The following is a 144,179-nucleotide window of genomic DNA, read 5'->3' as shown; positions in this document are numbered from 1 at the left end:
TCTTTCAAGACAGTGTCCGTTTCGTTCAACTGCAGTTCCAGGTCCTTTGCTGTCTCTGACAGAATTACAATATCGTCGGCAAACCTCAAAGTTTTTATTTCTTCTCCATGGATTTTAATTCCTACTCCGAATTTTTGTTTTGTTTCCTTTACTGCTTGCTCAATATACAGGTTGAATAACATCGGGGATAGGCTACAAACCTCTCTCACTCCCTTGCCAAATACTGCTTATCGTTCATGCCCCTCGAGCTTATATCTGCCATCTGGTTTCTGTACAAATTGTAAATACCTTTTCGCTCCATGTATTTGATCTCTGTGTAGTGTACATAATCATGATCACAAAGGCATACATCCCTTGGCAAATGTCTTGGACAACAGTTTCTGTACCTTGCATGGCCTCTTCAAACTACAAATCATTCTGTGGTATGCATTATGAAAATACAAGTCTAGGACATCGCCTTGAGAGTGTACATTGTTCATTGCATCTATTATTGTGGTTGTTCAGAGGACGTTTCTGATTATGTTCTAGGCGTCTCCTTCACTGTTCACAGGTATTTTTGGTTGTTGGCTCTGCCCGCGCTGTAGGAACAACGTCTTTGATTGGTAATGAAAACTTCTTTGTGTCCTGGTTCGATCCCGGCGACTTCTGAATCAGAACCATCAGCAAAGCCGGCCTATAACTTGCGGTAAAAGGAGTCATGCACATTCTGTCAACAGCCTTGTCGAAGAGCGTGGAGGAGAGGATGAAGGTTTAGGGTATATTGTCTTGGATGGGAAATTGTCTCTGAAGACGGAACAATAAGCACTGATAAACGGCAGAGAAGAGGATACATTAGATGAGGGTCACTTTGGCTTAATGAAAGGTAAATGTATAAGCGCAGCAGCTCTGTGCTTCATGATGAAGGCTAGACTTTACAAAAATAAAGTAACTTTGATTGGTTTCGTTTAGAAAATGTGATCGTCACTGTAAAATAGTTTACCATCTTTGAAATTCTCAGAGAAATAGTTATAACCTGCAAGCAAAGAAGGGCAATATTCAATATGTACAAGGACAAAAATGGTACAGTGAGAATGTATGACCAAGAAACAAGCGTTCAGATTAAAAACACTGTGAGGCAGGGAGGCAATCTCCCCAACTCTTTAACATCAAAGATGCCAGGAGGCAACCAAAGCTTCAAAAATGGAATCTAAATTCAGAGTGAAAGATATCGAAGACAAGATTTTCTAATGGTATTACTATCTCCAGTGCAAGTGGAGAAGAGTTACAGAAACTGTTGAACAGAATAAGCTGCAGGACCTTTTGAATGGAAAACAGTGTATTGAATGTAGCGCATGGGAGGTTAATCAAAGAAACACGGAAGTAAAGAGTAGTAGTAGAATCGAAATTATTTACAAACTTAACATCAAAATTGGGCGTTTCATACTGAACGAGATATAACAAACGGAGCACGAAATAACGAGAAGTAAGAACGAAACTAGCAGAGGCAAAGAACTATGCCCCTTACAAGAAGTCATTAAAGATAACCTAACTCACGTTGAGCGAACAGTAGGGCTGAACAAAAATGACTGACAAGGCACAATGCATCTTGTAGAGGGTATAGTATGGACGTATTGGAATAATTAATGTCGGGTGATGGTTTTAAAGTAATTTACACGACATGAAAACTTTGTGGAAACGCGCCGATTTACTGGAGGCTAGTTTATCCCAGGGAAGTATTTAGAATTGACCATGGCTGGCTGGGGAGCGACAATAGGCAGCTTAGGGCGGCTCGAGCTCTGAGAAAGTGTAACGGGGTGCGGCCTCCAGTTGCCTTAAGATGAGTGACAGTGAGTGGGTGGTTGAACCCATGCTGGTGTACCAGGAAGCAGACGAAGAACTTGTATGCCTGTTGATAAATGTCTGCCGTCCCGTTTTCAGTGAAACATGCGAGAAAGCCGCGCAAAGCTACAGTGGAGCGGTCAACAGAGGACAAAATATGCGTGTTCATGACTATAGCAACTTCACCCTGAATTCACAGTCCACAAAGTCTGACATAAGTCAGGTGAAGAGCGACAGAATGAAATACACCGGCCTCCGATGGGAACGTAGGACCAAGGAATTTGAAGTACTCTCCTGGGAGTCAGAATTCCGGAAAAATTGGTGTTTTGTGCAGACACTAACCTTGATGGGTGGCCTGGGAGGAGCTAAATAGCAGAACTTGAGAGGAAGGAAAATTTCGTGGGAATTTGTTCACTTCCCAGAGCAGACATTGGTCAGTGCTGGGAAGCAACATACAATTAACGCGACTTGCACTGCAATTGGCGTAAGTGATTTTGCTGGAGGGGAAACAGAGGAGAAGAGCAGACTGGGAGAAGCCTCCGTAGGGGTCTTCCATTCCCAGCTTGCCTAGAGTGTGGACGTGGTGTTCTTTACTCAGCTTACCTGAGAAAGAGTGAGCATCTCTGCAGTTTAGGACTTAGCTAATGGAACGATTGAGCTTGGAGATAGGAAGTTTTGGTTCAGCTATGTTCTGATCAAGATAGCTAGGAGTGAATAGACGAGCGCAGCTTTGCAGCACCACGAGGTCGGGCGACGTCCGCACAACGACGTCCACCACGCTGTATTCGGTGATATTGCGCCCGCTCCGGCCACTGATTAATTTGTTGGATCACATCGGCAAAGTTTCCACGAGGGTTTCATGCGCCGTGTATTGTAGAATTCTTCTCACACTTCGCATTACGCCTGGGTCAGTCGATAGGAATTACCTTTGAGTTATCGCGCCTTACTCCACACAAACGCAATTTATTACCACTGCCTGTTAGGAGAGTCATGTAATGTGATGATTGAAGGTCGTGAGTTAAAATAAATCTGTGCAAATAGACTGCATCTGTTTTCAATCAAGTAGTTGAAATCCAAAGTCACTTTCTTAATTAATTTTATGTTCAACATTTGCATGTGGTGTTCAATAGCTGAATATAACATCAATGTGCACCCCTTTTTAATTAAAAGTGATCAATTCTGAATCAATTAATCTCAACACTGCCACCGCAGTTCAATCAGGAATCACAGGGCCTTATTACTTTTTTTGCGTCATTCGATATTGCGGCAGTTTTGCACTCTCTGTTGATCTGTTAGTCAATTAGCTGGAGCGAACACACGCCAAAACCAGATAAGTGACGGGTGGGGTGATACAATATGTAATTCTAATTTATTCCTACAAGTGGGTGTGAACAGCTTACGGTAAAGGAACGGTTTGTAGACGATAATTGTTTGTATTGGCAAGTCAGTGCACCCTGTCATAAGGCAGCAGCTGTTAGGCAATAGTTTGTGGGCGACAAAACTCCTGAAATTAATTGGTCTGCCCAGAGGGCTGACCTGAAGCCAATACCTTTAAGAAGAGTCATAACGTCGACTTCGCAGCCGACCCAGCGTCCAATGAAACGTTTGTGATTTCGCCTCTTCAGGAAGAATGGGCTGCCATTTCATCACATGTATACAGAGACCTCGCAGAAAGTATCCCCAGTTACTCAATTGGCCGTCATAAGGGCGAAGATTGGACACACTCCGAATCAATGTCGACTAACAGGCGTTCGGATACTTTCGATCAGATAGTGGAATTTCTAAAATCGTTAGGGGAAGTGGCAACAAAACGACAATTCACGTTGGTATGTAGAATGTGTGAGGTCGGTGACATACCATCTGACTTTCGGAAACGTATTATGCAAACAATTCCGAAGATTGCAAGAGCTGACAAGTGCGAGAGTTATTGCACAATCAGCTTAACATCTCATGCATCAAAGTTAATGACAAGAATAATATACAGAAGAATGGAAAAGAAAATAGAGGTTAGGATGTTTGGCTTCAGGAAAGGTAGAAGCACCAGAGAGAGGCGGTTGTGACGTTGCGGCTGATAATGTAGGCAGGACTAAAGAAAAATCAAGACACGTTCATAGGATTTGTCAACCTGGAAAAAGCGTTCGACAATGTAGAATGGTGCCAGATGTTCGAAATTCTGAGAAATATAGGGATAATCTGTAGGGAGAGACGGGCAATAAACAAAATTTACAACAATCAAGAGGGGATAATAAGAGTGGACGACTAACAACGAAATGCTCGGCTTAAAAGGGGTGTAAGACAGGGAAGTAGTCTTTCGCCCCTACTGTTCAATCAGTACATCGAAGAAGCAATGAAGGATATAAAGGAAAGGTTGAGGAGTGGAATTAAAATTCAAGGTGAAAGGAAATCAATACTACGATTCGCTGATGAAATTACTACCGTAGTCAAAGTGAATAAGTATTATATGATACGCTGAATGGAATGGACATTCTAATGACTACAGACAGTAAATCGAAGAAAGACGAAAGCAATGAGAAGTAGCAGAATCGAGAACAGCGAGAAACTTAACATGAGGGTTGATGGTCACGAAGTAGATGAAGTTAAGGAATTCTGCTTCCTAGGCAGCAAAATAATCAGTGACGGACGGAGCGAGGAGGACATCGAAAGCAGCCTAGCACTGGCAAAAACGGCGTTCCTGGACAAGAGAAGTCTACTAGTATGAAACATAGGCTTTAAGTTGAGGAAGAAATTTCTGAGAATGTACATCTGGAGTACAGCATTGTATGGTAGTGAAGCATGGACTGTGGGAATACCGGAACAGAAGAGAATCGGAGCATTTGAGATGTGGTCCTACAGACGAATGTTGAAAATTAGGTGGAGTGATAAAGTAAGGAATGAGGAGGTTCTGCGCAGAATCAGAGAGGAAAGGAATATTTGGAAATCACTGAGAAGGAGAAGGGACTGGATGATAGGACATCTGTTAAGACATCATCATCATCATCATCATCATCCATGGTACTAGAGGGTGCTATAGAGGGCAAAAACTGTAGAGGAAGACGGAGATTATAATACATCCAGCAGATAATTGAGCACATATGTTGCAAGTGCTACTCTGAGATGGAGAGGTTAGCACAGGAGAGAAATTCGTGGCGGGCCGCATCAAGCCAGTCAAAAAAAAAGTGTATTTTGGATCTGACACGAACCTGGAAACTTTCCTCGTGTACAATACTGACTGAACTATCCAGGTACGCCTCATGGTCTGTTCACAGTCATCCACGTACCAGTTCCTCTTTCCACTTATTTTGCAAACTTCAGGATGTTTCTTGTATACCCAGCTGTACTTAGGCGGTAGTTGGGAAGTCAATAGTTCATCTTCCATGTAGATCGAGCATACAGTTTAATCAGTCACTCCACTGTAGAGTGATTATCTCTAGCCAGAAAATAATTGAAAGATAAGTCGCCACGATTGGATGATGAGGAGGATGGAAGGTCAAACGCCCAACTTTGTTAAGTGCACGGACATGCTGATGTCTGCAGTTACCATTCGTGGGAACTGCAAAGTATCGTGCGGTAAACACTCGCAAATCTGCGGCGAGGAACTTTTCCAGAGGCGCGCGCTAACGAGTACTCGAGTGCCGGAATCCGCAGTCCCCAGCGTACTTTGGCTCCCTGCCCCCCGCTGATAATTTCGGCTGATGAATTGTCGCTGGCGGAAAATTGCCGGTTGCTGTGTGCAATCTGAGCCTGTAAAGTAGGAGAAGCTCAGCCACCGCGGCGTGGCTGCCTTTTTCAATAAACGGCGGCGGGCATTAATCGCGGCCCGCCACGATGGCGTTGACTAATAACAACGCGCGGCCTTCCGCCTTCCAGGCCGAGCGAGATCGGCATTAATCACGATCATGGCGTGTTCGAGCTCGAGCCCGTGGCCCTGCCTGCCCCCACCAAAGACCGCCCCCCCCAGTCCAAAGGCTCTGACGCTTTTCGAAGTGACTGCGGACTGGGACATCCGTTCACTGCTTCGAGATATATCTGGTGTTATTCGTGAGCCGTGCATCGGCCTCGGGAAACTGCTGTCTGTAGAGATTTTCCTTCTACTGCATCTCTGACATCTTAGCCTAGTAACGAGTGCTATCGTGTCGCGCAAGAGAGCGGGCGCGGCCCGCCCGCCCGTCCGTTTTCAGAGCGCTGCGTCTCACGCCCAGCTCCTCCCTGAACGGCTTCAGGTCTAGTCGAAAAAGTATTGGCACCGGATTGAATGTTCTCGTATTGAGAAGGAGCGACCTGTTTTACTTGGTCAAAACTTTGCAAAGCCAAGAGCGCATAAAAATTTCTTCATTTACAAACAAGCGGCGTACTAGACAAACTTTGCTGTCATCTTCAGGTCTTCTTAAATTTTTGTTATAGAATGCGTTGGTGTTCAGCGCTACATATACGGACATGGCCATGTGCACAAGGTGCTTTTCGGATTTTAAATGTTTTATTCAGGACAAGCCTTTATATAATATGCTACATTTTATATAAATGGCAACTTGGAGTGAGATACAGCTCAAGATCGACACATTTTATAATAAAAATTTATGAAGACACGAAGATGACAGCAAAGTCTGTCGAAACTGGTTGTTTGTAAATAAATAAATTTTTATACAATTTTGGCTGCAGAAAACGGCACACAAGTTCGATGTTTCCTTTCCGGCTCGTTGTAGGAGACGCACTTGGTAGCTTCATCTGAGGACACTTCGGCCTGAACGTGCTGTAGTCTGAAGGGTAGAGCTAGTGAGAGCAGCTGCGCTTAAAACACTGCACCGACAGCGGAACGCCGAAGAAATTTAATATTTAATACGATGGGAAGTATTAAAAAAAAAGAAACGCTTACAGCGGAATGACTTATGTGTTTGGACGCGCGGTCGTTGCAAGTTGGAAGTTAGCTAACTTTCGTTTAAGTTGCCAAGCTTCATTTACTCCTTCAGTGTCGTGCAGTGCTCCCTCGCTCTAACTGTGTTTTCCATTATAACAGTTACTGGTCCCGTGCTACAATGGTATAAAATTTGTAAATCACTGCCACTAGGTTTAAGATATGTTTATACAGAATCATTCTTATTAACGTTTGAAAACCACCAAAGCGACCTAGATGACGCTGAGACAAGCAATTTATTATAAAACAAATGGGGCCGCAAATCTCGGGAAATAGCCCAAAAGCGGGTGACGTGCGTTGAACATGTGACGTCACTGGATGATTTCACCGTACGCACAACGATTGGGCTTGTAGATGGTACCTTCCGCCGGCCGCGGTGGCCGAGCGGTTCTAGGCGCTTCAGTCCGGAACCGCGCGACTGCTACTGTCGCAGGTTCGAAACCTGCCTCGGGCAAGGATGTATGTGATGTCCTTAGGTTGGTTAGGTTTAAGTAGTTCTAAGTTCTAGGGTACTGATGACCTCAGATGTTAAGTCCCATAGTGTGCTCAGAGCCATTTGAACCATTTTTGTTGCTACCTTCGCTTGTAGGGGGCAACCCTATACGTCTCTCTGCTAGGGTACACAGTTTTCGTACTCTATTTTTGTTCTTGATTTTACGATGCGAAACGGTAGTGCTCGCGGTGGTGGTAATACAAGACTACGATGAATCGTACGAAAACAGAGTAGTCTAGCAGAGCTATATGTAACGCTGTTTCCCAACTTCGAGAGCAGCATCGACAAGCCCAACCGGTGCACGTACGGCAAGCTACATCAGCTGGTAACGTCACATGTTCAACATTTCTCATCCGCTTTCGGGGGATGTCCCGACATTTGCGGCCCCGTGTGTCTTACATTGATTTACTTGTCTCAGCGTTGTCTATGTCACTTTTGGTGTTCTTAAACGTTAATAATAATCGCCCTGTATAAGAATATGTACATGTACCCATATATGTACATATTAGGATACATGTTATTCTAATAGTTTTTGGTATCAGCATTAATTACTTTCTCTTGTATGATCCTCAAATGATAGTAGTTATTTTACTTAATATTATCAGATCTTCATAAACTCTGAAAATTCGTGGTATTTGCGTGGTCTGTGTGGAACCTGGGTTGTCTATTCCCATATTTTTGTTGTTGCGTATGTTTTATTCATTTACATATTTTATGAGAGTGTTTAAACCGTTTTAGTCGCCTTGTATGGCCAGTTTAATGTCTTTGAAAAAGTTGCGAAGTTACATCATCTTACCAAGTGCTGTACATGTCAATACTTGGTGACACAAGCCAGCCGTTTATGGTAAACTAATTGCAGTAATTTACGTTTCTATAAATTCTTTTAGTGCCGGTGAGGCACGTCATAAACTCTTATGTACTAGTGTTAAACCTGTCGGCAATAAACTAGTGTAGATTTTATTGATTTTTGTTAAGAGCAGCACTGAACTCTAGCCAGACAAAATGTTTTGTTTTTTGGTGAATAGGTTTTATCAGGACTTTCCAGCATCTCGCTTTCTACCTTTAAAAAAATTCGAAGGACAACGTACATTTTTAGATATATCTTCATTAGCCATCATAATTGATGGTTTGAACTCAGCGGCACAGAGCGTAACCTTAAGCTGCAGTTAGGAAGTTGCAAGTTTTATTGCATCATTGATTTCGAAAATTCACGTCTCATCTTGAGGTACATCTAAAGACGAGACGTGAAATCTCGAAATCAGTCATGCAATAAAACTTGTAACATGGTAACTGCACCCTGAGACTGTTTTGTTTATTGTTACACCTACAGAGTTTTCAGGCCAAAATATACATTAATACAACAACAACTTTGAATATAAACACTGATTAGCCAAAACATTATGACCAATGCCCACCGCGATGTTGTGTAGCGCTTGGTGACTTCGGGGGCACGTGACGCGGCGAAAAGGGTATGTAAGCAGAGCAGACACGGGCGGGGTATGACCCTAGGGAAGACGTGGGCAGTAAATGGGGAAATCCATTGAGATAAGCTTGCCGAGGGACAGATTATCATTACGGAGAGGCTGTGAACGAGTATCTCGAAAATGGCGAAGCTGGTCGAATGTTCACGCGCTACAGTCTTGAGCATCTACGGAAAGACGTAGAACGACAATGAAACTACCGCTAGGAGCTAAATGGTTGGATGCCAACGACTCTTCTTCACAGAACGTGGGCCTCTGAGGCTTCTGTGCTCTGTAGAGTAGAATAAATGGAGATCTGTGGTATTTCCGCCGAAAGAGCGTAATGCTGGTGCATGAGCAAGTGTTTCGGAGCACAGAATTCATTATATATAGTTGAACATGGAGCTCCGCATCAGACCAGCCCTACGAGTTCACATGTTGACCCAACGGCATCGTCAGTTGCGACTGCCGTGCGAACTGTACCATCGGGACTCGACCGTCGATCAATGGAAACATAATGGCTCTTCGAGTGAATCACATTTTTGCTACACTAGGTCGATGGTCGTCTCCACAAATGCCATTATGGATGTGAACGTCGGTTCGAAACGTGCAGCAGGCTGGCGCGAGCAGTATTATGCTATGGGAGACACTCTCCTGCGCTTGCTTGTGACCTGTGGTAGTAATAGAAGACACACTGACAGCTGCCAACCACCTGCATCCCATCGTGCTTGATGTCTACCCCGACGGCGATATTATCTTTCAGCAGTACAACTGTCCAAGTCTCGGAACCTGAATCGTGCTACAGGGTTTGAAGGGCATTGTAGTGAACTCACGATGATGTCTCGGAGACAAAATTCGCCTGAGGTAAATCCTATGGAACCCATCTGGGTCGCTATCGGGCATTATCACCGCGTATGCAAATCAGCGACCCGTTGTTTACGCAAATAACATTATCTATGCGAAGACATCTAATGCCAAATACGTCCAAAAACCTACCGAAAACTGTCCGGTACCTGATACGCAGAATCAGAGACGTATTTTGTTCCAAAGAATGATTGATAATACAAATGATTAATGGCACATTAACTAATTAACAAACTACCTAAAATTGTTTAATATCGGGATAATGCGTTTCGCTCGTACTGTTCAATCTATGCATCTAAGAAGCAACCACAGAAATATAAGAAAAGTACGAGAATTGCAGTAAAAGTCTGAGTGAAACAATATCAATGATAAGATTGTCCTACGACATTGCTATCCTCAGTGGAAGTAAAGAAGAATTACACGACGTGGTGAATGGAAAGAACTGTTAATAAGCACAGAATATGGACTGTGAGTGAGCTGCAGAGAGACGAAATTAGTAACGTGCAGCAGAAATGACATCTGCGATAAAGTTTACTTAGCACGAAGTAAACGAAGTTCTCTGTGCTCCGAAGAGCTCTGCTACCTCGGAAGCAAATTAACTCGTGTCGGACTAACCAAGGATACATAAAACGGAGATTCACATAGTCAAAGCGGAAATTCTTGTTCAAAAGAAGTCTACTAGTGTGAAACATCGGCCCTAATCTTAGGAAAAAATTTCTGAGAATGTACATTTGGAGTGCAGCCTTGTGAATTATGAACTGTGAAAAACCGGTAAAGAAGAGAATCAAAGCGTATCTCGGATAGCAGTTCAAAGTCGATAGGTAAAGTCACCAAGAAACATCATCTTTCTAATCCCCATGGAAGCAAACGTAACTAATTGACTTACGTCGTCATCTCTGTCACTTTTTTTTAAGTTCCACCCCCACCTATCGACTGATTCACATTTCGATACGAAGCGTCTGTCTACTGCGCACATGCATAGTCACAGACCGCAGGAGACGGCTACAAAACTGGCAAATGATCAATCAGGATTCCATGATTGCACACTGTAATACAGTTTAGAATCTTTGCAGATTTATATATTATGAAAATGACATTGTTGATCACCAGGTATTAAAATCCACCAACTACAAAACCATTAAACACTTTTAAACAGCATCTCCATCCCAGGAGACACACGGCTTGCCTCTTACAACCAGTAAGGCTGCTGATCGACTTTCTGTTATCACAAAGTCTAAGAAACTGCCGAAAGAGCTCCAACATTCAAGCATTTCAATAGGTCATCCTCAGAAACAGAGTGCAGTAGTCATTTTCTGTTCCCACTAACAGCTCTCCAATGGAAGGTGCATATTCCTTCAAGGACTTTCCACATATCTGACAGATGCTTGAGAACAGTTACCGTCATGGAGTAGTCACTAGCTCTTAAGGCTGGACTACATGATTCGACCACAAACCGCTTTAGAGGATTATGGAAAGACCAACCCATCAGCACAGGCTGGACAGACTTCCCTTACACTGGTTGCTGAACCCGGGCTCTGATATCTGAAAAGCTAAGAGGGCGATCCCATGGTCTGACTGGGAACCGCTTGTTTCACTAAAAAAGCACGGAACACTTTGTCTGTATCTGTCACATTTTTTATTAAAACCTGTATTGCATAGCGATGATTTGCCTTATACGTTATGGAAAATGTAGTTGATTTCTACATCTAAGATTTACTTGTGTGCAAACAGTGGTCTACAATAGGATGCTTTCTGATATAAAATGGGTATTATTATCTCATACTGCACTGGAATGGATTTAAAAGTTGTAACGTAACAACTACGTCACACAGTATTGTGTAAAAGCCTCAGCTTCTACAGGCCCATTCAAACTGGCAGTCACGGCACCGTGAGGTCACCGCACAGTCGCTTCAGGGTGCATTCACACTGTCCGTGACGTCAAGTCACTTCATGTCACGTGATCTCATCTCGCATGACAGTTGTCAACTGTTTCTTCATGGGAATTACGGTCTTCGCAAGATCTTTTCAACTGTTTTTACGCGGTGGCCGTATACGTGAATGCTGGAGTCCACATTCGTGCGCAAATGACATTCATAGGACTCAATTGGTCTGCAAATTGCACGGATAGCTTGTGTATTGGAGAAGGAAGGCAGAAAGAAGTACGTAACACGTAAAAAAAGTGTCGGTCGGAAAAATGTCATTACGTGGTACAGAAGGGAAATTTCACATTCTCTACAACGACCATAGGTAGAGGAATCTGCAATTTATAAATGTTATAGATAGCCGTAGCGCTAATTTTTTCATTTGATACTTCAAATTACACCCAGAACTACTAAAAAGAGCAGAGTTCGAGTTTCATCACACCTCGTGAAAAATAGATTTTTTTAGGGTTTAGTTATCTGTCCAGTGCAAATTTATGTACAATAGTCATATCACCCTGAATACCTTTCCCTTATGATTTATAGATTTTATTTACATCTTGTATTTGGGTTTAACAGTTTGGGTGCCTTATTTATACGTTGGTTAGCTAGTGAAACCGCATAAATATTGACCACTGATGCTTGCAAAACTGTTTCACACACAAGCCAGATATCTACTTATCAGTGAGCAAGCCTACCACAACGGATATTTAAACACATAACTCTAATACACTACTTATTTATGCTTCACAAAAAAAGCACTTTGCCGCCATTGCAGTGTCTGAAGGTTTCAATCCATTTCTTTGTCAAACGTTGCTAATGCCTGACGATATACAAATAAATTTCACTTAATAGTCTATCTGATTCAACCCACAATACTTTTTTCGCTTCAAGTTGCAGCCATACTGCAGTCTGTTTCACTGTAAAATATTATATACTGCACTTTTTAAATGTAGTAGATAGGAAGTAGTTTAGTACGCTCATGTCATACAATTCAAGATGCTGCCTCACTACTTGAATTAATTCTTCGTCATTCATTACAGAACTATAGATTTTGCGAAGTGTAATAAGGAAACGAAGCCATTTATAACGAAAAACAAAAATGACGATAATGATATCAACCACATCACGACGAAGCGAAATATGGAGATGAGTGCATGGCTGTGATTCGGGAGGGAAAGAGCTTTGGAGTTACGTGATCAACTACGGATGAAGAACTCAGCTGCGAAAACTTTCTGTCCGAAAAACGTTTATGGTGCCGTTACGTAACGTGACATCCAGCGTGGATGCTGCCTTTTGCAATGCACTGCAGAACGTTTTAACGTTGTTTGATTCATTTCATATGCATAACTAATAATTTGATTAAAAATAATAATTAAAAGCTTCACCTAAACTTAAAGAAACTAATGGTATCATGGTTAATCTATTTATTTCGTAGCTCAGGTCAGTCTTTGATTTCAGCATTCACGTAGGAGAGAGCACTTGAAGTGACGTTGTGTAGATATACGCAGAAACCACACGTGCAGAAGCCGGTAAGTTGTTACGGACGCCAAGGCACGGTAGCTAACGTGGCCGGAAGTGAGATGGGTGTGTCACTTGCGCGTGAAATCAAAGGGTAACTAGATCTTCATGTAGGTAGACCTTTCGCTATTTGAAAAGTACGCTGAACGGCTATGTTGAAGGAGAATCTCTATAACTGGTCTGCTTGATACATTGCTGATGTCAGAAAATAGTACCAGTAGCTTATGAATTCCTCAGGTTATAACCAATAACACACATGAAAAAAGTTTTGCAGCACGCCGGTTCCCAGAACTCCTAAAGACAGACGTTGACTGTCGATATTGTCTCACAGACACAGTCTCTTGACTGTGACTAAACCTGCCCAAAGATGTAAACAACCATGCTCGAGCCACGCCTATTAGACGGAGGGGGTTCGACAGCCGATCAGTTTTAGTCATTCCATCAGGAAGGAGGTACACAGCTTTAGTTCAATCATACCTAGACGGTCAATACCGCGGTTCGATCGCATCCGCACTGTTACTTTGCTCCAGGAAGGGCTCTCAACAAGGGAAGTGTCGAGGCGTCTCGGAGTGAACCAAAGCGATGTTGTTCGGACATGGAGGAGATAGAGACAGGAACTGTCAATGACATGCCTCATTCAGGTCACCCAAGGGCTACTACTGCAGTGGATGACCGCTATCTGCGGATTATGGCTCGGAGGAACCCTGACAGCAACGCCTCCATGTTGAATAATGCTTTACGTGCAGCCACAGGAAGTCGTGTTACGACTCAAACTGTGCGCAATAGGCTGCATGATGCTTAACTTCCCTCCCGACGTCCATGGCGAGGTCCATCTTTGCAACCACGACACCATGCAGTGCGCTACTGATGGGCCCAACAACATGCCGAATGGACAGCTCGGGATTGGCATCACGTTCTTTTCACTGATGAGTGCCGCACATACCTTCTACCAAACAATCGTCGGGGACGTGGCTGAAGATAACCCGGTCAGGCTGAACGCCTTAGACACACTGTCCAGCAAATTCAGCAAGGTGGAGGTTCCCTGCTGTTTTGGGGTAGCATTGTGTGCAGCTGGTGGTCTTGGAAGGCGCCGTAACGGCTGTACGATACGTGAAAGCCATCCTCCGACCGATAGTGCAATCACATCGGCAGCATATTGGTGTGAATGACTTCCTTCAGGCTGACGACATCGCTCGACTAGAGTGGCCAGCATGTACTCCAGATAATGGACGCTATCGAACCTACCTGGGATAGATTGAAAAGGGCAGTTTGTGGACGACGTGACCTCCCCCCTCCCAACTACTCTCTGTGGGATCTACGTCGAATTGCCGCTAAGGAGTGGGACAATCTGGACCAACAGTGCCTTGATGAACTTGCGGATAGTATGCCATGACGAATACAAGCATGCATCAATGCAAGAGGACATGCTACTGGGTATTAGAGGTACCGGTGTCTACAGCAACCTGGGCCACCACCTCTGTAAGTCTCGCTGTTTATGTTGATCTCTATTCCAATTTTCTGTACAGGTTCCAGAACGCTCGGAACCATGGTGATGCAAAACTTTTTTTTATGTGTGTACTTTAATAATAAGGAAGAGAATGGAGGGCATAAAGTAATGAGGTGCTTTCTCCTGGTACATTTACTATACATTCTTTCATTTGCATTACAGAGAATGTCTAATGTGACTCACCGAGCGGAAGGGTAAGTAGAGTGTTGATGAGTGCCTGCTGAGAGATTGGCGCACCGTCTACTGCGGGCGGTAACTTGATCAATACAGTGAGCACCACTACTGCCAGCTAAATAAAAGATTCAAACTACTGAAGGCACTAACTACTGATAGGCACAGTTAGCAAATGAAAGATTTTAATAGAGAACAAACAATGTATTTACCTTAATAATCATAATATATATGCCATCCAGTCTTACAAATTTCAAATCTCCGCCATTTCTCTCCCCACATCCACCACTGCTGGCGGCTCACCTCCTACTGCGCAACGCTACGCGCTGTTCACATCCAGTTGCCCAACACTACAATGGCAGACAACAATGCAAACTAGCCACAGACTGCACACAGCACAGCCAGTGATTTTCATACAGAGAGCGCTACGTGGCGGCGGCGTTACCAATATAAGAACCTAAACAGCCTACTTACATCATTAGAGGCCGATCGCGTATATGAACGCTAAAAATGTTAATCTCCGAATTAACACTGTAAGCTCTAAAGTACTAAGGTTTGACAACACTGCTCCGTGTTCCGAAGTTGACGCAAATTACACGAAAATAACGTGTCGTTTACGAACTGACTTTTACCTGTGTGTCAAAGCGCTATTTCTGATTGTGAAGATATCCACAACGATGATAGGTTTGCGTTCTGAAGTCAACATGCTGTTACGACATCCAATCGTCTGGCCTCGTACTTGCAAGAATTTCTGATATTATGTCTTTATTTTTCGATCAAGCCGATACACTATGTGATCAAAAGTATCAGGACACCCCCAAAAACTTGCGTTTTTCATATTAGGTGCATTGTACTGCCACTTACTGCCAGGTACTCCACATCAGCGACCTCAGTATTCATTAGACATTGTGAGTGGACAGAATGGGGCGCTCTGCGGAACTCACGAACTTCGAATGTGGTCAGGTGATTGGGTGTCACTTGTGACATACGTCTGTGCGCGAGATTTTCACACTCCTAAACATCACTACGTCCACTGTTTCCGATGTGATAGTGAAGTGGAAATAAGAAGGGACACGTACAGCACAAAAGCGTACAGCCCGACCTCGTCTGTTGACTAACAGAGACCGGAGAGGGTCTTAATGTGTAATAGGCAGACATCTATCCAGACCATCACACAGGAATTCGAAACTGCATCTGAATCCACTGAAAGTACTATGAAAGGCGGAAGGTGAGAAAACATAGATTTCATGGTCGAGCAGCTGCTCATAAGCCACACATCACGCCGGTATATGCCAGACGACGCTCGCTTGGTGTAAGGAGCGTAAACATTGGCGCTTGAACAGTGGAAAACCGTTGTGTGTGGAGTGATGAATCACGGTACACAATGTGGCGATCTGGTAGCAGGATGTGAGTATGGCGAATACAGGTGAACGTCATCTGCCAACGTGTATAGTGCCAACAGTAAAATTCGGAGGTGATGGTATTATGGTGTGGTCGTGTTTTCCATGGAGGAGGCTTGCACCCCTTGTTGGTTTTGCGTGGCACTATCACAGCACAGGCCTACACTTATGTTTTAAGTACTTTCTTGCTTCCCACTATTGAAGAGCAGTTCGGGGATGGCGACTGCATCTTTCAACACGATCGAGATCGAGAACCTGTTCATAATGCACGGCCTGTAGCGTAGTGGTTACATGACAATAACATCCCTGTAATGGAGAGGCCTGCACACAGTCCTGACCTGAATCGTGTAGAACACCTTTGATATATTTTGGAAAGCCGACTTCGTTCCAGGCCTCACCGACCGACATCGTTACCTCTCCTTGGTGCAGCACTCCGTGAAGAATGGGCTGCCGTTCCCCAAGAAACCTTGCAGCACGTGATTGAACGTATGCCTGCTTGAGTGGAAGCTGTCTTCAAGGTTAAGGGTGGACCAACGTGATATTGAATTCCAGCGTAACCGATGGAGGGCGCCACGAAATTGTAAGTCACGTGTTCGAGGAATTAAGTCTCGATCCTTCGTCCAGTTTCATAATTGTTCAGGCGAGAAAGACAATCTTTGTCTAGATATCTGTGTGGCAGTGCAATTTTGAGTCTGTACTATTTTAAATTTTTATACTTTCACAATTGTGGAACGTATTTCTTTTACTCAAAGAAACGCCTACCGTTTGTGTAGTCCATTAATGTAGTGAGTATCTAATTCATGACGAAGCTAATAATAAAGATGAATAACGGATTTATGATTAATGGCATTCAAGGGACGACATTCTCCAGATATCGACATCTTTCGTGTGCTCTTGGAAAACAATAGGTCCCTAGCGCGACTGTAGCTATCGATCCCTTGCTAATATGCAATGCAGATTCAGACAGGAAATAAAATCGAGGGTTCGGCATATTTTCGATCGTGTTATATTTTGCTTCCCAGGACATCGTTTTATTAAACTTATTTCACAGTAATTATAGCGTGTATTAGAGAGGGCAGAACAGCAGGGCTATCCTTAAGTGAAAGTTCCCGAGGCGTTCGCGGGACTTACAAAACTGTAAGATTTCCGTTGGCACTTGTTACAACCCGACTAAATGTTAGCGAGGCACCTATGCACTCAAACAACTGGATGCTGATAGAAAACCAATAGAGGCTCTAATCCCTTCAGGTTTAAAGTTTTAATTGAAGAAAAGCATTCTTCCAGTTATTTCGATAGTGCGGCGGAATTAGTTGATATTTTTAACACTCCACCAAGCCTGTTAGCTTAAAAGACACTTGCAAGATACGTTTTTCCAGTCTTTTTTGTTGTGTATCAAAATTTTCAACTTCTCACATAGGTAAATTTCGGAGCTTTAGTTTAATTTGTGAAATACTATCAGTATATTGCGTAAGCAATCAATAGCGTATTGTGTCGTTCATGTAAGTAGCAGCTGCAGACTTAATGATGGGGTTATAATAAGGCTTTTGTATGATCCTTGAGTATATTTGCGAATTTTTTTTTAACTTCTGATTGCCAGTTTTGGGAAATTTATATTTACAGTAATCTTAAGGTATGTAGTAGCCTACCACATAGCAATGAGTTGAGACAGTTGTAACGACCTTATTCAAGCTACCTCCAATATTTCTTAAGTAATAAACAATCGGTCAAAATCAGAACAGTCATTCCACTCCATCAAGTCGATTAATTATAGAATAAATATATTTAGTGAAATGAAAATAACATTTTTTCTTAGAACTGTGTACAGATATAAAAGCCAAGAACGTAATGACTGTATCTTGATTATTTAGGTAATGTTGGTAATACTCTGCTTCTTCTTGTGTACTCTGTATATTTTATGTAATGGTCTTGAGTACGTTTTCCCCAGCGCTGATTACACGGTATTTCAGTTACACATATTCCAAAATGTGGAGACTGGTTCTGCTCTGTCTTCCTACCACTGTTGTGCAAGGATGCTCTCTAAGTGTTTTAGGAATTTGGTGTTGAACCTATGGCCTGCAAGGTCGATACTATCTCAAGCATGCAGAGTTCAGAAGAGTGCAGCAGAAAGAACAGTGATGTAATCAGACAATGATTTCAATGTCGGTTCCACCACACTTCCTTTAAAGGAAACGTTATCGCTAACAGAAATTAGTGTACGGGTCCAGGCCTGATTATATGTTAGCTAAAAATGAAAATCTTAGATTTTCGTTATTAAGGTTTTATTTTTCTCTACGTATGACTTGATGACATAGCAATGTTAGCAAAATTACGTACAGGATGGTAAAATATTGATATTGGGTGTTCACAACTGTGAAGCGAAATTCCTAACTATTGTAACGTTCTTTAATGGTAAGATAGTTGATGACCATGTGTGGGGGTCGATAAAAATACAAACTAATTAAATACAATTGGGGCCAGAGATATCAATTAAATTAAAATGCACAATGAAGGTACCCAAAATTGAAGGGGGGGTCGGAAAAGAGCAATCAAAAAGAAGTACACAGTTAAAACAATTTAATAACTTCAGGGTATAAAGCACTCTACAGTGGCTGATCAGTTATTTTTGTTAAATCGGATATCTCGCGTTTCTGCTTCAGTTAAGCCCAAAACTCATGAATATGTTTAACTACAGGTCATGGTTAAATGTACAAAAATTAGGAGAGACAGAGACGCTTGCAGTTCTGATTGTCAATTGAAAGCACTTGTTGGTATAGCCTGAGCAAGTGTGTGTTTACCTTTGTCGGCGGCGGAAGTGGCGGCTGTTGGCGTGAGCTGTGAACCTGAGAATTTGTTATAAATCTCTCTGGGCTATTAAACACCAGTCAGATACATTCCCTACGTCTTTGGTGAAGGTGAGACTCCTAGTTATTCCATAGCTAAGTTAATTGGCATGGTACACGCTATTTGGCTGGAATAGTGCTTACGTTGTTGCCTCAAAATGCTCACAAGCGTTAACCGTCAGTGCTCGATGCGATTCTCCATAGTAGGAGACTTTGCAGTTTAACTTCTTACGACTTCAAACGAGCCTGTGAACAAGTGTTCACATAATGACTCTCGCAATCATCTCAGTGCGGCGCGAGTCGCCTTGTTCAAACACTGGACGATTTTCTGCAAGATTAAAATGGTTCAAATGGCTCTGAGCACTATGCGGCTTAACTTCTGAGGTCATCAGTCGCCTAGAACTTAGAACTAATTAAACCTAACTAACCTAAGGACATCACACACATCCATGCCCGAGGCAGGATTCGAACCTGCGACCGTAGCGGTCACGCGGTTCCAGACTGAAGCGCCTTTAACCGCACGGCCACACCGGCCGGCTTTCTGCAAGAGAAGAAGCGGATTACTATGCCTGCAATTTGCCTATATCGGTGGCTATGTGTTTTCTTTCTGGTCAACCAGGGCATTCGTACTTGTTATAACGCCACGCACTAAAATTTCTGTAGCCTATCACAGGCGTTGTTTCTTACATATGGCAGAGTTTAACTTTTGATATGTAATACTGAGATAAACAGCTTCACCTGTGAGTTTTAACACAGGTGGCTACAGTGGTTCACCATGTTTTGAGTTGGGTTTCTCCTGCTGTGTTCTGTAGCAAGGCTTTCCGAAGGGTCATCGTTAAAAGCAGGGACAAGGGCTGCTTTTGCTGGAAGCCTATGCATTGAACGTGTTGGCCTAAATGGAATGGGAATTGCTGTCGTAAAATTCTCTTTCTCTGAGAACTGCATCTTTTAGCTTGCATCTGGGCAATTACTTGCGTGCAATTACTAGTGTGAGAAATGCCATCTTATTTATTAGATCTGCATATCAATTAAATTCATACAATTCCACGTAACAATGTTGTGACATATAAAGTTAATCGTAATTGTTTCAGGAATTCAGTGTAAGTTGTGTTATTTGTTTGACACCTTACAATGTGTGGATTTGACATAATTGAACACTGTACTAATTTTACTGCAGTCATTTGTAAGTAACTTTACCAATGTTTACAATATTTAATTTCAGTGTCGTTTTTCAATAACATGAGTCATGCAATAACTACTCTAGAGCATAAAATAATCTAAAGCATACGACTAGCTGCAGCCAGCTGAAAAACATATCTTAAAGTCAACTCTGTCCACCTGCAAATTAGGATATAAACCATAAAAACGCCTCATGAAAGTATATAAAGAAAATGATTGACACAGACAACTGTTCCGGATTTTTGTGTGTCGGGTAACTGCAAATTAAAGAAAAAGTAGAGAATAAAAGAAAGGAAATTAAAGAGTTCTGCAGTAAAGGATCAGCAGGCTCTGAAGAATGACTGTGAGCTAGACCTTATGATCTTACATGCGTGTATGTGTGTGTGTGTGTGTGTGAGAGAGAGAGAGAGAGAGAGAGGCAGAGCTCAGGTGTTAAGTGTTCCTTTTTCGTATTCACTGTTCCTTGAGCATTATTTGAGATAAAAATGCTGCCTGACATCACAGACAAGTTTATCATCAATATTCAACGCTGTTTGCTTGGAATATAGAGATTTAACACCGCAGAAGTGTTGTTTATAGTAAGCAAACACACAGTTTTACACTTTTATACATGAATACCTAACGCTCATTTTCAGATATAGTATCACTTTCAACACACAAAACTTTATGAAAGAGTTTCCATTGAATCAATACAATTTATTTGAACTTAAACTAGCCAGTTCCCACAGTGAAGTAACCAGGTATTAACAATATGCTGGGCAAGATCGCAACATCCCTGCTGGGATAGCTCCCCTCACTTCAAAAGTAGCTTCGTTAGTTTCTAAGATCCTACTTCCATATTAAGAAAGACGCAAACTGCCGGTTATGGTTATCAGTCTGTCACCTGAAGAAGTCGTTTAAGGCAGTCAGTACTGTGATATAGGTTGACAGATTTTTGATTTCCAAAGCGCTTTCCTTTTTAGCTAATTTTCTATTTGATGGTGTCTTCTTGCATGACTTGATGCAGTATTATCTATCATCCCAATGCTCAAGAGAGATGAAATTTACAGTATAGGACCACGCCTAAAAATTAGGAGAGGCCCAGAAATGTCTTCAAAAATACCTTGCGGGTAGTCAAAAACTTCTCTGTTTGTTAACAGAATCTTCCATCGGTTCTTGGTAGAACAACATTATAATAAATGAAAAGCACCAGTTTGCTTTGGTTATACAATATTACTTTTATTGTTAACAAGTTTTCGGCTTATAAGGCCATCTTCAGACATTTACTGAGTATTACCACCAAATAAGTTACAATGTTTGCAAACAACATTGGAAGAGAAGTAACACGTGTGGACTGAAGTAGAAACATACTGTAAGTAACATCTTTGGCAGTGTGGTGGTAATGCAATGAAAAAGTAAAAGTAAAAATTGAACAGTACATAAATAACAATGGAGTAGACAGGAAAACCTTTAACACAAAATAGGAATAGCATGTCTACATAACAGTTTCTATTAATAAACAAAACAAAGTGATGACACATTCGTCCAGCAGTTGGCGTACTCAAAAGTGTGTGTCATCTGCGTTCCTCGTTGCCTAACGGGAGGCCATAAAGAGCGTCTTCGTCGTAACGAAAATGAAAAATACAAACGAACTTCTTCTGCACGACAACTCAAGGCCTTACACAAGTGTACGCACCCGAGAGGAGCTCACAAAACTTCACTGGACTGTCCTTCCTCAACAGGTCCTCAGCCCATTTCAATGAAGGATGCAGTACAGGGGTGATGAAGAGGTTATTGATGCTGCGAGACGTTGGTTTCGACGTCGATCAGTAGAGTGGTATCATGTGGGCATACAGGCTCCCACAGTAAGGTGGAGCAAGGGCGTTACATTGAACTGAGATTTTGCTGAAAAAAAAAAAACAGAATTTTGTAGCCGAAGAAGTGTGGAACAACATGGTGTATCTAAACCCTGAATAGAACCAACCTGTTTTTAGAAAAAAGAGTTACGTTACTTGCTGAACGCCCCTCATTCCTGAGACGGAAGAAAATAGAAACCTAAACAAGACAGTCAGAGAGGTGAGACTGAGTCTCGCTTACAAAAAGAAAAAAAAACTGAATACACCAGAATACATCGGGCAAAAGGGGAAAAAATTTAAATAGTTGGTATAGTATACACCACTGGCCATTAAAATTTCTACACCAAGAAGAAACGCAGATCATAAACGGGTATTCATCGGACAAGTATATTATACTAGAACTGACATGTGAATACATTTTCACGCAATTTGGGTGCATAGATCCTGAGAAATCAGTATCCAGAACAACCACCTCTGGCCGTAATAACGGCCTTGTACGCCTGGGCATTGAGTCAAACAGAGCTTGGATGGCGTGTACAGGTACAGCTGCCCATGCAGCTTCAACACGATACCACAGTTGATCAAGAGTAGTGACTGGCGTATTGTGACGAGCCAGTTGCTCGGGCACCATTGACCAGACGTTTTCAATTGGTGAGAGATCTGGAGAATGTGCTGGCCAGGGCAGCAGACGAACATTTTCTGTATCCAGAAAGGCCCGTACAAGAACTGCAACATGCGGTCGTGCATTATACTGCTGAAATGTAGGGTTTCCCAGGGATCGAATGAAGGGTAGAGCCACGCGTCGTAACACGTCTGAAATTTAACGTCCACTGCTCAAAGTGCCGTCAATGCGAACAGGACGTCACCGACACGTCTAACCAATGGCACCCCATACCATCACGCCGGGTGATACGCCAGTATGGCGATGACGAATACACGCTTCCAATGTGGGTTCACCGCGATGTCACCGAACAGGGTTGCGACCATCACGACGCTGTAAAGAGAACCTGGATTCATCCGAAAAAATGACGTTTTGCCATTCGTGCACCCAGGGTAGTCGTTGAGTACACCATCGCAGGCGCTCCTGCCTGTGACGCAGCGTCAAGGGTAACCGCAGCCATGGTCTCCGAGCTGATAGTCCATGCTGCTGCAAACGTAAACGTCGCCGAACTGTTGGTGCAGAAGGTTGTTGTATTGCAAACGTCCCCATCTGTTGACTCGGGGATCGAGACGTGGCTGCACGAGTCGTTACAGCCATGCAGATAAGATGCCTGTCATCTCGACTGCTAGTGATACGAGGCCGTTGGGATCCAGCACGGCGTTCCGTATTACCCTCCTGAACCCACCGCTTCCATATTCTGCTAACAGTCATTGGATCTCGACCAAAGCGAGCAGCAATGTCGCGATACGATAAACCGCAATCGCGATAGGCTACAGTCCGACCTTTATCAAAGTCGGAAACGTGATGGTACGCATTTCTCCTCCTTACACGAGGCATCACAACAACGTTTCACAAGGCAACGCCGTTCAACTGCTGTTTGTGTATGAGAAATCGGTTGGATACTTTCCGCATGTCAGCACGTTATAGGTGTCGCCACCGGCGCCAACCTCGTGTGAATGTTCTGAAAAGATAATCATTTTCATATCACGGCATCTTCATCTACATCTGCATTTATACTCCGTAAGCCACCCAACGGTGTGTGGCGGAGGGCTTGCTGTCGTTTAAATTTCGCGTCTGTAGCACGTCATCTTCGTGGTGTAGCCAGTAGTGTACATATTATGAATAAACAGGAGAAATGCGTAGGGTTAGCATTCTTTGTGACCAGAGATGAGTACAATGAAAATAATGTATCTACAGGTGCAAAGTTCAGGACCCATCAAGGCAATGGTGCTACATGCGACTGAGACGATAACACGAGGAAGACATTGTGCAGAACAACTATAGAAAGAGAAAATTACTAAGGAAAATACTTGGTTACAAACGATGTGGTGAGAGGTTGGTGCGAAGATCTAGTGTGGAACTCTACCACAATATGAGAACAGTATCAGAATATATCAGACGGCAAAGGGCAGGATTTTTCTGACATGTATTGAAGATGAATATGAATGGAACTATCAAAATATTATGAGATGAAACTCATGGAGGAATGTTAGGAATTGAAGATAAATTTTGGAAGAGAAGAAAAATTTTAGAAGCATGGACACACCGATCAATATGACAGAGAAAAGATGAAGGTTCAAATGGCTCTGACCACTATGGGACTTAACATCTGTGGTCATCAGTCCCCTAGAACTTAGAACTACTTAAACCTAACTAACCTAAGGACATCACACACATCCATGCCCGAGGGAGGATTCGAACCTATGACCGTAGCGGTCACGCGGTTCCAGACTCAAGCGCCTAGAACCGCACAGCCACACCGGCCAGCGAAGGATGAAGGAAAGGATACAGAATCGCCAGAGGAGAAGGAACTGAACTCGTAAGAAAAGGTTGAGGAATAAAGAGGAAGGATGGATGGAGGTTCTCGGAGGAGAATAGTGAAATGAAGTCGATGAAGGATTCCATCAAGGAAGATGAAGTTCTTCAGCGTTGCCGTGCGGATTGGCCGCGTGGTTAGTGGTGCTGTGTCACGGATTGCACTTCCCCTCCCGCCGGAGGTTCGAGTCCTCCTTCGATGTGTGTGTTGTTCTTAACGTAAGTTAGTTTAAGTAGTGTGAGAGTCTAGGGACCGATGACCTCAGGAGTTTGGTCCCTTAGGAATTCACACACATCTTTTTCTCAAGTGTTCTACAGGGTGAGTCACGTTAGACGTAACACCCTTTTCGTTTCGTGAAAGGTCCCAGTTACCGAAACGAGGTTTTAGGCAGATGATAGTACGCTAACGGGCACGTAATTTTCTTCGTAATACAGAACCTTACCTCTTTTATCTATCGAGACACTGAAGCGAGTATGATTTAAAAAAAAAAAATAGAATGCTGTACTTTTCTTCACGGCATTCTAAAGCACGAGAAGACGAGTGCAATCATATAATGCTTTTTGTTTTGAGTGTGAAACTCTTCGCAACGGAATCCGAGAAATATTTTAAACTTCAAAAGCAAAACGGCCGAAGCCTGCTACTGCGTTGTAAACACGCTCATGCCAGGCTATGTTGTTGTCTCGGGCCTTTCGATTGTTTACTTTTCTGCCTGCGGAACTAACAGGGAATGTGTTGTCCACTGGCAAGTCATTTTTGCTTCAGCATTTCTTGCGTGCAGACGTGTACACCGATGAGGAGAAGTTACACACGCTACTTCTATACGACGAATGTCAAACAAATGCGATCGAAATGGTAATGAAAAACTCTCTGTCGAAATTGTAATTGTTTTCACAAAAACCTGAGAAGGTATGCACATTTGAAATAACGGTTCAAATGGCTCTGAGCACTATGGGACTCAACTTCTAAGGTCATTAGTCCCATAGAACTTAGAACTAGTTAAACCTAACTAACCTAAGGACATCACACACATCCATGCCCGAGGCAGGATTCAAACCTGCGACCGTAGCGGTCGCTCGGCTCCAGACTGTAGCGCCTAGAGCCGCACGACCACTCCGGCCGGCCGGAGATCCATCATGTTGGAAGTACATCGCCATTCTGTCATGCAATGAAACATCTTGTAGTAACATCGGTAGAACATTACGTAGGAAATCAGCATACATTGCACCATTTAGACTGACATCGATAAAATGGGGGCCAATCATCCTTCCTCCCATAATGCCGCACCATACATTAACCCGCCAATGTCGCTGATGTTCCACTTGTCCAGGCATCGTGGGTTTTCCGTTGCCCAATAGTGTATACTATGCCGGTTTAGGTTACTGCTGTTGGTGAATGACGCTTCGTCGCTAAATAGAACGCGTGCAAAAAAATCTGTCATTGTCCCATAATCTCTCTTGTGCCCAGTGGCAGAAATGTACACGACGTTCAAAGTCGTCGCCATGCAATTCCTGGTGCATAGAAATATTGTAGGGGGTGCAATCGATGTTGATGTAGCACACTCAACCACGACGTTTTTGGGATTCCCGATTCTCGCACAATTTGTCTGCTACTGATGTGCGGATTAGCCACAACAACAGCTAAAACACCTACTTGAGCATCATCATTTGTTGCAGGTCTTGGTTGACGTTTCATATGTGGCTGAACACTTACTGTTTCCTTAAATAACGTAACTATCTGGCGAACGGTACGGACACTTGGATGATGTCGTCCAGGATACCGAGCAGTATACATAGCACACGCTAGTTGGGCATTTTGATCACAATAACAATACATCAACACGATATCGACCTTTACCGCAATTGGTAAACGGTCCATTTTAACACGGGTAATGTATCACGAAGCAAATACCGTCCTCACTGGCGAAATGTTACGTGATACCATGTACTTATACGTTTGCGACTATCTATTACAAAGCGAAAAAGCAGTCCTACTAAAACAATTATATTTCTTTACATACTACACGAATATGTAATAAAAATGGTGGTTCCTATTTAAATAAACGCAGTTGATATCCGTTTGACCTGTGGCAGCGCCATCTAAAGGGCCAACCATAGCGCCATCTGGTTCTCACCTTCAAGCTAGACGAGTTCCGTTCTTTGTAGTTCTTTAGTTTGATGCTTATTTCATGAGATATTTTGCGCGGGCACTATCAATGGACCACCTTGTGTATAAAAAAGTAAAAAGAGTTTAATTGCAGGATATCCATTGCACTTAGAGCAAAAGATCACATCCCTCAAGTATTAAGGTCGGCAGCCGGGTGTAAGTGAGAGGTAGGAGCGGAGTGGAGGTGTGTGGCAGCTGGAGTTTACGGCCGCGGCGACAGCGTGGGCAGGCGGGTCGGTAACTCTGCACCCGGGAGACGGCGCGCTGCCCTAAGTGGCTGCGAGTGGCGCGCGTCCATTACCAGCTGGCCAGCGGCGATTTGCGACCGCGACTGGCGACTAGCGAGAGGCAGCTTCTGTCGCCGCAGCGGCCGAGCTACCAGACGCCTAACAAGTGCGGCGCCGGCCGTTGTTTACTGCACAGCGCGCGGACAGTCGCCCGGCTAGAGCAGACTGCATGCGATGCGGGTAGTCGCCGCCGGCGCGACAGGGGCATGTGGACCCGATACGGAGCTGCCCGACCGTCGGGAAGGGACGGCCGTTGCCTGTTCGTCATCGAGGTGCGAGCAGTACCTCGGCGGCTCATGTTGACGTTAGGGTGACTAATCAATCTAGCTGTAGTATTAAAAATTATCAAAATATTAATTTCGTTTGAGGGTTTATACAAAAATACATTTTGTAGAATCTTCATTTATTATATTAAGTTGGTGAATAATTTCGTAGCGTTTTTCCGTAAGTTCAATGAACACAACAGATACTGAGTCCGCCGCTGCAGAACTAATGTGGGCTGGAAGCGAAGAAATTGTCGAGCCATGTTAAGGGCGCATTTTTACCCGGAAAGAAATTTGCTTGAAAGCTGTTCTATAGAGAGCGGGGAAGGTGAAAATCTGGGGGCGCAAGATCAGGTGAACGGTGAGGAATGACTTCCCAACCTGGCTCCAGTATAGTGTAGCCGGCCTTTGTGATCGTGCGGTTCTAGGCGCTACAGTCTCCGCTACAGTCGCAGGTTCGAATCCTGCCTCGGGAATGGATGTTTGTGATGTCCTTAGGTTAGTTAGGTTTAAGTCGTTCTAAGTTCTAGGGGACTGATGACCTCAGAAGTTAAGTCCCATAGTGCTCAGAGCCATTTTTTGACAAAATTTTTTGATGTCAATAATGGCACATAGACCGATATCGGGCATCACAAGCAAGTACAGCTGTTAATGTGCTGCCAGTCATGATTGAGACGTTTTACAATGATGTTCCGACTGTTTGACGCGATGTGCTGTTGTATTGCTGACATAATGAGTCTTGTAAACATTGCTTAAATTGACGAAATAAATCTCGGGTGAACAGCCTGGTGTGAATGTACAAAAGACACAATATTTTGACAATAGACCTTGTTGCCATCATCAGGTGTGCTGATGTACTTCCAGGTGTGCTGATGGAAATATTGTGTCCTTTGTACGCTCACACCAGGCTGTTCACCCGAGATTTATTTCGTCATGAAATACGCCTGGAGAAATTGAAGAATCATATGCTTAAATTGTATTTATTGAGTACTGTTGACCAGTAGGTTTTTTATACGTAATGGAAAGAAGAAGGGGTAAAATACAGGGAGCGAAAGCTTATTTACAGCTTGTACTGAAACCAGACGGCAATTACAAGAGTCGAGAGGCTTGAAAGGGAAGTGGTTGAGAACGGAGTGAGACAGGTTTGTATCCTATTCCCGAAGTTATTCGATCTATACATTGAGTAAGCAGTAAAGGGAACCAAAGAAAAATTTGGAACAGCAATTAAAGGTTAGGGAGAAGAAATAAAAACTTTGTAATTTGCCGATGACACTGTAATTCCGTCGGAAACAGCAAAGGAGTCGGAAGAGCAGTTGGACGGAATGAACAGCGTCTTGAAAGTAGGATATAAAATTAACTTCAACAAACCCAAAACTAGGATACTGAAATGTAGTCGAATAAAACCAAGTGACACTGAGGGAATATGATTATCAAACGAGAAACTAAAACTAGTAGATTAGTTTTGCAACTTCGGCAGCGAAATAGCTGACGATGGCCTAAGTAGACGGGATATAAAATGTAGACTGGTAATGGCAAGAAAACCATTTCTAAAAAAGAATAATTTGTTAATATCGAATATAGATTTAAGTGTTCCGTGGAGCGTAGCCTTATATGGAAGTAAAATGTGGACGATATAAAGCTCAGACAAGAACAGAACAGAAGCTTTTGAAACGTGGTGCTGTACTGAATAGAATTAGGGAGAAATGAAGTTTGTGGCACAATTTAGCTAAAAGAAGGGATCAGTTGACAGGACACATTCTGATACATACTGACATAATTCGAGGGAAGTATACGTGGTAAAAATCGTAGAGGGAGACGAAGAGACGAATAAAGTAAGCAGTCAGAAGGCAGTAGATTTCAGTAGTTAAGATCAAGAGGCTTGCAGAATAGAGTAGCATAAAGAGCGGCATAAAACCAGTCTTCGGACTGAAGACCGCAATAACAGCAACAATGGAATCTTTCGTTCGTATCCACAGAATTAAAACACTTGTAACTACTTATAAGGTTGTATAACATTTGTGGCTCACATTTTTACAAACGATCTGTTCATATGTGTTACAGGAGTCGAAAGTGGTAGGGGTAGTAAACATTTTCATTCCAGCTGTTGCCGGTACATGATTTTTGACAAATGTGTGCAAGACGTTGGGCGTCAACTATCGAAAACATAGAAACGCAAGAGCCTTAAGCCGTCGTCATACTCCTATGAATTCGAATGTGAACGGATTACGTGACGAGTTTCTGGCATAAAAGAGTGTAAAAGGCACTTTCCGAGTCTCTCCGAACGTGCAGAGCAATATCAGGCGTATCAGATATTCTGAACGAGCATTCGAATGTGGACTAGTGAAATGTAAACACGCCATCTGCATCCCAAGTTATGGTCGCTTCCTCGTTTCTACACATTAATAGTAATCTCAGACTTACTGTAGGTGATGCAGTTATCTATGACGAAGTACTATCTGAAAGAATCTCTATATTCAGTCAGATCTTGATAAGCTTCCAAATTGTGCAAGGGCTAGCAACTTGCTTTAAATGTTTAGAAATGTAAAATCGTGCGCTTCACAAAACGAAGAAAAAGGTAGTATTCTATAACTATAATATCAATGAGTCACTGTTGGCATCGTCCAACTCATACATATACCAATGTGTAACACTCTTCAGGGATATGAAATGGAATGATCACATGGGCTCAGATGTGGGTAAAGCAGTTGGGGCAGTGCGATCAGTCTACAAAGGGGATTGCTTACAAATCACTCGTGTCACCGGTTCTAGAATATTGATCAGATGTGTGGGACCTGTATATAATAGGACTAATAGGGGATATTGAACGTATACAGAGAAGGGTAGTACGAATGGGCACATGTTTGTTTGATCCGTGGGAGAGTGTCATAGAGATGCTGAAAGAACAGAACTGGAACACTGTTGAAGATAGACGTAAACTATCCCTAGGAATTCTATTAACAAAGTTTAAAGAAACGGCTTTAAATGATGACTCTAAGTATCGCCCTCATAAGGATCGTGAGGTTAAGATTAGAATAATTACTGCCCGCACAGAGGCATTCAAACAATCATTCTTGCGGTGAGCCATACGTGAATGGAACGGGAAGAAATCGTAATAGGTGGTACAATGAGACGTATCCTCTGCCATGCACCTCGCGGTGGTTTGCAAAGTATAGATGTAGATATAGATGTAGGTAGACAGCAGTGTCTCTGCGGCAAGAAATATGTGTTTCGTGATAGATGCATTTAAATATGAACAATGGCTGTACGACCATCATAAACATCATCGTGCAGAGTCTGCATTCCGTGTCTTTAAAACAGTGAAAAGCTAGTTTATGTTTGTCCTTTTCGGGGTACCGTATGTAGGTTACGCGTGTCAGCGACAGCAGGCAATTGCCGCTGCAGTGCGCTGCGGTCGCATATGCTCAAGTCGCGATATATGTACCGTATAAACGAGACGGATCGTGTCTGAGCGTTCATAAGCATGGTGAAAACCACGTCAGCGCGCTGCACGCGGGGAGCCAAGTCCCGTGTAAAGGTGGTTTTGTTTTGTGAGACAGAAATGGTTCTGAGCACTATGGGACTTAACTTCTGAGGTCATCAGTCCCCTATAACTTAAAACTACTTAGACCTAACCAACCTTAGGACATCACACATATCCATTCCCGAGGCAGGATTTGAACCTGTGACGTAGCGGTCGCGCGGTTCCAGACTGTAGCGCCTAGAACTGCTCGGCCACTCCGGCCGGCTGTGAGAGAGAATTATTGTGAGTAGAGGTGCCTCAGCCAATGACTTGGAGCAAAGTACATGAGCGCTTCACAGAGGAACCACCTGTCACACTGTGAAGAGAATGGCACGTGACGAGAGGGACGTGTAGGTTGCGGTGGGGAAGCGAACATCTTCAGGCTCGGCGTGCACCGCGGCGAGGAGTGCGGCTAATGACGGCGCACCGTTAGGGTCGCGGCCCCCGCTACACGCGCCGTCGCTCACGTCGCCACACGTCTCCCTCTGCCGCACGTTCGGCAGTCACAGTTACTTTTTTGTGACACTGCGGATGACATACACTAGCTGCTCATTCTCTACAAAAGCTAATATGAATGTAGAGTGTTAATAAAGTTCGCGCCTCTCGAGTCGCGGCGCATCGGAAAACTAAGACGCTTGACACTAAGGAATGGCCCTTCGCAATTCTTTGTCACTTTCTTTCCATAAAAATCTACAGTTCGGACAAATATCTTCAGTAAACACTTCATAAAAATTAAATTTATAGCAAATGTTTCATTTATTTTTGCATTTTCGTGGAGTCCACAGCTTCGATGTGGTCTGAGAATGAATACCTGATCCAAGCAGGTTGTAATCTGTTGATTATCGTGCAATTAGCCAGTTTTAACTGTAGGTCATTTTCTGACACCTGTAATACAGTCATAAAATGGGGACATGGGTTTATATATTAATAGTCTACGACGGAGTGAGAATGGCTGTAGCCAATCCCCGGCGTTATTCAATCTGTATTTTGAGCAAGCAGTAAAGAAAAAAAAATTGGGAGTAGGAATTAAAACCTAGGGATAAGAAGTAAAAACCTTAAGGTTTGCCGACGACTCTGTACGTCTGTCAGAGACAGCAAAGGACTTGGAAGAACGGTTGAACGGAAAGCACAGTGTCTTGAATGGAGGATATAAGATGAACATCAACAAAAGCAAAACGAAGATAATGGAATGTAATCGAATTAAATCAGGTGATGCTGAGGGAATTAGATTAGGAAGTGAGACATTTAAAGTAGTAAAGGAGTTTCGCTATTTGGGGAGCAAAATAACTTATGATGGTCGAAGTAGAGAGGATATAAAATGTAGACTGGCAATGGCAAGGAAAGCGTTTCTGAAGACGAGAAATTTGTTAACATCGAGTACAGATTTAAATGTCAGGAAGTCGTTACTGAAAGTATTTCTATGGAGTGTAGCCATGTGTGGAGGTGAAACACGAACGATAAACAGTTTAGACAAGAAGACAACAGCGTTTTGAAATGTGGTGCTACAGAAGATTGCCGCAGATTAGATGGGCAGATCACGTAACTAATAAGGAGGTACTAAATAGAATTGGGAGAGGAGTTCGTGGCACAACTTGACTACAAGAACGGATCGTTGGTAGGACACATTCTTGGGCGTCTACGGAAGGAGTGGAGACTAAAAATCTTAGAGGGAAGCAAAGAGATGAATACACTAAGCAGATTCAGAAAGATGTAGGTTGCAGTAGTTACTCGGAGATGAAGAGGCTTGCACAGGATAGAGTAGCATGGAAAGCTACATCAAACCAGTTCAAAATGGTTCAAATGGCTCTGAGCACTATGGGACTTAACATCTGTGGTCATCAGTCACCTAGAACTTAGAACTACTTAAACCTAACTAACCTAAGGACATCACACACATCCATGCCTGAGGCAGGATTCAAACCTGCGACCGTAGGGGTCACGCGGTTCCAGACTGAAGCGCCTAGAACCGCACGGCCACAACGGCCGGCATCAAACCAGTCTTTGGACTGAAGACCACAACAACAACACAGTCTACCAGCTCTCGTATATACTTCATGAAACCAGATATATATTTCAGTCTCCACGGTTCATTTCATATTTTACGACGTCGTTAGTATATGTGGACAGGTGTACAACATACACTCCTGGAAATTGAAATAAGAACACCGTGAATTCATTGTCCCAGGAAGGGGAAACTTTATTGACACATTCCTGGGGTCAGATACATCACATGATCACACTGACAGAACCACAGGCACATAGACACAGGCAACAGAGCATGCACAATGTCGGCACTAGTACAGTGTATATCCACCTTTCGCAGCAATGCAGGCTGCTGTTCTCCCATGGAGACGATCGTAGAGATGCTGGATGTAGTCCTGTGGAACGGCTTGCCATGTCATTTCCACCTGGCGCCTCAGTTGGACCAGCGTTCGTGCTGGACGTGCAGACCGCGTGAGACGACGCTTCATCCAGTCCCAAACATACTCAATGGGGGACAGATCCGGAGAAATTGCTGGCCAGGGTAGTTACTTACACCTTCTAGAGCACGTTGGGTGGCACGGGATACATGCGGACGTGCATTGTCCTGTTGGAACAGCAAGTTCCCTTGCCGGTCTAGGAATGGTAGAACGATGGGTTCGATGACGGTTTGGATGTACCGTGCACTATTCAGTGTCCCCTCGACGATCACCAGTGGTGTACGGCCAGTGTAGGAGATCGCTCCCCACACCATGATGCCGGGTGTTGGCCCTGTGTGCCTCGGTCGTATGCAGTCCTGATTGTGGCGCTCACCTGCACGGCGCCAAACACGCATACGACCATCATTGGCACCAAGGCAGAAGCGACTCTCATCGCTGAAGACGACACGTCTCCATTCGTCCCTCCATTCACGCCTGTCGCGACACCACTGGAGGTGGGCTGCACGATGTTGGGGCGTGAGCGGAAGACGGCCTAACGGTGTGCGGGACCGTAGCCCAGCTTCATGGAGACGGTTGCGAATGGTCCTCGCCGATACCCCAGGAGCAACAGTGTCCCTAATTTGCTGGGAAGTGGCGGTGCGGTCCCCTACGGCACTGCGTGGGATCCTACGGTCTTGGCGTGCATCCGTGCGTCGCTGCGGTCCGGTCCCAGGTCGACGGGCACGTGCACCTTCCGCCGACCACTGGCGACAACATCGATGTACTGTGGAGACCTCACGCCCCACGTGTTGAGCAATTCGGCGGTACGTCCACCCGGCCTCCCGCATGCCCACTATACGCCCTCGCTCAAAGTCCGTCAACTGCACATACGGTTCACGTCCACGCTGTCGCGGCATGCTACCAGTGTTAAAGACTGCGATGGAGCTCCGTATGCCACGGCAAACTGGCTGACACTGACGGCGGCGGTGCACAAATGCTGCGCAGCTAGCGCCATTCGACGGCCAACACCGCGGTTCCTGGTGTGTCCGCTGTGCCGTGCGTGTGATCATTGCTTGTACAGCCCTCTCGCAGTGTCCGGAGCACGTATGGTGGGTCTGACACACCGGTGTCAATGTGTTCTTTTTTCCATTTCCGGGAGTGTATTTCTATGGGTATATGGTAAAGAAACAATGAAATAGCGTACATGATTACGTCAATTCGCCAATACATGCTTACATGTACATTAAGTGACCACAAATTCCTGTTTTTCAGAAATGCTTTTCTTGCTACTGACAGTCTGCCTTTTAAATCTCCACTACTTCGGGTATCGTTAGTTATTTTCTGCACAATTACCAAAACTCATCTTCTACTTTTAGTGTCACATTTTCTAATGTAATACCCTTAACATCACCTGATTTAATTCGACTGCATTCATTACCCTTGTTTTACTTTTGTTAATGTAGGTCGAGGCATAGAGTTTTTAAATCATACACCGATTTTAATCACTGTAGGCTGCCAGTTTTAGTCCTTTATTTTAATTGACAGCTCACGGTGTTTAAAATGGGTCCATCATTTAGACGATACATTGAAGCTGTCGACATGTACATGAAGAAATTACGGAGTTACTAGTTCGCGATTTGTATTGGCCTACGTCAGCCAATACTTCGTTGGTAAGTACCTTATTTGACTCCACCACGTGGGATGAAGTGCGTCCAAGGTGGCTTTTTAGCACTAAAATTTTTTATGTGTTTATCTACTGTCTCCGGTACGGTCATCTACGACTTCTCTATAGTAGTTTACTACCTATCTGAATACAAGTTAGAATACAGGTACTGTGGGGTATGTCCTTCATTAAATTTGGGGAACAAAACTGACTGCACAAACTGAATTGCACATGCATTGCCCTATTGTTTGGCGATAACGGCTCGTGTAAACTTCGCTGGTCGCGCGCGATCTAATTGAACCATGTTTTTTATGTTAGTAGTTTGGTTCAAAAAACGGCTCTGAGCACTATGGGACTTAACTCCTCAGGTCATTAGTCTCCTAGAACTTAGAGCTACCGAAATCTAACTAACCTAAGAATATCACATACATCCGTGCCTGTGGCAGGATTCGAACCAGCGACCGTAGCGGTCGGGCGTTTCCAGATTGTAGCGCCTTGAACCGCTCGGCCACTACGGCCGGCAGCAATTTGGGAAAAAAATTATTCGCAACAATAAGACATACATGGTAACCTTCCTTCTGTCTTTCCTCAAGACACAGTGACAGTAATCTACAGGACATCCACGACCGTCCACTCTTATTACTCTCTATCAATTTCATTCGCCCTGAGAGTTTTATCTTTGACACGGCTACAGCCGCTACGTCAGCTTTGGCTGTGCTGTCTAATAATCCTACAATTCTCTTAATTCTCCCTCAGCTACAGGATTTATAGCAGCTCCTCCTGTGCTGTATTCCATATGTCTTTCGAACATGAATCACATTTTCCTGCTATGTCACATATTTTGCTTGGCCACCTATTGCTGGCAGATCTACAGCTATCATGAACATTACTTCTCGAGGGACCTGAAGCGGTAGAGATGATTACATCAAGGTCAGCAACTAGTTCAAATGGTTCAAATGGCTCTGAGTACTATGGGACTCAACTGCTGTGGTCATCAGTCCCCTAGAACTTAGAACTACTTAAACCTAACCAACCTAAGGACATCACATACATCCATGCCCGAGGCAGGATTCGAACCTGCGACCGTAGCAGTCGCGCGGTTCCGGACTGCGCGCCTAGAACCGCTAGACCACCGCGGCCGGCTTCAGCAACTAGTCTTGCATCCTTTAGTATACCAGAAATTTGCTGTTTTGCGAGAATGCCACATGATGTCAGGACGGTTGACACTAACTAAACAATTCTGTCAAACTCGTTATTATTGTTCCAGTTCACTGGTCCCGTAGCACGACATAAACTTCTCTTATCGAAGTAAGTGGTACTTGTTACCTTTGAGGGCAGACAAGTGAAAACCTAACACTCACTACAGTGGTACTATGGAATGGTTCTCTTCGAAATCAGTAGCCGGCCGCTGGCTGACCCACAACCTCACCCACTCTCGCACTTCCTCCTGTCACTGAAAGCGACGTCCACGCATGTCTTTCTTCAAGCTGCCAAATATGTGTAAATCACACGGTGAAAGATCCGACTGTGTGGAGGATGTTGCAGTGTCTCCCAACCAAATTGTTGAAGCATAGCCTTCGTCAGATTGACAGAGAGAAGGCTGGCTACATTGTGCAACAGAATCATTCCGTACGATAGCATTCCGACAGCCTGAGGGCAAACGGCAAATTAAAAGTGGAAACATCCCATATCTCTCCTGCCAACTGAATCTAAACCTTTTCACACAAGTTCCAGTAAGGTCATGATAACCTCCTTCTTCGACTGCAGGAGCCCTTGTTCTTAAAGTTCCTCGAGCCTGTAACCACAATAAAGGGCAGCGCTGTGAGAACACTTCGCAGAAACTGCGACGAGCCATAAAGTCAAAACGCCCAGGACTACTGTCGGACTGAATGATTCTGTTGCACTATGACGCCCGCCCACACAGTACCAATTAGACGAAAACTACGCTCCATCGATTTTGTTGGAAAACACTGCAACATCTTCTGTACGTCCCGGATTTTTCACTGTACGACTTTCGCATCTTTGGTGAACTGAAGAAAGGCATGCGTAGTGTTCGGTTTCAGTTGAAAGAGGATGTATAAGAGTGGGTGCGGTTGTGGATCAGTCAGCGGCCGAACGCGTTCTACGAAACAGGAGTTAATCGTCTCGTCTCTCAAAGGGATGAATGTCTAAACACGTGTGGTGATTACTTTCGAATGGTACCATTCCAAGATCCCACTGTGGAGTGTGTTCGGTTTTCTTTTGACCACCTCTTATACTTTCCCTGGGTGTCACATTGTCCCCAGATTACATGCCCTAGTGTTGCTGGCTTGGAATCAGTAGCTATGACCACAAAATCTGCATAATACTTATCCTTAACTACTGACAAATGGTATTTATATTGTTGGTAATTATCCTAAAACATCCACACCACGGCATGAAGTGCTCAGTAATAAAACGTAGCTATTCTGGCTTATCCTTAAAGATTACCTAAGTTTCAGGGAACCAAAGGTTTCCCTAGCCTTAGCCAAGTGATCTGTCGGCACTGGCAGGTTTAGTCCCCTTTCGGGCGACGTACACGGCACATTATTGTGTGACATTTGGTGTATGGAGTCGAGTGTCCACGTAGACTGCCCAGACTGCGTTATGACAGATGTTAACTGTTCATCTATCTGTCCCGTACCGAGTACTAAAACAGTATCTCACTGCGAATGCGACATTACGGTAAAATAGGCAGAGGCCAAGCCCAAGGATATAGGACCCACGAGTGGTTAGAATCCAAGCTGCTGCTTACAGATGTTGATGTTGTACACGACGATCCTTCAGCACACTGTACTTCTGCAGAACACTTCGTTCACTGTACACCATGTAATACTTCCTCTTCGCCGTCATCATCATCTGTCTTCATCTCCATCAATCAATCTTCTTTTCTATTCAACACATTTCTGACACCGAATATGACAGGGCGTTGGGAACGTGCGCTAGAGATTCGCTGCCAGAGATGATTATGTGTACAGCAGAAGAAGACAGCCCGTGGATACAAATACATTTTACTCTTTAATAGCTTGTTTATGCCTTCGACGCATGTATTGAGCACACCTCCTCCTTCTCTCTCTTTCTGTGTCTACCATTCCTCCATCTGTCATCCACCACATCCTTTCATCTCTGTCAACCCCTCCTCCCTGATCGGCCTCTTCATCTCCTCCTCCCTCTCTCTTTGTCCATTTCGTCCGCTCCTCTCTCCCTGATCATACGTTCCTCCCTCTCCCTCTGGCCATATCCTCCTTGTCCACTCTCTCACAACTGCCTCATGCATCTCCCCCTCCTCCGACTCGCTCTGTCCATCTCCTCCTCTATCCATCTCAACCTGTCCCCAGCCATGCTAATTAGCACTTGTAGCCCTTGCAATACAGTTCAATAAAGCAGACGAATACAACTACCACAAAATGCCTACCTGCAATATAGGCTACAGATCTGGGGCTTAAAAAATCATTTATGCATAGTGGCTGCTATGAAAATCCGGCCGATAAAGCAGGCTGATACTACTCCAAGACAAAATGCTTTGTCATGCAAGGCAGCCTACACGTCTGGGCCCGTACAATCATTTATTGCCCTGCAGATCGGGTTTATTTGGTAGTTCAATACTGCTTCCACACTACATGCCTGTCGTTCAGGGCTCAAAAAACACGTATTTGCCGGTATCTCTGCTCCTATTAGAACTACACTACTGGCCATTAAAATTGCTACACCACGAATATGACGTGCTACAGACGCGAAATTTAACCGACAGGAAGAAGATGCTGTGATATGCAAACGATTAGCTTTTCAGAGCATTCACACAAGGTTGGCGCCGGTGGCGACACCTACAACGTGCTGACATGAGGAAAGTTTCCAACCGATTTCTCATACACAAACAGCAATTGACCGGCGATGCCTGGTGAAAAGTTGTTGTGATGCCTGGTGTAAGGAGGAGAAATGAGTACCATCACGTTTCCGACTTTGATAAAGGTCAGATTGTAGCCTATCGCGATTGCTGTTTATCGTATCGACACTGCTGCTCGCGTTGGTTGAGATCCAATGACTGTTAGCAGAATATGGAAGCGGTGGGTTCAGGAGGGTAATACGGAACGCCGTGCTGGATCCCAACGGCCTCGTATCACTAGCAGTCGAGATGACAGACATCCAAATGGCTGTAACGGATCGTGCAGCCACGTCTCGATCCCTGAGTCAACAGATGGGGACGTTTGCAAGACAACAACCATTTGCATGAACAGTTCGACGACGTTTGCAGCAACATGGACTATCAGCTCGGAAAACATGGCTGCGGTTACCCTTGATGCTGCATCATAGACAGGAGCGCCTGCGATGGTGTATTCAACGATGAACCTGGATGCACGAATGGCAGAACGTTATTTTCTCGGATGAATCCAGGTTTTGTTTACAACATCAGGATGGTCGCATCTGTGTTTGGCGACATCGCGGTGAACGCACATTGGAAGCGTGTATTCGTCATCGCCATACTGGCGTATCACCCGGAGTGATGGTATGGGGTGCCATTGGTTACACGTCTCGGTCACCTCTTGTTCGCATTGACGGCACTTTGAACAGTGGACGTTACATTTCAGATGTGTTACGACCCGTGGCTCTACCCTTCATTCGATCCCTGCGAAACCCTACATTTCAGCAGGATAGCGCACGACCGCATGTTGCAGGTCCTGTACGGGCCTTTCTGGATACAGAAAATGTTCCACTGCTGCCGTGGCCAGCACATTCTCCAGATCTCTCACCAATTGAAAACGTCTGGTCAATGGTGGCCGAGCAACTGGCTCGTCACAATATGCCAGTCACTGCTCTTGATGAACTGTGGTATCGTGTTGAAGCTGCATGGGTAGCTGTACCTGTACACGCCATCCAAGCTCTATTTGACTCAATGCCCAGGCGTATCAAGGCCGTTATTACGGCCAGAGGTGGTTGTTCTGGGTACTGATTTCACAGGATCTATGCAACCAAATTGCGTGAAAATGTATTCACATGTCAGTTCTAGTATAATATATTTGTCCAATGAATACCCGTTTATCATCTGCATTTCTTCTTGGTGTAGCAATTTTAATGGCCAGTAGTGTAGAAGGTTATAAAACTCACTCGTGAGGCCTGCTGTTTCTGTGGCAAATTTGGTTGAGATCGGTCCAGAGGTTGTGGAGGAGATACTGGACATACAAAAATACATACACTCTACTGTATATATACAGGGTATTCCATTTATCTTGCTCATCAGAAAATAATTTTTTCTGATGCGTTAAGTAAAAAATTGTTTTAAAAATGGTGGGAAGTTCTTAGTGAGAGTATGCGTTTTATGTACCCCCGCAGATGTAGGAGATATGGGGTAGAGGCTCAATTTTTTAAATGGAAGTACATACGTTTTATTCAAGAATACACACACCCTCTCCAAGAGCTATTCAAAAATGTATCACACTGTACCATTTTATTCATGAATCTAGTAGCTATGGATATGATAAGTAGTACATAAATTCTCTTATTTAAACATCACTTCAGTGCATTTCATCAACTAAATCATTTAACCTCTTTAAGTCGCGTTTGAACATTTTACAAATTACCAATTAACATTGAATGCAGCAGTACTGTATATATAGTAACCGGATCTTGTTTTGTACAGTACCGTATTACAGTACATATGACGATGTAGAAGTAACATGGCCCTTTGTAGTCACTTTTACTGCGATACTATCACAACATGACAAACGCTTACATCACATGCTCAAAATGGTGAACATTGGCATTCATACATAGTGTCACTCTGTGGATCAACGGCGCCCTGTGATGCCTGTACAAGCATCAATAATGCGTTGTTTCACGTTATAATGGGTCACTCTCCTTTAAAATTACCTTTTCTTTATAGAAATAACCGATAGTAAGTAAACTCTCGATTCTTGTATAGGTGAACATTATCGGCTGTTTAACTGAATAAACTACATATGAGATTGTGTACGATGTATTATATTTCAGGCTAAAATGTATAAAAAGAAATTAATGTGTTACAGTCGATATGTACTAACAGTTAAAATTATTCTTCTTTCGGAAAAATTTGGAATTACGAAATTTCTGGTATGCTTCAAATTCATTTTATTATTGGCACAATCTAACGCGAATTACTAAATTTATTCCTGGATCGGTTAATAAAATAATGTTGTATTTTGTGACGATTCTTCTGTTGACAAGAAAGTTTGTAAGCTCTTTTGTTTTGTAAACTCTTTGAAATACATTGTGACTACCGCAGGACGTAGGTAGTACTGGTCATGCCTTTAATGGAATCTGACGTGTTTTTGATTGCGTCACTAATAATGTTATTGAAGGTTTTATGAAAGTGAAAATTGTAAAGTCGGTGTGATTTAGAAGAATGGGATAGAATAAAAAGAAATTCATAGCAACAGGCAAATATTCATCAGTTTATTCCGTCTTCAGGAACTCAGAACATTAATTACAAATTTCAGCTGCAAGAATGTACCCCTTGACAAGACTTTGAGCCAACGACAATAACAACGAGATAATGAAGATAAGTAAAAAGTTTTGCTTTTGTATATCTTACTCCTCTCGAAGCTTTTGGAAATATTAAAGAGGCTAAGAGAATTTAATAGTGATGAGTGGGAGGGTAAGATTACAACGTCCTGTGGTGTTGTTAGAACATTTTGGTGGACAGCATCCTCGAATGCTCCAAACAGAAAAAAAACCTCCATCAGTGTAAGATCCGGAAATCTGGCAGGCCAGTTAAGTAGCCCGCCATGTCCAATACACCTACAGGGGTATTTACGGTCCAGAATTCGTCGTGCTCGTAAGGCGTTACGTGTTTTCCATCATACTGATACCACATGACAGTCCTGTGCTTCAGAGATACGGCGTCCATGAGAACAAGAAGAGTGTGTCTTAAAAAGCGGGCATATTGTCTGCATTTTGATTGCCATTTGCCGAACCAAACATTAACGTTCAATGAACGCTGACGCTCTACCTGTCGCAGCCATTACAGATTTTTGGTGGACCAGTAATGCATATTTCTAATATTGCTATTTGGTCGTTGGAGAATGACGCCTCGTCGGTAAAAATAACGTCTGAGAAGAAATTAGGATTAGTCAGAAGTTGTTGCTGAGCCCACTGACCAAACTGAACCCTATTGCTGATGTTATTTCCATGAAGTTCTTTGTGTAAATGAACATGACAAGCATGGAATTTATGACGTTGCAGAATGCGATGTGTACATGTTTTCGAAACACTAATTTCTTGTTGAATTCGCCGTGTGCTGACTTGAGGATTCACAGCTACGACAGCGAACACAGCGACCTCAACAGCTTCGTCTGTTTGTGTTATACGACGATATCGAGATCATGCATTTAAACTGCCCGGTTCACTTGTCGAGAAGTGAAACGACAAAACATCCAGTGAGAGGGCGATGGCTCGTCAGGGAATCGTCTACTGTACAGTACTTGTGCCTGAACAGAATTTCGCCCGCCTACAGCAGATTACAGTAAATATACACTCCTGAAAATTGAAATAAGAACACCGTGAATTCATTGTCCCAGGAAGGGGAAACTTTATTGACACATTCCTGGGGTCAGATACATCACATGATCACACTGACAGAACCACAGGCACATAGACACAGGCAACAGAGCATGCACAATGTCGGCACTAGTACAGTGTATATCCACCTTTCGCAGCAATGCAGGCTGCTATTCTCCCATGGAGACGATCGTAGAGATGCTGGATGTAGTCCTGTGGAACGGCTTGCCATGCCATTTCCACCTGGCGCCTCAGTTGGACCAGCGTTCGTGCTGGACGTGCAGACCGCGTGAGACGACGCTTCATCCAGTCCCAAACATGCTCAATAAGGGACAGATCCAGAAATCTTGCTGGCCAGGGTAGTTGACTTACACCTTCTAGAGCACGTTGGGTGGCACGGGATACATGCGGACGTGCACTGTCCTGTTGGAACAGCAAGTTCCCTTGCCGGTCTAGGAATGGTAGAACGATGGGTTCGATGACGGTTTGGATGTACCGTGCACTATTCAGTGTCCCCTCGACGATCACCAGTGGTGTACGGCCAGTGTAGGAGATCGCTCCCCACACCATGATGCCAGGTGTTGGCCCTGTGTGCCTCGGTCGTATGCAGTCCTGATTGTGGCGCTCACCTGCACGGCGCCAAACACGCATATGACCATCATTGGCACCAAGGCAGAAGCGACTCTCATCGCTGAAGACGACACGTCTCCATTCGTCCCTCCATTCACGCCTGTCGCGACACCACTGGAGGCGGGCTGCACGATGTTGGGGCGTGAGCGGAAGACGGCCTAACGGTGTGCGGGACCGTAGCCCAGCTTCATGGAGACTGTTGCGAATAGTCCTCGCCGATACCCCAGGAGCAACAGTGTCCCTAATTTGCTGGGAAGTGGCGGTGCGGTCCCCTACGGTACTGCGTAGGATCCTACGGTCTTGGCGTGCATCCGTGCGTCGCTGCGGTCCGGTCCCAGGTCGACGGGCACGTGCACCTTCCGCCGACCACTGGCGACAACATCGATGTACTGTGGAGACCTCACGCCCCACGTGTTGAGCAATTCGGCGGTACGTCCACCCGGCCTCCCGCATGCCCACTATACGCCCTCGCTCAAAGTCCGTCAACTTCACATACGGTTCACGTCCACGCTGTCGCGGCATGCTACCAGTGTTAAAGACTGCGATGGAGCTCCGTATGCCACGGCAAACTGGCTGACACTGACGGCGGCGGTGCACAAATGCTGCGCAGCTAGCGCCATTCGACGGCCAACACCGCGGTTCCTGGTGTGTTCGCTGTGCCGTGCGTGTGATCATTGCTTGTACAGCCCTCTCGCAGTGTCCGGAGCAAGTATAGTGGGTCTGACACACCGGTGTCAATGTGTTCTTTTTTCCATTTCCAGGAGTGTATGTGTAGTAGAATACAAGATAGCTATAACAACATAATAATCATAATGTATCTAACAGTACTGAACATAAAAATGCAAGTTACTAAATTATTTCCTGTCAACGTACCTTCTCTGTAGATCAGCAGCGTTTCTACCTTATCGTAATGCGTGTACATCACAAACCTTTACACAACAGAAATTTTATTCATAGTGTGTACTACCGCCATGCAGTTACTAAGTTACTCTGACGCAGGACTATAGTGGTATGCAGCGTACTGTACCCTAAAGCAACATCAAATGAGAACAGCGACTCCCTGTTCTGCGCTCGTACGCAGCACACCGCGCCTGGTACATGCGGCGCTCGGGGATCACAGCACAGCTACGATTCCTGAGGACGGGCTTATAACAGTCCGAAACCGGTCGTATGAAAGTAAAGTAATTTACAACTGAAGCGGTATTTTCAATCTCTGCTATAATGCTCAGTTGCAGATATTTTTCCAACCGGATTGTTTGTAGTAATTATGTCGGTGTGTGAGAGAACCTTAGAAAACTGAAATCACGAGTTCGTCTACACCAAGTGTACCGTCTCCTTCGGTATGAAAATACCAGACCTCACACGTGCGTTGCAACATGTACAACAACCGGACGCCTTCGGTTCACAGTCATCGATCATCCTCCACACAGTCCCGACTTTGCCTCCTCCATTTTTGATCTGTTTCCATAACATAGAGAACACGTTTGAGGACTTTACTTTGGCAGTGATGAAGCAGTGCAAGCAGAGGTGAGGTTGTGGCTCCGTCATTAAGTCAAACATTCTACAGCGACGTTATTAACAAATTAGTCTTTCATTGGGAGAAATCTGTTCCTCACCACGGTGATTATGTTGAGGAATAAGTATGTAACCGTGAAGTATAAAGATGTAGATTGTTAATAAAATTTGTTTTATTTAAAAAGCTTTGAGAGCTCCCACGTAAAATATTCGGAGACATTAGTTTTCAGCACGGACTCGTCACTCCGATTCACTATCAGAAACCTGGCAAACCTAACTTTACGCGTTTAACCATCAGCCACATCATTAATACCTTCATTTATTAATACAACAGACTTCTTCGGTAGTAACAAGTGAAAGATCTTATTCAATTTCTTTTCAGTATTCTACCACAGGGCAAATATCTGTCAGAAAGAAAATGTTACTAATTATGTAAATGCATTCTGGCACTTAAGATATACGATTTATCGGCTAATGGTGGGACAGTGTCACAGAAATTATCATGAGTGTAGCATCCAGCACGTCCAAGGCTCGACGTTGTATCACTACTTGCAGCTCAGAGGTCTCCCAGCGTAGGCAATTCCTATAGCTCCTTTGTCGGCCACTCAGCACTCAACACTGGGAAATTCACTGACAGAATGGGTATTAGACCGACAACAAAAAGCAGATAACACAGTGGCACAATCAAGACGACGATGTGACTGGTGATACCGCAAGGGGACAACAGACAACCCTTTGCCCTCACCTGCACTCTGTAACTGTGTGACTCCGGTTTGTGTTTCGGTTCTCACCGATGGAACTTAATTTTTCTAGAAAATAGTAAAGAAACAATGATTCTGGAATCTCCTCCTTCGCGCACCCGGGAACACTAGTACTATTTTCCTTGTGAAACCACCCATATTCTCAAATAGAAAGATAATTGCCAAATGTACCCTGTGTGGATACGGTGAAATTTTCATTATTTAGTTTTTGGTTTGTTTATGCTGGCAAATGAAGACTGTGGTTTTCTATCTTAGTTTATAAAGAAAACATACACTGCAGATACGCTGAGGTGACAAAACGCATAGGATACCACCTAATACAAAGTCAGACCTCCTTTTTCCTGGCATAGTGCAGTAACTCGGCATGAACTCAACAAGTCATTGGAAGTCCGCTGCAGAAATATTGAGCCATGCTGCCCCTATAGCCGTCCCTATTTGCGAAAGTGTTGCCGGTGCAGGATTTTGTACAAGAATTGGCCTCTCGATTATGTCCCATAAATGTTCGGTGGGATACATGTTGGGCGATCTGGGTGGTCAAACCATCCTCTCGAACTTTTCAGGAAATTCTTCAAAGAAATCGCTAACAGTTGCGGCCCAGTGACACGACTTCGTTGCTATATAACACAACGTTCATGAATGGCTGCAAGTAGCCAAACATAACCATTTCCAGTCACAATCGGCTCAGTTGAACCAGAGGACCCAGTCCATTCCTTTTAAACACAGCCCACACCATTATGGAGTCATCATCCTCCTTGTTGGTAGCTTAGGTCCGTGGATTCGTGAGGTATGCGCCACAATCGTATCCTACCGTCAGCTCTTACCAACTGAAATCGGGGCTCATCTGACCATGTCACGGATCTCCAGTAGTCTAGGGTCCAAACGATATGGTCGCGAGACGAAGAGAGACGCTGTAGACGTATCGTGCTGTTAGCAAAGGTACTCGCCTCGGTCGTCTGCTGTCATAGCTCATTAATGCCAAATTTCGCCGCACTTTCCTAACGGATACGTTCGTCGTACGTCCCATATTGATTTCTACAGTTATTTCACGCGGTGTTGCTTATCTGTTAGCTCCAACAACTCTACGCATGTGTCGCTGCTCTCTACATTGTCCGCAGTTAGAGATAATACCTGAAATATGCTACCTCGGCTCACTCTTGGCACTTTCTATCTCGGAATATTGAATTTCCTAACGACTTCAGAAATGGAATGTCCTATGCGACTACCTCCAACTACCATTCTGCGTTCAAAGTCTGTTAATCCCCGTCGTGAGGCCATAATCACGTTGAAAACCTTTTCACATGAATCACTTGACTTCAACCGACTGCTCCGCCATTGCACTGCCCTTTTATAATTTGTGTAGGCGACACTGCGCCATTTGCATTTGTGCATATTGCTTTTCCATATTGCTTGTCACGTCAGTGTAATAGCCCTATACGAAATGCTTGTCCCATAGTTACCGTAATGCAAAAATTATGAAAATCTTTAAAAAATGAGGATTATAGAGAAAGATAAAAGGCAGAAAATGTATAAAAGCGACTAAGATAATGGGTAACAAATTCCTAAATATTAAAGTTTATGCAGTGCAAGAAATCAGTGACTGTCATGGACGATATATCATTATTTCAATAAAAGAAAAAAGAAATTTTACGTCACGTCGATGGGGGAGATCATTAGAACGGAGTGCAAGATGAAATTGGGAAAGGATGGGAAAGAGAATGAGCAAGGCCTTTTCCAAAAATATGGACAAACACACGATGATTTGAACTCCACTGCCCTCGAATGCGAATTCAGTGTTTTAATCACTGACCGACACCCCTCGGTTTATTTCGAGAGATAAGTAATTAGTAATTTTTTGATACTGAAGAAATACTCTATTTCTTAGATGTATTGAGGTAAATTCTTACACTATCAAATGTTACTTCGCATATGGATATCCGTAGACACATGACGTGCGACGAGTTTGAATGTAATGTAAACTGAAAGGCCTGCGGGTCTCTGGTATTGCTGATATTTTAACTTTAGATATTAAGTTAAATATGTGTAGTGGTTCTTACTTGGCAGATGATTGTGCAAAGATTGTATGAGGCAATCGTGCCTTCTGGTTGAATGGGTTAAAGATAGTTATTTCTGGAATCAGCAACCGCATAATGTTTTACCCTTTTACTACACGTAAGATACTTATGTTTTAGTAAGTTTAGTTTATTGTCTCATTATAATCACCAGTATCAGCAGCAGCAACGGCACCAGCAGCCGGGCGGGATTCACAGCAGGGTGCAGTTCTCTTATAGACTTTTTCGTTCGTTACGATCTTCAGCGATTGGGATTTACTGTACTGTACCGTAAAATTTCGCTAGACAATGCTAGATTTTCGGACCCCTACTGTTCACATTATCAAGGATTTTAAGGAAGTGACAAGAAGTAAACTAGTGGTGCACTGCGCCACACAGGATATCTACAGCAGATCGGCGAACTCTGTTAACCTTCTCTATTAGTGTGTGATTAATGAAATATCGTATAAGAGCTAGCCAATATACGAGGGTCACTCCAAAAGAAATGCACACTATTTTTGTAAAAATACAGTTTTCATTCTGCATGTGTGAAAGTTTTACAGCGTGTAGATACATCCTTCCCGTTTGTTTTCAAACTTAGTTCAACCTGTTCCCGTGAGTGGCGCCGTCACAGCCTGTCTTCAAGGTGGCTGCTACACTTGACGTTCGTCAGAAGCAACGTGCTGTCATAGAATTCCTGTGCAATGAAAACGAGACTGTGGGAAACATCCACAAGAGATTGAAAAAGGTGTATGTAGATCATAGTACAGTTAGTCGGTGGGCAAGCAGGCTACGTGATGAAAGCGGACTTGACAATATTGACGATTGTCCTCGCAGCGACAGGCCTCGTACTGCACACACTGCAGACAATGTGCAGAGAGTTAACGAATTGGTGACTGCTGACAGATGCATCACAGTGAACGAATTTTCACGCTACATTGGGATAGGTGAAGGTAGTGTTTGCAGAATACTGAAAGTGTTGGCCTTAAAAAAGGCTTGTGCTTGGTGGGTTCCCAGGATGTTGACAGTGGCTCACAAAGAAACAAGAAAAACGGTATGCAGCAAACTTTTCGAACAGTAAGAGAATGGTGGAGATTAATTTCTTGGAAGAATTGTGACAGGCGATGAAACATGGCTCCATCATTTTTCACCAGAGACGCCAATCAATGGAGTGGCATCATGCAAATTCACCCAAGAAAAAAAAATTCAAAACCACACCTTCTGCTGGAAAAGTTATGGCTACGGTGTTTTTCGATCCCGAAGGACTCTTGCTTGTGGACATCATGCCAAGTGGAACTACCATAAATTCTGATGCATATGTGACGACACTGAAGAAACTTCAAACTCGACTGAGTCGTGTTCGACCACATTGGCAAAAGCAGGATGTTTTGCTGTTGCACGACAATGCACGGCCACACGTCAGTCAAAAAACCATGCAAGTGGTCACAAAACTCAGATGGACAACACTGAAACACCCGCCTTACAGTCCTGACGTGGCTCCGTGTGGCTATCGTCTCTTTGGAAAACTGAAAGACTCTCTTCGTGGAACAAGGTTTGAAGATGATGACTCCCATGTGCACGCTGCCAAATAGTGGCTCCAGGAGGGTGGTCCAGAATTTTACCGTGCGGGTATACAGGCGCTGGTCCCAAGATGGCGTAAGGCAGTGGAGAGGGAGAAATGAAAATATTGTTCCTAAAGGATGTATCTACACACTGTAAAATTTTCAAACATGTAGAATAAAAGATGTATTTAAAAAATAGTGTGCATTTCTTTTGAAGTGACCCTCGTATATGCAAGGGATAATTTGATAGGATGTATAATATGGCAAACAAAACAAATAGTTGCTGGGACTTTGAAAGCTGCTTTCTCTGTCGTATAGCTTACAGCATATGTGAGTCATTGCCAGTCAATATACACTCCTGGAAATTGAAATAAGAACACCGTGAATTCATTGTCCCAGGAAGGGGAAACTTTATTGCCACATTCCTGGGGTCAGATACATCACATGATCACACTGACAGAACCACAGGCACATAGACACAGGCAACAGAGCATGCACAATGTCGGCACTAGTACAGTGTATATCCACCTTTCGCAGCAATGCAGGCTGCTATTCTCCCATGGAGACGATCGTAGAGATGCTGGATGTAGTCCTGTGGAACGGCTTGCCATGCCATTTCCACCTGGCGCCTCAGTTGGACCAGCGTTCGTGCTGGACGTGCAGACTGCGTGAGACGACGCTTCATCCAGTCCCAAACATGCTCAATGGGGGACAGATCCGGAGATCTTGCTGGCCAGGGTAGTTGACTTACACCTTCTAGAGCACGTTGGGTGGCACGGGATACATGCGGACGTGCATTGTCCTGTTGGAACAGCAAGTTCCCTTGCCGGTCTAGGAATGGTAGAACGATGGGTTCGATGACGGTTTGGATGTACCGTGCACTATTCAGTGTCCCCTCGACGATCACCAGTGGTGTACGGCCAGTGTAGGAGATCGCTCCCCACACCATGATGCCGGGTGTTGGCCCTGTGTGCCTCGGTCGTATGCAGTCCTGATTGTGGCGCTCACCTGCACGGCGCCAAACACGCATACGACCATCATTGGCACCGAGGCAGAAGCGACTCTCATCGCTGAAGACGACACGTCTCCATTCGTCCCTCCATTCACGCCTGTCGCGACACCTCTGGAGGCGGGCTGCACGATGTTGGGGCGTGTGCGGAAGACGGCCTAACGGTGTGCGGGACCGTAGCCCAGGTTCATGGAGACGGTTGCGAATGGTCCTCGCCGATACCCCAGGAGCAACAGTGTCCCTAATTTGCTGGGAAGTGGCGGTGCGGTCCCCTACGGCACTGCGTAGGATCCTACGGTCTTGGCGTGCATCCGTGCGTCGCTGCGGTCCGGTCCCAGGTCGACGGGCATGTGCACCTTCCGCCGACCACTGGCGACAACATCGATGTACTCTGGAGACCTCACGCCCCACGTGTTGAGCAATTCGGCGGTACGTCCACCCGGCCTCCCACATGCCCACTATACGCCCTCGCTCAAAGTCCGTCAACTGCACATACGGTTCACGTCCACGCTGTCGCGGCATGATACCAGTGTTAAAGACTGCGATGGAGCTCCGTATGCCACGGCAAACTGGCTGACACTGACGGCGGCGGTGCACAAATGCTGCACAGCTAGCGCCATTCGACGGCCAACACCGCGGTTCCTGGTGTGTCCGCTGTGCCGTGCGTGTGATCATTGCTTGTACAGCCCACTCGCAGTGTCCGGAGCAAGTACGGTGGGTCTGACACACCGGTGTCACTGTGTTCTTTTTTCCATTTCCAGGAGTGTAACTTAATCACTAATATTTATCTGTGTTCAGCCATATCACTGTGTAACTCAGCATACAGCTCTGCTGTTTGTTGTTTCTTAAGAAACTGTATTAACGTAAAACAAAGGCTAGTCGTGGAGTGTTTACCGAAGCTATATTATCGGCATTATCGCAGCGTTTTTGAAATCAGTATGTTCACCGTAAATGAATGTTTCCGCTCGCGTCATGCTTCCTCTTTGTCCACCCCTCGCACTCTCCTCTCAGCAACATCACCCAGAAACGTACTTCATGCGGCAGCTGCTGCATCATCTTCTGTGAACCAGTTTGTATCGTATGATCATGGCGACGACAGTCAATTCACCTGACGTTCTGCTTGAAGAACTGCAGTGTTATTTGAATCATATTGGGTATTTTGATTTCATGTCGATATACAACTAAATAAATGCAGTATGTACTTTGTTGTAAGCGTTTCATCTCAGTTTATTAAGAAATTTCTTCATCGCTAGCTTATGTTGATTTTGACGTTACTTGACACTGTTGTTATAACAAAAGGAAATAGTTCATTCAATTGTAATAAAATTCTTAATACAGTTGACCTTTCGGCCATCACAGATATAAGGGCAAGCATATAGTATGGCCACCTAAGGAATATATTCGATAAGAATTTGAATACTGGTGAGAACAGACCACAACCTGATTATCCAATTTTTTCAATGTGATAGCTATGTCCTATGTATGGGTAAAGAGATTAAACAAGAAAACAACGAATTTTCCAACACTTCAAAGTTACTTCTGGATTCCTACAAATTTTTTCTGATCAGATAGAGCTCCTCATAACAAAACCACGATTACAGTAAATTAATTAGATTTTTTTACTTCACTAATAAAGTTTAATTTTGCATAGGCCCTCGTTTTAATAGTTTTCATTTTTCAGGCAACTTCAAAGTGAATTATTAGCTATCACATTTACACTGCTTATAATAATTGAAAATTAGATATCCTAGAAGGACGAAGGACATGAGGTTCATTTTCACTAACTGAACCTGTCAACCTGTCTATTGTAGCCTAACAACGTACTAAACGGGTACACAGCTCAGTGTTTCGTCTGCATGATACTTTCTGTAAGATCACAAAGAATTGGAGATTTTCGTGGTATTGGCTTTGGTAGTGAGTTCATGATTTTTACCAGTTATTGTTCATGACTTTCATAAAAGCAGCAAACAAGAGAGCAAGCTGAGCACTTGTGGTTTCATTCTTAAACTAACAACTAGCCTACACACAGTAATTCTTGGTACTTTGTGCCATTCTGCCGAAGCTTGAACGTAGATTTTTTGCTGTAAAACACGTTGTACGGCTAACTTTATGTTCTTTTCAGATCACTGACAGGCGATTTTCTCTCTGTTCCCTAAAAATAAAAAAATAAGAAAGATCAAATTTATAAACACAGTCCATAATATGCGAACCATGTACGTACCATATTATCTAACCAAAGTTGCGTCGTATAAACCAATCATAAATTTTGGACATGTGTTCTAGACTTACTTATGCATGTGCTAATTTTGTTAGCGTGTTTATTTCCTACTTTTTTCCATACAATGAGTCATCAAGAGTAAGTCTGGACAACCACTTGCAAGCACAAAGGCAATGTAAATACATTACAACTTGGTTCGTAACACTGACGTCTGCTGATTGTCCAAACGAAAAACACTAAAACTACTGCTACTTGCTGATTCAGTTTCCATATGTGAGCAATGTCATATACTTTCTCTACTTACAGTTGCTCAAATTTCATAAGTAATCGTAGATTGCTGTGTTTTATGAAATGATATTTGGCCCAGTTTTTGAGAGTATTATTTGTGATTGATTTCTAGAGATTATAGCTGTGTCGTAGCAGATGTTAGTGATTTCAAGTTTAATTCTTTTAGGCATCTGACCAATTTGTATACTTTGACTTCGATTCAGTGGTTACCTAATTACCTTTCCTACATATAACTTGAAAACTGAATAGATAACCTCTTGTCTTGATTACAAATTGAAAGTACTCCCAAGAATTTTAACCATTGACCCTGTTTTGGTCAAAGTCAGCTGCAGCTGTTCGAAATTCCTTTCATCAATTTTTAATCCTTCTAGTGCATTAAATAGTGAACGTCTGTTCAACAGCTGTATGTGGAGCATAGCTTCATATGGGATAGAGACCTGGAATTTCCAAGATGAGGAAAGAAGGCTGGATGTACTGAAAGTGTGGTCATGGAAGAAAATAGATGATGTTTGAGAAGATAGGGCTAGGAACGAGTACATCTTCAGATGAACTTGGAACAACAAACTCCTTTCAGACACCACTGACTACGCCACATCTCAAGAGGACAGTGACCACTCCAGCAAGAAATCAAGAAATTGAAATTAAAGGTTGTAAGCTGCCACTGCTTTCAAAACTAGCCCGAGCGTTCATACAAAGTTATGAACCCGGTTATAAGCCCTCAAATGTACCCTCAGACAGTGAATATGAGCCACTGATACCGCGATCTGAAGACTGAATTGCAGTGGGGAAAGTTATCCAGAAGTAATACAGCTGAACATTAAAAGAATACTGAACATGAGTATGGACTGCAAATCACATGCTAAACAGACTCAAAGTATAAAAATCACATCTTATACATACGTTTTGTGCAGTGACAAACGTTTTTGTCTTCTGTTACGTAACCTGACTAGTAACCTGAAAACATGGAATTTGTGTAGTGAACACGATTATTTGCAATTGCGTCGTCTCAGCCGCAGTGTGTCTCGAAGAACTGCTTTAGCGTCATTTTCGTGGACTGCTGAACATTTATTCCGAAATATAAACGCAGAAACGGTGCGTATGTTTAATGAAACTGCTGAGCAAAATGCAGCGTAAGTGTGTGGAACACGTTTCCCATAAACCAAGTTCAAAAATTGAAATACAGAGGCAGAATTGGAAGACCAAGGAAAAAGACGTAAAATAATGAATTTGTGAGGTCGAAGTGTATGAGAAACCCAGTATTAGGCCGGCCGTTGTGGCCAAGCGGTTCTAGGCGCTTCAGTCCGGAACCACATGACTGCTACGGTCGCAGGTTCGAATCCTGCCTCGGGCATGGATGTGTGTGATGTCCTTAGGTTAGTTAGGTTTAAGTAGTTCTAAGTCCTAGGGGACTGATGACCTCAGAAGTTAAGTCGCATAGTGCTCAGAGCCATTTTGAACCCAGTATTAGCCACAAGCAGATTAGATGTACTGATTAGCCGTGGTGGTTATAAGTAAACATCGAGTCAATATATCTAAAATCGCTTTCGAACATCATATCAAAGGATTACAAATAAAGAAGATAGTAAAATAACTTTACGAAAGGTTAAGAATCACAGTGGCACGATTTTGCATTATAAATAACACCCGAAAAAGATACGATTATACCTTACTTTAATGTTATCCTGGATCCCAATCATAAGAACGCAACTGAAATGCTTACTGCTTGCTGCAGTGTTACCATTAAACCAAAGGCGGCTAGTCGAATGCACCCGTTTCGGATATTAGACAAGTGTTATAGCGTGCTGGTCATGGTCAAAGATGAGACGAGAGTGCCTTTATATTTCAAACTAAAGACGGAAATAAATTAACGCAGCGGAGTCAGTGCTGCCATCAGCTAGTTCCTTCTTTTGCAAAGAAGCGTCGTCCTCACTGGCTGAGGCGACAAGTGGCTGATGTATAAAAGACGTTCCCTACAAACGGCCACCTTTCGAGGCAAAGAGAGAGTGAATAAGAAGAAGACGTCAAGTAACACAAACACGAAACAAAGAAACAAGAAACGTAATAATTACGCAAGCCTGAAGGAAACTGCAAGGCAGGAGTGATGGAATAGTATCATGCAACTGAGTTGCTGCAAGGCCGAAAAATTGCTCATGATGTTTGCTTACGAAGTCTTTCGCGACGGAGTCCTCGAGGAAAAGTTCTCAGTAAAGTTGTCGCGTCAAATTCGGATAGAATCCGAAACTTTTGAGGACTATCACCACCATCGTCGTTAGGGGCTATATCTGATACACTCGTGATATATGTCCAGACCATCTAATTTCATGAAATTTAGAGTGTGCCTACTTTACAAATTTGAAGAATATTTTTAGATGTGGGAGCTGTTGTGAATCTGATCAGCTTTGAATTGTCACTTATTCTTCTCCAGTTAGGTGGCCTACTTGCTTTTATGAGTTATTATCGTACAGAAAAGTGTTCACTATTTTTGCAGATTTTATTTGAATGAGGGTTTCAACAGACTGCCAAATTTGTTTGATAAACCACCAATTTTCGGATCTAAGGTGGAAGGCTTTCTTTTGGCACACTCCTTTTGTTCTTTGCAGGAGATACACTAGTTTAGAATGTTGTCTCTAGCACAGTTTTCACATTCACTGAATTTGTATAACATATTTTTCTTTCTCAAATTTCTTTGAATTATGTGATGATCTGAACTGTTATGTTAAACTAAAACCTGGTAATTGCAATAGCTTCGAAAGGCTCAATAGCCTGGCACAAATCTTTCAGATGTAGCGACTTCAATGGCTTGCATGTCCCTAACGCAACCCAGTTATGCAACCAGGGAATCAGAATCTAAAGTTTAACGTGGCATCCGTACCAAGTATCGTTTCCGGCGAATCTTCTCGTCGCTGAGAGGTGAAAGCTAGGCTGAAAGGCAGACTGAAGGGAAAAAAAAACGCATAGAGTGCACAGACTTTCCGCTAGAGTTATCTACATCCGACTTCCACCATTCTTGTAAACTGGATGTATTAATGATCATTTAAACTGTTAGAAAACTATTTTCTGAGGATGCCAAATTTAGTATTTGGTCCAGTTTACCATTTTTACGTAGGTGATAGTATCTGTTGACGTACTTGGGTCATCCGGTACCTACTGCATGTAGGGTTGAGCATTTCCTTTAATATCTGAAAAGTTAAATAACAGAATAATAATGTATAGTGTGTATTTAATACATGACATACTTTCTTCAATTCATGCAAGAAACGAAGTATGATGATATTTTGCAGCATACTTTAGATTCAAACAGAATCCTTCTTCACATTTGATTCCGGAAGTAATATGGTGCTGATTTGTATTATTGTATTTGTAGCAGCATCTTGAGTAGCTGTTGTGAGAGATATTTGTGCAGAGTGCAGAAAGGTATCGATGTAACTTCACAGAACAGTAATACTGGAAGAATGTAAATGAAATAAAATGATTCATAGCAAGCTATGATTTAACATGTATACAAATATCATCATAACTCGACAAACTCTCAATGACTATTGGCAGCTTTATGTGAAGCTGTATAATAAAACACAAAATTATATCATCTGTCAGTGTACCATCTTCTTACATAATTTCAGTGTTGTTGCCTCAGTTTCTTCTGTTAGGTATTTTCAAACTTCTGAAAAGGGATATCTTTTGTTGTTTTGTACATATCTTCACCATTAATAGCAGTGCTCCATCTGAGTACTAAGAAAAATGCATATGAACAGATACATATTATTCAAATCATACATTAATAATTTATCAGTCACAATAATCATACAGGAATAAGACAATATATAAACATTCACAGTTACAGCATATCGATACATATCGAATAATAATAACATACAAGAGTAGATTTCTTTCTGTAGACAGACAAATATGTATCAGACTAGCAATAAGATAATCAAATCTATTCGAAAACATTCTACTGATAATGAAAGTTATATAGCTTTCTATGTTGACAGTCATCACTATTAATTAAAGGCAGTACACCAATTTTCACTTTAAAATGTGTAATACTGACGATGTATGCCAGTGAGTCATAATACTGGGCAGTTGCATAAATAAATTCTCCTACAGGAAGACTAAGATTACATCCTTTTCAATTAAGGGAGTTTAAAGTTAACAAACATTCCTATATACTGATAGAAACATTCATTGTTACAGTCACAAACAAAGAGTAGTAATTGTAAAGTACTATTTAATATGTAACAGAAATTTCACAGTTACATTGAAAGCTTTTTAACACAATGATTAGGTATTTAATACTTGCTTATTAATAGTTCTGTCATTACCATGTGTATTATTGTTAGGGCTCTGACAAAGTATTCACCTAATTACAGACTATTTATATGTTAATGGCCTTCAGTTTTCTATTAAAAATGATAGTAACTGGTAAATTTCCTGATAGGTTTCAAAGTTTTCAAGATCAGAATTTTTATTATTATCATTCTAAATCACAAATATCTGATGGAGCTGCAGCGTATACTTCCTTTCCAGTTAATGGGACTTGCAATGAACTTAAACAGTGGATTTGAAATTTATATTGGTAATATTACTCCATAATGGAAGTATTTTTTAGATGCTGAGGTCATGAGCATTTACACCTGCTAACTGATAATATATCATATTGCTGTCTTTGAATAAAATGGAACAAACACATATATTTTTGTTCATCTGAGACTTTAGAGAATATTCTATAACAATCCTATATACATTTTATTTACAGAGGAAATTTTCATTTAGGCAGAGACTTCAGTATAAGATTAGGGTCACTGAAAGCATTTCTTTATGACAGATCTTCAGGGAAATGTGCTCACAAGAACACAATAACTATTTTGTGTGCTGGTGATGACTCCACTCTACATTGAAATTTTTAACTATTGTTGACTTTATTTATCATAATGCACATTTTGAAAGTGGATCTCTTATAATCCAGTTCTCCATAAGATGTAATTGTGCTATGGTTTTTAGAATGAATTCATTATTCTTTCATAGTGCAAAGGTTTTAGAACTTACTTTTATAACACCTGAAACCCATTTGTAGAAGCACCTCAGATGTTCTATAAATATGGTAACTACTTTCTATGTGCATCTTTTGTTATATTGTCTCAGTTTGGAACCATCTTTGGATCTGTATGTGCCCCATGAACTCATACTTTCATTTCTCACTTAGCAGACTGAAACTTATGACATGTATATGTAACTGACAATTTCTTGAACACCATATTGCATAATGAGAAACAATCATTGATTATTCCTGCTTAAACCTATTCACTTTCAATCACAGCCATGACAACACCTCTGCCATTGTACCTTCTTCAGTGAATTCTTCAGTGACATCAACTGAATTCAATGACAATGTTTAAAAGTGATGTGTAAGTTCCTAAAGCAAGTCCCAGCACAGCAAACAAGACTATAAAACCAGTTTTCATTATCAACAAGACAAACTTGAATTGAGTTGTTTCTTTGTTCCAGATGCTAAAGCAATATATTATGGCTGGGAAAGCAATACCAGTAGCTGACAGGCAGAGTGCACCAAACAGAGATATAAATAGCTCCAAATTTGGAACTGCCACTGCCAAAGCAACTGTGAACATAACAAAGAAAATACTGTAAATCCCACGATTTCTTCATGATATAAAAAAGAATGGCTATGATTATCTAGGTAATTACAAAATATCTTCGTCTCTATGAACTGGAACAACATCATAACTTTAATTTCAGTTAGCAAGTTCATAGTTAGTATTGTACCCTCCTCCATATGTATGAAACATTATGACTTAATTTACTACTACAACCTTATTGTGTATGAAATTTGTAATACTCACACGAAACAGTGACAAGAAAAATACGAGTGAGATATTCAAAAACCATTTTATATGGATGTTTCTCAAACTTTTCAAGTAGGTAACCATTCCACACGATCTCAATATTCACATAGTTCTGGAGACTATGTGTTATGAAAATTGCAATAGCCAACATTATTTTAACAGACTGTGCAAGTCTGAAAAAGAAAGTAAAAAAATATCATTACACTTTCAGTTAGAGTATAATCGAATATATTCTAGGTTTATACTATATTTTAAGCCTATAGTTATATGAATCTGCAATAAAAAGTAGCTATTTCTTACTTTGCTGAGTAAAGGTAACAATTTGTACGAAATTCTACGTTTTTCTTAGACTAACAAATACAGACAATGATTGCTATCAGGTTCTACAATATACCATTGCAAAAAACGTTGTCACATTATAAGAGCAGAATAAAGAGTAGCAGAATTAGCATAATTGGTGTCTCTAACAGAATCTGTCATACTTAGATCATCATCATCGTCATCATCATCAGCCTTCTGACATCTGCTTCTAGGTCCCTCTAGACTTCTGCATGCTGTACAAAGTTCAGCTAAATGCCTCTAAGTTTTTCCTGTTTGTATAGTAACCTATTTACCTTCGGTTAGACATCGTCTCAGTCTTTTCGTAGCTCTTAGAATGCAACAAACGACTTTCTTGGTTCGTCCACTATTAATTTGCCGGGCAGGATGTACCACCCACTCTCATTTGTTGTTTATTACAGTCATAAATTTGTTCTTCTCTTCAGTCGTTTCCCTGCTTCAGTTATTTGTATTCCTTTCTATTATCGTTGTGCCCAAGGTGAATTTCTGGGAGCTCGCTGAGAAATACCGTTTTCGAATCGTTTTTGCATTAAAAGTCCATCTCTCATTACTGTTATGTCAAAACTGGCAATAAAAATTAATTGCAAACCTTTCTGTTCAGACACATTGTAAGTTTAGTTTTGGATGTAAACTGTTGATTACAAAATTGCGGGAATATTTCGTTCAGATAACAAATTGTTGTTTGAACGAAATATTCCCGCAATTTTGTAATCATTTGGTAAAAATGTTCACATTACAGATTAAATAAGACAGAAAGCCACTGACTATGGCACAGAAGTGCTGAAACATGTTTGAAAACTTGTAAAAAACGGTGTTTTGCATAACTGGCGGATCTTACATCCAACAATTTTAACTGAGAACACGGTAAACATAAGGAGCTGGAAATCCAAATGATGAACATTTGAAAACATTGTTTAGTTTACAAAAAAACAGTGTGGCCATTTTTACTCTTTCTATTTATTTCGTTTGCCATCCATCCAGTTGTTCCAACTGATCAACTACCCATAGTACTATAAGTACACTGTTAATGTGTGGTATTTTAGTTTTGATATGTTCACTGAAAATAGTTTTAGTCCTATTATAATGGATCTCAGTCACAATTTCATTCCTGCGCTATTAAGTTCTTCCAATCGTTACTGAAGATTAATCATACTAGAGTCAAAGGGAACAAGCTTTTCCTTATTTATTTATTGTTGGTGTCTAGCAAGATATTTCATCAATCACAAATAAAAAAGGACTGACATATATAGCAAGATATCATTTCAACATACATTAGTAAATCCGTCTTGAATCTGAAAAAAAAATTGCACGTATTCACCTTGACTACTAGAGACAACTGACAGTTAGAGAAAAATGCTATCAGCAAAACGAAGCCTTTTGAGATATGTCCCATTAACAGAATTTCCTTCTGTGTTTTCTCACTTTAGGGCTCTAAAACTTTTCTCCATTACTAATGATACTCTTAGCGCTATCTTATTACTTGACTGCTCATTCAGTTATAACATTCCCAGTGACATGAGGAACATTAACGGAAGTTTTAGTGTTGACGAACATATGAAGGGCTTGGGGAGATATAGTCATAAGCCACAACTTTCACGAAATTGAGTTTTTCATGTTGCGGCATTCTTAACAATGTCTTCTTCACAATGAGTTGAAAAAGTTTCTTGTTACTGCAACAGATGGCAGGCTATGATGGAGTGCAGTTCTATGCTGTGCCATTTGGTGGTAGTTTCAGAAGATACATAGTCACAAGCCACGGCAAAATGGCGGGTGGGTCAGGAACGTCTGAAGCGTCTTCGGGTTTTCAACGCATATTTGACACAGACAGTAGTGGAAGTGAAGAGCTTTACCCTTTGCATCCTGACAGTGATGAATCTTGGCATCCATTGACCAGCAGTTCCAGTTCAGATGATGTTTCGATAAGGAAATTAAACGGTTTATTTCTGGTGATTAATTTCCTGTGGCTTGTGACTTTGTTTCTCTTAACATTGGCAACACATTTTACAGCCATCCTGTGTGTTAATGATGAAACTTGATGGGCACATTTATATTACTGCTTAATGGTGCAATAATGTAGTTTCAAAGGCAAAAGATGTGTAGAAAATATTTTCTTATTAATGTGATTTTAGCGAAATTTAATGTTTTGTGTGGCTTATGACTATATCTCACACAAATTCTTAGACTATTTTACTCTTCATATTATACTTTGAAATAAGTAGAATAAATGAAGAATCACCCAAAAAACCAAAGCCTTCATGGAAAAGAAATCGAAATATTGATCAGTGGAAGAAAAATAAAGCAAAATGTCGATGAAATGCTGGTCAGCAGTATAAGTCTTTAAAAGCACACAAGACTGTTCAGGCTGCTACTATAGGAAGTCCCTGTGCTTGTTCAATTAAATGCTTCACAAAACTGCTTTCAGAGGAAGAAAACATTTTTCATTCATTTTGGGACATAAGAAACTTTAATGCCCTGAATACTTACCTGATGACCTGTATGAAAATGGAACCGAAAAAGCGGACGTTTGTTCACTATTTTAATACAAATGGTTTAATATTTTGTACATTTATTTCACTTTGTTATATTTGTCATAATTTCTTTCAAAGCTATCCAAAAAAGACTTCCAAGAAAATATCATCCAGGGATGTTACATTTTCTTATAATGTGAGGGTATGCGGAATAGAAGTCATGATCTGCAAGGAAGCTTTCCTAAGGGTTCATGGCTTACAGATACATTCATGAAGAGTGAGGAATTTGCAACATCAAATGAAGCAGAGATTTGCAGTGCCAAAAGAAGATGGAAGAGGTTTGTATGTCACTCTGTGCTATAAGTTAGGGATGTACTCAAACTGAGTACTACACAAATATTTCTATTAGGAAGAGGATATAAGCTCATCTTTTTTTTCTTTCAGGAAAACATGGAAACTACCCATATAAATTTCAAGACAAAGCTGTACAAAGTGTTAGAGAATTTCTCAACGCCATATCGAAATATATCAGTCATTACAGTAGGCAACAGAACCCTAATAAAGTGTATTTGGATTGTGATCTCACAATTGCTTCCTTTTTTCGAGATAAATACTCAGAATACTGCAAGGAAAAGCAGGTTCCTGCAGTATCTGAAAGTAAATTCAGAGAAATTTTCGTATCTGAATTTAATGTAGGCTTCAAACCACCAAAAAGTGACACCTGTTAAAAATGTGATGGATTTATAATTGATATAAATAACCCAGAATTATGTGCACAAGAAGTCACAGAAAGGAAACAAAAATATGAACTGCATCTCAAAAAGGCTGACGGAGGACAAAACATGATTGCGTCTTTAACTGTTCTGGCTAAAGAAAATTCGAAAGAGCATCATGCGATAGCAATGGACATCCAGCAAACATTCCCCACCCCTAAACTAACAGTAGGTCCAGCATTTTACAAGAGGAAAATATGGACATACAACTATGGTATCCACGACTGTGGATCAAATAATGATTATATGTTTCTGTGGAGCGAGAAAGATGGAGGACGGGGTTCAGATGAGGTAGGGAGCTGCTTATTGAAGTACTTGCAGATAACTAATCCTCAGACAAAACATTTCCACATAATCATAGACAACTGCAAGAGTCAGACAAAGAATTGGACTATTATTGCTTTGGAAAGGTCCCTTGTTTCTCCCAAAAGATTTGATTCTGTCCAGCATTACTTCCCTGTGGTAGGTCACACCATGCTATCTTGCGATCATGATTTTGGTTTCACTGAACGGTACGCAAGAAACAGACGCCCAATAGTGTACATTCCAGATGAATGGGCAGAAGTAATAAAATCTGTGAGTCCAAAACATTTAATTGTAACTAAAATGGAAAGAGAAGACTTCAGAAGTCTGGAAAGCCTGAAGACATTGACCTCAAAATGTACAGAATCCACGTCTGGAGATCCCCCACCATTTCAGTGAAGCTACTCAATTTAAGTTTGAGTCTGAAGATCCCTTCAAGCTAAGTATAAAGCACTCTTATTCAGACATAGGAGCTTTCATGTCAGTGGATATTCATGTCAAAAAGAAAAGCTAGTTGAACCAAATCCATATCAGCTGCCAATAAAGTACAGAAGGCCACTACCAATTATCCAGAAAAAAATTGATGATGTACTGTCTCTTATGCCATACATACCTGCACCAAATCTTTCGGTCATGTACTGGAAATAACGTGTACAATAATGAGGTAGAAGAGCTTCCTTGATGTAACTGTGTAAATGAAAAAGTAATTTATACATCACAGATACCTGATATGTATATATTAATGTGTAAAAATTATATATTCTGCTTGCTGTGTAAGAGTAGTTAAAATAAATCCTTACAAATTCATACTTTATGTTTTAATTAATTTTTTGGGAGATATAGTCATAAGCCACCATTGACTACATCTTAATTAGAATCATTCTAAAATTAATATTTTATAGCATACAGAGAGTTGACTATTTAACAACATGCTTTGCAAGTATTAAGCAAGTGTTTGCAGTAGAAATAAGATTTCTATTTTGTATTAAACATTTTCAGACCTCTATGGAACTTTAAACTCGCTGTATCTCAAAACTAGTTCGATGTGGCTTATGACTATATCTCTCCGACCCCTTCATATCCTTCAGTATTACCGCATGGGTTCGATTAATGCCTTGTTTCTCAGAGGCTCCAACTATGGACTTCATTATAACTCAGTGAAAATCCTTCGAAAAAGCTATGAATCCCAGGAAAAGTGGTAATTCATACTCATTGATCCATTCTATAATTTAGTTGACGCATTACAAATGCTCCTTTATACTCTATCCACCTTTGAAACCAAGGACTTCTTTTGCAGGATTAAGATCTTAGGTTCTGCTGTGCTTTTAGTGCATGTTTTGGGAAGGAGGCTGATATGTCAATAATATTTTTGTCTCTTATCTGTCTTGTTTCTTGTGAATCAGAATAAGGACCGAGTTCTTGCAGTCATGGGGAATTGTCTTCCTCTGCAGACATTCTGTAAACAAATTTGCAACTTTATTCAAACTTTTTGCTCCTGCTTTAAGCTTTTGAATTTAAACAGTGTCACCTCAAGATACTTTTTCTTTATTCATACCACGAACGGCTTCTTACACCTCATCTGAAATTGCGCCTAAAATGGAATTTTTTCGTTATTAGGTGTATTTGAGTCTGATTCATCTCTTGGGGTATTCAAACATGGGCACAAAGACTTCGAAAGAACGCAACATTTTCTCTCCATTGTTATTTGTTATGTCATCTTAACCGATGGAAATGGTATCTACGCAACATATCTTATATTGATTTTCGTAAATACTTTTACAGATGTTAATTGTCTTTCTGACTGAATTTTTATTACACCATCACATATCCGCACGATGACTTTTCCGAATACTTTTGTTTAACACAATATGTTTTTTTTCTTTTGAAGTATGATCTAAACTCTCAACTCTTTAATATTTGCAATGTTCCATTAGAGATGTTCAAGTCCTTCATTTTTTTAATATGGACAACATATTTTGCTGTTTACAAAAATACTCGTTTTCTCTAGCCCATGCTTCTGAAAACTGGAAGAGATACGTATACAAGCCAAGATAACCCTTTAGAGAGCGTAAAAGAGCTTTAATCTTAGATGTTGGCCAAAAACCCATTTAACGCCGTGTTTCCTCAGAATACGACCAATCTTGTTGGAAATGCTACCTCATATATCTTTGGAGCCCCTCGTACACACACATCACAACCTCTCTATTTTTAAGTAAACTCTCATAATCTTCATTTCAGGCTTTCTGGCTGATGAGACTTTCTTGTCATTTTGACGTATTTTTATCCTGAATTTTAAAAACACATGACCATTTTCAGTTTGAGCAATGTTTAGACCTGTCATCTTCTGTTTGATTTCTTTAGAGTTTGATAAAATATATCTGTTTTCATTTTTACTTCCATTTAGTCTTCTCCATGTATAATTTCTGCTACTTTTCCTGTGGAGTAACGTATTATGGACAAAGATGTTGTTTCCTTAGGTAAATTCTGTAACTTACGACCTGCATCATTTCCAGTATCATATCGGATCAATGTATACTACTAATTATTTCAGGATATGGAACATGTTCTTCTGATCATCTAAAACAATTACTCTTACCTAAAAAAGGCCAGATGTATTATGGCCTGATGTATTATGGGTTCACTAAGTGATGATTTTTCTGAATTATCAACTTTACAAAAGGCTATTGCCTTCTTGTGTGTCATCTTAGCTCATTCACATTTTGCATTAATGTAGTTGCATAAAAGGAATGTTATTGTTACTCAGATAAATCTGTATATTATAGCTTTCATTTCCTGAAACACTGTTTTTACACAGAATGGCAACAAAAGTGGTCGTATGACAAATGTCTGCCAAACGTTTGCAAGCTATTTGCAGCATTTAATCTCTCTACAAAAATAATAGATTCTGGCACTTAATTCTCTTCCTGTGGTTTTCTCTGAGTTACATTGCGTCACAGTGTGTCCTTGTCGACTAACACACACTTCTCCCTTCTTCTTCCTTCCCCCCCTCTCTCTCTCCGTTGTGCAGAAGTAGCTGATAATGAGATCGAAGTACAACAACTTATGACCGAGAAGCTGAAGTCGTCGAGGCCCTGGGAAAGCCACACACAACAGCTGATTATATCTGCTGATTAGAATTTGCTTGTAATTTTGTAGCTTGTGTTATCACAAAAGCGTTGCAAACTCTTGTGCAGTCTACTTAGTATATGTAACACGGCACTAATGCCATAAACTGCTACATTACCGTCATCCTGTGGCACTGAATTTGGTGAGTGAGAATTTCATCTTTATGCAAATTCAGTTTTGGCATTGCGAAATGTGCTTTGAGTAGAGCATCACAGAAGTCAAAACCTCACAAAAAACCATATGATGTGTGAGAAGGCTGCGCTTGCCATGGGGCTCGGGGAGGCCACGAATCGCCTAGTTCTCAGGGACAGGAAACGATGTAGTGCAACCTTGTGGTTTTCTTTCAAGCAAATGATTTAACAGTCGGCATTATGGAGAAATGGTTCAACCTTAAAGTATTTTTACATAGCTTTTCTTACTCAGGTAATTCATTTTTTTGCATGACTTCAAGTGATCCCAGGGGTGCTGTACAGCGAGAAAGAGTGTACAAGGGCAAAATCGCTGACGAATCATTCCCCCCTCCCCTCCCCAATCAAAACCGAGCGCACACGACAACAAAAAACAACTATGTGCATGTTCACTGATAACGTGTCAAAATCCAAGTTTTTTCACTATAAGTCTGTAGCTTCCTACTCTCATTTGGTCTTAGTATGGTGCAAGTGTAAACAACTTTTAAATAAATGCAAATAAATAGCTGGAAAGTGCAGATAATAAAAACATAATTGTTGTTACGTAGTGTTCATTAGCCTTCATCTTTCGTCGCATCGCCTCAGAATATTTACCCTTTTTCAGGTGACTACATTTCTTCATAAATAATGAATTTAATTGTATCTGATTGAAAAAAAGACACAAAATTCGTAAGTCGGTTTACTATGTCGGGTTTGAGATCCTCTTAAGTGGTTACTGTTTAATATTTTGAAGTTAAGTTTACTTGGATTTATTACAGGGATGGAATGAAGAATTTCTTTCGACAAAACGAAGTTTCTGCTACACTGAAAAAGATCCTCGACAATTCAATAAAAGTTCCAGATTTAACTTCGAAATTGCATCCCAAACAACTTCTAGTTTATTCTCAACACAAGCTTTCTGCTTAGCAGAATCTCCACCTTTGCTAGTTATCAGAAGTGTCATTGCCGTAATGTAGACCCATCAACTCCTTTCTCTGTTGTCAACAAGCCGGAGAAATTACATCCATTAGCAGTTAATCAAAGCTTTGATTTACGAGAATGCGTAAATCATTCAGTGTCAGACAATGTCAAGTATCAGTTACTAAATACCCTATGTGCTCTACATCAGTCTCATTATTTCAAAAAGGACACTGATGAGAAAAAATCCCAGCTAGAAAATTATTCATGGCTGATGCACTCGCCCAAGTTGAAGGGATGGCTGTGTAAATTTCGTACTCTTTTCAAACCAGTTTTAAAAAGAGTAATATTTGATGCTTTTGTGATAAAAGATCACCAATGTTATAAACCCTTTCAGGAACATGTTCGAGGCCATGAAAAGAGCAGTTGGCATATCGAGTGTACAAGTAAGTCCAAACGTTATTTTGAGTCCTTAAAAACGAGAAAGGAAAACGTACCTGAACAGTCAATAAGATCACAGACCTTGTAAATACCAATAAAACAACTGAACTCAATTCTTGCTACTTTATTATTTTGTGACACCAATGACATATCTATTAGAGGAAAGGATTTTGTTTAGAGTAAGTGGTGGCGACAAAGTGTTTGAGGATCACTTACAAAACCATTGTTGAGAAGTAAAATATACTTCATACAGTGCTCAAAACAATTTAATAAGTACATGTGGTTCTGTGTTTTAAAACGAGATTGCTGATGAGGTAAACAGATCACCAGTGTTTACATTACTGCCCGATGAATCGCCTGACACTAACAGGAAAGAACAGCTTTCGGTGAGAACAATTTGCAGGCAAGAAATTGAATTTTACACTAAAATAAGAAATTTTAGGGTTTTCAGAACTAGCTTCGTTGGACGCTGAGGGTATTTATTCAACTGTTTTAAAAATGGTTGGAAATTTGGGCCTTGATATGAATAAGGTTATTAGCTTGACCTTTGATGGCTGTTCGATGATGGTAATCCATGAAACTGCAGTTCAGGCTAGAATCAGAGGAACATATCCTCGATCTGTTATTTCGCCTGGACATAGTATAGACTAAACTTAGTTTTCAGTGATCTTAACAATGTCCAGGGAATTCGTAACAATGTCGGAACAATAAAGGAAGTTATTAGGTCCTTTAGAGAAAGTGTACTGCGTATGAGAACGATACCTAACATTCCAGTGTTGTGAAACTAGGTGTCCACACAAATATTATCATCAATTAGGGTACTCAAAGATAGCTTCTTAACAAAAAAGAACAACATCACTCAGTTTGGGAATAACAGTGGAAACAACCAAGACACTAGATTACGTGCCAGCCAGCTAGATAACGCAACGTCATCAGCTACGTTTATTATTTGTCAACATATTACATCAAGGTATCTCTCATATCTAGAATCAATAGTGAACGATCCCCAGTATACTGATATGGCTCTCCACTCAACAGGTACGTCAAGACACACCTGCTATCCAGTGTTTTCAAAAGCAGAGAGCAATTAATGACGAACTCACAAACATTTTCGAGGCAGGAAAATTAGATTGCAAGGAACTTCACATAGATATATAATTCCAAAATCTGCAGGAAAAGACTGACTACACTACGCTTGTCCGTCGTCTTCTGGAGTATTACTGCGTGAAGTGGGATCTGCAACAAGTAGGACTGAAAGAGGACATCGAAAAAAAGTTCAGAGAAGGGCAGCTCGTTTTGTATCATCATGGCGAAATAGGGCAGAGAGTGTCATGGATATGATACACGAATTGAGGTGGCGGTCATTAATATAAAGACGTTTTTCCTTTCGGTAGGGTCTCCTAAAAATGGTTCAAATGGCTCTGAGCACTATGGGACTTAACTTCTGAGGTCATCAGTCCCCTAGAACTTAAAACTACTTAAACCTGACTAACCTAAGGACATCACACACATCCATGCCCGAGGCAGGATTCGAACCTGCGACCGTACCGGTCTCGCGGTTCCAGACTGTAGCGCGTAGAACAGCACGGCCACCCCGGCCGGCGGTAGGGTCTCCTCATGAGATTCCAATCAGCAACTTTCTCCTCCGAATGCTAAAATATTTTGTTGGCGGACACTTACGTAGGGAGAAAGAATCATGATAATAAAATAAGAGAAGTCAGAGCTCGAATAGAAAGATTTAAGTGTTCGTTATTCCCGCATGCTGTTCGAGAGTGAAATAGTGGTTAAGTAGCATGAAGGTGGTTCGATGAATCCTCTGCCAGTCACTTAACTGTGAACTGCAGGGTATCATGTAGATATAGAAGTTGATGCAGTTTGAACTTCCAGTGCTCATTTCCCGAAGACTATTTTGAAGTGGCAAATTGCAACCCATACATGCATTCTACAGTCACATCACAAAATTTGAAAAAGATAAAGAAAAATTTTATTCGATGAAATTCTTCACACACATGTAACGTAAAAGATGAAGACAGAAAATTTCGCAAGAAACATAAAAATTTGCAAAAGTTTTAGCAAATCGACAACTTGGAAACAGAAGTCAGATTATGGTATGACGTCTGATCAAATAAGAAGTGTTTGGAAGAAAACAAAGCTCCGTGATATACTTGTGGGAACTATGTTTCACCAGCGGTAAGGAGGTTGTTCATATTCTACCAAACCATATTGTCTACACAGCAAGCAACTAGAGCGTTCCTTCAGCAAACTGCATAGAGTGAAGACATGGCAGAGAAGTACTACTGGCAGAGATCGTCTGAAAGCTTATGCCGTTTTAGTGTCCGCACAAAAAGAGCGAATAATCCTGTTTTCGAGCTCAAAGTGACTGAATTGTAAGCAAGAAGAAAATTAATTTACAGTTTGCTTATTCAGCTAAATATTAGTGTCAGCTCCATGACCTAACCTTTGAATAACAATTTTCCTTTCGGTTTGCTTTTTGTATTCATATCTCATCTTATGAGGTGTGTATTAAAGTATAAGGACTTTGGTCCTGCATTTGTGTTGCTAAATATTCAGTGGCTTCAATGAAGTGGTTAAAATAATGTGTCACTCTTTCTTACAGAGTATGAGGGTAATGGCCCACTATATTAATAAGAGGAAAAGTTTTCAACAGAGTCAGAAACGGAACTTATTTACAGCTACTTACAAAATGTTAAAAATACTCCTGACTCCTGTGTAGACCCCAACCCTTCTACAAACTATCTTAGGTCACACTTGGCGAATGGCAGGGAATATATAGCACGATACAATCTAGTTGCGTCCACAAGGTAAACGACAACACCACTATTGCAAATAGACTTTTGGGGCTCCCGATAGTATCCACCAAATCACTGTATATACAACACACCCTTACATGTGTAACACACCCTTGAATGTATCCAAAAACGCTTCCTACTTCCCTGTTTTCAGGTGTTTTCTTTTGAGGACGGCTTTCTAAGCTATATTTCTTGGGAAGTCTTCAATTCGGTCACGTAGTTAGTTAAACATTCCGTATGCTCTTCCTTTATTCTCTAGTAAGCAGTGCAGAACTATGCAGAATGCCTCCCAGAAACCAAGGAACTTGGCTTCAAGCTGGTCACCACAATATGCTTCGTGTTGGATCTCGTGAAGAAAAAGAGCGAGCTGATATTCACATTTTCGCTACTTTCGGAGTCCAATTACTGCAAAGGGATGTTCAAACAACTTACAGGAATGCAGTCGAGTAACGTCTTCGACAACCTTCGATATTTCGACGGGTTCGCAGCCCGTCATTTTTAAGGTACAAATGCACCTACAGGAGGTATGCAAGAAAATTTAAAAACTCGGTTTGCAGGACATATGTAGAAAGAAAACACAAACATCACAAACACTAGTACCATTACACTACCAAAGACGACCGACGCCATTATTAAGCATTGGGTGAGGAACCAGCATGAACTCTGTCCCTTTGTTGATTGACCAGGGGAAGAGTAGAATTCTAAGAAGAATTTAAACCAAACCCTCCGTTACACTTATAAGATGATTTGCTAATTTAACCTCGGCTGCTTTCTTAACAACTTGATCCCAGTAACTAGAAGTGCCGACGGAGAGTATCTGTGTTATTACATTCCATACGATGACTCACCAGTCGTCATACGGAATGTTTTGCAAGAGCAGATATCCTCAGGTGTCAAAGCGTAAGTGATAGTTAAGCTCAATACACTGGTCTTCCACAGTCTTGATGGTGTCGGCAATGTACGATGTACCACAGCTGCAAAGGATACGCCAAGACACCTCCTTATACAAACAAAGATCGTCCTTTACAGACCTTAAAATGATTCTGAGACTGTAATCAAAAGACACACTCCATGCTACCTGTTTAAGGCAAGAGTGCCGTAGACTTAAGTGTCACCTCGTTATTTTCGTCCCTCACCCCGTTCACTTCTATACGACATTGCATGCATGTCCAAAGGAACTTTGCATTGTAATCAGAATAACATCGGCACTGCAATATCTGCCGATACCGGACAAGCGACTTTCAAGTACAACGTCTGACCTGTACGGGAATATACATAGTGGATGTTCGAGTACAAGTTCTAGATGCATGGTTGACGACATATGGAAGGTTGGGTCCGGTCGTGGGTGGTGCACGGACAGCCAAATAGTAAGGCGACTGCTTCAGATAAGCGGGAAATCCGGGTTCGATTCCAAGTCCAGCACAAATTTCCTTGTCTCCATTCCATTCTACAGCTGATGATTGTTCTCATTCGCAATTGCGAATTCATTTACCGCCATTCACTTCTAGTCTACAGGGCAACGTGCATCTGACCTACCAGTCACTGTTAGCATTATGACTTCGATTGTTTATGGAGTATTTCGAGGAATGGCACTGGAATAGGAGACACTGAAATCTGTATGTTTTCTTTTTCAGATATGTAGGCGATACTCTTGATGTTTTGCGTCATAGAAATGAGGATTAAAACAGCTTTTCGGAACATCTGAATACAATCCACCCGAATATTCGCTTCACAATGGAGGTGGAGAAAGATGGCCGCCTTCCCTTCCTATAAGCGTTGGCCAGGTGGAAGGCTGATGGTAGGATGGAACCGTGCCCAGCTCACATTGATTTGTATCTTCAGGCGGAAGTTGTCGCCATCCGGCTCAGCTTGAAGAGGTGCTTTGTATTTTGGTTCATAGGGCTCACATGATTTCGGCCCCAGAAAGTTTATCAGCTCAGTTAGCCGACCTGGAAGTCAGATTTCACCAAAATGTCTATAGCGAAAGGCAGCCGCGTGGGGGAGGCCACGCGGTCTAGGGCGCCTTGCACGGTTCGACAGGCTCCCCCCGTCGGAGGTTAGAATCCTCCCTGAGAGATGGGTGTTTGTGTTGTCCTTAGCGTAAGTTAGATTAAGTAGTGTGTAAGCCTAGGGACCGATGACCTCAATAGTTCGGTCCCATGGGAAAAAAGAAATTAAAGCCTTAAAGTGAAAGACAGATCTGACGCGCGTTGCGCTATTCGATCGTGAATCGAATGAGTGATGAAAATAATGCGGTGGCACCTTAGTATAAGCCTTTTTGCCTTACGCATGTAACATTGTCAACAGAATTGGGGGATTCTGTGGAAGAATGGTATGAAGTGTGTTTCTCAATTGCTGTGTAAGATTACGGGCCTTTCAGGTTTCGCAAAGGATGATCTCCATTTGTGAAAGACGTTGTCTGCAGTATCCTTGCAGTTGCGACATGTTATACATTGGTGAGGCCATCAGGATTTGGAACATCGGATCGGTGTATTGAGCTTAAGCGTCACACACTTCTACCAACAACTGAGAAAAGCTGCTATTGCATAACATTGCCATCGGCACCGGTCGTTCGATGGAATATCACAACACAGAGATACTTTCGTCCACTTCTAACTACTGGGATAATATTATTAAGAAAACATTTGAGATTAAATTAGAAAGTGACATTATAAGAGGAGGGTTTTGCTTAAATTCTGCGCATCTGCCAAGCCTGTGCTCCCTCACTGGTCAAACAAAACAGGGACATCTGGTCACCCGTGTTAATTAATATTCAGTATCGATAAATCTTGAAATTGATCATCTTTGGTTGTGTGGTGGCGCTAAGGTTTGCAGTGTGTGCGTTGTCTTTTTGCATACAACCCGCATGGAGAGGTTTTAAATTTGATTGCATAACTCTCCCTCATAGTATCTGTGGTCTGAAAGTAACTGGGTGTGCACATGTCGAAATATCGCCAGTTGTCGAAGTCGTCGCCCAGTTGCAAAAAAATGGTTCAAATGGCTCTGAGCACTATGGGACTCAACATCTTAGGTCATCAGTCCCCTAGAACTTAGAACTACGTAAACCTAACAAACATAAGGACATCACACACATCCTTACCCGAGGCAGGATTTGAACCTGTGACCGTAGCAGTCACGCGGTTCCAGACTGAAGTGCCTAGAACCGCACAGCCACCGCGGCCGGCTACCCAGTTGCAATCCCGTAGGTTGTTTAAACATTTCCTACTCCGGGAGAAATTGAAACTTCACACTACAGAGGAGATTTCGATTTATAGAAACGTAAAACATGTTCCGCTATTCTATATCAAATGTATACAATATCCCCATCTGACTGAACAGCATTCTTCGAAACGAGAATGAGCAACGCTGCATAGCAATCGCTTGTTCACGTTGCTCCAAAGGCTTACGAAGAACTTCTACCAGGAGAAAAGGAAGTTCTTGAACATAATATATATCTATAAGGTAACCACAGGTTAAATAGTATTTGTCTATTACGACTTTTAAGTCGGTTACGACTTTAGCGTGTACTGTCAATGTATTTGTTAGTTCAGGGGCCATACGACAGCCGGAAAGAGACACCAAAGTACTGTCTTCTACCTTACTCATTCAAACAATTGTCTTTCATACTTCTTGTCGGTGTAAGTTAAATGCCGCCCTCGGTGGCCGAGCATTTCTAGGCGTATCAGTCCGGAACTACGCGACTACTACGGTCGCAGTTTCGAATCCTGCCTCGGGCATGGATGTGTGTGATGTCCTTAGGTTAGTTAGGTTTAAGTAGTTCTAAGTTTTACGGGACTGATTACCTCAGATGTTAAGTCGCATAGTGCTCAGAGCCATTTGAAACATTTTTAGGTTAAATATTGAGAGTTTTCAAAGATAACTTCGATCTGATTAACTTTAAACTGCAATAATTTCTTACATTCGTTGTCAGTTTCACAGACAAAATATTACCTTTGAATTCTGGGAATGCTTTTGGACTGTTCTAACAACGCCTGGACTAGGTTCAGCATTTGTTTGCCACAAAGATGAAGTTCTTACTACAATCATAATGATAAATCATCTACTGAAACTAGGACAATTCTCTCTCGCCCATCACAAACGTACTTGACAAGTACATCTCTAAGACATTGAGAGGTAGCTTTTCAAAATACGGGTATTTTTTATTGATATTGTGAGTAGAGCCTAGCCCTTCTACGTATGTGCACATTCCTTCTTTAATTACGTATACACAAATTTCGTTTAAAACGATGCTGTAAAAAGCAAGAAAGTAAAGTAAAGTCGTACGCCATGAATGGCTGGGAGACCTCGAAGGGCAGGTTCAGCCGCCTAATTGGAAAAGTTTTTCCTATCCTTCACGCCCGCAGGCACCTTTCCTTCGCGAAGTTTGAGGTCTGAGTGCGTACGTTTATCTGTTAAGTGTAGGTGATTGTAGTGGGGCAGTGTGTGTACTGTACTGTTGTGTTGGTGAGAGAAGCGAGAGGAGGAATCCCGGTGCCGGTACACAGCGTATTCCTCTCGAAGAGCACCAAGGGAGCCACCAAGCTTTACGCCACCATCCGACGCACGGATCACCATCAACAGTGCCACTTGCTCTCCGCTCATGAGACACTGCGGAGAGGTTTGGTATTTAAACCAGGATATTGGCGCAAAGTCTGGTGGTCAGAAACTTTGCGCCACCACCTCACCTCTCCTCCCCCTGCCGGTCAAATACTGACACTAAAAACCTCTATCACCACCAGGGTTCCGAACTTTTTTTTTCTTTTAGCGGAGGTTCACTTCTATCATGTCTCACGTCTTCGGCGCGGTGGGATTGAATTATTCAGTAAGTGTCTGTGAGTGTATGTATTTTTCACTGACTTTAAATAAGATTAAACTATTGTGGGTGGCTTATTTTATTCTTATAATTTACAGAATACTTCCCTTTTTCTCGAATTTTTAAATGCATATGTATTTATAAGCTTTTTTTCATAGTGTTCAACGGGTGGAACAGTGAAGCCGACAACGAATTGTTGGAAGACGTAACGACCGAAGACGTACCGTGTTCAGCCATTCATTTGCCTTATTGCTCATTTAAAGCATCTTGCAGTAGTGTTCGTGCAAGCCATGCTAAGAATGAATCGGTCACTGGTTTCCAAACAATAACGTTGGCCATCTTCAAAACGTAAGACACAGGCCACACTGTATTGTTTTAATCGATGGTGGTAGAGAATAAGGTCAAGTATTTTGACAGAGCATTCTCTAATGAACACATGTACTTTATTTTCGAACCCCGTGCAATAAGAGAACCACTTACCACCATCAAAGGAAGTGTGGTTCTCTTGTGGCGGTTGTTCTCTGCTCTGTTACATACACGTCATTCAATGTAATTCAGTTCAGTCGGTTCTCTGAAAACTTCACTACTTCAGAGAAAGCGAAGGGAGAACAAACTTCAGCATATTTCCCGATACTATTGAAATTTTTCCATTGATCCCCTCATTTTCAGAGTCAGATAATGTGCAAGTAGCCGCTCGTCGTAGCCGCGCCGTCTAAGGCATGGTTCGCGCGGCTGCCCCCGTCGGAGGTTCGAGTCCTCCCTCGGGCATGGGTGTGTGCTTTGTCGTTAGCGTAAGTTAGTTTAAGTCAGATTAAGCAGTGTGTAAGCCTAGGGAGCGATGAACTCAGCCATTTGGTCCCACAGGAACTTACCACAAATTTCCAATGTCAAGTTACACACGCTTTCAGAGGAATTAATTTATTCGTGAAATAGGGGCTCTACCTGCTTCACAATTGATGACGAGATGAAGAATGAGGTGGAACAGTGGCACTGAGATTTATAGCGTTCATGTGGACGAAGGTGGCCGACTCTTCACACCATCCGTTTGAACGGGCAATCGTTATACTGAAACAGGGCTCGAAGCACCTCCGTAAAACACTATTTCGGCTGGTACTCAAGTCTTATGTGCCAAAACGTCCGTAAACCCCAAGTATTTTTGAACTCTATCGACAGGGTAGCTGACCGGAGGGGAAGGGGGTTTGTGAAGAGATTCATAGTTTTCGTTTCATTTAACAGAACGAAAATATACCCCAAGAACCAATATCAGTCTTTATTCTACCCACGCAAGAAGGGCCTAAAAACTATTCACCTAAGTAGTCTCAAAATAACCTGAAAGAGTTACCTGAAGTCTTCATACAGACTGCTAACATCTCAAGTTTCTCCAGCTGAGAAATTCTTCCTTAATGAAAGTATGGTGAACGAGCCAGGTAGTATATTGGTAAGTACACTAGACTCGCATTCGGGAGAACGACGTTTACTATCTGCGTCCGGCCATCCTGATTTAGGTTTCCCGTGACTTCTCTAAATCGCCTAAGGCAAATGCTGTAATGGTTCCTTTGAAAGGACACGGCTGATTCCTTCACCATCCTTACCTAATACGAGTTGGTGCTCCGTCTCATCCTCACAGTATGTTGCACTAAGCAAATACTCAAATAAAATTATTTGGACACCAGTTCGGATAAAAAGGCTACGTAATACTTATTTTGATCAAAACACTGAAAAAATAAAACTTTATGTAGCTGTTACTTTACTGTCAGCATCTGGAGCTATTCACATTCGAAATTTCTGCTAAAGTTTATTCATTGCATTTACTCTTGTTACGGGTCATCCAACTGTGTAGTCAGTGGTGATTTGGTTGCCCATAATACGGAAAGTTTTGTGCTCTATTCGCCACGCATAATTTTATTCTAGGAGACGCTTAAAAACTCGTAAATACCGAATATCCACAGACGATAACACTAATTGGTCTCTTCGGTCTTCGTTAGACGAGACACCATACACAGCTATCCGAGGCTCGCTCTTACCGGCTAAGTCACACCCAATGTTTAGGCATTCGGTTTACCGCAATCTTCACCTCTTTCAGCCTCAGCCTTGACTGCACGCATGAAATGGCTACAACGGACTGTGATACTGCCTCTAATGGCAATACGAAGGGCGTTCAATAAGTAATGCAACATTTCCTTTTCTCGGACAAGTACGGTTGAAGAAAATGCAGATTTTGTTGTGGGACCTCATGGAAAATTCCATCTTCAACCCATATTGTTTCATGAACTTCCGATAGGTGGCGGCACTACATGTAGCCTTCAAAATGACGTCTGTGGCGGAGGTGCGTTCGAAGCACAGAGCTGTCAATGAGTTTTGGCGAGAAACCAGAGAATCGTAGATATTCATAGGAGCTTACAGAATGTCTACAGAAACATAGCAGTGAACAAAAGCACGGTAAACTGTTGGGCGAAAAAAATGGTTCAAATGGCTCTCAGCACTATGGGACTCAACTGCTGTGGTCATAAGTCCCCTAGAACTTAGAACTACTTAAACCTAACTAACCTAAGGACAGCACACAACACCCAGCCATCACGAGGCAGAGAAAATCCCTGACCCCGCCGGGAATCGAACCCGGGAACCCGGGCGTGGGAAGCGAGAACGCTACCGCACGACCACAAGATGCGGGCTAAACTGTTGGGCGAGACGTCTGTCATCATCGCAATAATGTCGCGCAAGCCTCTCTGATCTCCAGAGCGCCGGAGTGCTTTAGAACGTGCGGACACTCTCATTCTAGGTGATCGACGGATCACAATCAAACGCTTCGCTATACAATTGGACGTCTCTATTGGTGTTCCTGATACACTCATTCATCAGCTGGTGGTATTGAAAGGTGTGTGGCCGCTGGGTTCCTCGCTGGCTAACAGAACAAATGGTTCAAATGGCTCTGAGCACTATGGGACTTAACATCTGAGGTCATCAGTCCCTTAGAACTTAGAACTACTTAAGCCTAACTAACCTAAGGACATCACACAAACACATGCCCGAGGCAGGATTCGAACCTGCGACCGTAGCAGTCGCGCGGCTCCGGACTGAAGCTCCTAGAATCGCTCGGCCATAGCGGCCGGCGCTAACAGAACACCATAAAGACCAACGAAAGACCATCTGTGTGGAATTGCTTACATGTTACAAGGCTGACAGTCACAATTTTTGCAGAACATCGTCGCAGACGATGAAGCGTGGGTTCATCACTGAAACGGCAATCCACGTAATGGAGCCACACCATCTCTCTTTCGAAGAAAAAATTAATAGCCGCACCCTCAGCTAGTAAAGTATAGCAATGGTCTTCTGGGAAGGGGTTATGTTATTTGATGTCCTCCCTCATGATGCTACGATCAACTTTAAAGTGTACTGTGCTACTGTAGGGAAATTCAAGGAGCGACTTCAACGCGTTCGTTGTGACAAAAATGCAAACGAACTTCTCAATGACAGCGCAAGAGCTCACAGAAGTCTGTGCACCTGGGAGCAACTCACAAACTTCACTGGACTGTTTTTCCTCATGCGCCCTACAGCCCGGATGTCGCACCTTCCGATTTCCATCTGTCTGGCCGAATGAAGGATGCACTCGGCGGGAACCAGTACGTGAATGATGGGGAGGTTATTGATGCAGCAAGCCGTTTGCTCGAACGTCGACCAGTACCATACGGCCATACAGGCCCTCCCAGTAAGGTGGCCTAAGACTGTTAGATTGAACGGAAATTATGCTGAAAAATAGAGTTTTGTACCCAAAAGAGTGGGAAATAATATGATGTACTGGAGTCCTGAATAAAACAAACCTCTTTCCAGCAAAAAAAACTGGTGGATTAATTGTTGAAAGCCCTTCATACTAACATAGCCATTTCAGTACTTTCTTTCAACATTGCAGCCCAGTCAGCAATCGTGATAATCTAATGTATAAGAAACTATCAGCCTCGATTGCGGCAATGAAACCAACCTTTATCCAGGTTTCAGCCCAAGTAATTGATCCTTCTTCAGAAGATACATATGATTCTATAATATGTCTACGAGGACAAGGTCTATAAATAAAACTAGAAGATCCTGAATAGACGTAGGTTTCACGTGAGCTCCCGTCCATGGAGACGAGGCGCTCGCCGGAGCTAAGTTTTTTTTTTGTTATGGTTTTAGGGCGCAAAACTGTACGGTCATTAGCGCCCAGTCTATGACTTAGGAAAAGGTAAAAAAAAAAAAAAACGAAACTGGAAACCAGCAGCAATGGGAGCGAAACTCAAAGAGGTGGGGAAACTAAAAACAGAAGGAAAGCTTAAAAAAACACCATGGAAGGGGGGTTGTTTGTCCCCAAAAAGAGCTTTAAATGACTGACGTCATCTCTTGGTGGTGACTTAGTACGTATGTACCGCATTTTTAAAATGTGACTACTCCTATTCGGGCTGTTTTAGTTTTATTTCTAGACCATGCCTTCTAGACGTGTTATAGAATCAGGTATATCTTCTGAAGAAGGCTTAATTATTTTGGCTGAAACCTAGGTGAAGGTTGATTTCATTACCGCAATCGAGGCTGATAGTTCCTTATATACATAGGGGTCCAAAAAAATGTATCCACTGTTTAAAAGTCCATAACTTGCAAACTAATTGACGGAGTTGTCTCATTTTTGGTGAAAGTGTAGCTTAAAGTCCAACTTAAAGATATCACTGTAGGTGTTCGAAATGGTCACCATTAACATCCACACACAAACGATGCCGACGAACTGTACCACGAACTACTGACTGCAACGTGTTCAGTTGGATATTTGCACATGAATGTACGATGGATTCTCGAAGTTCATTCAATGTGTGTGGCTTTTGTCAATAAACGACGTCCTTTAGTGTTCCCCACAGGTAAAAGTCCAGAGGAGTTAGGTCTGGGGAACGTGGTGGATACTCCACAGCACCCATACGGCCTATCAATCTTCCTGGTAGATTTTTGTCGAGATACGCCATAACACGATTTTGGTAGTAGGCTAGGGCACCATCTTGTTGAAAGTAAACTCTTCCGTCTCCATACAAGTCTCGGATGGCAGGTAAAATGGATGTTTGAAGCTTTTGAAGGTACACCTCACTGGTAACTGTGCCGTCAAAGAAGAATGGCCCAATCAAGCCCCGGTAAGACAACCCACACCACACATTCACTCCTGACAAATTCACGGCTTTGTCTACATGGACGTTCGGAGTTTCGGCGGCCCAGTAGATGCAATTGTGGCGATTTACTGTACCATTGAGTTTGAACTGTGCGTCATCAGACCACACAATCATCTCTGCAAACTCTTCATCGTTGCGCACAATGTTAGTAAACCACTCGCAGTACTCCATTCTACGATCTGGGTCGTCCTCGTTCATTGCGTGTAGCAATCGTGGTATGTAGCACTTCCACTTCGCTGTCTTCAAAATTCGCCGAACGCTTGAGCGATCACTCCAGTTTCACGGGCACACTGTCTCACAGGCTTCTGTGATGAGCGAGTGAATTGTTGTAACACACGACGGGAGTTAGCTGGACTTGTTACTGTTACAGGTCGTCCAGATGGTTGTTTGTGTACATCTTTAACACAGCCTTTGGCTTCAAATTTGTCTGGAATGCGACGAATCATTAAACGTGTCGGTGGCTTGCTTTCATCGAATGTAAGCCTTGCGACAACCATCTTTACTCAAGAAACTAGTGCAACTAAGAACAAAACACTAACTATCTGGCGACTGTCATCTGACAAAACAAAACAACGCAATACACGCTTGTGTAGCGATTTCCGGAACTACAAACTATTACACTACCAAAGATGAGGCAACTCCGTCAATTAGTTTGCCAGTTATCGACTTTTAAACAGTGGATACATTTTTTTGGACGCCTCTGTATTAACATAGCCATGTTTCTTATAGCAAATTGTACACTACGCTTGAGGGACAAAGCTACCAATCCCAAAGAACTACCTTTGCATCAAATCCCCGTAGAATGGCTTGACATCATATCTGAAAGGGAAGAACTAAAATCAATTGTAACGATACATTTAGCAAGTAGAAAGAGAAGACCTCAACCATATTAGTGCAAAACCTAGATTTAAGGCATGGAAAAGGCACGGACCCTCTTGAGACATTAACATAGGTTGTTCAGTATAAACCACCATAAATTTAATGTATGTGAAATGCATTGTCCTAGTGTGACATTAAAGTAAAATTCGGGACAATTTTATTGAAGAGGGGAGAAATGTTGTTTCTCAGCAGATCCAATGTCTTGGTGCAGATATAAATTTTCTAAGTTATTGCTTGGTACAAATGGTTGTACGTTGTATGTTAACCGGGGAACTAGAAACGGCGGAGAGGCTCAGTCCCCTTCGCAGCCACAATGGTCCACAACCCCACGACGACTACCGCAGCCCACTTCATCTCTCCGCCGCCCCACACCGAACACAGGGTTACTGTGCGGTTCGGACCCCAGTGGACCCCCCCCCCCCCAGGGAACATCTCACACCAGACGAGTGTAACCCCTATGTTTGCGTGGTAGAGTAATGGTGGTGTACGCGTACGTGGAGAACTTGTTTGCGCAGCAATCGCCGACATAGTGTAGCTGAGGCGGAATAAGGGGAACCAGCCCGCATTCGCCAAGGCAGATGGAAAACCGCCTAAAACCATCCACAGACTGGCTGGGTCACCGGACCTCGACAGGAGTCCGCCGGGTGGATCCGTGCCGGAGACCAGGCGCTCCTTCCCGCTCCGGAAAGCCGTGCATTAGGCAGCTCGGCTAACTGGGCGGGCTGGTGCAAATGGTAGTGAGACACGTCTGGCTCATACCATGTGTTACAATCGGAATTTGAAGCATGTATAGAGTGCCACTGTTGCAGAAGGACGGGCGCTGCTCGCTGTGCATGGCCACACCAAACCGAGATGTTAATGAGGAATGCAAATGTTTCAGTATGACAGCACCCATTACGTCATTCTGCGACCCACACAGTGCGGAGTAATAACATGTAACATCTGAGCTCAGTCACTTCTCGACATCACGGCCCTCATGGAAAGTGCGAAGGCAGGGAAAATCGATAAATAATTGAGACACCACAATGGGGACTGCTGCCGTAACTTGGTTGATAAATCGTGATGTGGTGCCGGCTGCCTGAATGAAGACTTTGCCCCCTCCATGGCTGCAGCTAATCGGCTGTGGCGGACTTTGCTGGTATTACCTGCCACTGCTGTTCGGTCGCCTGCATGACTGATAGAGGATGCGGACGAGCTGGGCCTTTGCTGACGGGCCATACCAAGTTACTGCAAGCCACCGCCTTCAATCCATTGGGCGAGGCACTTGAGAACTGCTTCCCTGGCTTTAAGCTGTATGGGGCTTGAGATTCTGCCTTCATGACACCTACTGTCCGTGGTATAATATTAGTATTATAGTTCAATTCTTTTATCTTGGCGGTCTGCGCGTGCCCGTCCAGACACAGGGGGTTGCTGCGTTGCCAGTTGCAAACGACGCACACGCCAAGAGAAATTTCAAAAAATTACGTTCAAACGAATAAAATTCATGAAGTAAGACACTTCGATATTGTTTTTAAATAAAGAAAATGTTAAGCACCGAAGAAGGTTTGAACTTTTTTTTTTTTTTTTTTTTTTGCATCTTGTTCCTTGAGCCAAACACCTTATCCATTACGCTAACGCAGCTCGTCATTTAACAGAAGTCCTGGAGAACTCTAAAATATCACGCAAAATACCAGCAAACATTGCTGGTATGACTATGAATTACTCACGTTTCATCGAAGTACAATAGGAAATAAACAATTACCGCTGTTCTTTATTGCGAAAAAGTGGTTCGTGAAAATGATACAAACACCTTTCCTTGCTATCGCCTGAATTAGGAGGCTTAATGCTTGTTTGGTTTAATTAATTAATAGAATATGAAGCAACTGGTATAAAGAATGCTTTTTCCAAACTTTCTGTAAAAGGAAGTCTGCCATCAAAACATTGATTTTGCTCAATTTCTTTATTTATGACTGAACGTTTCTAAAACTGAAGACACTCGTCCGTGCTCTGCACTGCTGTTGAGCTCTGGCAACGTCGTTCTCTGTTCATTGGCTGACTGTGTTTTGTGACGTCAGATGCGCAGAACGAACCTAAACTCGGCCGCCGTCGTAAATGACGCGCACTATAGTAGATGCATAAGCACGTGTCCGTATCCGAGTGCTCTGGACATGCCGCACCCATTGTTGGTGAGCTGCTGTAGCCTTGCACCTACAGACTCCTGATCCGGCAATCTGCTGGACATCGCTGTTGGGGCAGTGCCTGCAACCCATAGAGTGCTGTGTTCACATTCCTCATCATGCATGGGTGTACGCCTCAGTGCACCTTCTGCTGAGCCAGATAAAGCAATCCGTGTTGCAAGATGACGAACAATAAATGTGTTTCCTGAGAACGCTGCTTAGCTAAAGCCTTCGGGAATAAGGCAGTCACCCTCGCGGACTCCCTAATTGTAAGCTCAACATCCTACACATTGAACTCAACTACATCACCTACTCGGTTTCCAAAACTTGAACCTGAAGGGTGACCGCTGCAGTAATTTCAGAACGTTAGCGAATAGATTCTACGTTGAGATGATAATAAGCTGTGGCACAATTTACTTTGCTTCAGTGCATGTAGCTATCTTTATTCGACATCTCGCGATTGTTTCCGGATTCTGATTTCTGGAGGAACTCTGACATGGGTAGTTAAAATCCCGAGCACGTTGGCACTAGGCGAGGCAGTGAGAACAGCGTGGGTGGGTACACTGAGCGCAGAGGCTCGGAGAGCGGGTGATGTATCTGGAGAGTGAACGCTCTTCCCTGCTGAGAGTAAACGTGGAGCAGCTCCAGATGCAACTTTCGGAACAAATCATTGGCGATAGTAGGTGGAATGTGGTCACCTTTCGATGGGCCTGTAAATATGCTGATATCCATCGGAATAAAATTACTACACTAATGGTGTAGTACCCAATGAAAGTTTGACTGTTTGTAAGCACTTAAACTGTTCCAGATATAGCCTGGATGTCGTAGTAAACCGACGTGATGACCACAGACCACAATTCCGGTGAGGTGGTTTCGGTTTTTCTTTTTTTGCTTGAGTGATTTTTCTGGTGCTCACATAATTGATGGAAAGCAGTACACCAAATGAATAAGGTGCTTTTTCACAATACTTAAATTTGCTAGTTGTTGCCATTGTGTTGCGAATTAATCCGGCCGGCCGGTGTGGCCGAGCGGTTCTAGGCGCTTCAGTCTGGTACCGCGCGACCGCTACGGTCGCAGGTTCGAATCGTGCCCCGGGCGTGGATGTGTGTGATGTCCTTAGGTTAGTTAGGTTTAAGTCGTTCTAAGTTCTAGGTGTCTGATGTCCCATAGTGCTCAGAGCCATTTGAACCATTTTTGAATTAATCCGATTTACTGTGTTAAGTAAACTATGGTGTCCACCGTTGGTTATTGCTAACATACTATTTGTTATTGCTCTAGATGTTCGGTACAACTGTTGATTAAAGCAAATAATGTGCAAGGAACTTATGGTGATTAAATTGATCAATATACTTAATTGTGGGATCCTTTTATTGTTGATTAATAAACATTCCTGGAGATTTAAATTTTTTGACTGATATATGCTCATTCAGGGTTTTTGGTTGTTGTAAATGCTTAACAGGTTTCAGTTTGCACCAGCTATTGCTATGTGCTGAAATATCTGCTATTAAATTGATATGCCAACTGTCAGCCATAGAGGACTTGTGTATTAGTGATTTGAGCAGGTGCTGAATCTAGATTTCTGCCAAAAGGCCTTATTCTAAAGTAGAGAAACACACATTCACCATCTCCTCTGTATAGTGAGCAGCAGTCTATCCTTTTCCTAATACTGTCGTCATTCCAGCCCGGATTTTCCAGTGCTTGATTTTCCCAAAGGTCATAAAAGTTATAAGTGACCCGTTGCCATTATTTTCAAATTATTATGTTTCATTGTGATAGACATATACTATTTCAATCACTACAGTGAGCAATTCACTTCGCCTATTTTGTATACATAATCTTTCAGAATAGTTGACATTTGCAGAAGGTGCTGCCACTTTATCACTCAATACATAACATGAATGCTTTGTGTGTTTGAATATTCAGATTTCTAAACAGAAAGGCCAGGCAAGCAGATTGGAAACACAGACCCACTTTACGTAACTTGCATGCAAGCTGTGTTGCTTACAAGTCGTAAGTGTGCTTATCAGGACTTAACAGCATCATGGAAGTCAGTTAACTGTCTTATGATTCCAATTGCTTTGTGTAAAGTACGATACCTCCATCCTTCACTATTGATTGTCTATAATCTTTGTACTCACATAGCGTTATTATATCGTTACTTTATATATGAGAGGGCATTTTAAATTCAGGACATATTTCAGTATATGTACTTGCATGTAATGTGACTTAAAGGAATTACAATATGCATTTACTGGAATGGTGAATGGATTTTTCCACATTACTCACTTTTCCTCCTTGGGCAGGCTAAGCGTTATGCTTCCTTCTGCACAATCCCCATACTGCATGTAACCAAGGAAACCGGTTACAATAAACAGAGTGACGACGAGAACCATGGCAACGTTAAGCACTCCAAACGTTCCACGGAATTTCTTTGGTGATTTCATGCTGTTCTCTAGCGGCAGAATCTGTAAGTTTAAGATATGAAACGATTACACAGGGCACAAATGTTCCTAAATTACAGGTAATGAATCCGTTTTGGCTCCAATAGCTTCAAAATAATGAGCAGGTCTACTGTTTCATTGTTTTTTTTTTTCAGGGGGTGTTAGATGTCCTCGGCAAGATAACCTCCTTTATCTTTTTGTGCATTTCGGGAGGAAATCACTTTCTATTCATCAAACTGTGATTTACTATTTTCATTTTGTTCATGAACGGCTTTAGATCATGGTTTTCTAAACTGTTCTACAGAACACTGCTGCTTCGCAGGAAGTGAATAAGTACCCCACGAAAATCTGTTATTAACATGCCTTTTCTTTCTTCGACATTTCGACAGTACTAATTGCTTTTTAACATTTTATTATGATTTTTCTGTTATTAACGGTGATATAAATTTGAAGAGATTTCTGAATAATGTAAGTTTTTCTCATTTAAAAAAATATATTTATATTCGAAATAAACAAGGTGCTCCATCAGAGTACCAGAACTGTCAAAGTAGTCTGTCAGAGGAAAAGTTTGAAACTACTGCTTTAGGCTGGTGTTCGAGTGATTCCTTACAAAATAAAAAAAAGACAATATTTGCTTCGTCCTAATACAGGTGAGCTATACATTCATCCCAAAGACCTTGACTCTGACAGTGTGCAGAGTAGAAGCCTACCTTAGTGAATAATTTATTTTCGTATTAATCGATTCCATCATTAAAAGTCCTTTTGCTTATTGGATAAAACAGCTGATCGTTGCAGAAAATGTGTAAGCATCAGAGATATTTGAAAGAGGTTGTGATTAAAAAAATATCTAACGTTGTAACCTCTTATAAAACATTAATTCGCTACACAAAGTAACGGGTCATCTCTTGCAGTTGTAAAGTATCTGCACGCCATAGCAGCCTATTTATCTTTTCATTTCTATTATCGTAGTTTTCAGTGTTTATTATTGTGTTATTTTTTCCTCAGTAAAACACAGAGCTTTCAGTTCTTTGTTTATGAGATCATTGTCTGTCAATGCCCTGAGTAAATCGATTTCACTTGAACGACTGTCTGTACATTTTCAGGAAAGATTAGACAATACTTTGCAAAATACAGTGTTTGGTTCAAAACAGCTGGCAACCTGATGTAATGATAAATTTCTAATTCAAGATATTTTGATAGTCACCAACTGTAATACCTGAAAGAGGCACAAAATCAGAATGTTTTCTTCTGGGAATGGACAATTATAAATGATTTATGTTTTGCAATGGCCTTAGTTCTGTGTGTATATTCAATTAAAATACCGAGTAATTCGAATATAACGTAATTAATCAATTGTGCTGTTTGTAGAACAGTACAAAAAAATTAAGAAACTCAAAATAAAAATTGTCTGAATATTTTCAAATGCAGGAAGAGTTTCAATTTCAAACAATGCATGGGACTATAGTGGCATCAAGGGTACTGCCCATTTTCTTTTAAAGAACACCTGAGAAATGTGTAAGATTGATCGTTAAATATCGTGAGGATGGATGGGAACTACTTTTCCTTTACCAGAAGTAGAAGTATGAGTGAGGTATATTATGCCACTGTAGAGTACATTAACTCAAGCAGAGCACTACCTGTTGGTAAAAAATTGAAACATTTCTCTAATTTGGAATAATGTTATGTTTTTTTTTCTGTGAATCATATGAACTGAATTGTAATTCAAGATGTCATCAACTGAAAAAAGTTCAAACCACTTGGAAGGGACATAATACTTGCTTAAGACAGAGAAGTGGCAGTGATAGGTTATTCCACTCTGCATGCTCATTGCACTCCTAGTTAATAAATTACAATAATGAAGGAGAGAAATAATGAAGTGCAATGATATGTATCTGTATGTAGAGCTAAGACATCAGGGAATGATTTCCGTGGTACTAGAGGGATCTTTAGAGGGCAAAAACTGTAGGGGAACGCAGAGATTGGAATACATCCAGAAAATAATTGAGGACGTAGGTTGCAAGTAATACTTTGAGATGAAGAGTTTGGCACAAGAGAGGAATTCGTGGCGGGCCGCACCAAACCAGTCAGAAGACCGATGACACAAAAAAATAAAATAAAAATAAAATATGAGGAGTTTCATTAGAGTAAGTTCGGTGAAAACAGTATCATGATCCAAGAGGTAGATCACGAGATATTTCAATTTTAACTACGCACTGAAATTAGAACTGTTAGGTCCGCAGCGTACTGACCTCTCCACCGAGTGTTATTATAGTGATGCAAAGTTCAATTACGTGCACAGTTGGAAGCACAGAGCAGCTAAAACTGTTTCATAGGTAACAACAGGTAGGTTTAACAGGTCGATGTGTGCGACTGTGATTTAGGGATGTAGTATCTGAATCCAGGCCTGTGACGAAATTAAGTCCCACATCCCTTTTAGATTGCTCTTTACCATCAAATGCAAGTTATTCAATATTACGTTGCAGAGCGGGGTACTGGTCTGGTACTTGCTCTTGATGTAAACTGATGTACATAAAACGCTGCGACAAATTATCCGGGAAGGTCTGTCCAACGGAGGCTCTATTTTCATTTAGCCTCAGATTGATAAACCATATTCGTTAAATAACCGAGAGATGGTCAGCCATGTTTCAAGGTATGTGTGCATTATTTAAATGTGTTAAAGCGTCCTATACTGCATGTGTCAAAATGAACAAATGTTAATTTATTGTATCAGAAGGAGCTCTTAAATTGTGATGGTGAAGATGTTTGTAAACCAGAGGCCAAAAAAATGCAAAATAGCATATCCACGTAACATTTGGATGTTTGAGTATGTTGGTTCCTACTGCTTATTAGGATGAATGCGATCAGGTAAACGATGTGCCTTTCACGTATTTTTTTAAATCGATTTCCTTTGCAGCTGGCTCAGTACCTCTCAAACATCTATCATAATTCCAGCGTATTGATATTACCTAAGCATATCTCTAAATCTTTCGCCTTCCTAACTTCAGTCTTATGGCTATGGAACAATCAGCTCAGTAATGTACATGTGATCGAACCGCACGCAGCCGGCCTGAGTGGCCGAGCAGTTCTAGGCGCTACAGTCTGGAATCGCGCGACCGCTACGGTCGCAGGTTCGAATCCTGCCTCGGGCATGGATATGTGTGATGTCCTTAGGTTAGTTTGGTTTAAGTAGTTCTAAGTTCTAGGGGACTGATAACCTCAGAAGTTAAGTCCCATAGTGCTCAGAGCCATTTGAACCATTTTTTAACCGCACGCTCCGTTCAAGAGAAAAGTAAAGGTTTTTATATTCCGCTAATGCCTCCTTCCTGTCAACAGTGAACTGATACCTTTAGCTTATAGACGACACCTCTTATTTGATTATTTTTATCCTTAACATTGCTATTATTCACCTAAAGGGCCAACGTTACGGAAGAACTCTGACGTCAGAGGACGTGCGGAAGACGATCCCAGGAAGGACAAGAAACAAATGATGTCAGATGAACATGTGCTCAGAAATGTACGGTGTCAAGTGGTAAAGGCCATTTCATTCATGCCATGAACACCCAGCCTGTACATTCCATGCACGAAACTTTGTTTTTAAGTTGATCACCTCGTTAACATTTTCTAGGGGTACATCGATTCCGTTGTTTGCCTTGCATCCAAGGGGAGTCACCCGGAACCTCGATAGGAGCCAGACGACTGGAGCTATTTTTATTTAATTTCTGAGAGTACTTTTCCCAAACAAAGATAGAAAGCACTAGTGTAAGTGTTATCTATGCGCCAGAGAACAAAGTTGATGATGTGCTCAATATATATTGTACTATGTGGAAATGAGAATTGATTCATGTACACAAATAAGTAGAAACGCAAAGAACTGGATTCCTGTGAGCTGGACGGAGAACCCATCATGTGGAAGTTACTTCATCCAACATCTCAGGCAGTGTGTCCTGCAAGAATAGCAGAACTACCGTGCCTGCAAGGTTTCGTGAAGGAGCAAAGGTCCCCTGACAACAATAGCCGCGTACACACTGGAGCTGAACTGGTTCTGATGTGTCCTCGTCACCATGTCAGAGGGACCAGTACAGCCCATAAATTAGTGTTATCTAGGTTGGTGTCTTCAGCCAGAACATGCTATAAGGTAGTTGTACGATGTCGGTAAAATGGCACCTAGCACAGTACCCACGCATGACAAGAGGTGTTTTGATAAAGCATTATTTGTTGCTTATCATCTGCATCTTGACTCATTTGTGCTGCATGAATAAAGCAGATTTTTGGTAATTTATCCAATATCATAAACAGTGTACCTGTACTTCGTTTAATCAATAACACTGATCTGATGCAGCTACACACACAAGTCTCTCCTGCTGTACTGTCGTCGTTTCTGCATAACTACTCAGATCTACATTCATTTTAACCCATCTACTTTAGGCGAGCCTTGTCTCCCTCTATAATTTATACCAGACTCATCCTGCTCCCGATACTTCTCCACTGCCGAATTACAGGGTGGTTACAGTTAAATTTTCGTTACCTGACAAGGCTTCCATGATAAACAAGTGATCGTAGGACAATGAAACTTTGTCGAAACATAACGAGTGAAACATTGAGAGAAACACATTTTTATTTCCAGAATGAAATATTCACTCTGCAGCGGAATGGACGCTGATATGAAACTTCCTGGCAGATTAAAATCGTGTGCCGGACGGATGCTCGGCCTTGGGACCTTTCCCTTTTGCGGGAAATTTCTCTACCGACTGAGCTATCCAAGCAAGACTCACGACCCGCAATATCCTTTCCTCCAGGAGTGCTGCTTCTACAAGGTATGCAGGAGAGCTCGTGCGTAGTTTGGAAGGTGGGAGACAATGTACCAGGGAATTAAAGCTGTGAGGACAGGTCGTTAGTTGTGCTTGGGTAGCTCAGACGGTAGAGCACTTGCTCATGAAAGGCACAGTTTCCCAGTTCGAGACTCTGTCTGGTACGCAGTTTTAATGTTCCACGAAGTTTCACATTTTTGTTTCGACATGAGAGAGTAACATTTGTTAACTGTGTACCATGTTTTCGTTTCAGATTACAATTGTTGCTCAGTGTGACGACTATCCGCATCCACGAAGCCAGGAAACGTATTAGAGTCTGGTCTACCACTGCCCGAAACATCTGAGGTGGAATGTCTGCTGCCTCCAACGCTACGTTCATCTTCATCCTCCAACGTCTGTTAGTGTCTCGCTGATAAACCTTTTCCTTCAGATAACCCCACAGCCAGAAATCAAACGGGTTCAAATCTGGTTATCTCGGTGACGTGGCCGTTTGGAACAATCGGACAATTCGGTACTCTTCAAATGTATTACCGACTAACCGAAAGATTTCACGAATAATGTGAAGTGGAGCTCCATCGCTGCAATTCGTTAGTCCTTGGAGTACGAGTTCCTCAAAGAGAAAATGGGTCAGTTGTGGCTACAGTAACTTCTTCAATAATTCGTTTTACAGAAGTTCGAAATTTAGCTCTAACGTCTTTGCGAGATTCTTTTAATAGTTTCCACAACGAAACCTTTTCTCGAAATCTCGCAGAAAACCCTAAGAGAATTTTGTCACATGTAAAGGACACAGCGGTAGGTGGTCAAAACCTTCACTGTGCAATAACAGGGGTGATGTCACCGATGATAGTGCCGCTAAAGGAGAGCTACTAAACACGGTTTTCTGAAACTCCTTCACCAAAGAAGACGAAGTAAGTATTGTAGTATTCGAGTCTAGAACAACTACCAAGTTGAGTAGCTTAGAAGACACCCTCGCTGTAGCAAAGCATCTTAAATCACTTAATAAAGGAACGGCCTCCAGTCCAGATTGTATACCAGTCAGATTACTTTCAGAGTATGCTGATACAGTAACACTATACTTAGCAATCATATAGAACCGCTCACTCGTCGAAAGTTCCTTACCTAAAGACTGGAACGTTGCACAAATTGCACCAACTCCCGGGAAAGCAATACTGTGTTTGAGTATTATGAATCACCTCGAAGAAAACGATTTATTGACAAATAGTCAGCATGGATTGAGGAAATATCATTCTTGTGAAACAAGAAGTCCCACGAAGTAATGAGTGCTATCAGCAGGCGATGTCAAATTGACTCCATATTTTTAGATTTCCAATTGGCTTTTGACATCGTTCCCCACGAGCGACTTCTAATAAAATTGCGTGTCTATGGAGTATTGCCTCATTAGTGGTATTGGACTGGAGATTTCTTTTCAAAAAGATCATAGTTCGTAGTACTTGACGAAAATTCATCGAGTAAAGCAGAAATACGAGATATCTGATGATTCCCAAGGAAGTGTTATAAGCCCCAGGCTGTTCCTGATCCACATAAATGATTTAGGAGACAATCTAAGGAGTGTCCTTAGACTGTTTGCAGATAATGCTGTCATATAACGTTTAGTAAAGTCATCAAATGATCAAAACCAAATTCAGAATGATTTACACGAGATACGTGGTGCAGAGAGTGGCAATTGACTCTAAATAATGAAAAGTGTGAAGTCATCCTTATGAATATTAAAAGAAATCTGCTAAATTTCGGTTATACGAGAAAGCATGCAAGTATAAAGGTTGGAAATTCAACTAAATTCTTAGGTATTACAATTACGAGTAACTTAATTTGGAACGATCACATGGATAACGTTCTGGGGGAAGCAAACCAAAGGCCGTGATTTATTACCAGGACACTTAAAAAGTGCAACAGGTGAAACACGTGCACTTCATTCACCATTCAGCGCTCGTATTTCATATTTCTAATCCCAGCATTCTGGTACTCGGTAAAAAAATAATTGAGGTAATATTAATAATTTCTATGGGTTGCCTGATTTATTTGACGATTTTTACAGCTTGTCTCACACTGACCTGTGAGAGGAGCTTGGCGCTAGAAATTTTCTTTATTTATGGGCGAGGGCAGCAGTCTTTTTAGCAGCCATGATGGCTTCCCGTTTCCCGTCCCTTTTCCGATCGCCTGGGTAGCACGTAGTGTCGTTTGAACATTCAGTAGTGGCCAAAGTTTCTCCTGTTCTCAGCCCCCTAACCTGCCTTACCAACCTTGTAAACGCTATTTCTGCTCAATTTTAACGTCGCGAGGTCACCTCCCTGTGAAATTCCGGCCCTATGATTGGCCAGTTCAGGTGCGCGCCCGTTTTTCGCTGGTGGGCACCAACCGCCCCCTGCTGATGGGTGGTGGACAAAGGGCACTAGTTCAGTTCTAGTGTGACCGAGCCGGAGACCGGAGGTGCCGCTTCCAGGAGATGAAGTTCGGTAAGCATGAGCGCCGGCGTGCACCGTAGATTCGCGCCCTGCGGCCCAGAGGGAACCTGATAGGTCGTTGTGAATAGTTTCGCGTCTTGCGGGTTTTATTGCTTTAGTACAGGAGGCTACCGAGCGATTCACGCACAGTAGCATCTTCTTAGTCTTTGGCTAATTCCTGGTGATGCTCGTTGCACGCCTGCATCCCCTTCCTTTACTAAATGAGATTCTATGTGATAATACGGCGATCGTTACTAAAATTCTTTTCCTCCTGCTATCGTGGCGTGTTATGAACGTACGTGAGGGCAGGCTGCTGAACTCGAATCTTTCCCCCCCCACCCCCATTTGTTTGTATTATTGTTCGATTCTCAACTGTGTAATAAATGAGTCCGTAAATCTTACATTCTCTCTCTTTCCTTACGTGAACTCACCCCTAGTGTAACAGAATAATGCGGAACTATAACGGTTGCTATAAGGTCGTGCAGGTCTCGCGCCACTAACGATAGTATAAAGATTCAATGTCGCGCGCCTGGCACGACCATTGCATGCATGGCACCGATTACAGTAGTAATCATGTTCAACTATTCCCCATTGATAAACTGGGATGTGTTCACGGCTCAGTGTGAGTACGTGAGCACTAAATCCACTTGATGTGGTGGAAGTAGTGGCCTTTGTTTTGCCTTGCTGGTTTAGACCAAAAAAAAAATATCAAAAATCACAGCCCCTACCTGTAAAATAAAAACGAGCCACCGCTTTTAAAGGTCTTCTAAAGAGAGTCCTTACACCACGCTTGTCCGTCCCCTTTTCGAGTTGATGTGCCGTGTGGGATCCACATCAAATGGGACTGACGGAGGTCATCGAAAAAGTTCAAAGAAGGGCAGCTCGTCTCGTATTGTCGCGAAATAGAGAGAGAGTGCTACGGATATATGATACGTGATTTCGAGTGGCACTCATTACAACAAAGCCGTTTTTCGTTGCGGCAGGATCTTCTTGTGCAATTTCAATCACCAATTTGAAAAAAATATTCTATTGGCATCTATCTACATAGGAAGAAACGATTATCATGACAATATAAAAGAAATCAGAGATCGCACAGAAAGAGTTAAGTGCTCGTTTTTCCCGCTCGCCATTCGAGAGCGAAATGGTAGAGAAATAGCATGAAGGTAGTTCGATAAACACTCTGACAGGCCCTAAATCGTGAACTGCAGAGTAATCATGTAGATGTACGTAGGTGTTGTGCCCCAACTGGCCGTCGGCATCTGCCAGGAACAATTCCAAAATCGTCAGTTACTTCGAACTTCCGAATCATCATGACCTCTCCATATTCCGTTAATGCGTCGATACTAGAGAAGAACAGCACCACGTTTGCTGTTGGTTTGGTCAAACAGGTTTAAGAATAAAGCCCTGCTCATCTTGTTCACACACATGTTGACAGTCTTCAACTTCAACGCACACTGATGCTTGCGTTTCGACCCTACGTCGCTCTTCCTTTACCGGCGCTTTATTGCAAGTCACGACACTAACATTAGTAACAACGCAAATCCGGCAGGGCACGGTCGGAACATCAATCCTATAAAGTTGGACAAATAATTTTCCGTCTACAGTGATTCAAATATCGAAAATTTAATAATAACCACCCTGTAACTGTCAGTGGTCAAACTGGGTCAAATTAAATCAAACAATAGTAGCTCTACTCATTTCAAGAAAGTATGGAAGGTATCTGTCCGCCCTCGTGGTCTCGCGGTAGCGTTCTCGCTTCCCGAGCACGGGGTCCCAGGTTCGATTCCCGGCGGGGTCAGGGATTTTTCCTGCCTTGAGATGACTGGGTGTTGTTGTGTCGTCTTCATCATCATCATTCATCCCCATTACAGCCGGAGGAAGGCAACGGCAAACAACCTCCATTAGGACCTTGCCTAGTAAGGCGGTGCGGGTCTCCCGCATCGTTCCCCTACGCTCTGTAAAGAAGCATGGGACTTCATTTCCATTCCATGGAAGGTACCTACTTTAAACCCGTAAACTCGAATCGCCTTCCACAACTAATTGTTGCTTAAAGTCACATTATTTAATATCGCCATATGCGTTAATCCTCTTATCTTTGAAGCTTCTTGGCAGATTACAACTGCGTGCCGGACTTAGTCTCTAACTTGGGACCTTTTCTTTTCGTGGGCAAGTGCACTACTGACAGGTTCCGAGTTCAAGTTCCGGTTAGCCATACATTTTTCATCTGCCAGGAAGTTTCAAATCAGCGCAAACTCTGCTGCAAAGTGAAAATTTCATCACGTATTTTGCTGGCCAATATATTTTCTTCATAACATACTTACAACTCCAATCGCCTCTAGTGAGAAGAGAACCGTTCCGATGAAGAGAGGAAATTCTTCGAACGTTCCAAATGGCTGTTTGTCGTCGAGAGTAGGCGAGCCGATCACCAGGTAATAGAAGGTGATACCGAATCCTGCTACCGTCAGGAGGCTGGCCAGCGTTGTGAATGGAGCCAGGAGCTTCAGGTTGCGCACCATGTTTATCAGTATGAGTGGCAGCAACAAAATCAACATGTAGATCCTCAGGTCCAGCCCACTGTAGTACACGTCCACAACCTGTGAGATTATAGGATTAATTGTAACTTAACGTATAGTCACTGTACGAGCAATCGTTTCTTATGTAGCTATAAATGTATGAACTGTGCCAAAATAAGAAGTTATTACTTAATTACTATCGAAGTAGTCATTACTTTCACTGACGTATTATCTTACAATGAATGACACAAACACACACACACACACACACACACACACACACACACACGCGCGCACACACTCACCGGCGGTCAAAACACAGATAAAGTGAATTAATTCCCAAAGACAACAAACAGGCAGGCCGCAAGCTACGATGGAGAGTCACTGCCTGTCCAAAGAAAACGAGTCGAACGCCTGTGATAAAGGCTAGCAAGGTCTGTGCAGCGTATCTTGACCACAGGGAGAGCTGGCTAGAGATGACAGCGCGGTCGTTTGGGACGGAGCACAAGCTCACATTACGAAAGGATGGTGAAGGAAATCGGCCGTGCCCTTTTCAGAGAAACCATCCCCGCGTTTTCCTGAGGCGATTTTCGGAAATCACATGAAACATAAATCTGGATATTATAAAGTAGTACTGTACTGGAGCTCAATACGTCGCTTCAAAAAAAGTCATACAGCCGGTGAAGAACGAATTTATTATTCATGTAGGTCATATGACGCATTTCGGATTTATTTCCATTATCAGATATGGTTCAAATCGCTCTAAGCACCATGGGACTTAACAACTGAGATCATCAGTTCCCTAGACTTAGTACTACTTAAACCTAACTAACCTAAGAACATCACACATATCCATGCCCGAGGCATGATTCGAACCTGCTACCGTAGCATCAGCGCGGTTCCGGATTGAAGCGCCTAGAATCGCTGGGGCACAGCGGCCGGCCATTATCAGATATCCATGTTCACAGAGGTTCACAGGATACGAGCGTTACTGTATGTACTTGTAGCCAAGCAGACAGTTGTAAAATGTAGGTATAGTGACGCCCGTATCCTGTGATCCTCTGTGCACTTGGATATCTGATGATGGAAATAAATCCGAAACGCGTCAAGTGAGTAATGTGAGTAATAAAGTCCACTTTTACCGCCTGTGTGACATTTTTTAAATGACCAATCAGCTTCAGTATAGTAGTGCATTGTAATATAACGATGATCGCCTGGCTCCTACGAGATTTCAGGTCTCTATTATATTGCTAAATCTGGATGGTCGGACGAGGATTTGAAGCATCATCTTTTCGTGGCATCGCTATGCTGAGTGGTCCCGTTCCAGTTCTCCCAGTAGGAAAAATCCAAGGCAGTACCTGGTTCTTACGCATGGCAATCAGAAATTTCTGACCAATCAGGGAAGAGTTACTAGGAAATCTTTTTTATCTGTTTCTAATTACATATCTGTTGCATTTCAGAACTTTTTTGCTGTTGTGTGTTGACTGATTCAATGTGGGCGTTCCAGACAAGTTGCAACTGCAACCAAGACACTCTGCCTTTCAGAGGTAACGACCCGTTCCAGAGTCTTATGCACTGACCAACACCTTCAATCTGTCATTACCTGATCAAGCGTTTTAGAGCCTTCGGAAGTTCTTATGCACGTCTCGTTGGACTAACACGTGTGGATAAAAATATTTTGCGAAGGATTAAAGATTTATTCTGCAATCAATCCCTAGGCCGTGGCTAAACCGTTCTCCACCATATTCAATTCCCCAGGATAGCCAGTCCAGTAAGGTGCACGCGGAAACCTTTAGGGAGGTAGGCTACACACTCTAACACCTTTGAAGCTTTGAGTCGAGAGAGGAATCTGATACCTCAGTTTCTACGACTTTTGTTTGCAAAACGGAACCTTATCACAGATATCTACGCAGTAACGTGCAGTAGTCTCTCACTACAATGTTACAGATATGCTTAGGATTGAGTACAAGAGATATGTGGGTCACTTAAGGACTCTCGTATCTCTGAAGTGTTCCTTAAACTGTTGTTACACAGTTCACGGTCTTTCTGAAGGTAAATGTCACCCATAGCGTACAGTAGACCAAAAAACGGCTGCATATGAGCAGACTGTAGCCAGTGATAGGGAGTGGAAAACGTACCAGAGGCACAATTTCATCCCATGACAACCCATGCGACAATGACCACACCTCTTTCTGGAACTGTGACCTATTGACAAACTACGTACGTCCTCTAAAGTGTTTTGAATCCTTAAGGACCTGCACGACGAGCGTCTGTCAACCTGCACAATAGCTCTTGAGTCCAGGCAGCCTATTCCGTCGCTTCGAGCATCCAATAGCGATTTTCGTGCGCCTCTATGCGTCACCGAACGCACAATCCGATGCACTGAGCGGGCTACCAGTTGCAGGTTGCCCGTCTATTGGCTTTCAGGGGCGAGACAAACCTGATGTCCAATATTTCATATGACTAATGACCGAATTTACGCTAAAGGATTAACAAAATAAATGAAGTATTAGAGTTAGAACTTGTGTCCATGTCTTGAGAAAGTGTCACTCACTGCGCGCAAATCACCCAGATTTTGAGAATGGGACCATCCAGAGACTTCCGACAAACTTTTCCCACAGTTTCAAATCTTTTCGAGACTTTTCCTCGCTTAAACTCCCGACAAAATGATAAACGGAAGGAAGTTCATCTCTTAATATACACTCCTGGAAATTGAAATAAGAACACCGTGAATTCATTGTCCCAGGAAGGGGAAACTTTATTGACACATTCCTGGGGTCAGATACATCACATGATCACACTGACAGAACCACAGGCACATAGACACAGGAAACAGAGCATGCACAATGTCGGCACTAGTACAGTGTATATCCACCTTTCGCAGCTATGCAGGCTGCTATTCTCCCATGGAGACGATCGTAGAGATGCTGGATGTAGTCCTGTGGAACGGCTTGCCATGCCATTTCCACCTGGTGCCTCAGTTGGACCAGCGTTCGTGCTGGACGTGCAGACCGCGTGAGACGACGCTTCATCCAGTCCCAAACATGCTCAATGGGGGACAGATCCGGAGATCTTGCTGGCCAGGGTAGTTGACTTACACCTTCTAGAGCACGTTGGGTGGCACGAGATACCTGCGGACGTGCATTGTCCTGTTGGAACAGCAAGTTCCCTTGCCGGTCTAGGAATGGTAGAACGATGGGTTCGATGACGGTTTGGATGTACCGTGCACTATTCAGTGTCCCCTCGACGATCACCAGTGGTGTACGGCCAGTGTAGGAGATCGCTCCCCACACCATGATGCCGGGTGTTGGCCCTGTGTGCCTCGGTCGTATGCAGTCCTGATTGTGGCGCTCACCTGCACGGCGCCAAACACGCATACGACCATCATTGGCACCAAGGCAGAAGCGACTCTCATCGCTGAAGACGACACGTCTCCATTCGTCCCTCCATTCACGCCTGTCGCGACACCACTGGAGGCGGGCTGCACGATGTTGGGGCGTGAGCGGAAGACGGCGTAACGGTGTGCGGGACCGTAGCCCAGCTTCATGGAGACGGTTGCGAATGGTCCTCGCCGATACCCCAGGAGCAACAGTGTCCCTAATTTGCTGGGAAGTGGCGGTGCGGTCCCCTACGGCACTGCGTAGGATCCTACGGTCTTGGCGTGCATCCGTGCGTCGCTGCGGTCCGGTCCCAGGTCGACGGGCACGTGCACCTTCCGCCGACCACTGGCGACAACATCGATGTACTGTGGTGACCTCACGCCCCACGTGTTGAGCAATTCGGCGGTACGTCCACCCGGCCTCCCGCATGCCCACTATACGCCCTCGCTCAAAGTCCGTCAACTGCACATACGGTTCACGTCCACGCTGTCGCGGCATGCTACCAGTGTTAAAGACTGCGATGGAGCTCCGTATGCCACGGCAAACTGGCTGACACTGACGGCGGCGGTGCACAAATGCTGCGCAGCTAGCGCCATTCGACGGCCAACACCGCGGTTCCTGGTGTGTCCGCTGTGCCGTGCGTGTGATCATTGCTTGTACAGCCCTCTCGCAGTGTCCGGAGCAAGTATGGTGGGTCTGACACACCGGTGTCAATGTGTTCTTTTTTCCATTTCCAGGAGTGTATTTTAGCTGTTCATGAAGTAAAACTTCAGCATCAGGCATGATTTTTTAATTTATTCTTACTACTACTAACTGTATTCGCTTCATATTTTGCAGATACTACTCGCATGTAGCACTGAACGTAACTGAAAAATTATGTCACCGGATAACTCATAGTTCGGACATAAACAGCGAGATCCGTGAAAACCTAGGTGTTGTTTAAAATGGAGCTCAAATTACCCAAACTGTAGTCATCCGGTGTTGGATAACAAAATTTGTAGTTTCAAACTTTTTCTACACTTGGAGAGTCCGACGATTTGCTGCACTGTGACTCTTCCACAAGCTATTACAACATGCGGTGTTCTATCAGAGACTCCTGTTTATAGATCGTACTTTCCCACGTTACTTGACGCCGGCGGCGACTGTTTACCCCGATAGTGGCGCGCCGTTGCCGTGGTCAGACGTGCAGAGTCCAGGAGGTGCATTAGCTCGGAGGTGCACTATCCAGTGCGTTTCGCATCCAGAGATGAGTTACGCTGAACAACTGACACTGTGTTTGAACTTTTGTAAGCGTCGTGCTACGCTGTGTTGCTATGGCGGTGTCAGCTGGTGTGCTTAAGGTATGATAGGGTTTTTAGAAACTTTTTTAAAATTTCCCGTCTCCTTCATGCACGGGATGGTTTATTGTCGTAATTTTTTTCTTTCAGTTAGTCCCACCTCTCATCCACCTGTCATTCCTTATGATTTTATGACGGATGGGTTTTATACGAGGGTGAGTCAAATGAAAATCTTAAATATTTTTTTAAATATTATTTATTGTGTAGAAGTGGTACAAAGCTGTATCACTTTTCTACATAATCTGCCCCACGCTCAATGCAAGTCCTTCAGCGCTTACAAAGTGCATAAATTCCTTAAGAAAAAAATTCTTTTGGTAGTACGCGCAACCACTTATGCGACGCGTGGCGTACCTCTTCATCTTTCGTCCCATTGCGTCTCTGAGTGGTCCAAACTTATGGAAATCACTTGGGGCAAGGTCTGGTGAGTACAATGGATGAGGAAGACACTCAAAATGCAGGTATGTGATTGTTGCAACTGTTGTATGGGCAGTGTGGGGCCTTGCATTGTCATGCTGCAAAAGGACACCTGCTGACAGCAATCCACGTCACTTTGATTTGATTGCAGGATCTGTGTATGATGCACTGGTGACAGTGGTACCTCTAGGAGTGTAATGCTCCAAAATGACGCTTTTTCGTCCCAAAAGAGAATCAGCATAAACTTCCCTGCTGATGGATTTGTTAGAAACTTCTTTGGTTTTGGTGATGAGGAATGACGCCATTCCTTGCTCGCTCTCTTCGTTTCCGGTTGGTGGAAGTGACCCCAGTTTTCGTCCCCAGTAACGATTCTTGCAAGGAAGCCATCACCTTGTCGTTCAAAGCGCCGAAGAAGCATCAACACGTCGTTCTCTCATTTCAGGAGTCAGCTGCCGTGGCACCCGTCTTGCAGACACTTTGTGAAACTGGAGCATATCATGCACAATGTGGTGTGCTGCCCCATGACTAATCTGTAAACATGCTACAATGACATTCAGTGTCACTCGGCGGTTTTCCTTCACAATGGCTTCAACTGCTGCAATGTTCTGTGGAGTCACAACTCGTTGTGCCTGACCTGGACGAGGAGCATCTTCCACTGAAATCACACCATTTGCGAACTTCCTACTCCATTCGTAGACTTGCTTCTGTGACAAATATGCATCACCGTACTGAACCTTCATTCGTCGATGAATTTCAATAGGTTTCACACCTTCACTACGCAAAAACCGAATAAAAGAACGCTGTTCTTCCCTGGTGCAAGTCGCAAGTGGGTTGGCCATCTTTATACTGATACTGCGACGGTATGTGTGCATCTACACTATGCTGCCACCTACAGGCCATTCTGCACGCTGTTTGTAGCACGCTTACCAACTTACAGGATAACGGCGCGAAATTTCGATTTGTTGTCACAAATTTAAGGTTTTCATTTGACTCACCCTCGTATCCAGTTACTTTTGCGTAAGTTTAATATACGTTGTTGTTTATTTCGTCAAGTAGTTGTGCAGGATAGGACCATGCCTCTCGCTGTATTTGTTTTTAGTGGATTGTTTTATTGTTTTGTCGACAGTTTGATGTTGCCCCAGGAGAGCCAAACTCGTTATTTGAATTGAGTAACTTTGTAATCCAGATTGGTTTTCAATTTACCATAATTCAGAAGGGTTGTTGTACCAGGCAGACAAAGTGGAATGGAATAAATTTTAAAATGTGGTTCTCCTTTCGTAAAATTTGTATGGATTACAACTGAAATCCTGCCTGTCTAGTTATAAAGAAATTATCAGAACAGGGAGAATCTTAGTGTTAGAGATAATATTTTGTATAGAGATTATACATATCCTTAATAACATGTTTGCGGCGAGACGTCTGCATCTACGTGATTACTCTGCTGTTCACAATAAAGTGCCTGGCAGATGTGGATGGAACTGAACAACAGGTAATTTATGGAAAGTTGGTCATAGTAGGTGGTCCATTCAGCAGTTACACCACTGACCGCAATCGGAATTGGCAGACGTGCATGTCCAGTATCACAGCCACAGCCAGGCTAAACAAGTCCAAACCTGGAACACGCTCGTATATTGATATCACACATTCCAATCTTGAAGTTTGGGCAACCAGTCACGTCTTGCTAAATACCTGATCTGATCATCAGTAGGCATTTATTGGACATACAGAAATAGTTTCTCAGCATAGTAAAGGAACTCACCAAGTGATCGATTCACTCCGAGGATTGTGGAAAGGCACTGTCGAGGTACCACGTGCCAGTCCATTGGGTGTCCCGATAATTATGGTGAGCGTCTATGAATAGCGACAATGAAGAATACCTGTCATCTAGAGCTCTAACTGGCTGAGCAGTGAATATAACACAGGCGACACCAATATCGGACTGTGGTTGATGTGTGCTGCACCATTTACGGAGAGCAGATAGCTAGCTGTGTTGTGTGGTCCATGTGAGACGTCTTGGGCCACCTGGTTGGCAATGATGTACATGCAGTGATCACGCACGTCCAAAGGCTCCCCTTCTGTATCACTGTCAGCTTTTAATGACATTATAATAGTCCAGATTATTATCAGAAGTGATCAAGCGGAAAAGTCATTAATCCGTCTGTTCTTCCGACTATACTGACCAGGTATCGCAGTTTCAGATTCCTCATACCATACAATTGCTTTAGCTATTCATACATATACTTTATTCCGAACAAGCTTCTCTCCGTTGTTCGTCGGTATTCTCTTACTTTTGGATGAGTTGAGCATTTATAGTCCTTATCTCAATTCCTCTGGTTATTACTGACTGTGCACGCTATTTAGACAGTTAACATTTCTAGCACACTGGAATTTACTTTTGAACGCAGCAATTAATTTTAAAAAAATGATGCTTCAAAATATTGGATATTTCCACTTTTTTAGAGATGTGGTGTACAATATTAAATCGTGCTGCACCTTGTTTATGGGACAGAGTAAGAGAAACCGTATGTTCAAATGGCTCTGAGCACTATGGGACTTAACATCTGAGGTCATCAGTCGCCTAGAACTTAGAACTACTTAAACCTAACTAACCTAAGCATATCACACACATCCATGTCTGAGGCAGGATTCGAACCTGCGACCGTAATAGTCACGCGGTTCCGGACTGAAGCGCCTAGAACCGCACGGCCACCGCGGCCGGCAGAAAACGTATGTATATGGAGTAAAGAACATGCTCCTCAAAAGGCAGCTTATTGCTGAATTTTGCGAAAATGTATTCCACAGTGTATACCTAGCGGTGCTTCTCTCTTTTGCTTAACTATTACACTTCGATCATCAGTGATGAAAGAGCTCTTCTTCGTGCTCTACATATGGGCAGAACGGCCAGCGGACGCGATTAAGACATCATCTATTACTATTTTCTTATTTTACAGCATCCAATATTAAACAAGACATTGACATGTACTTACGTCCTTTATGTTGGTGCTGATGAACACCACGTACACACAGCAGCTTCCCAGTTGTAGCACTAACATGAAGCCGTTCACAACATGCCTGAAATATGTTTGGAGCATTAGAGACAATATCACCACTTTTACAGTGTTAGGAATAAAAATATTTGTTTTTTCTCCTGTACTTTTATGACTATCCAACCAGTGTTTGACCTATATTTTCAACACTGTCTTGAAATTGCCATGCCAACATAAATTGCTTTCTGCAATTTCGTTATTCTCTTGCGTATGTTGTGAATTCTGTAAGTCTCAAATGTTCCCGTTACAATTTGTGGCAGGAATTCGTTGTTCTGTGCTGATGTCAAATAAGTTAGTTCACAACGTCAGTAACTGCTGGACGAGACCAGAGCCCAAGAGGCAGCAACTGCCGTCCCCTCTGTTTAGACAGACATAACGTAAATGTACGAATTAGTAAGTTACTGTCATTTGGACGAATGAGTGGGTGGTTTATAACGAATTCGTTGTAGTGAAATAATTAACTGTCCCCCACTTCCACTTCTGTCTCATTAAGTGTGAAGTCTATAGCATTTATTCAGATCAGTAGTACTGTTGCCAACAAGGGCAGGAAAGCTGCTTCAGAAGTCTTGGTGCAATAAAAGGGGCACCAATTTGGGCTGTTATGCAGAGGGATACCAGGATTCCTGAAAGCCTAATGCCAATGATGCATCACATAATGTGCACCCGCTGCTTTCGGCAAAACGTGACCACGTCTTGGCAACTTCGTGACATACTTTGCTTTGGCTTGGGTAAGGTAACAGTGGGGGTGGTACTTTCAGGTTACCCTTGCTTCAGTTGGCAGCCTGAGCTAGGTGGTGGACAAGCCGCTCAACAAATTTGAAAGAACAAACTGTAAAGTCGCCACTAAAATGGTTCAAATGGCTCTGACCACTATGGGACTTAACATCTGAGGTCATCAGTGCCCTGGAACTTAGAACTACTTGAGCCTAACTAACTTAAGTACATCACACACATCCATGCCCGAGGCAGGATTCGAACCTGCGACCGTAGCAGTCGCGCGGTTCCGGACTGAAGCGCCTAGAACCGCTCGTAAAGTCACCACTGTCTCATTGTTTACAGTTACCCAGTTCCTCTCAGTCAGTCTGTATCGATACCGCCGCGCCTACATAAGTGCAGTTTTTCCGTGAGGTGAGACCTTCTCATCATAACTTTGCCTTGCTGTATACTCCATCCTTTACACTACTGCTTGGGGTGACTAACAGTAGCAAAGCTGTTGGTTCTAGGTTTTTTATATATATATATATATATATATATATATATATATATATATATATATATAACTTTCAGGAAACATTCCTCACACACAAATAAAGAAAAGATGTTATGTGGACATGTGTCCGGAAACGCTTAATTTCCATGTTAGAGCTCATTTTAGTTTCGTCGTCCACCTACGCTCAATGGAGCACGTTATCATGATTTAATACGGGATACTCTACCTGTGCTGCTAGAACATGTGCCTTTACAAGTACGACACAACATGTGGTTCATGCACGATGGAGCTCCTGCACATTTCAGTCGAAGTGTTCGTACGCTTCTCAACAACAGATTCGGTGACCGATGGATTGGTAGAAGCGAACCAATTCCATGGCCTCCACGCTCTCCTGACCTCAACCCTCTTGACTTTCATTTATGGGGCCATTTGAAAGCTCTTGTCTACGCAACCCCGGTACCAAATATAGAGACTCTTCGTGCTCGTATTGTGGACGGCTGTGATACAATACGCCATGTTTCCTGAAAGTTTGGCCGTACCTTTTTGTAACACCATATATATATATATATATATATATATATATATACTCCTGGAAATGGAAAAAAGAACACATTGACACCGGTGTGTCAGACCCACCATACTTGCTCCGGACACTGCGAGAGGGCTGTACAAGCAATGATCACACGCACGGCACAGCGGACACACCAGGAACCGCGGTGTTGGCCGTCGAATGGCGCTAGCTGCGCAGCATTTGTGCACCGCCGCCGTCAGTGTCAGCCAGTTTGCCGTGGCACACGGAGCTCCATCGCAGTCTTTAACACTGGTAGCATGCCGCGACAGCGTGGACGTGAACCGTATGTGCAGTTGACGGACTTTGAGCGAGGGCGTATAGTGGGCATGCGGGAGGCCGGGTGGACGTACCGCCGAATTGCTCAACACGTGGGGCGTGAGGTCTCCACAGTACATCGATGTTGTCGCCAGTGGTCGGCGGAAGGTGCACGTGCCCGTCGACCTGGGACCGGACCGCAGCGACGCACGGATGCACGCCAAGACCGTAGGATCCTACGCAGTGCCGTAGGGGACCGCACCGCCACTTCCCAGAAAATTAGGGACACTGTTGCTCCTGGGGTATCGGCGAGGACCATTCGCAACCGTCTCCATGAAGCTGGGCTACGGTCCCGCACACCGTTACGCCGTCTTCCGCTCACGCCCCAACATCGTGCAGCCCGCCTCCAGTGGTGTCGCGACAGGCGTGAATGGAGGGACGAATGGAGACGTGTCGTCTTCAGCGATGAGAGTCGCTTCTGCCTTGGTGCCAATGATGGTCGTATGCGTGTTTGGCGCCGTGCAGGTGAGCGCCACAATCAGGACTGCATACGACCGAGGCACACAGGGCCAACACCCGGCATCATGGTGTGGGGAGCGATCTCCTACACTGGCCGTACACCACTGGTGATCGTCGAGGGGACACTGAATAGTGCACGGTACATCCAAACCGTCATCGAACCCATCGTTCTACCATTCCTAGACCGGCAAGGGAACTTGCTGTTCCAACAGGACAATGCACGTCCGCAGGTATCTCGTGCCACCCAACGTGCTCTAGAAGGTGTAAGTCAACTACCCTGGCCAGCAAGATCTCCGGATCTGTCCCCCATTGAGCATGTTTGGGACTGGATGAAGCGTCGTCTCACGCGGTCTGCACGTCCAGCACGAACGCTGGTCCAACTGAGGCACCAGGTGGAAATGGCATGGCAAGCCGTTCCACAGGACTACATCCAGCATCTCTACGATCGTCTCCATGGGAGAATAGCAGCCTGCATAGCTGCGAAAGGTGGATATACACTGTACTAGTGCCGACATTGTGCATGCTCTGTTTCCTGTGTCTATGTGCCTGTGGTTCTGTCAGTGTGATCATGTGATGTATCTGACCCCAGGAATGTGTCAATAAAGTTTCCCCTTCCTGGGACAATGAATTCACGGTGTTCTTATTTCAATTTCCAGGAGTGTATATATATTGTGTGTGCGCGCGCGTGCATCAGTATATAGTTCATTTAATTTCAAGGCATTCTTTTCCCACAGCTAGGTACTTATGTAAATATACTTAATACTTCTACTTTAGCAGGCGTTTCGACTTGTCAGCTGTTGCGTGTTTTCAGATGCCTCATACTTATGTCCTGCCAGTCTTGTTCCGTTAGACCTTTGCTTTCCATGGCTTTGGGTATGGTCCTCCTCCACGTTGCCCACGGCCTCCCTAGACTCCTTGTCCCTGGCGGAGACCAGATGAGGAAACAGTGCGTCCATCGTTGTTCTTCTATCCATCGGACGTGTCCATACCACCTCAGTGTTCGAGCATCAGTCGTATTTGTCACTGGTTCCACAGCATCAATCTCCATTCTTACATACTCGCTGCTCAGTCTATCCAAACGGGTTGCTCTCATGTTCCGCCGTAGCCCGTACATTTCGACAGCCTCTGTTTCCTCGCTTCTGTGTCCAACACTCAGAGTCATGCGTCAGAATGCTTTAAATCACAGCAAGTAGCACTACTGTATTTATTCGTCTGGACATGTACAGATACCATTTAATGACCTAATAGCCACCATCGTTCGACGTTTCCTGTGGGAAATGTCCACGTCGCACTGTCCAGTCTTGTAGATTAGTGAACCAAGATATTTTTACAAATTTTCACGTTTCTTAACCGGCCAAACTCAAAATCCAATTCCTCGCCTTGCCCGTTTCCAACAACAATATATTCTGTTTTAACCACATTTACTCTTAGTCCCCATTGCTTATGAGTATTAATTAATTTTATCGTTTGATACATGGCATCGTCCTGATCCAGAGCCATAAACACTTGTGTGTCGTGAAACAGTAATAAATGTAACCTTTTATGCTGTACTGCCACTCCAAAACTTCTGCAGTGTCTATTCCAGTAATTCCAAGACCAACTTCTAAATACAACCTACATAAGGCTGCTGACATAGAACATCCTTGTCTGAATCATTCTCTTGTTTTAAAACTTTACCGATATCTTACAACCAACCTTCACAACTGCCTCGCACTGGTGATACATCCTTTTCACCAACTCTATTAATGCACCATCCACTCTAACTGTAATATAAATAACATAGTTCCAGTAGGTCAGTTTCAACTGTGTTCTCATTGATAAAGGCACGTATAATATCCTTTTACCTGTCTTTCTCTCATAAATACAGTTTATTATTGTGCCAAGTAACGGCAGTGGGAAGGAGATACCTTATCTCTAGCATTTTACTGTCAATAGGACATCCACTATCAGCAAAATTAAGAACAGGAACATCTCCAGAAAGTAGGCAAGGAGGTCTGAACTGTTTGTGCGAGGCATAAATTATATGTCTGTGAATTATTTTCATGCGCATGGCAACATCTTGAAAGACTATACCTCTCCCTCCTCTCCCCGTCCTACCCCAGCCGCTCCCCTCCTACAACCATTCGCCTCCTCATCCCTGCCATAGCGCAACCTGAAATGTTTACTGCAGCCTCGGGTATCTCATAAAACGTAGTTTTCTCGGTTTTGTCCCTGAATCGTCAACCAACATTATAATAACTTTTTTATTTTCATTTATCTTTTCATATGTTAATTAAAACCATTCCATTCGTTCTTAGATTATCAAACACAAAGGCCTTCAATTCCCGTTCTGTGGCGCCTGGCATCCTGTTCATTAATTTACAGGAGACCATCAAATAACAGGAATAATGAGAAAAGTATTCCTTGAGGCACTTTTCATATCTACTGCTAAAGTACTGTGTTAGCCAGCACCTGGGCAAATACCTAACATAGTTTGTGTGGTATTTGTAATCACCTTGTGCTTTTTTTTATTTTTATTTTCATGTAGTCGAACATTAGTTTCAGCTCGCGTTGCTACTCGCTAGATGACCACAGTTTACGTGCAATAAACAGATTTCGTTTTGCGTATTATAGTGGAACAATACTGGTTACCTTGCCAGCGCCAGATATTTCAGTGTTTCAAATGAAAATAAAAAGAATACTGTGACAGTTTGTTTTTATCCAGCAGAATCAACGTTTACCCAAACTGTTTAATGGATAAGTATTTTTCTCCAGACAGGTCTGGCTGTATACCTGTACGATCTTAAAATATTCAGGAAAGAAAGCACACAAAGTAGTTAACTACACATGAATTCAGACTGTCTCAGTATAGGGCACAAATGAAATTACATCTGCAATGAGAAACTAATTAAATCTAATGAAAGAAGGTGCAGAAAATTTCAGATTATAGCTCCACAATGATGGCAGCTGGTATGAGCTACAATGAAAGCTCAAATGTATTTAAAGAAATTTAGCATTATGTCCCAATACGTGGGCATATCTATTTGCTCGTGACAGGGTTTTTGGCCGTACCGAAAAAGAACTAAGAAAACACGAAATACATTTCGAGAGAAAAATGTTGTGCGGCACCAGGGCAGGGCCGGGAGCAAATCTCTCAACTGGACGCCGTTTCGGCCACTTGCGGACATTTTTGGGAAAGATTGGCTGGGTTAAAATTTCTTGTAAAGACTGTTATAGTTAATATATGAAATCAGTCTCTAAACGTATAACGAAAGCCAAACTGCGTTTCACGACATATGAAGCAAGATTGCTGCTTGTGTAAATACTAAGACAATGCCTTTCAAAAAATACTTACTTTGGTTCGCCAACAGACGTTGATGTTCTAAAACGTGGAAAGAGAAGTGCTTCAATAATGTTTGAAGCACCTCAATTTCCGTCAGTGAATCACGTCAGCAAAAATAAAGATAATGACGTGAAGAAGTTGATGTCCTGTTTTGACAATGATCTAGAGGAAAGTAAAGAGTTCTATTTAAAGCTGCATAAGGAATGATAATGACACTACAGACAAAATTCTGTATTATAAAGAATCTTTACATTAAACAGAAGTTTGTTTCAGTATTGGTTTGGATTTCATGCAGAATTAAATCTAGACATTATATTAAAATATGTATTATTGCTTTAGTTGTCATTTAAACGTATTACTAAGCTTTTCATAACAGGTTTAAGATCTCAGAGTTCTTATTTGATACTATTTAGAAAATGTAATATACTTAAGAGCACTTTGAATTTAAATGCTTAGAATGTATATTTATAATACCTAGCTTAATAAAGTAAACAAGAAACTTGCATAAAAAGTGGATATTTTTAGTTTTGTAAAAATTTGTAATTTTTAACTTTTTTCAATAAAACTTTTTAGTGACGAATTTCAATTATTCCTGCATGGACGACCAGTATTATATTCTTGAAATTTTTTGAGTTATCGATACTAAGTACAACTAAAACAGTACAACTAAAAATGCCTCTGCTGTAAAATTTTGTAAATGGAGTCTGTTTTAAAACGGTCCTCAGTTTTAAAGAAGAGAGTGGACAGAGGTAGACTGAGAGCGCTGGCCACTGTATGGGAGAAGGATGACGTCAGCGATAAGGGGCAAAAGATAGTGTAAGGAGAGGAAAATGCGTTGCGGGAAATGGAATGAGTTGGAGGAGTGGTAAAAAGAAACAGGATTGCATAAAGATGTACAGAGAGCTTACGAAATAAACAAAAAGTGACAAACAAGGTGTCCATCTCCGACCCTCTTCAAATGAGACTTGAGAAAACTCTAAGAATTTAGGATGAAAAAATAAAGTAATACCAAATAACACCAATAAACGTGAAAGTTTTCTGGGAACGGTAGCACGTCACATTGTAAATAACTATCACTAATGAAACCGTCGTAGGTACAGTAGAAGGCCGTAGGCGTGGCCGAAACTTTGGTGATAGTTGTTTACAACCTGATGCGGTATCATAACCAGCAAACTTTTATGCTAACTGACTTTGGCTTTGGAATCTGATTCAGTTATATCACCAATAAAGGGTGGCAAGAATGATACAGGTTATTGAAATATTTCTGATTGTATTTGCAGGTAAAAGAAAAAAAAAGTATTTCAGCGAGATAATAAGGAATAACCAACATTTATTGCACCATTGCTTTTTTTAAAAGAACTATCTTGGTGTCTGGCGTTGGTGATTTAGTAAAACCACAGAGAAAATGAATCAAGATAATGAACCCATCTTCTCCAGAATATGAGTTCAATGCATTGTTGTTATGATCTTCAGTCCGAAGACTGGTCTGATGCAGCTATCCATGCTAGTCTGTTCTACGCAAGCTCTTCATTTCTTATAACTACTTCAAACTAGATCTATTTGAATTTGCTTATTCTTGTCAATTCTTTGCCTTAATCTGCATATTTTACTATCCCCACTTCCATCCATTACCAAACTAACGATTTCTAGAGCCCTCAGGATATGGCTTGTCAACCGATCCATTCTTTTGCTCAAGTCACGTTATAATTCCTTTTAACCCCAATTCGACTACCTGCCGTAATTACCAATCTAGTCTTCGGCGTTCTCCTACAGCATCACATTTTAAAAGCTTATATTCTTTTCCTGTATGCATTGTCTGTCGTCCATGTTTCACTTTTGTGTAAGACTACACTGCAGGTAAATACTTTCAGAAAAAACTTCATAGTATTTAAATTTATATTCCCTGCTAACAAATTTCTCTTTCTCAGGTTTGTTTTTCTTCCTATTGACAATCTGAATTTTATATCCTGTCTGCTGCGGCCAATGTCAGTTAGTTTCCTGCCAAAATAGCAAAACGCATCTACTACATTTAGTGGCTCATTTACTACTCTAATTCCCTCTGAGTCGTCTGATTTAATTTCACAGTCTTCATTTAGTTTCAGTGATGTACGTTCCATTGAGCTGCTCTTCCAAGTCCTTCGCCATCTCTGGCAGAAATAAGAGGGGCGTTCAGTAACTAGTGCAACACATTCTTTTCCCGAAAGGAGGTTGGTTACATTCAAGATTCCGATATACCATGTTATTTCTCATTCTTTGTGCTACAAAACACTATTTTTCAATATAACGTCGATTCAATGCGGCGACTTTACACCGCCTGACTGGGAGGGCCTTTATGCCCGCGTGGAATGACTTTATTGGTCGAAGTTGGCACCAACGTCTTGATGCATTAATAACCTCTCCATCATCCAAGTTTTGCTTCCCACGGAGTGCATGCTTCATTGGGCCAAACAGATGGAAGTCGTAAGGTGCAAGATCCAGGCTGTAGGGTGGATGATGAAGAACAGTCCAATGATGTTTAGTAAGCTTTTCTCGGGTGCACAGCTTCATCACGGGGAAGGAGAAGTCCGTATTTGTTGCGAAGAATACGATGAAGTCGTTTCTTCAATGTTCTGAGGGTATCACAGTGTGAGGGAGGACGTCAAACAGAATAACCCCGTCAGAGTCCCATAAGACCGTCGTAATGACTTTACGAGCTGAGGTTGCGGCTCTGAACTTTTTTGTTCGGAGGAAAAGCGATATGATTCCACTCCATGGATTGTCGTTATGTTTCCGGTTCGAAGAGATGAACCTATGTTTCATTGCCTGTAACATAAAAATTTGCCACAATATTCCTCGTAACACGCAAGCAATTCCATAGAGATGATCCTTCGTTGCTCTTTCTGGTCTTATGATAGGCGGTGAGGAACCCAGCGGACACACAAGCTTGAGTACCCAAATTGGTGGATGAGTGTGACATCACTACCAACAGGGATGTCCCGTTGAGCAGCGAGGTATCTGATTCTGATCAGCCGACCACCTCGAATGAGAGTCTCTGTATGTCCATCTTTTTAGAGATGGTAGCGGGACTCACATGTTTGATACAGAATCTCAAATTTAACACCTTTCAGCCGTCTAGTTTCCAATCTTATTTTATTTGGCAACCAGTTTCAGCGTTTTACTATGCCACCTTCAGGTCCCCGACCGACGTGTAGGAAGATTCACCCTCGGTTGAGATCAAAACAGAAGCCAGCAATACTGGTATTAGTAGATTTTTGCTATAGCGATCAACCATCATCTGCCGACCAATGAGAATGTCCTCCCGCTCCAACGTTGCAGTCCGCAGCTCGTGGTCTAGTGGCTAGCGTTGCTGCCTCTGTATCACGGGGTCCCGGGTTCGATTCCCGGGCGAGTCGGGGATTTTCTCTGCCCGGGGACTGAGTGTTTGTGTTGTCCTCGTCATTTCATCATCATCATTCGTGACTGTGGCTACATTGGATTGTGTAACAAAATTGGACTGTGTAAAAATTGGGACTTTGTATGTGCGCTGATGACCGCGCAGTTGAGTGTCCAACAAACCAAACAACGACATCATCATCCAATGTTGCAGGAGTCACAACTGCGTGTGACCGGCCGGCACAAGGGAGATCAGACAGGTTTGCACGACCTCCTTGCTGTGATGACAGACGCCTCGCGCAACAACTGACCCGCTTTTGTTCTTTGACAGATCTCCGTAGGAACTCTGCAAGTGTCTATGATCATCTGCGATACTTGATTTTCAACAAAAAGAAACGCAATGACGTCTCTCCGCGTGGAGTGCACTTCCGTTACAGGCACACTTTGAAGCTTACATATAGCGGTAGGGGTTCCAGCGGAATTATTCCATGATGTCCCACAACAAATTCAAATTTTTTTCATTCGAAATTAGCCGAGAAAAAAGTGCTGCATTATTTCTTGAAAGCCCATCGTACAATGTCGCTGCCAAATCACAAAAATTTAATTTTTTTCTCTGCAAATTCTCTTCTCAAGAACTGCTTCCCGTTCACGCGTTCAGACTTGTACAACTACATTCTGCTTTCTTTACAAGTTGTAGGTAACACTTCCCGCACTGCAGTTACCCCACATGCATTCAGAATTTCAAAAACGTATCCTACAAATGCTATCAGGGTCATTCAATAATTAAAGAGACAAATTGGTTTGGAGAAAAAAAGAGTTTATTTTTACAAAACACTACTTTTCACTTGAACATTTATGCACTTTTTCCAACGTGCTACAAACTTTTTTATTCCGGTTGCAAAGAACTCTTTGTCTTGATGTTCGAACCAATTTCCCACAAACTTTTTAACGGCCTCGTTGTCCTGGAACCTCTTCGCACGTAATGCCCCCTTCACTGCTCCAAACAGATGGAAATCACTAGGTGCTAAATCAGGACTGTAAGGGGAATGTGGCAGTACTTTCCAGCCCATTTTATAGATGGTTTCACGGGTAAGTTGTGCAATATGAGGACGCGCGTTGTCTTGCTGGAGAATCAAACCTCTTCTTGAGATCCACGGCGCCTCTCTCTCATGGCTGTCTAAAAGCAAATCTGAGTAGTAATGGTTGTTCATTGTACACTGATATTCGAGATAATCGCAAAAAAACTGAACCTTCAGCATCCCAAAACACAGTCAGAAAGACTTTTCCTCTTGATGCATGAGTTTTGAATCTTTTCTTGACAGGTGAGTTGATGTGCTTCCACTCCATACTTCGTCTTTTCGGTTCTGGTTCATAACAGTGAACCCAAGTTTCATTACAAGTTAAAATTTTGTTGAGAAAGTGCTCATCTTCTCTTTCATAACGTTCCTTTAGCTCTGTGTACTCTCTCAACCTTGCTTACTTGTTTAGCCGCATCAACTCCTGGGGAACCATCTTGCGGTACTTTAGCTTGTAACAGATAATGTTATGAACTATACCAGTACTAACGTGAACCTTATCAACTATCATTTCCACAGTTACACAACTGTCGGCACGAATAATGTCATCAATTCAACTTTCAAATGAGTAAGTTGAAACTGTAACCGGTCCACCTGAACGGTGTTCGTCGGTCACTGCGTCGCGACAATTTTTTAACTGCTGTACCCACTTGTAAAAATTTGCACAATTTGTACAACCTTCACCGTAAACTTTACACATTCTGCAGTGTATATTCACTGGTTTCTCGCCTTCAGTAAGTAAGAAGCTAATAACAGAACGTTTAAACTAATGTGGGTGTTTCATGTGGACTCGCCTTCTTTAAATGTTTTTTTGAGGTTATAAACAAAACAATGTTGATACATCAGCTGACCAGGGCTCATGCCAGTGATGGCAACTTAAAGTCACAAAAGTACCAAACCTACCCTACTAACAGTTTTCCCCAGACGAATTTGATTCTTTAATTATACCCTGGTACAGAAGACGTCATTTTGCACACAATTAATAAATTTTGAAAGGTAAAACGAGTATGGTTAATTTTGGCTGTCAAACGCACGGCTTTCCGGGAGGGAAGGAGCGCCTTCCCCGGCACGAATCCACCCGGCGGATATGTGTCGAGGTCCGGTGAACCGGCCAGTCTGTGGATGGTTTTTAGGCGGTTTTCCATCTGCCTCGGCGAATGCGGGCTGGTTCCCTTATTCCGCCTCAGTTACACTATGTCAGCGATTGCTGCGCAGACAAGTTCTCCACGTACGCGTACACCACCATTACTCTACCACGCAAACACAGGGGTTACACTCGTCTGGTGTGAGACGTTCCCTGGGGGAGGGGGCCGAACCGCACAATAACTGTGGGGCGGCGGAGGGGTGAAGTGGACTGCGGTAGTCGTCGTGGGGTTGTGGACCACTGCGACTGTGGCGCGGACGAAACCTCTCCGTCGTTTCCAGGTCCCCGGTTAACATACAACGCAATACATACAATGGTTATTTTTGATGGCCGTTCATGTTATAGCAAAGTGATGTGAGAAACTTCTAACACTAGACATACGTCCACAGAGTGACATGTGGTGCCTCACCCGGCGTAAGGCGCCACAGGGCGCAGGCAGCGCGGCCCGTCCTCCAAGGCCGCCACGGCCGTCTCCTGGTAGGTGAGGTTGGGCTCGCGGCGCCGCCTGCTCAGCTCGTACTGCGCCTTCACCAGCATGTGCATGCAGTAGGTGCACAGCACGCCCACGAACAGCGTCCCGATCACACCGGTGACGTAGCCAGAGTGCATGAAAGCGTTCGGCACCGCCATGATGCCCGTGCCTAAGCTGCCTTTGAACACGTGCACCAGTGCCGCCAAGTATCTGTAATCATTTACGGTCATGTTTTAGAACAAGAATCTCAGTTTAGCTTCTTAGTATCTGATGTAAGCTACCAACGAGAAGAAGACGCACACAATAGATTAAGTAAATACACAACTGGCCATTAAAATTCCTACACCAAGAAGAAATGCAGATGATAAATGGGTATTCATTGGACAAATATATTATACTAGAATTCACATGTGATTACATTTTCACGCAATTTGGGTGCATAGATCCTGAGAAATCAGTACACAGAACAACCACCTCTGCCCGTAATAACGGCCTTGATACGCCTAGGCATTGAGTCAAACAGAGCTTGGATGGCGTGCACAGGTACAGCTGCCCGTGCACTTTCAACGCGATACCACAGTTCATCAAGAGTAGTGACTGGCATATTGTGACTGGCCACTTGCTCGGCCACCATTGACCAGACATTTTCAATTGGCGAGAGACCTGGAGAATGTGCTTGCTAGGGCAGCAGTCGAACATTTTCTGTATCCAGAAAGGTCCGTATAGGACTTGCAACATGCGGTCGTGTATTATCCTGCTGAAATGTAGGATTTCGCAGGGATCGAATGAAGGGTAGAGCCACGGGTCGTAACACATCTGAAATGTAACGTTCACTGTTCAAAGTGCCGTCAATGCGAACAAGAGGTGACCGAGACGTGTAACCAACGCCACCCCATACCATCACGCCGGGTGATACGCCAGTATGGCGATGACGAATACACGCTTCCAATGTGCGTTCACCGCGATGTCACTAAACACGGATGCGACCATCACGATGCCGTACACAGAACCTGGATTCATCTGAAAAAATGACGTATTGCCATTCATGCACCCAGGTTCGTCGTTGGGTACACCATTGCAGGCGCTCCTGTCTGTGATGCAACTGAAAGGTCTCTGTTGGATTCCTTTCATGTTTAATTTCTTAAATCTGTTGCCATTTATGGAATAAATTCCTCTTCTAAATGTACTGTGGCGTTTCTGACTATCTGGGAGGAGACTGAGCAGTGGAACGTGTTACTTTTACACATAAACAAGAACGATCTGTCACACTACTACACTTTAAGGCACAGTTTATATGTAATTCTTATATGTAATTCATGTCACACAGTCTCATACGGAACCTACATCTGCTTTCTTTTATATACTGTATATGATGAGATACTGTCATCCCCCTTCCCTTTTGTGTGAGAGGATGAATGAGCATATGTATTTCTAGTTGCATGCTTGAGGGTAGCAGACAAGGCTGTCTGCTAGAGAACAGTAGGACCAACGTCGGAACAGGTAGCTACGCTTCCTAAAAGCAAAGAGGTTTCTATCCTTAGTATGGTCCTGTCCGTCCGTTGTCATGTTGGTATAGGAAGCTGCCCCTCTGGCCACTTCCGTTGGTCTTTGTGAGCCACCCTCAGGAAGCACGCTGGGCAGTAGGGCAGTTGCAGTGTGGCCGTGGCGAGCGTCTGAAGTGGTAAGATCTCCGGCTAAGCGCGTGTCTGTTAAGTCCGTAGGACAATGGATTTCTTAAGTTCAGCCAAACTGAAAATTTAATCACCTTTATTTCGGGTTTAGGTCTAAAATATCCGAGGTTATCTTAAATTGCAGCGCAGTGTAATTATCGTGTGAAGTTCAGATTATTTTCCGGTAGTTGCTTTGTTACTACTTTGTGAGTAAAGTGGAACCACGTGTTGATCAGTAACTCTAACTAAGTTCATCAATCTTAGATCCGAATGTGCGTGAGATTATAACGTCTCGTCTTGAGAATATTTTTTTAATATAGCAACTTTTCTTTATGCTTTTCTTTATGTTCAACCCACGTGGGGTGTACTTTGCGAGACCAGTACCACGTGCTTATATAACTGTTTGACCCATCAGGTTAATAGTAAGACGTTAGTAACCAGTTCAAGGTTTTTCTTTTGTCAATTGCTTTTCGATCTAATTTATTTTAATTATCAAAATTATTGTGGAGTTGTACGCTTTGTGTAAACCAAGTTGACCACGTGAAGCATGTGGTGTAATCATCAAAGTAGCCCTCAGCTATTCTTTTTGCGAAGTCTTCACAAAGAGTTAATATGAATTTAGTATACCAGTGTGTGGTAATTACATGACGGACAGGATTGTGGTATGAACGTAATTTCTTTGGGTAAAAACTGAATCTGTTGGTTGTGGTTAATTTCTTCTTGCTTATGTTTCAATGTTCTTCGTGTGTTATTTTATGAATGCAGTGTTGTATGCTGTCTCACAATATTGGCTCCATATTTTATGTGTTCCGTAAGATTACAATCTCACATTTTTTCAATCGTAAATAAGGCACCAGCTCAGTTATAACTCACTTATAATATGCTGAAATTTCAATGAACAATCTTAAAATAAATTTCCAAATATAAACTGATTTCTTTCTTTTTATTTAAATTCTCCTTTATATATATATTACCGGTTTTGTATGACTATTAAAAGATTATCATTAATCTTAGTCTGCTTGGTAAACCTAGACTAAATATCTGATGAAACAGTTGCCCAGTAATCCACGGTTAACGTCCCCAGACAGATCACGCCTTTTAACCCACTTTCATTGTCAATTAGCACCGATATCAGCATACCAAATTAAAGTTACAACATTACACAACGTCAAAGGTAACCGCAGCCATGGTCTCCAGGCCGTTAGTCTATGCTGCTGCAAACGTCGTCAAGCTGTTCGTGCAGATGGTTATTGTCTTGCAAACGTCCCCATCGACTCATGGATCGAGACGTGGCTGCACGATCTGTTACAGCCATGCGGATAAGATGCCTGTCATCTTGACTGCTAGTGATACGAGGCCGTTGGGATCCAGCACGGCGTTCCGTATACCCTCCTGAACCCATCGAGTCCATATTCTGCTAACAGTCATTGGATCTCGACCAACGCGAGCAGCAACGTCGCGATACGACAAACCGCAATCGCGATAGGCTACAATCCGACCTTTATCAAAGTCGGAAACGTGATGGTACGCATCTCTCCTCCTTACACGAGGCATCACAACAACGTTTTACCAGGCAACGCCGGTCAACTGCTGGTTGGAAACTTTCGTCATGTCAGCACGTTGTAGGTGTCGCCATCGGCGCCAACCTTGTGTGAATGCTCTGAAAAGCTAATCATTTGTATATCACAGCATCTTCTTCCTGTCGGTTAAATTTCGCGTCTGTAGCACGTCATCTTCGTGGTGTAGCAATTTTAATGGCCAGTAGTGTATGAGATGATGCGTCGGACAATCAAAAGAACACTTATGCTGTAATCCCTACACCTGTTTTGATACTCGGCAGAGGGTCGTGTACAGTAAGACACCAAGGCAAAATGCGCATATAAATGAAATTTATATGGGACATGAAAGGTTGCAGTCTGTGGGACCAGGTAAGAAATGAAGACATCAGAGCTGAGCTGGGACTTTATTCAGTTAATGCATTATTAAAATAATCGAGAGTATAATGGCCAGGACATATCGATAGAATGTCAGAAGAAAGACTAACAAAGCAAGTAGTGAACTATGAACCACAAGAGAATCGAGATCCCTGAAGGGCACAGAAGATAGTTACGGCAACTGCAATAACCCGATTTCCCAGTTGAAGACGCCAACATGAGTCTCGGCTTAGCCATAGATTCTCGACCGTTGCTGAGAAACGACAGTCAAAGTTTTCGACGTAATTTAAATGCCTTGTGGTGCGGAATTGTGTCATACGAAATGGTGGCATACCGGATAGTCGCAGCTTTTCGCTTGTGCGCCCTGTGTTCGACACTAGATTATTGTTTTTATTTATTTTACTTTTTATCTTTTCATTTATCTATCCATGTCTGTAGCAGGTTACTACACGAATGTTTTTTATCGTGTTTGAGGATACACAGGCGTTAATTTACTGATAGAAGTACAACTACACTGTTAAACATTTTTATACAAGCCCTAATATATATGTATATGCTATTTTCAGGTGTCACAATCTTTTAAAATTCTCATATCGATATAGTTCATTCTTATATCAATTCTTATTTGAATTTAGTGTTTTATTCTTCTGTTTATTCGTCAAGAAGGTTTTGTGCATTCCCTTGGAGGATTCCGATCGCAGAAACATTCGAAAGGTAGAAATTACTAACAGCACGAGCATCGTGCACAGTTAGGTTTGCCATAGTAGTATGAATCTCACTCTGGAAAGAAACGGCGTTAAGTCTGCTGAAGAATTTACCCGTTGACAATAATTCCGCAGCGAACCATGCTTAGAGTATCACTTTTCAGGAAACCGGCGCTTGCATTGAACTATGAATCGAGATACACTACAGGAATTTCACCGAAAACTATTTCAAATAACTTTCACATTCACGTATTGTTGTTCTTAATTCATGCACCAGGGATACAATTAGTAGACGATTAAGTACAACTTTATCTCAATATGCACTGGAAAAATTCGTATACTGATCTTGTACGGACGCGGGAAAATAAATGAAAAACGCAAATAAAGATAATAATCGGATTTCGAAGACGGGGCTAAAACCTCTGTGCCACCACCTCGGTTGTACCATTTATTCCATAAAAGGCACATGAAACACCTAGAAGACTTTGACCGTCATCTTTTCATAAACGATCGAGTATCTACGTATAGGGCCGAGACATGTCTTTGCTTATTTTGACTCCTCTTCCACTGAGCGAAATTTCTGGGTAATCGGGTTATGGTACTTGCCACTTTCTCTTCGTAAGATCCCAACGGGAGAGGAAACTACTGCTCGAATTTAAGAAAAGAAGAAGATTATTATTATTTTGAAGGATGTGCTCTAACAGTTTGACGCACAGGTTACTAGTTTGCGAAACAGAGGGGTCAGATAGACCCATGTCGAATTCGCGTTGCACATTATTAACTGTCGGTGCTGTACACTGGCCAGTCTAAATGCGGTTCCTAAGTGGATTTTCACTCTCTCTAGAAAATATGATATTTACTGGGCTTATATTAAGTCTCTATCTCAGCAAATGCGATATAACATATGGAACAAAGGTTACATCACTCACAGACAGATGGCCCATGAGTTAAAACGAATTATCCTTCAACTATATGAGGTATTATGTGATAGGATAAATATACTAACAAAATTTCGAAACCTATGTGGCACTATGGTAATACCAGACGAGAATTCTTCTCTGCGAACTGCAGGCAAGATTAGGCGAAATTGGTGCTATATTTAAGAAGCTTAGAAGAACATCCCAACAACCAACACTAGTTATTCGAAGCAGTGTACAAAGTCAGCGTAATGTGAAAGACAGTTTGAGACGTTAAGTGTACTGTGTAATAAAATGAATACCAATGAAATTCAATCTTTCTACTTTTTTAAAAACATCAGAGGCAAATATTTGCGGTTCTAAATTAAATCATGTTAAAATGAAGTAAAAGAAATGTTAGACAACTTAAAAATTTAAAATAATCATGAAATATCATGTGGTAGGCATCAGAGGTACTTACGAGATAGGCTGGTCGATGTCACGTCTTAAGTGTGGGTCATACTCGATGGAATAGGCACTGACCTTGTGCCTGATGCTGCAAGAGAAATAACTGAATTACAAGTATGTCAAATAATGTTATCAATATATGTAGCTCTCACATACCAGGTGTAAGAATTAAAGACCGTTGACAAGATACGGAGAAAACAATGTAAAATTTAAATACTACCGTACCATCGATGATTGGGTTATTAAAGAAAGAGCTTAAGCTCAAGCTCGACCTCCACGAGTTATAATAGAAAGAGGAAGAGAGAGAGAGAGAGAGAGAGAGAGAGAGAGAGAGAGAGAGAGAGAGAGAGAGAGAGAGAGAGAGAGGAGGGAGGGAGGGAGGGAGGTAGGATAGGAGAGGTGAAGATGGAATTGTGCAGTGCGTGAAAACGATAAAGAGCATTACGCAGTTTGGAACAGATTCATTCATAGTGGGAGGGGGAGGCCAAAGATACAAGGAGAGAACTTATTAGTGAATGATAATATGAACTGATTTCATGTGAAAAATGTGTCAGCAATTGGAAGGATAAGAAATTAAAGACGAAGATATGAGGACTGGTAGTTCGCAAGTAGAGAAAGGTGCAGGAGAAAAGTGTGAGAGAATAAATGTGAGAGAGAAATATGTGATATTCGTGTAGGAAATAGTGTAACTGCAAGGTAAGTTAGCATGAGGTGTATATAACAATCAGTATGAGGAAAAGAGAGGCAATCAGGGAGGACGACAAAAGGAGGTATGAGGTATGAGGTGGATCAATACCTCCTCTTGCCGAATGAGTGCTAAGTTCAAACTGTAAAAATGTGGACGATGAAGTTTAGCAGTCAGCGCTTCGATTCCAATGGACCCACTTTCACTGACATTATGTTCATTAATCTATTTTCTTATCTCTCGAACAGCAAACACATTTCTAGTTTTTACGGCACTGACGTTTCTACGGAATATTAATGTTGCAGATAGCAAGCACTTTTGGTAAATATATTTGTTTAGAATTTTCTGCCAACCTGTGTGATTTCACATGGTTGTATCACCATGACCAAAGTATGAAAATGTATCAATATTTTTGTAATGTACCATATTAGTATGGTTGTAAGGAACTTTTCAAAACGGATTAGAGAGTTGCTTGTGTTGTCTTTTTATTACTGTTAACAGCTTGCCGTTAATGCCTGCTCATTCAGCTATACTACACACGATCTGTTAAGCAGACCAGTTCTGCGAGTACATAACGTACTAAATGGTTACCGGACTTCTCTCATATAAAAAATGACAAGATTTTTTCTATCGGCGTACTTCCAAGAAAGTCAACGATAAGAGCATCCAACAGGATCTATTTTTGCAAAATTAAAACAATATATCAGTATTATCACTGATGAAAGGGCTCCTAGTATAGTGCACTATTGCGCTATTTAGCCAGTTCCAGTCAGCCACGATGCTGGAGTGGGACCATACCAGTATAATGATTATTTGCGATTTCAAAGCTGGTTTAAGTACAGATGAGCAGTCGGTTCCGTCATTTGAAAGTTATTTTCCTTCCACGATTGTAGTATTCTGAGATTCAAAGAATTAGCTGTGAAAGACATTCTTTTGAAGATGAAAGTAGCTCTAGATCTTAAGAAGAAAACATAGTAGTTACACCAGCTTCTTCTCTCCTAACCGAAATGAACATACATAATAATAATGTACGTTTTCTTCGAAGGAAGTGGACAGCTCGACACAATCACATTAGAAGCAGATAGAATAGTAACAAAAAATTGCTGTATTTGAGGTTTCATGGTTTACAAGTGGCTCCAGACGAGCGGTCAGTCATGAGAATATACCTATAAACAGGCGGCCAAAACAAAGGCATTTCTGGAAGATTCTCGAATCAAGATACATCTTACAGCCAAAATCTAGTCCCACGTTCCCAAATTCGAATTAAACCTGGAGGTATCGATCAGAACCCACGGAATCAGCGATTGTGTAATGATTTCATGAACAACCATTCAGAGTGAACTTTGTACTTTTAGACCATTATGAAGCTTTCCGTAGCTAACCGCTATCTTTTTGTGGAAGTCAATGTCTGGAATACGTCTTTTGGTTAAGGATAATGAAACGGAAGTAGAAAATAAATTACAATTTCAAGAAAATCAATTACACCGATGAAAAGTCCTTGATATAATGATAACCAGCAGTTTTTCTGAGACAGCCTGAAACATGCTAATTTATAATATGCAGATCAATTTTCTCTGTTACCTACCTACTGTGTAACATCGACCATCTATATTAGTCAAACCCTCTCTGAACTCTAGCCGCAGCAAATTGTTTAAAACCCACGAGCATTCGATCGAGAACTCGTCGACCGTTGCTATGTGGTTGCTGTTGCTGTTCTTATATAGCGGCGCTACCACCCATGACGTCATTGGTGACCACTGCAGGGCCATATAATGTAATGTTTTGACTGCAAGGCCACCACGACCGCTTTCAACATTCTGATGGTCGGGTCCCAAATTGTGCTTAACGGCAGACCACTGTCTTCAATGAGGATATTTTCAGAAATTTTTACGTCGATCGTTTCTGTCGTGACAGTGTCCCAGAAATAATTTGCCTGTTTAGTAATCGATATTTCGTCGATATTTAAAACTCTCGACGTGACTGGAAGGTCGAGAGAATTTTATAAGGCTATACTACCGTGAAACCATGCATTCATATATCAGCCATTTGTATAACACTGCATATATGAGATACAAGTAACAGTTTTACTGGAGTATTTACTACTGTACGGAGTACTAATGAAAATGGCGTAGGGGATAATACAAATACAAAATACATACTTACTCCTACGGAGCATACTTCTTTAATTTAACGTGTGCTAGATTTGAATTTACTGGCTGGGGCCTTGCGTTTGTGTCGAAGATTGCCATGTCGTAGCCAACCAACATCGCTAGGATCCATTGTTCTTCCTGACTGCGAAATATCTTCATGAACACGTTGACGTTTACCATCGTTGACTGAACCAAGGTTCTCGGGGAAGAAGTCAAGATGAGGAGCGAGAAAATAAACTGGGCAGTGACGTTGCAATCCAACTGTTTGCTCACAATAATACGTTTTTATACAACGTTCACATAGTCAGCAGATTTAGAATTTGCAAGAACATTGAATACGACTGATTTAAATACCACGAATGTGTATCTCTGAGCACAACTCAGCGAGTTTTGGAACTGGCTGTCAGCACATATTTTTCTTACCCTTGGACCTATGAAGACAATTTCTTACTGTCTAATGTAATATCAATAAATAAAATTGGAATCGTGAATATGTACATGATTATTTGTAACTCTTAATTTACTTACCAAGTGAAAAACTGTTCCGCCAAAGGTTTAGGTTCCCAAAATCTTCTCTAGATGCAGCAACACGATGCAAGTGCTGTTAATGCAGTTAACAATTACAGACCGCGCCAACGACTCAGGGACACCAGCATCAAAAGTGAAAAGTTCACATGCAGATTTTGCGTATGTTGCTGTTATTGGGGCCAGAATATTCTTCGGAACAAGAGGGCACAGTTAAGTCAAAGGGCAATGTGACCCCTTTTGACAAGAATTGCACTTGAATGTATATTAATGTACACAAAAATCATATGCCAACGATGGTTTAACTGGAGTTCCAGTCATAACACCAGGGTAATTTATGGCGTTGCGTGTAAAATAATAAAAAACATGAGGCAAAATTTCAGAGAAAGCTTGTTGAATGAGAAAGAAAACTTCGTTGATATCTTTTAGAGCAAAACGGTTTTTAGAGACACTGAATGGATTTAAATGCCTTTTGTAGTGCCTGTTCGATGGTAAAATATGATACCAAATTATTATTATTATTGCTAAACTGTTAAGGTTTTCCGCACCCTCCAGCTTACCTGCTATACGGGGGAGGTTTATCGGACTCCGGCGTCGCTTCTGCACCGATGTCATCGAGGGCGTCCCGGTCGCCACCGGTGAAACTGACGACGGAGCGCTTCCCCCTGTCATTGGCCGTTGCGAACCCCTGAGGATGGAGACCGGCAGAATTCAGTAGCAACCTTAGCCTACTGCACACACACACACACACACACACACACACACACACACATACACACACACACTGTGTCCCACTTGTCGGGGGTAACAGAACTTCCCTACCAGTCTGCTCTTTGGTAGCGTGCTCAACTGCAAGACTAATAATCTGGCGCAAGTCTTAAGTGGTTTCCGATAAAACTGTTGTACGAACAAATGTACTAGATGGTGTGGGGGTTGGTGTTATAAAACACATAGTAAAATAATGAATAAATGAAGGCACACTAATCAGAGTGTATATGATTCGAAACCACGATGTTATATGCAGAATAAAATACACTAAAAATAAAATGAGGGGGATGGAAGGATCTAAGGCATTACTAAAACGTTGAACAGCCACTTAATTGTGGATGACGAAGTATACATTGTAAAATGACAATTAAAAGACATGTTCTTAATGAACACAGAATTTTGGGGAAAACAAACACCGCGCGAAGGCCAGCTTCGAGCAGTAAACTGGGCTTCTCGGCCCGAAGTAGAGGCTTAAAGCCTTCCAGGAAATGTCTGCTTGCAACTTGAAGTCGATAATTTGAAATGTAGCTATCGTTTTTCCCTAAGTGTTTGAAAATTTCGTGCTCTACCCATAACTCTATTGTTCGGTCTTTTACTTCTTTGTGTAAGATTGCAGCTTCCTCTAAGTCCTTCGGAGTGTGACCAGGAATAAGTAGATGTTCTGCAAAGATGCAACTGTGTGCATTACTATCTTTCTTTCCTAACAGATGTAAGCTATATGACTTTAATGGCACAGTCGGCGCATGTTATTAGGTCTGTACTTGGCATACTTACGCTCTGTGCGTTCCGATGGTTCGTTTTATATGTGTTTCATGTGGCGTATTACTCTTGCACGATCCATTGTCAAATGAGTGCTATTTTAAAAAGTTTTAAGGGAAAGCTTTACAGAAGAGAGATACTACTTTTAAATCATGTAGTTTAATGGTGGTTAAGTGGATGACACGCACATGTACTAGACACAGTCAACGACTTCACATTGGATGTAGATAGTACGTGGTTCTACGTGACAATGCTTAACTAAAATTGTTTGTAAACATTTCCTGTAATTTTGTTTCTATTTTGCACACAATGTTTGTACAATACCTTCTGAAAAAGACACTTTTAAAACTATTGAAATCATGGTCAAGGTATTTCGCAGCTAGTTGGCTGTTATTTCCAATCCATTGAAGCTTTTGCATACACATTTGCTCAAGCACAGGCACATTCAGGTCTTGATATAATTATAAGTTAACAGTTTTCGAATTCTTTCCTTCACTTGTACTGTGAAATCTTACTTCTTTTCAAATTCCGTGATTCCAGGTCAACTGAAAGTGCCCCATAGGTCTTGTTGAATGAGTTTACGAGTACTGGAATTTACAGGATGGAGGAAAATCGTGTCACGAAATTTTAACCTTCGATAGCTGATGCCAGTAGGAACAAAAATTACTAATGTTGTGCAGGTCGACAATGGACGATTTTTAAACTACGGGAACTTGGCACCACGCACTCCATTTGGCCGTGGGATTGCCCTGTTGTCGTTCGTCGGTTGACAAGCAGCGCTATGGTTGTCGGTTCACACATACAAATGTCCCTCGCCGCGTCACTGCCTCAACGTGATACGCACACGTGTCGAATAGGTCTTGCTGTTCGTCTCCACCTCACGTCAGAGGCGTTCACACGTAAGCTTCGCTTCGGAGCGCACGCACATCACCTGCGATTAAGTCACACAGTAAGCATGACGGCACAGTATTTGTTTGAGGAACAACGACATATGGTTTTTTTTCTGGACTAGCCGACGGTAATGCGCATGCATCTCGACGGTTGTATTAGGAACGGTACCCAGCAAGACGCCACCCACACCCGCAAGCATTTACAGCAACTGAAACTTTCTGGCAGATTGAAACCGTGAGCCGGACCGAGACAGCAATTCACCGGCGACTTGGCGAAATAGGCTCTTTAGCGGGATACCATGGTGATGTTGGACGACCTCGAGCACGACGGGATACTGCATCTGAAGAGATTGTTCTCGAGCGCTTCGAGGAAGCACCTACGACTAGTACTCGAGCGGCTCGAGACGACATGTGTGTTACTCATCGGTTAGTCTGTGTGGTTTTGAGCGATGAGGGCCAGCATCCATTTAGTTTCCTCCCTGCCCAAGACCTAAATCTTGTGGCGGACGGTGAACACTGGGTAGGGTTTTGCCATTGTGTTGTTTACCGACGAGTGCACCTTCCGTCGGGATGGCCTTTACAACTCTCGAAACGTTCCTTACTGGGCGAGGGGAAATCCGCACGTCACTTACGTCCACGGACACCAGGAACGATTTTCACTCAACATTTGCGCAGGCATTGTTAGTGACCATCTAACTGGACCGGTCCGTCTACCTCCTAGACTTACTGGGGCAAATTACCTTCACTTCTTACAAGAAACTCTATCCGGCCTACTGGAAGATGTTCTCCTGGAAATACGGCTATGCATGTGGTTGCAGCACAATGGAGCGCCCGCACGTAACGGTCGTGATGTGCGCGGATATTTAAATGAACTCTTCGACGGCTGGGTAACTGGCAGAGGTGCTCGTAGGACATGGCCCCCGCGATCACCAGACCTCACGCCACCGTTTTTTTTTCCCTGTGGGATTCTTCAAGTTTCTAGTTCAACCCACCCGGACGCGAACCACCTAGAAACGAAGTGGAATTAATGGACCAAGTTCAACATGCCGTCAATCACATCGGGGAAACGCTAAAATATTTGAAAGACTTTGGCAAAACACCGTTCGACGTTACCAAGCTTGTGTCGCATCAGAGGGTCGCCAGTCAGAGCATTAACTAAACAATGTCCTAGTTACAAGAAGAGGCACTTTTTAGGGCCGACACAATTTGTAAAAGAGTTTCGGTACGAGGACTTACAGTTGTTGACGGGTTTGTTCCCAGTACGTCTTATCATGAAACTACATTGGATGTGTGGGGCCCCTGGTGGATCCGTCCCCAGGCTCCCAGTGGCTGGTGCGAGCGCTACCACCGAGAGTGTGGGCAGCCTTGGATGCTCCGCGAACTCCAGTAGGCAAAGCATTCGCGGTCATGTGTTGTTCACATGGCTCTAATCACTATGGGACCTTACGTCTGAGGTCATCAGTCTCCTAGACTTAAACCTAACTAACATAAGGACTTCACACACATTCATGCCCGAGGCAGGATTCGAACCTGCGACCGTAGCAGCAACGCAGCTGCGGACGGAATCGCCTAGAACCGCTCGGCCACAACGGCCGGCATGCGTTGTCTAGAGCATCCCTCAACAGGGCAGTCCCGCGGCTAATCGGATCGCATGGCGCCAAGATTCCATAGTTTAAAAAAATGTGCGTTGTCGACTTACACAACATTACTAATTTTGGTTCCTACTGGCATCAGCTACCCAGGGTTAAAATTTCGTGACACAATTTTTCTCCATCCTGTGTAATACAAATGGCCGTATCTCTTGATTTCATCGATTTACAGCCTTAAATTTTTCACGTCCCTAGAGGACCGCAGACTTCAGTATGTAACATAGATTTAAACTTCGTAACCCTATACGTTCCTGAGAAAAAGGGGTCTTGACAGTCGGACAACAACGTTTTCATATAAAGGTTCCGTTTCTACCGATTGATGTACGGAACTCTAAAATATACCCATTATTGCCGATTGTTAAAGCTGTAAGTCGCCAGAAAGGATTTCAATGGGCATCAACAAAAAGTTTTGATCATTTGCCGAGTAACATAAAATGTCTGACACGCAGCAAAGAAGTTTAAATCTAGTCTAAAATCACATCCTCTGAACAACTCTTTCTGTTCCAGTGACAAACCTTTATTTAAAAAGTGGTAACCCGTAAACAAAGAAAACAACTGGTTTTTAAATATTGTTACATGAAGAGCGTTGAAAATTACTACGGTGATTAACATTAAAACTTATAACATATATATATATATATATATATATATATATATATATATATATATATATATTATTTATTTATTTATTTATTTATTTATTGTGTAAACCGATTCGTTACATTTCATCTCGATATAAAATTGTTCAGATTATCCTCGAACATGTAACTGATTATCTAGAGGATGTTTACAATGTAGTATTTAGCTTTTGGTAAATGGAGAGCGGGAGAAATGTGGAAGAATGGGTTGGATTGATATGTTTTATTTATTCGTATGGCAGAACAACATATACTTATAAAATAAAAAAAGCACTGGACTACATTGTGGAGGCAACAATCACAGATCTATACCCAATATCCTGGAGCTAGAGAGTGCTGAACATTTCTGGCTACGGTTAATGGTACTTCAGAATATTTCCACAGAAGGAATTCTTCGAGCAGTTGTTCCACAGTTTTGAAGTTTAGACCAGCTCCAAGTTGGTGCATCTTGCGAAACTGAACGTTAATGCAGGACGGTGGAATGTGTACACAACTGACGACCGAACTACATCATAGATTTCTCACAGGCACTGGGTTCAACAACACAAAGCGGTCGGTTGATTTCCGCTAATATCAGTGCCGTCCTGATTAGCTCCTATAGCAATGGAACTTCCTGTCAGATTAAAAATGTGTGCAGACCGGGATTCGTACGTCAGACATTTGCTTATCGGTAGCAACTAATCTGTCAACTGTTTTTTCTTTTCGACTTCGTTTTGTTCGTTATCGTTTGTTGAATTTGTTTTGGGCGGGCGTGCTATGATACTCACTCAAGTTCGTCTTTGATCTATTCACTCAGTTTTTTGTTACAGAGGGTAGCTAACCTTCTGACGGAACATGCTTTTTTTTTTTTTTTGTTCGAAATTGTTCGTTGGTTTTGGTCTGGGCGGACGTCACAAGACATCCGTTCAAGTTGATCGTTGATTCTTTAACTCAGTTTTTTTTATTACAGAGAGCACGCAGCCCTCTGACCGAACACGCTGAGCTACGGTGCCGGCTGCCAACTGAGGTACTCAAGCACAACCGACGAGCTGTCCTCACAGTGAGTACTTCACTTCCTGACTTGAAATGTTCGCGTCTCTTGTCGTATTTGTAATGTATGTGAGTCGACAAGGGTTCAACAGTCGTTAATGCAAGCTGCCTGCCGTAGTGGTGAACACACAAATGGCCAAACAAAAGATCCTATGCCCAGACAGAGTCCAACACAATTGCACAAATGTTGAATTGATAATTATTCACACTCCTAAGTGCTACTGCAACTGAAGTTTCATAATCAGCAAAATAAAATTTGATTCAATTCATACAATGAAAAACGAACCAGCAAACTTTACATATGAAATGAAATGACTACATTTCTTGCAATGGCACCTATATTTCATTGAAAACACCGTCACAGTGAGACTGCAAATCCGTGAGCTAAAATTCCCTGATAATATTTATTTTTCATGGTAAGGATCGCCTCATCAGAGCGTTGTGGGAGGGAATTACATAAAAGGAAAAATTATCTTAAAAATACTAATTTATTTGCTCCCCGTCAATAATGTTCAACTTGGGGTTGGACTAATTTACAATTATTTTCATCAAAAAGTGTAAATAGCAATATGGATACAACAGTCACATTTTTCTGGATCACCAACATGATAATATCCGGATTTTTAAACACTTTATCTGTGCAGAAGTCTCCGGAATGCTCTTTGGAAGACTGTAAATTGAGATGAAAATAACTTTCCAAAGTCTGGGCAATTCACAAAAGGAACATACAACAGGTGGCTGAAGCACGGCACCGGACAGCAGCTTTTCAGTTATTAGACATGAAATGCTGCCGTGTGGTCGCGCCAAAAATGGAGTACTCAGTTCCTACTATTTTCTAAAATAGAAAAACAACCATGAACTTTGTGTGATATTTTACAGAAACAAATTGAGACCCACAGAAGATGAGACACAGGTGTCGAAACACGTCTTCGTATGTAGAAAAAGAGATAAATGGTGTGTATTAATTGGTTATACAAAAGTAACCTTTAATTGTGAAAAAGGTAAATAACTTACCGAAATGTTTGATACAGCACTGTCTTATTACTGCCTAACAATGTTAGTTCCCGACGTTCCCACTACGTGACATACGCGAATGAGTTATTACAAAAGTCATAATGGAATCGTATAACCGTGAAAGTGTGCACAGTGTTGTTTATGGTTTGGTGAATCCAAATCCTCTAATACTGTTCGGAGACAGTTCAGGACTAAATATCGCTAGCCAATACCTCAAAGACAAATTATTATTAACTAATACAGTTGTTTCGTCGAAACTGGCTGTGTATCACATGGGAAACCAAGACTGGGTCGGCAAGCAGTCTCTGACATAGCAAGTGAATAAGTTCTGCACTGTTACAAAATGTAGCCAAATTGAACCTTTGTAAAACTGGAAGATGTACTTCATTCAATGCTAAATCAAACATATCTGTAAGTTGTTTACCTTTTATCGATTAAAGGTTACTTTTGTGTAACTAATTTATAAACAGCCTGCACATTGTGTTTTGCATAATTAATAAAACCTTTAGTTCACTGCCTATTAATATTTTTATTAATAAAGCAAATTATTACAGTTGTGATTATTAAGCAATATTTTTGGAATGTGTTTTTTCTGATCAGAGGTAAGAAAGGGCCTGAAGGCCTTAATCTCTTTAGGCTAAATAAGCAATAAATAAATGAATGAATAAACTGCCTGCATCCTCTCTACTTTTTCTTGATTTTGGAGAACTAAAGACAGAGTCAACGTAAGCAGCATAAAGGTTCAGTAATCAAGTTTGTCATTGAAATTTGCACACTTTTAATTAGTCGCAGTTATGTCATCATCCCTTGTACTTACCGGCACCTCGCTGTCATTCTCGTGCGATGGCAGGTCTGAAGGGGGTGGCTTATCCTGGCTCATTTCCAGACAGCTAACACTTCAGACGTCTTCTCTGCAACAGATATTCGACGTTTAGTCCAAACAGGCGTTTAGACTGTTATCGAATATGGTCAGACTCAGCAGGGTAAAAATCAAGTTACAAGACTACTGAAACTAGATGTTTCAGATCAATGACATGCTTCAGGAAAGGAGTGAGAGCTCTGACTCTCAGAAGAGCATCTTGTAAAATCTCTACATACACTTTCTTCTTCGGGTAGTCTGCTTAATATCTTATTGTTTTTAACTTACTATTCAAACTTTAAAAGGTTTCTCAGTTTCATAGTTCATACGTGTTCAATATTTTCCATTTCCTAAGTCTCATTAGGATTCAGCGCTCTTTAGTTCAACCAAAATCTTTACCATGAGTAGGAGAATGTTCAATGTCACTACATATTTTTGTTTAGGAAAGCTTTCTTCGCCATACACCAATATTATGTCCCGAATAAAATGGTGAAATTGTTAATATTGACAACATAAACGTTTTCCGGGTGTAAAACAGAAAATGTTACAAAACTCACATTTTATCCACAGTGTTTCAAGGACCTGGCTCTGGTTGTACTAATGGATAAACTGCTAATGGTGGACGTGCTTTCGGAACGAGCTGGGTTCACATAACCGTCTCCTTAAACAGATTTAGGTTTCTCCGTGCTTTACCTAAGTCGCACAAGATCGATACAATCCTGATTACTTCGGTTTCTTATTCCTGTAGAAAGATGTGAATGAACACCTCATCCGGCAGTGATTCATTATTTTGAAATTATCATTTCCCCATGAGCTACCTTGCATACTAATGCATACGCATCGGCGGTCGGCCGTACTTATAAAGTTTATTTCGTCAACGAACTGCAGATCATTACCAAGCTTGTGGCTATGTCAGTTAATATAGATTAGCTTGGAACGTAGGTAATGATAAAGTACGTATTTAAAACCTGACTGATATTTGCGATACAGACGTGAAGGTCAACATCCTGCAGGACGAACAATAAAACTCATTCGCTTCTGTCTGCGCGATTCCGTCTGAATGTTTTAGAGGTTTTCAGTGTTTGACACCTTCTGCAGTAAGTGTTTAGTTAACGTGAACCGTGTTATTCACATCGGATTTTTCTGTGCTTCTTAGTATGGCCTTGTTTTCTCTTGACTGCAAGTGGACTACATTTTGTGGCGGAAGATTTCACAGCTGTTCAGTTTAAGGAAGTTAATTAAACCCAGTCACAGTTTCATGGTACAAATGACTGACGTTAAGTAATTTATGACGCACAGGTGAGACTGTGAATCAGCTTTTCTTGACTGCGTTTTCGATATACAGGGTGAGTCACCTAACGTTACCGCTGGATATGTTTCGTAAACCACATCAAATACTGACGAACCCATTCCACAGAGCGAACGTGAGGAGAGGGGCTAGTGTAATTGTTTAATACAAACCATACAAAAATGCACGGAAGTATGTTTTTAACACAAACCTACGTTTTTTTAAATGGAACCCCGTTAGTTTTGTTAGCACATCTGAACATATAAACAAATACGTAATCAGTGCCGTTTGTTGCATTGTAAAATGTTAATTACATCCGGAGATATTGCAGTCTAAATTTGACGCTTGAGTACCACTCCTCCGCTGTTCGATCGTGTGTATCGGAGAGCACCGAATTACGTAGGGATCCAAAGGGAACGGTGATGGACCTTAGGTACAGAAGAGACTGAAACAGCACATTACGTCCACATGCTACCACCTTTTTGTTGGTCTTTTTCACTGACGCACATGTACATTACCATGAGGGGTGAGGTACACGTACACACGTGGTTTCCGTTTTCAATTACGGAGTGGAATAGAGTGTGTCCCGACATGTCAGGCCAATAGATGTTCAATGTGATGGCCATCATTTGCTGCACACAATTGCAATCTCTGGCGTAATGAATGTCGTACACGCCGCAGTACATCTGGTGTAATGTCGCCGCAGGCTGCCACAATACGTTGTTTCATATCCTCTGGGGTTGTAGGCACATCACGGTACACATTCTCCTTTAACGTACCCCACAGAAAGAAGTACAGAGGTGTAAGATCAGGAGAACGGGCTGGCCAATTTATGCGTCCTCCACGTCCTATGAAACGCCTGTCGAACATCCTGTCAAGGGTCAGCCTAGTGTTAATTGCGGAATGTGCAGGTGCACCATCATGCTGATACCACATACGTCGACGCGTTTCCAGTGGGACATTTTCGAGCAACTTTGGCAGATCATTCTGTAGAAACGCGATGTATGTTGCAGTGCTCTCCGATACACACGATCGAACAGCGGAGGAGTGGTACTCAAGCGTCAACTTTAGGTTACAATATCTCCGGTGTAATTAACATTTTACAATGCAACAAACGGCACTGATTACGTATTTGTTAATATGTTCAGATGTGCTAACAAAACTAACGGGGTTCCATTTAAAAAAACGTAGGTTTGTGTTAAAAAACATACTTCCGTGAATTTTTGTATGGTTTGCATTAAACAATTACACTAGCCCCTCTCCTCACGTTCGGTCTGTGGAATGGGTTCGTCAGTATTGGATGTGGTTTACGAAATATATCCAGCGGTAACGTTAGGTGACTCACTCTGTATATGTCAAGTAAATCCTGAGCGTTTATTATCTCCAGAGCTTTTATACAATAGTCTGAACATTAATTCTTCTTAGGTGATCTGTAGAGTAGGCATCTCGTATTCGTTACATTCAAGAGTCCTCTTCCGTTACTCATTCAACATTTTTTAGCTTTATGTTTCGAGAATATTTAATGATACCCTATTTCATACTCCCTTTCTATTACTGAATGACGATATACACTGCGGGAAAAAAATCATGACATCAGGTCGGAGTTGGCCACATAAACAAAAGTTCGTTGGTGTATTTGGACAAGATTATGTTATTCAAGTATCACGCCTGTCGCATAAGCCTGGCGCTAGTAGAGAACGAGGTCGGGTAATAGGGCTATAAGAAAATGGATGTTCTTCCGTTGTACTGTAGGAAGACTTGGCGGAAATGTAGCCGCTGTGTTTGGTTGCTGAGAGCGGTGGTCACGGGAATGTACGGTCGCAAATAGAGCTGGTTCCGGACGGCCACGTGACATTACAGGAAGGCGTACGGCTCTGGTGCATCGTACTGCATCTGAAACACCAATTTGGGCAACAGTTGGCACCACAGCGACGCAGCGAACCGGTACAAGCCGATCACTTCGAGGACAGCTCCGAGCCAGAAGGCATGTAACATACATTCTATTGACCCTAGTCTATCGCCATTTGCCACTTCAGTGGTGTCTAGCGAGAGGGGCCGGATTGGAGGTCTATCGTGTTTTATTGGAAAAGCTGGGTCTGCTTTGGTGCCAATGATGATCTTGCGTTGGTTAGAATGAGACTAGTTGAGAGCCTGGAACCAATTTGTCTGCATGCTAGACACACCGGACCTGTACCTGGAGTTATGGTCTGGGGCGCGGTTTCGTATGACAGCAGGAGCACTCTCGTGGTAATTCCAAGCACCCTGACTGCAAATTTCGACGTCAATCTGGTGATTCGACCTACTGTGCTGCCATTCATGAAAAGCATTTCAGTGGGTGTTTTCCAACATGATAACGCTGGTCCACATACCGCTGTTCTCTGCAGAGTGTCTACATGTTGCCTCGGCCTGCGCAATCACCAGATCTGTCTGCACTCGAACACATATGGGACATCATCGGACGACAATTCCAGTGTTATCCACAACCAGCATTAACCGTCCGTGTATTGACCGACAAAGTGCAACAGACATGGAACTCCACCACACAAAGTGACATCCAGCACCTATGCAAAACAATTAAAGCACTTTTGTGTCCTTGCTTTCAACATTCTGACGGCTACACCGGTCATTACTGTACCAGAATATTACATTTACAATGACTCATCTCGAGCTTACATTAACCTGTGATCTTGCAGTGTTAGTGACTTAAATATGTTACCTAGGCACATGTATTCCCGAAATTTTATTGCTCCATGTTAATTATTTTTGGTGTTCGGTTTTTTTCAGTGGCTGTATGTTATTTTTAGTCCAGCAGGTCCTTATGATTTCGAAAAATTTTGATATTTCGTAATTTGCCAATATTTACTTCAACGAAAGCTCTGTATTCTTCCACATCCTTTTACATGTGTGTAGTGTTTCTCGCCATTACAAATCGATCAGAACTTAACGTGGTTTAGCAACAGATGGTTTCTTGTGATTTTTTCAAAGTTGTGATTGCTTTTACGTATTGGAATCCATTCAGTTCGATGGTGTATTGTTGTTTTCTTCGTGAATCTCCTACGGTGAACTGTGGTTCAAAATGGTTCGAATGGCTCTGAGCACTATGGGACTTAACTTCTGAGGCCATCAGTCTCCTAGAACTTAGAACTACCTAAACCTAACTAACCTAAGGACATCACACACACCCATGCCCGAGGCAGGATTCGAACCTGCGACCGTAACGGTCGCGCGGTTCCAGACTGTAGCGCCTAGAACCGCTCGGCCACCCCGGCCGGCGGTGAACTGTGATCTCGGATAATGTGTACATTCCCATGTGTACGCTGTGTTACAAATATCACTCCAAAAAAAAAAAAATAAAAAAAACATGTGAGAACCTTGAGAATTGCTTAATGAACAAGTAAATGAATTACAAAGTATTTCATGAACCGACAACATATGTGAGCAACGTTACAGCGGACAATGCGTCGCTGATTTTATCTTGCACTATCGAAAATGCAAGAAAGTGTTGCACTACCTCAGCGAATGGTGCAAAATATACACGGATATAATTCACAAGTTTGTAAAAACCGTCATGAACAGAAGTTGTACGATGGTTTAGAGGTGCTTGAATGTGGCATCGGTCACTTTCTTTCAGAAGCACCCACTGTTTAGATAACAGTAGATAACCATTTCTTATCTTCTACATGCTTCTCCAGATGCTAGTACGCCTTATCTTCGGTCTCGTATCTCCTTATACAAGGCGTGTAATTTGAAGATAATGCGCTCAGTCATTACCTTTCGAGCTTTGTCCATCAATAAATGTTTTCCACTGTAATAATGCTCCGGTCTGTTGTTACTCACCAGTCCACTTTGTTTACGTCAGTTCACAGGCATGTATGTGGCATGCCTAGGCGAGTCTTATCGCCAGATAAAGTAAGCAGAAAATGATTGAATAGTGACTTACGAAAGAGAGAGTCATGTCTATAAACTGTTTTAATTCTCAAAATTCACATAACTTCCAGGAATTCAGCCATGTAACACTTTCAGCGACCGCCGATATTTCGGCAGGAGGACACACCGCCGGTTTCAAGGCAGACTGCAACGGACAGGCGACGTACATGCAAATTTAAAACCTCGGTTCTCGGACTGAAGCAGGAAAGATAACACACACACTGAACACTAGTGCCACCAAAGATGACCAAAGTCAGAGATATCGATCGTGAGACTACGAACTCGCAGGTGAGGTAGCACTGACTCTGCCCCTCTGTTTTTTTTACAAGGGAGAGAGCCGGATTCCAAACAGAGTTTAAACCAAAACCTCCATCCCTGTTAACGAGGTTGCTCGCTAATTTAATCTCAACTACCTCCTTAATAACACTGTCCCAATAGCTAGACGTGCATGCCAATATCTCGGTGTTATTATATAACATGGGATGACCAGTATCCAAGCAATGTTAGGCAATAACAGATCTACTTGGCTGCTGTAATCGTGTGTGCCGTTTATGCTCAGTACATCGGTCCTCCATGGTCCTGATAGTTTGACCAATATATACCTTAACAGAACTCAAAAGCGCTCTAATTTTAGATGGAGGTCGGAAAACACATTTCACATCGTATTTCCCTAAAATACGACCGATATTGTTGAAAGCGTTTCCTACGTAAGCCGGATGGTGACAACTATTACCCTGTAAGTACAAGTCAGTGTGAGTACGTTTCCTGTAAACTGCACGTCTCAATGATCCTTCATCCTTCCTCCTAACCAACACGTCAAGAAAGGAAAGGCAACTATCCTCTTTCACTTCCATCGTAAAAAGAATGGTCGGGTGAATCGAGTTCAAATGTTCTAGAAAGGCATTCAAATTCTCCCTACCGTGAAGCCAAACAACAAAGGTATCGTCAATATATCTAAAGAAACAGGCGGGTAATAGTTGTCACCGTCCGGTTCAGCGTGCAGTTTGCCTTGAAAATGACGGGGTGTTCTCCCGCCGAAAAATCGGCGGTCGCTGAAAGTGTTACCTGGAGGAATTCCCGGAAGTTATTTGAAAGTTGTATACGCCAGGAGAAACTTCGGTCTCACATTGGTTTAATTCTGAGCCATTTGTGTTAAAGGAGTCTGAGCATTGTCAAAATGAATTTCATTGTGCACTGAAATATGCACCTCTGGTTTGTTGGTGTTGAAATTCTTTGATGGCATTGCGAACCTTTCGTCGCATCACTCTTTACCCGAGTCCTGATTTTCTTTTGTATGTTGTTGATCTGTAGTGCCCCGCTAGCTGAACAAAGCACACAGTGTCATCTGAACTCCACTCAGAAACAATGGCGATTTTCAATTCTTGAGGAAAGCCCTGAACAGATAATGCCAACAGCCTCTCGTGAGCAGTGGTGATACTGCTTAGGAGCTCAGAAATTTTCTCGTTACCGCCTCTCCAAACACTGTAAAGAAAATAAAAACTGACAAACACGCACAGTTCTTGCAAATGTTTGTCGAAGTCATAGTAGGTTTCAATAACTGAAAGCACACCTGATAACATACCGGGCTAATGGAAATGATTTGTCTGTAGTAATAATTTAACTGCACGCTAAAGAATGCAATCAGCCTGAACGTCATGTAGCAGCCACTATAACGAATCAATGTTTTGGTAGTGTCAACGATTGGATCATTTTGAGTTTATAGCAGAAATTATATCATTGAAACTAAAAGCATCTGTGTTAGATTTTCGTTCATCTTAAATTTTAGAAAAACAACGAAATGATGTAAGTTTTCTTCTTGCTACTCTATCCAGACGGCTGTCCAGAAAGGTCAGTTGACTGGCCAGAGCGTGGTAAATCGATTGCAATGTGTGGAATATTGTTTAAATAATTTAGACAATATACGGAGTAATGTTTATTTAAACAATTTATGGGATTCAAGACTGTGTATGGAAAGAAATCAACTGCAGTTCTGGAATACTGTTTAAACACTTTAGACATATTATTTATTTAAACAATTTATAAGATACAAGATGGTGTTCGGAATATAGTTTATTTATTTAGTTAAAGAATTTACCAGGAAATTTACTGCTGAGTATGGAATACTGTTTATATGAAGAATTTACAGGATACAGGGTGCATGGTTTAAGATGGTGTTTGGAATGTATTTCATTTATTTATTTAAAGAATTTGTCAGGGTATCGATTGCAGTATTTAATATTGAAACAATTGTGGCGCTTCTTTATTCTGATTATGCATGGAAATGATAAGTGTGTTTAATTAATATTTGCTACTGGAGTCAGGGACATTAAGGCTCTTATTTTTTATCTTCTTTCGTTTTTGAAGCTCACTAGTCTAAGCACGGATGGGAAAATCAGAACAATTACATATCTCAGAGTTCATGACATATATCGAAACCCACCGCCACTTTCTGCAGTTAGAAAAATTAATAGAATCTCAGAGACAAACTATTTTGTACAGATCGAGAAACATACATACATACATCACCCACAGTTTAACCCTGAAAAAAGGGGTCTACAGATCATGAATGGATTGAAGTGCGGTAGAGTAACCACCATTTGGGATCTCCCGTGAGTGTGTCCATCGCCAGGAGGCCTAATTACAGATCACATTAGTAAATACCACCGGCCAAAGACCACATCCTAGACTCCTTTGATCTTGAGGCCCCCCAAAAAAGCATCAAGTGCTGATATTCTGTTGATCAGGAAATTCCAGTTTCATTTCGCTTCCTGTCTCTTTCTCAGGAGACCACCCCCTGTTTGTCTGTATGAACCAGCATCCTGAATCATGCACACAGAGGTTTTCATCTCTCCTCAGAATACAGTGTCCCCATTGGAGAAAACAGTATTCCCATTGGCTAATGCTGGAGACAAAGGTGGAGCTGATACAATTTCAATATAAAAAATAGAGTTAAATAACCCAATTGCACTACCGTATCAAGTTGTTCAACAATTTATGGCACTCAAATAGATCACTTATAACACTCACCTGCACCTTACAAGGATCTTTGTTCATAATAAAACATATTTTCGACGTTTGAGGGTGACTCACATACATAATGCAAATTAAATAATGATATTTCCACTACAAATTGATCATAGCACTTAATACATCTGAGGCCTTGTACACACCAACAGTTGAGAGCACGAACACCCTTCTTCCACTAAACATATCTCGTAAAAAAAAAACCTAGAGATAACACAAACTAGTGACCATAAGGCGCCCTGTACTGGCAATCCACAGGGTAACCACCATCCGCACTGGCAAGGAGAGAGACCCACATCCCACCAACCATGATTGGCCATACCAAACGCATGCATGCTCTCAATACATGTATCAGAAACAATAAACAGATCTGATGTTGCAATAGGTTTCCTAAAAGTACTATAGAATTTCTAAGTTGGTTCTCTCAGTTACATTTGGAAACAGTAAGACTACTGTACGATATGCTAGACACAACAGCAAATATTACTGCAAGACAGAGTCCACTGCGATGTATTAAGAAGCAGTAAACATGACACACTTAAACTAAGATCTGGCCTGTAGCAGTAGATGCCATGGCTAGATGTCAGAGATCGCCGAAACAGTCACACATCCCTTGTGCCCATGTCCGATATCCCCAAGGAGCATGCCAATCCCATCATACGCCACTGGCGCCAGTGCTCAGAGGTCAGTGAAAACTTCCACTGCGATCACAGCTGCAGTTGTGTACCATCCCTGGCCACAGTGGGCGTTTGGGGGTGACTGCACTGGTAGGAATTTGAATGTTACCGATACGTCCAGTGCAAACACCCATCATTTTGAATTGTCTCTCACGCAACTCACATGTCCGCTTCTGTTACATCCATCCAGCACACCGGTGAGCTTGCAAGCCTCTCTGCTGTGGGCAATATCAGGCAGGACACATTCTTTGTGCCCATGACAGGCTGAGCTAATATGTTACTTCTGGTTGCCAACTCCTCGTAACAACCGCTACAACCAGCCACAGTGCACAGCAAAACAAGCAGCTACAGCTTAGATGTTGTCTAATAAATTCCATCCGAATATAGACCTACCATTTAAACAACCCACTTTACCCAATCCGAGACAGTGCTGTTGTTGACATACACCTCGCATTGCTCATGTGAAATGTACATTTCTCCAATTTATACAAGCTACTATCGAAGACAGAAGAAATCGAGACATACACAGTTTTCACATCGCTGGAGTATCATTGCTTGTTGTGAAAATCCTTTAACATTATAGAACAGTCAATATTTCTTCTAACCATTTTCTCATCAGGCTGGAAAAGATCTTTTATTATCTGTTACGTCATGCATCACAGGACAAGTGTATTCTACTCACTTTTGTCTCACATCACAGGATGCCTCCTCACTTTTGAACCCTCTCTTAACCTAACCAAATGAATCGCCACATCCAAAGTCTCTTAAGGTAATACCACAGAGAAGTTGTAAATATCAGGTTTATACCGTGTATCACCTTATAAATTCGGTAATCCAGCTGATTTTATTAAGATGATTGTCTCTCTCAGAGTAGGCCGAAGACTAAAACTTCGTAAAAAGATATCGCCGCAACGAAAAAAACGTCTGTTATTGGTCCACACCAAGAATGATACCTGCCATTCCCTAACCATCGCTTCCACCCACCAGGCTACACAACGGTAATATCAAACTTATAGGCTAATTAATTAGATCGATAATGAGAGTGCCGGCCGGAGTGGCAGAGTGGTTCTAGGCGCTACAGTCTGGAACCGCGCGAACGCCACGGTCGCAGGTTCGAATCCTGCCGTGGGCACGGATGTTTATGATGTCCTTAGGTTAGTTAGGTTTAAGTAGTTCTACGTTCTAGGGGACTCATGACCTCAGCAGTTAAGTCCCATAGTGCTCAGAGACATTTGATAATGAGAGTCACTTTGCATGGGGGTAATTTTCCTCTAGCAGTCCGATTACACTCACTGGGTAGTTCAAATGGGAATCGCTGGAGGGACGACGATCTTCTATTCGAGGAACACTATTGAGAACTGACATTTGAAGCTGACTGCAGAAGGTTTTCACCACCACCAGCATATATTTTACGTAAGGGCAGCGCTATTAAAAACACTATCGCAATGACTATGTTACTGTCAGCTGCATAAAGAGTCAGTCTTTGTTCTACAGGCACATGCAAGAGACGCTGACAGTATTATGCTTCCTGTAGAAATACTCTCTGTAATTTGGAATCAAATCTCTCTATTCAACCACATACATGCATCCGGTCTCACAGAGATTTCTTTTAATGATTACAGCCATTAGTGAACCATATTCATGTCACACTCATATCTCAAAATGAGTCACCTTTCTGGAACCTATCTGCTACAATAACACTTCAGCATGATTTTAGACAGCTCCTGTGCATCTTGTAACTTCTTCTCAGTCTTTTTAGCTCTGTCCATGTGACTGTTTAAATCTAAGACATTCTGCAACCCGTCGAGAATCAGGGTGAGCTGAGTTAATATGACAGGACCATATTTTTGACAACTCTGTGGTTACAGTGATACCCTTTACGCAAATATCAGTCTCCCACCTATTCAGGGAGATACAACCATAGTAATAAAATCAGATGTATTACTCAATTTATAAAATGATTTGAAGTATAAACCTGATATTTACAACTTCTCTGTGCTGTTACCTTATGATATTCCGTATGTGGGAAGGCATTTGGTTACCTTAAGAGTTCGAAAATGGGAAGGCATTCTGTGACAGTGGCAGATCTTAAACCTCCTTCATGAGTCAAAGATGATTTGAATATTCTAATCCTTTGATGCTTGACATAACAGATAAGAAAAGATTTTTTTCTACCTGATAAGAAAATACTTAAACGAAATATAGCCTATGCATACTGTTACAGCATTTTCACAACAAGCAACGATACTTCAGCGATGATGTATATCTCGATTTCTTCCGTCTTCGAAAATAGGTTGTATAAAACGGAGAAATCTATATTTCACACGAGAAATTCGAGGTGAACGAACATTGGGGAAAGTGCGGTTTTTAAACTGGTGGGAATATGTTGGGGAGGAATTGGTTAGATATACTCTATACATTCAAGCTGCAGCTGGTTGTTTTACAGTGCACTGTGGCTGGTTATAGCGGCTGTCTGGAGGAGTCACCAACAGGAAATAATGGATTAGCTCAGCCTGTGGTAGGTACAAAGAATGCACCGACCTGCCTAAACTTGCCCACAGTATTGAGGCCTGGTGATGTGACCAGTGTGATGGGAGAGTGTGACACAAGTGGATGTGTGTGTTGTGTGAGAGAAGATTCCTACCATTCTACTCATCTGTGGACGCCGTCCATGGCTGGATGTGGTGCACTCTGACATCCATATGCATCCAAGGCTGCGGCTGCATTCACAGCGGTAATTTCCTCTTATCTCCAAGCATTGGAGTTGGTGGCATATTAGGGGGTTGGCGTACTGTATGTGGACCTCAGGACATGAGTGCACAAAATTTATGTACGTTTCAACTATTTCCAGCATCTAGCCATGGCATCTATTGCCAAGGGCTGGATCATGGCTTAAGTGTGTTGTGTTTAGAGCTTCTCAATACATTGCAGTGGACTCTGTATTACAGTGGTATTTGCTGTTGTCTCTATTCTATCACACAGAAGATCCTTCCTCATTCTGAATGTAGTGGAGGGAAGCAATTTAGGAATTCTATAGTACTTTTAGAAACCCAATCGCAATGTCAAATTCCCGATTGATCGGTTTATTGTTTCTGACAAATCGTGAGCACACATGCTTTTGACACAGGCAGACATGGCCTGCATGGGTATGGATCTCTCACCTGGCCAGTGCAGATGGGGTTACCCTGTAGTCGGCAAAAGTGGCGCGCCTCACGTTCGCTAGTTTGTGTGATCGGTAGAATATTTTTTCACCAGATATGTTTACAGAAAAATAATACTGTAGGTAGATATCTGTTCTCTTAAGCGTTGGTGCATGCAAGACCTAGCAATATTTAGTTCTACGATCTATCTGTAGTCGAAATGTGATTACTTGATTTCATGATGTATGTGTGCGTTACTCAAACGTTGAAAATATGTTCCATTGCAGAAAAGGATCACTGTAATGTGAAGGGGAGTGTTACAAGCGATCTATTTGACTCCTGTAAATTGTTAAACAATTAATTTGATAGGGTAGTTGCAAATGGCTTATTTCACTCTATTTTTGATATTGAAATTTTGTCAGCACCCCATTTGTCTCCAGATTTAGCCAGTGGGATCACTGTATTCTGAGGAGAGATGAAAATCTCTGTCTGCATAATTCAGGACGTTGGTTCACACAGACAAACAGAGGGTGGTCTCCTGAGAAAGAGAAAGGAAGCGAAGTGAGGCTGTAATTTCCTGATCAACAGAATGCTACCACTTGATGCTTTGTTTGGAGGCCACAAGATCAAAGGAGTCTGAGATG

General features: G+C 42.4%; 1 protein-coding gene across 1 annotated transcript; it reads right to left on the bottom strand.

Moving 5' to 3' along the window:
- Nucleotides 1-57,636: 57,636 nt before the first annotated feature.
- On the bottom strand, nt 57,637-131,500 carry LOC126188602 (proton-coupled amino acid transporter-like protein CG1139). Its single transcript, XM_049930204.1, has 9 exons — nt 131,438-131,500; nt 124,434-124,561; nt 120,527-120,601; nt 114,779-115,051; nt 102,841-102,925; nt 94,531-94,803; nt 84,785-84,963; nt 58,126-58,301; nt 57,637-57,884 (listed from the first exon to the last, which is right to left on the bottom strand). Exons 1-9 carry the CDS (start codon nt 131,498-131,500, stop codon nt 57,637-57,639), a joined length of 1,500 nt encoding a protein of 499 aa, XP_049786161.1.
- Nucleotides 131,501-144,179: the final 12,679 nt, after the last annotated feature.

The sequence above is a fragment of the Schistocerca cancellata genome, chromosome 5 (genome assembly GCF_023864275.1).
Source record: "Schistocerca cancellata isolate TAMUIC-IGC-003103 chromosome 5, iqSchCanc2.1, whole genome shotgun sequence".
Taxonomy (NCBI): domain Eukaryota; kingdom Metazoa; phylum Arthropoda; class Insecta; order Orthoptera; family Acrididae; genus Schistocerca; species Schistocerca cancellata.
The sequence above is the reverse complement of the archived record's forward strand: the minus strand, read 5'-3'. Positions and strand labels throughout refer to the sequence as shown.

Bases quoted from the DNA above. Each gene is read 5' to 3' on its own strand.
- LOC126188602 (XM_049930204.1), bottom strand. From the start codon at position 131,500: ATGAGCCAGGATAAGCCACCCCCTTCAGACCTGCCATCGCACGAGAAT. The intron at 58,302-84,784 runs GTGAGTAATGTG...TTTCTTTTTCAG, and splicing joins AGCCTGCCCAAGGAGGAAAA to ACTTGCACAGTCTGTTAAAA. The intron at 57,885-58,125 runs GTGAGTATTACA...TTATGTTCACAG, and splicing joins TTTTCTTGTCACTGTTTCGT to TTGCTTTGGCAGTGGCAGTT.